The 144,179-nt window shown below is 39.5% G+C and overlaps 1 long non-coding RNA gene across 1 annotated transcript; it reads left to right on the top strand.

Moving 5' to 3' along the window:
- The first annotated feature begins 80,016 nt into the window (after positions 1–80,016).
- LOC117353785 lies at positions 80,017–82,686 on the top strand. Its single transcript, XR_004538028.1, has 3 exons — positions 80,017–80,290; positions 81,167–81,221; positions 81,918–82,686. It is a non-coding gene; the product is annotated as an uncharacterized LOC117353785 (long non-coding RNA).
- The last annotated feature ends 61,493 nt before the right edge of the window (positions 82,687–144,179 follow it).

The raw sequence follows: 144,179 nt of genomic DNA, 5'->3' as shown, positions 1-144,179 counted from the left end.
TTCAATCTCATTTAACACAGAGATATCCCGACAGGCCCTGTTTCGCCCTTCGCGCATCAGGGGATTATCTAAAAAGACAAAATGCATTATGAGTTATGAGCCACTGCTTCAATGATTTTTCTCCTAGGAGAAACAATGAGGTCTCTTCCGCTTTCATAAATTGAAGAATCTGTGGCACTTGTTTTCTGATATCATTTTTGTGTAATTATTATTTTTGAAGATATTCAGCTTGTATTTTGAGAACAATAATAATTGTAATGTCATCTGCGTATATATATGATTTCTCATTTCTATCAATATGATCAAACCTTTTTAAACCAAGAATATAAGAATTTCCTTTCTGGGTCAGACCAGGGGGTCCATGTAGACTAGTATTTTGTTATGAACAGTAACTAAAACCAGGTCACAAGTACTTGAAACAATTCCAAAAAGTACAAAGATTTCATGCTGTTGGCTGACTTTTCCCATGTCTATCTTATGGACTTTTTCTCCGGGGATTTGTCTAAATCTTTTTTTTAAGCCTAGCTATACTAAATATTTTTTTACTACATCCTCTAGCAAAGAGTTCCAGAATGTAACTATTCACTGGGTATAAAACAATTTTCCCTATTTATTTTAAAAGTATTATCATGTAACTTCATGCAATGTCCCCTAGACTTTGTACTTTTTGAAAGAGTAAACAATCAAGAACATAAGAATTGCCACTGCTAAGTCAGACCAGTGGTCCATCATGCCCAGCAATCTGCTCACGCAGCAGCCCTTTGGTCAAAGACCAGTGTCCTAACTGAGACTAGCTTTACCTGCGTATGTTCTGGTTCAGCAGGAACTTGTCTAACTTTATCTTGAATCCCTGGAGGGTGTTTTCCCCTATAACAGCCTCCAGAAGTGCGTTCCAGTTTTCCACCACTCTATGGGTGAAGAAGAACTTCCTTATGTTTGTACGAAATTGATCCTCTTAACTTTAGAGTGTCCTCTCGTTTTCTCTACCTTGGAGAGGGTGAACAACCTCTCTTTATCTACTAAGTCTATTCCCTTCATTATCTTGAATGTTTCTATCTTGTCCCCTCTCAGTCTCCTCTTTTCAAGGGAGAAGGGGCCCAGTTTCTCTAAACTCTCACTATACGACTCCTCCAACCCCTTAACCATTTTAGTTGTTCTTCTCTGGACCCTTTTGAGTAGTCCTTCTTCATGTACCCCGACCAGTGCTGGATACAGTATTCCAGGTGAGGGTGTACCATGGCCCGGTAAAGCAGCATGATGACCTTCTCCGATCTGTTCATGATCCCCTTCTTAATCATTCCCAGCATTCTGTTTGCCCTTTTCACTACTGCTTCGCATTGCGCGGATAGCTTCATTGACTTGTCGACCAGTACTCCCATGTCTCTTTTCTGGTGGGTCTATCCAAGTACTGCACCGGACATCCTGTATTCGTGTATAAGATTTTTATTACTGACATGCATCACCTTACACTTATCCACGTTAAATCTCATTTGCCATGATGCGGCCTATTTCTCGAGCGTGTTTATGTCACATTGCAGGTCTTCACAATCCTTCTCTGTCTTCACTACTCTGAATAACTTCGCATTGTCTGCAAATTTAATCACCTCACTCGTCGTACCAATTTCCAGGTCGTTTATAAATATGTTGAAGAGCACGGGTCCAAGCACCAAACCCTGCGGCCCTCCACTTGTGATGCTTTTCCAGTCCAAGTATTGTCCACCTTAGTGCGCGCCTTTGTGAAGCGACTGTGAAGCATCTACAGAGAAGCCATCTGAGTAGCTCTGATCTGGACCCCCTGAAGAGACCATTACCCTCCCTACTAATCTTGATTCAACCGGATCCACCACCCAGAACCAACAGGACCCTAACACCTGGACAGGTCCACACAGACAGGACCTTAGATTATAAGTAACCTCATCCTTCCCTCCCTTTGTTAGACTGTTTTGTCATTTCTATTATAACTTCAACCATTACCCCCCCCCCTTTCCTTGTTAGATTAATGTTGCCATTTCTTCTATCATTTCTATTGTTAAACTATTCTGGCATTTCCATTATAACTTCAGCCACTATTATTAGACGATTCCGCCATTACTGCTAGGCTGTTTTGCCCTTTCTATTATCATTTCTATTGTTAGACTGTTCTGTTATCTCTATTTGAACTTCAGCCATTATTGTTAGACGATTGCCACTATTGTTAGGCTGTTTTGCCATTGCTTTTATCATTCCTATGTTAGATAGTTTTGTCATTTGTATTATAACCTCAGCCTTTGTAACTTCAACTATTATTCCCTTCCTCTGTTAGGCTGATTTGTCAGTATAACCTCAGCCATCAACCCCAATCCTTTCAGAAAAATCTTCACCATGACCTGCCCTAATTCTCGGCTGTGCTTACCACTATTCCTACTCTACCTGATTAGCTTCAGAATCTGCTTAATCAACTCACTAAACGCCGCCCCTATCCCAGTACTTACCCCCAAATTTTGTGCAGCAAAAACAAGAATCCCTACAATCTCTCACCGCGAATTATATGATTACGCCGAGTCAGGCCCTTTCCCAATAACAATTCTACCACTGCTACGAAGACCATCCAGGCCATACATAAAAAAACAACGATCACTAAAAAATCTAACCTATTCCCACATCTTTCCAATTGACCCGGCCAACTACCAGAACCTACATGGCTTCTACTTAAATGTAAGATCCATGAGGAACAAGTCCATACTAATTAAGGATTGGCTGAAAGAAAACAACCCTGACTTCGCTCTATTTACTGAAACTTGGCTACTATCCGATAACAATATTATTATCCAAGACTGCCTTCCCCCAGGCTTCAAAATTCTATCGTTAGCCAGGGCTTGGGGCAGGGGGGGAGGCCTAGCTATAATTTTTAGAGACAACCTAAACTGTTCTATTCTAAGTTCAAAATCCACTTCCAACCTAGAAATTCTCTCTCTCTCTCACTATCATCCAAATCCCTAGCGGCTGCTTTAACAACAGTACTGTTTTACGTTCCACCAAAAAAATGGAACCTAGCCAAGGAGGACTTCTCAGAATTTTTACTAACTTACTCCTTATCTAGCCCTTACAACTTACTGTGTGGAGATATTAACATACACCTTGAGAAATTAGACCAACCAGAAACTACAGAACTTTGGTCACTCATCTCTTCACTAGGTTACTTCAAACCTCCTCCAGTTACAACCCACCAAAGAGGCCATCAGTTAGATTTAGTCACCTTCTCCACTAAAGAACTACCTAACCCCAAAATTCACTGGAAACAAGAATACTGGACTGACTCACTATGGTCGGATCACAGATTCTGCAACTTAGAACTTGAATGCCAACTAAAATCTACTAGCCCAACAATTTCCCTAAAACGAGAAATAAAAAATTCCATACTAGCAGAGGTAAGATAAACCCCATAGAATTATGGTCCCACTATGAGATCATGCCAGAACAAAATGAAGAAACCGATCAATTTATGAACTCCTGGATTACCGATAGCACCAATATTCTAAATGAAATAGCGCCCATTAAAACCCGCAGAAAGAGACTTAGAAACCTAGAGGGCTGGTTCGATTCAGAGATGCTGATGATAAAGAGAGACCTAAGAAAATCAGAAAGACTATGGCTAAAATCAGGAGCACAAAAGCATAGGATTGCCTGGAGATTAAAACTAAAAAACTACAAAAATCGGACCAAAGAAAAATGTAAAAACTTCTACGCCCACAAAATCGGTGACACTTCAACCAATAGTAGCAGCCTTTTTAAGCTGGTAAATGACCTATACAATATTGAATCACTTATCGACGCCCCCAAAGAACCCACTCTAACTGCAAACAGCATGGACGATTTTTTCAATTCCAAAATAAAAAAACTAAGAACCTCATTAACTGCCCCGGCCAAACCCCACTGGTGCTACCCCATTCTACTAGATTCCGACGATTTCAGAGCCGACCTGAACTGGAACATATTCTCATCCACCGACTGGTAAACTTTTAATAAATACAACAATAAGTATGCCAACTCCTACTGTATACTGGATACCTGCCCCCCAAATAGCATGAAATCGGCCCCAGTTACTTTTAAGACCAAGATGCTGACTTAGATCAACTTTGTACTATCCTAAGGGAAGTTCCCTGTGGAACAAGGACACATCTTGATCAAACCAATTTAAAAAAAATGCAAAAGAGCCATCTAACATTGCATCCAACTTCAGACCTATCGCCAGTATTCCCCTAGTAACCAAAATAGCAGAGGGGATAGTAAACACCGAACTCACCACATATTTGGAAAAACACAATACCTTACATGACAACCAATCTGGTTTCCGCTCAGGTCACAGTACTGAAACAATTCTAGCTTCTCTGCTGAACTACCTTCATCTACTATTCAGACAAGGCTCATGCGCTCTAATACTGCAACTCGCTCTGAGTAGCGCATTTGACTTGGTCGACCACACCATTATGCTAGATTGTTTGATGTCTATCAGAATCTCAGGTCATGTTCTCAATTGGTTCCATGGATTCCTGACAAATAGAACCTATAAGGTACTTAAGAACGACACTAGTTCCTTCAGCTGGGACAACCCCTGTGGGGTCCCACAAGGCTCCCCCTTGTCCCCCACCCTGTTCAACATCTACCTTGCCTCTCTAGGAAACCTTCTGCAGAGCCTAAAGCTCAAATTCTTCATCTATGCGGGTGACATCACCATAGTCATTCCGCACTCCGACTTTTCTCCAGAACTACTAAACTCTCTATCCTTCACCCTAAAACAAATCGAACTTTGGATGGCAGCATTTAGATTAAAACTAAACCTTGAAAAAACTAAATTCTTCTTGGCAGCCCCAAATGACAAAATCAAGAAACCACGCTACATGTCAATGAGCTGATTTACTGCATTGAGCAATCCTTAAAAATACTAGGAGTCACGTTAGACAAGCATCTCACACTGGAGAAACACACTGACCTAGTATTTAAGAAAAGTATCTCGGTACTTTGGAAACTACGCACCATTAAAAAATACTTTGATGACGCCTCTTTTAGCCTGTTGGTCCAATCTTCTATCCTGAGTATCCTGGACTACTGTAACATCATATACTTAAGCGCCTTCAAGAAAATCACCAGGAAGCTGAGGCTGGTCCAGAATACCGCCGTCCGCCTCATCTTTGGCCTGAAGAAATGGGAACACATATCCCCTTTCTACCACAGGTTGCACTGGTTGCCGTTCGAATCCAGAGTTCTGTTTAAGTTCTCATGCATCTGCTACAAAACTACATTTGGTATGTCACCGGATTATCTTTACCCTCACTTCAACCTGAACTACAGTAATAAGAGCTCCCGCAGAATAAACCTGTTCACTTTTCCCTCATTGAAATCGTGTCAACTCAAAAGATTCTTCGAAAAGACCTTCTCTTTTCAAGCGGCCAAACTAAACTCATGGCTCGCCCAAATTATACTCGATGCCCCATCATATCTCAACTTTAGAAAACAGATCAAAACCCTACTTTTCAACAGACCAAACCCTTAACGCCCCCCACCTCTTTAATGGTTCCCACTTCCTCCGTAACGTATTCCTCTTACCTACCCAATCCTCTATGATGGTTTCTCCCCCCATTTAACTCTTTATGCTTCTATCCCCTTCTCCTATTCAATGTATTCTCTTATTGCATACACTGTTTACAACCCTTCCCTCACCTAAATTGTAAACGTAAGACTAATTTACCTCTTTGATAACGTTGCTATATACTCCAATTCCAACCGCACTGTATGTATTTTTCATCTGACTGTTGTGAACTGCCTAGAACTCCCTGGGTATGGCGGTATACAAAAATAAAATTATTATTATTACTTTTCAGATAGGCATAGTTAGGCATTACATAGAAACATAGAAACATAGAAGATGACGGCAGAAAAGGGCTACAGCCCATCAAGTCTGCCCACTCTGCTTACCCACCCCCTGTCTATGCCCTAATGACCCAATTTCCTTATCTTTACCCTCGTAGGGATCCCACATGGGTATCCCATTTATTCTTAAAGTCTGGCATGCTGTCTGCCTCGATCACCTGCACTGGAAGCTTGTTCCAATGATCAACCACTCTCTCTGTGAAGAAATACTTTCTGGTGTCGCCATGAAATTTTCCGCCCCTGAGTTTGAGCGGGTGCCCTCTTGTGGCCGAGGGTCCCTTGAGAAAGAAAATATCATCTTCCACTTTGACACGTCCCGTAAGGTACTTAAATGTTTCGATCATGTCTCCCCTCTCCCTACGTTCCTCGAGAGTGTAAAGCTGCAATTTGTTCAGTCTCTCTTCGTACGAGAGACCCTTGAGCCCCGAGATCATCCTGGTGGCCGCCACTGAACCGATTCAATTCTGCGCACATCTTTACTGTAATGTGGCCTCCAGAATTGCACACAGTACTCCAGATAAGGTCTCACCATGGCCCTGTACAACGGCATTATGACTTCAGGCTTTCAGCTGACAAAACTTCTATTGATACAACCCAATATCTGCCTTGCCTTAGATGAAGCCTTCTCCACTTGATTGGCAGTTTTCATGTCTGCACTGATGATTACTCCTAAATCTCGTTCTGCTGAAGTCCTAGTTAAAGTTTCTCCGTTCAAGAAGTATGTCCCGCATGGATTTCCGCTTCTGAGGTGCATGACCTTACATTTCTTAGCATTGAAGCCTAGCTGGCAGGTTGAGGACCAACTTTCCAATGTAAGCAGGTCCTGCGCCATGTAATTCTGTAAACTGCATTCACTTACTATATTACATAGTTTGGCGTCATCGGCGAATAGTATTATTTTACCTTGAAGCCCTTGAGTCAGATCCCCTATGAATATGTTGAAAAGGAGTGGACCCAGGACCGAGCTCTGCGACACTCCACTTGTCACCTCCGATGTTTTAGAGAGGGTACCATTAACCACCACCCTCTGAAGTCTGCCACTCAGCCATTCATTGACCCATGCAGTTAGTGTCTCTCCTAACCCCATCGATTCCATCTTGCTTAGCAGCCTGCGGTGTGCTTAGCAGCCTGGCATTGGAGGTCACCTGAACTTAGGCATCACAAGGCATTGTGCTGATATTTGCATGCAACTTTAATTGGTAGTAAAAAAAAAGTTTTTAAATTGGTTGACAAACAACCCAGTAAACAATTAACATCCTTAGGTCTGGATAATCTTGTAAATTCATATGGACTGAAGGATATATGGCGGATTCTTCATTTTAATGCTCGCGAGTTTTCATTTTGCTCCCATGTTCATAAATCATTTTCAAGAATTGATTATTTTTTGTTTCAGATCAGTTAATTCAACAGGTCACAAAGGCCAACATAGACCCGATTCTTTTGTCAGATCATGCTGGAGTTTGGATACAGTATCAGTTTACTGAGGTAGATTCAAATAGACCTGTTTGGAGGTTTAATAATACATTGTTTGCGGATTCAAACTTACTCGAGGAAATTCAATTAAAAATGGATGAGTATTTTCAACTCAACACCTCGGAGGAAATCTCTTTGGAAACAATTTGGATGCTTTCAAAGCTACAATGAGAGGGCAAATAATTTCATACTCAGCACATATTAGAAAAATGCTAAAATCAGAATTTTTAAATTTGGAACAAAATATTTTGACTTTAGAGTCACAATTGGCCTCAAAATGGGAACAGGAAACTTTGAATGCCCTGTTGAAAGCTAATTATAAATATAATGAGATTTCCTCACAATTGGCTAGGAAAGATTTTTTTTCTCAGCAGGCTCTATATTGTAGAAACTCAAATAAAGTGGGAAGATTATTGGCTAACTATCTTAAAGCCAAAAAAAGAAAAGTAAAGATTGTGGAGATTATAGACGAGAAAGGGAAAATTCATACTCAAATTGGAAACATATTAAAACAATTTGTGGTTTATTACAAAGCTTTATATTCTTCTGAGGATTCAGAATTTTTAAAATTAGTTTAGGGGCCAAAAGTTCCCAAGCATATAAAAGGAAATCTTGAAGCGCCTATATCACTTCAGGAACTCCAGACAGCATTGAAGTTCCTCAGAGCTGGGTCCGCTCTGGGTAGTGATGGATTCACAGTGGAGTTTTTCAAATCATTTCAAATTACACTTTTACCTCATCTTTTAAATTTATATCACTCACAACTAAATAAAGGTTGTATATCAGGTACTATGGCGGAATCTTTAACTATTGTTTTGCCGAAGCCAAATAAAGATTCCATGTTAGTTTCAAACTACAGGCCTATTTTTTTAATAAATGTAGATGGAAAACTCCTGACTAAGTTATTGGCTCTAAGACTAGCCAAGGCTCTCCCTTATATGATTGATATGAACCAAAAAGGTTTCGTTGCTCAAAGACATTCTTCAAATAATACCAGATTGGCATTTCATATGCTAAATTTAACAAAAACAATGGATGATCCGGCCTTCTCTGTTTCTTTTGATGTAGAGAAGGCCTTTGATCGTGTGGAATAGACTTTCATGTATCAAGCAAAGGATTGGTTTGGTATAGGATCCGGATTTATTCAAATGATTCAAACCATGTATAGTTCCCCTTCTGCCAGGCTATATATTAATAATACATTTTCTGAACGTTTTTGTCTGGGGAGAGTAGTTAGACAAGTATGTCCCTTATCTCTTTTGCTTTTTGATATTGTTCTGGAATCATTGTTGTTGGCTATACAGCACAGGAATATAAGATCTCTGCTTATGCACCATACATCCAAATTGGACTTAGACATATGTTTTGAAAATGTCCCTCCACATATGATTGGCATGCAATAGGCACCTAATTTTAGGCACCTATATTTTTTAGGTGCCAATCATGAAATCTGGCCCTCTGTACATACTTTAGAAACATACCCTTGCCACATACATAATGTGTATGATAACTTTGATATATTCCCAAGCAATCTCTGTAAAACTGCTTCAGTCATACAAATCTCCCCATATTGCACGTCCTTCTTTTAAACTTTTATATGCCATAGAAGCCCTTTCAGAATTTTGTCATGTTTTTTTCTCTCTTTGTTAATTTAGCCAGATGTCTGTTCCTATACTGTCTGCTACAGTTTCTATTTCTATATTTTCTTTATTTCCCTTTGTCTTTGGTTGCCAAAACTGTATTCCAATCTGAAAATAAGTGCTTCTTTTCATAGACTGAATAACAAATGCCCATTGTCAGGCTACAATTGTAAGCATGCATGAGACAGCATAAAGCATACTGATTAATTAATTTCAAATGTGATAAGATGCATTCAAAATAAAATTCTGCTTTGTCTGTATCATTTACCTGACCTGCTTAGAGAGGATGTTTCACTCATCTGTGGCTAATTCGCTGTTCATAAAACCGTTATCTCTGCATGGTGGTGCTATACTGTTCTCAAAGAATAATGAGCATCGGCAGATAAAAAGAGAAGAAAATCTTTTATATAATAATTAGTATGAATGCCCAGAAAACTTCCCTAATATCTGCATGAATGCAGATTATGTCCATTATCCTTGTTAGCAAGCAGCTTCAAGGGATACATTTTTTTTTTCACTTTCTTTCTAGTGCATCTTTTAACGTCTTTAAATATAGATGTTGTAATAGTATTCTAATCCAGTGATTGAGATGTGTGTCTTCCAAGGTTTCCATGAGGTGTGTGTAGGGGGAGGAGGGTGTCAATTTTATAACTAAACCCATATGAGCAATTCAAAAAGGAGTGTTTGAAGCTTATTTTATATTTTATTATACAACACAGGCATCTACTGTACGTGCGTTGTGCCAAAGAGATCTTCCTTCTAGAGTTCATGAAATGCAGGGCTTAATTTATGGGGGAATGGTCTGGAACATAGTTCCACCTCTTATTTTCAGCCTCCAGAGAAGCAAGGGCATTCTGCTTTAGTCCCTCCCTCCCTTCCAAGTAGCCTGCAGGGAGGAGGAGGGTAGGTTGTGAGCCCGGAGCAAAGCAGAAAACAGTTACTGCAAGCCCTAATCCATCCAAGCCTTTTTCAACCAAAGTTCATTTTCTGTTTTATCTGCTAATTACGACCTGATAAGATAAATATATAATTGATGACCTATGTTGTGTTTTTTTAAAGTCAAGCCTATGAAACCCAAAATGAGGGGAAATATTTGTGTGGCTTTCTTACACCTTTTTTAAAATTCTTGGACTGCATTTATGAGTACTTGAGTATCTTCTATTTTTTAAAAATAATTTATATTCTGCATATCCTACAATTCTGTGCAGATTATAAATTATTCAGGTACTCGAGCATTATTCCCTAACTGGCCTGGTGGGCTCCCACTCTATCTAATGTACCTGGGACAATGGGGATTAAGTGACTTGCCCAGGGTCACAAAGACAAGTGTCTGATTTGAACCCACAGCCTCAGGGTAGCAAGGCTGTAGCTCTAACCACTGCATCACACACTCCCACAATCTCTTTCTCCACAATTCTATTTTAGTCTTAATACTAATGTTTTTCCAGTACATTGATGTTTCCAGTGGATGAGACATGCCTCCTTGTTATGCCTTTCTGTTTAGAAGTTATCCATCAGCACTTCGCAGCCAGTTAAAAGATGAGTTTCTAGTTTTTTTGTATTTTTTTTGTATTTTTTTTTTTACAGTTAGGTTCCAGCAATCATAGGACAAAACTATCAAGCTCTCAGTTTAGGTTTCACTTCTTTCCTCACTGTTCAATAATTTTATGGATCACATCTGGAACCCTTTTTAAAAATTGGTATTACTGTATATGATCCAGCTTTGAAATTTCCAGGTTCAACACCAGTAGTGGTCAGGAAAACACTTAGCACCATTTGCTGAATATTGATCCCCTAAATTACTGCATGACAGTGAACTTTTAAGTTCATTTATGTGTTTTAAAATTATATTGAGCTTACATAATCTGAATTCAAGCATGAGATAAATCACTAGGATATGCGGGCTGGATCTCTGTATCTTGTTCTTTATTTTCCATATCTGTTTTTTATTTTATTATCTCTTGTAAGCATTCCAAAGTATAAGGTAGTTGGAAGTGACGTCTTCCTCCTTACAAAGTTCTGAAGACTCAAAGTTCAGAAGATTCAGAGTTGTTTTCTTTGTTAGCATTTGTAAAATGCTAATAAATAATACAGTACATAAAAAAAAAAAACCCCAACAACCTTTATGCTTTTGAATGAAACCCTTTTGATTTCCATTGACTATCTGTCAAATTAACTTGTCTGGACATCTTGATGGAGAATGCTAGTTTGCAAGTGATATCAAAGTTCTGATTGCATTCAGAAAGTGCCAAACTATATTAATGCTCAAGCAACTTATCTTCATTACATTCTGATATCAAGATGTGGATTCAGTACCTATAGTGAAGCTATTCTCTGGACTGAGCTGGAAAGTGATCTGATTGACAGATATTCTAATTAAATGGAACTTTAGCTGACATTTTGGTGTGGCACAGTGAGATACATACATATACAACAAGTTATGCAAATGTGATTTACTTAGAATATTGTTCTTTTATTGGAAAATAGGCCTGTTATTTTTTCTGATGAATCAGCACAGACAAGAAGAATAAATTGCTTTTTGTAAACAAGAAGTTTGGAAGCAATAGGACATGTGGATTATTGATAAGTGCATTGTCAACCAGTGGAATAGTAATGGGGGACAAACAGTCCCAGGCACCGTTTTGGTGGGGGCACCAGCACCTCACCTCTCTGCCTCCGCTTCTTCCCACTCCTCCCCCGCCACGTGAGCCCTCTCTTTCTCCCTACCATGCCTCTAGCTCTTCCCAGGCACAAGCAGCAACTCCAATCTGCTGCTCCCCTTACTTCCGGGTCTCGTGACAAGGAACTGATATCAGAAGGAGAGCCAGTGATGGCGTGGACAGCAAGTTGGAGATACTTCTCATGCCAGGGAAGCTAAACAGGTCCAGGGAAAGGAAAGGGCTGCACATGCGGTAGTGGGGGGTGCCCCCACCCCCAGCATCCCACCCTCGATATGCCAGTGTTGTCAACACAACTAGTAGAACCTTTTCATTCACCTTTTCTTTCCACAGTACATATTATTTGCTATTGTATATTTGAAAAACTCTATAAAAATACAATTTAGTTACAAAAAAATAAGTAGTGGTAGGTTAAAAATAAAATCAGCAATGTCCTCACCATATTTTTATTCCCAAATTCCTTTCATTAGGGTCTTTTCCATTAACAGTACAGAAAGAAGAACAGAAACAGCCAGCAGAGAGAGAAGTGTAACATAGGCAAAGAAAAATAAAGTACTTGTTTGCAAAGTGCATTTGTTTAAAGTTTCAAGTTTATTAAAAGTTTGTTGTACACGCAATATTAGATACTTCAATGCGTATGACAATTTAAAATTAGGAGACAAAAATAAAACAATTTATACATATACATACACTGTATGTACATAAGTAATTAGCGATACAAAAGGGAAGAGGAGTGAACTACAATCTTTGAAGAAAGTAAGAGTACATTTAGGGAAAAAAACAACATCAGGAGGGTAATGAAAAATGTTTAAAAAATATGGCTAAGCCTAAAAAAGAGGATAGGAGAGATTGTGACCTATGCATAAGATCTGGTTAAAATTAGGTATTTGAGCCTGGGATTAATGACACATGAATTATCCTATCTATGACTCAAATGCGTCTTTGTACAGGTGGCATTTTAATATGCTTTTAAATTTTTCTAATGAGGTTTCTCCACGTAGATAGATTGGTAAGTTATTCCAAAGCTGGGGTGCTATGATTGAAAAAATTGTAGATCTTCTGGTACCTATTATTTTTAAAGAAGGGATAGTTAAAAATCAAAGTTGATATGCAATACCTTACTTGATGGCAATTCAAGAAAATCTATAGGCTTTGCAGATCTTTGCTATCAAAAGGCATACAGCACTTCTCTATTACATCAGCAGGTGAAATAAATATCTATTTTCTTCAGTGTGTTTTTAATTGCTGGCCCAGTGGAATGGGGTAAGCTTCCCACTGCAGTCACAGACTTTAAGAAAAAAGTAATGCCTGCTCCTATTTTGACAGCAGACCGAAACCCATCCAATTTCGGGCCCCTTTTACAAAGCCACTGTAGTGATGCATCCACCACGGCAGCTTCACTACCATGGCCCTTAATTGTTACAAGGTTGTCATTTGCTATGACCTGACCTTGGCACTTGCACTACACCCAAGCCTCACATCACTCACCCCGAAATAAAACACATCACCCTTTGTTAGAAAAACAAAATTGGCAACAGCATTTTTATTAACAATTCAACCATTAATCTTCACATATTTAATGTTGCTGTCTTATTTCCTACAAGGCGGTCTTCCCCTCCCTTCCCCTTTAACTCAGAAGGCTAGATGAGCCTCCCTAAACACAGAACAACTTAAGACTCAATCCCCTTAATTGTCTTCATTTAAGGTGAGCCTTGTGGTGATGCTAAGATGCTGCCTTGGATCGACGCAGTGTCACTGCTGAGCCTTTTTTGTTTTAATATTATAAGTTGCATGCATCCCTACCTGTAGTTATGCCATGTCTATGACTAATAGAACCGTGGGTGTGTTAATATTACACTAGTATTCCATAATAGAACATGGGAACTCCCTAACAGAAAACTACTGAAAAGTTCAGCAACACACAATTTAACACATGGAAACAGGAAAATGTCACAAAGCTCCTAAACATAGTTATGTGGCCGCCTGTTTCCTCCTTAATGTTTCACGATGTGTGGTAAAGTATTCTAGACCAAGCTGATAACTGTATAATCTACATATTATACACGGCTACCGTGCTCCTAGGGAGGTGCTTAGGGCCGCCTAGGCCCGCCTAAAGCTACTTCCAGGCCAAGGCATGCCCACACCTAGCCTTAGGCAAGCTTAGGCGGGCCTACGCACCTCCCTAGACTCCCAGAGGTGCCTATAATTTAGGTTGCCTGCCTTGGGAAGTGGGTTTTTTTAGAAATGTGCGTCCCAATTGGCTGGTTAGACAGCAGTTGGCCGCCTGCAATTGGGACACCATTTATAGAATTTGACCCTTAGTTCTTAAGTAGATTATAAATATTTAAAATAAAATAAAATATTTGCATTGCCTTGAACAACTGAGCAGAGTGGAGATGGAAATAACCATTGGCTGCTGATTAACTTACGAGTTTAGAGCATGAAGTCTTATTATAAAAGTTGAAGACACCGGTGTCTCTGGTAAGACTTGATCAGATTTCACTTAATTCTGTCTGGGATGCTCTACAATATGTTGCATCTAGCTGTAACCTCTTTGACTAAGGTGGTAGTAATGCTTAGTACCTCGTATGTGAAAAATGAAAATTATTTGGACATATTGAAGGCACATGTTCAAAAGCTGTCAGTGGAGTTTTTTGAGTTGCAAAAGTTCAATCTGCCCTAATTAATAATAAAGTTTATACAATCAGAAGACTTGAGAACATGGAAAACTCCATGAGATACTTAAAAATACACTCCTTGAATGCTCATAAATACTCTATTTTTATAGCTAACCAACTTCTTAAAAATTATTTTGCAGTGTTGCTACTACCAAAGGAAGCCATACCAACTACATCTAAACATTATTATATGATGCCAAAAATTAAGCCTTCAGAATTTTGTTCTGGAGATGGAGCTAAGCAGGTTCTAGAAGTGGAAGATATATCTCATGATGGTCTTGACCTAATAGCATTTTTGGAAAAAAATCTGATTCAGAGACTGTGACTCATGCAACTCTTGTAACCTTCATATTTCCAGATAGAGATCATATTTTGAAATAGTACTTCCACCATAAAAGAAGCTTTTTATTTGTCAAAAGGTTTGGTTATTTCCAAATTTAACAAAAATTACATAAGAATGTAGAAAAAAAAGTTCTTCAAATGATGAAAAATTCCTAGTGCATATTCCTTGTAAGTGTTTAAAACAGTATGGGGCTCATAACTGAAACTTAAATACATCTAAAAACCCACCCAAGCCAGCACTTGGTCATCCTAAAAGACAGGTCATCCAAGTGCCGATAATCAAAATGGCTTTTTGGACATATCCAGGGACTTGTTAGGCCTCTGAATCCTGCTGTGCGCCCAGAGATGAAAGGGGCATTTTTGGAAGAGTGATTAGGGTGGGATGTGAGTAGAATGCCCCCCCCCCCTGTTTTACTAAGGTGTGCTAAGCATTTTAGTGCGCATTTAGCGCGTGCTAAATATATGCACGTGCTAGCTGCTAATGTGTCCATAGACTAACATGCACGCATTAGCGTTTAGCACGTGGTTAGTGTGCACTAAAATGCTTAGTACACCTTTGTAAAAGGAGCCCTTAGTGATCCTACAGGGATAATCGAATGTTGGACAAGACAGTCTAGGCAAAACTTATATGTTGTGAGTTAGACAATGTAAAAGCAATTATAAGTGCCAAAAAAGATATCCAAAGTGACCAGATAACTATAGCAGGGACAAAGTAAAGACCCCAACATACTCCCCCCATGTTCATTGACCCCATTGCACCCCCATGAACTTCAGAATAAAAATATACATGTCTGCCTCCGCAATTTCAGCACCTGCTATAGGAAAGCCTAGTAGAGCTACACAGAGGTAGCTTAAGTAGTCTGGAGGGTGGGCTACTAAACATAGAGTGGAGGACCCAGGCCCATAAGCCACTCTAACCACTACATTAGTGGTGGAAAATGTGAGCCCACCAAAAAGAAAAAAACACTCTACTGCCATATAGGTGCCACTTGCAGCCATAAGAGCTATTGAAGTTGCAGACAGGTGGGCATAGTAGGTTTTGGGGATGATATGGGGGGCTTAACATAACCTATAAGGGAGTTCTGGTGAGATGTTTATCTGGCACCATTTTTGTGAAGTTCACAGCAGTGCCCTATAAGGGGCCCATCTGCTCTGTTGCCATGTCTGTGTAGCCAGTCCCTCACAATGCTGGCCTCTCCCACATCCAAAAGATCTTTTTCTGGGCATTTGGGATTTGGATTAATTTTTGGTTGAGAATGTGGTATAAAGATAGATGTATTGGTGATCTCAATTTCTATGAAGAATTCATAAATCCAGTGCATTAATTCTGTATCAGCACCATGAAATTCAGTGTCAGACTCTGCAAGATAATATTGGAAATGGTGAAGTTTTAACACATATCTTTAAATGTTTCTCGCATAGCAACAACAATCATATACCAATTTGTTTCTGCGCCTTGCTTATTGATACATAATGCAGTGTGTACCAGCCCCCCTCCATGACTTTGTTTTCTGCTTAGATTTTTAACATATTTGTTATATACACCTAACTTTTGTCATTCTGCTATTCATATTTGTGCCATTTGTCAATAACTTTTCAGTTGTTTCTAACTCATAATATAGGCATTCACATTCCCACTTTAACCTATCAATGATTAAGAAAGGGGCCCTTTTACCTAAACTACACTAAAATGTGGCTAGAGCTAACCCCCATTTCGAGTCTTCCCCATGCCCTGAGGCTGCTTTTAGCGCTGAAATAAAATGGCCAACTTTCCATAAGTCCCATTAATGATCACATGATACTTTTTCCGTTAATGCTTGGTCATTAGAATGTGAGTATGTACTTACATCTATTTTCTAGGCAGTAAGGGATAAATTCTATATGTCAGCTAAAAATTTGGTGCCAACTAGTGTGGCATAAAGTGCAATTCTATAAAAGTCATGCTTAGTGTCATCTAAGCGGCCTTAGGCATCCCTATGCATACTAACTTTTAGGTGAACCCTATTTACGCCAAGGTTTTCATGGTCTAAATGTGTGCTCCTAACTTGTGCTCACAATGACACCTAAGTCAAAAACAGGTGCATAACCTTGAAATACGTCCACAACCTACCTCTAACCACACTCACTTTTAGGTTGGGGCTTTGGACTAGGTGCATACCATTTTGTGCCATGCACCTATCAAGTTGTGTGCCTAACTTTCAATTAAGTCCAATTAATGCCAATTACAAGTTGTTAATTGCCAATTATTGGTGCTAATTAAGATTATTAATCAATGTCTAGGAGCGGCAATATACTGTAGATACCTAACTTTAAATGAGCTTTATAGAATTTTGCGCTAACCATGTGCACTGATTTCAAAACTACTCTGGTAGTATTTTTTTAAATCTGCAATCTAAGTTGCGCACATAACTTTTAATTTGTGCCAATTTACTTCAATTATGTGATGTTAATTGCCAATTATCAGCACCAATTAGACTAATTAATCAATTAAGTTGTCAGCACACACTGGCTACACGCACAGATGTGCACACAACCTTAGTTGCTATATAGAGAGAATTTGGGGAATGAGAACACAAACAGCATTAAAGATTAGAAAACTAATTTGAAATTGGACTTCTTTACATTCCCAAAGTTTCTGTGTAAAAATAAAATTGACTAGTGTCCCACTCATGATAACTGAACATCTCACTACTTGCATGATATTTTTCCCAGTGTAGATGTTGAACAGATAATTGGGTTCACATCTCTTAATTGTCACCCTGAAGACCTGTATTTACCACCATCTCATGTACTCTGCTCTTCCCAGGAAAATATCTCCAATTTTTTTTTTTCTGAATTCTGGGGCAGTGTTATGGAAGGATAATAGACTGAAGCTGAATTATAGCTCCTTCAATCAACTCTTCACTTTCAGATTGAAAGCCTGTATTTACCAACAGCTTAAAGTGAACAGCTCATTAAAATTTCATGTGATCAGCTTTTCCAAGCTGCATCAAGTCTGGATATTGATCCACTATAGATTTCATGTCTCAGAGATTAGATGTGCAATATCAGACACACTGCCAGAATTTGAGAACTTGTGTCGTAACTTGCAGTCCATGTGGCTCAGGCATGGTGAGAACATCAGAGAGTAATTCCTTAAAATAAAACAAAACAAAACAAAAATAGGATCCCTTTCTTCTGTTGTTCATTAAGCACTTAACATATGAATGAGGATGTAATAATTGTTAGCGCAGGCCTACACTAATAATTATCATGGCAGCCTGACAGTTAAGGGGTAGTTGTTTAGGTGAACACCTACATTTACACGCTGAATAGGTGCATAAATGCTTAGATTAATGGCACATACATAAATGTATGTGCATATAAGCTTGTAAATGCTAAAATTCCACTTATGCACTATTATGTAAATATATGCATATTTTACAGGTATTTGTGTTATGGAGGATTATGAGTGGGATACCCTCATGCACAAATTATATAATGTTTACTTGTGTATCTCCAACATTTAGCTCTATTGGGTCTGATACTAAACACTATTTAGCCAGCCACAAACAGCTCCTGGCCAGCTAAATATCACATAGCTGGCTATCCACCAATATTTAGTGGGAGACTGCCGGCTATTTCTCACTGATTGACCCATTCAGCAGATATCCCTGTGATTGGCTATGTCGTGCAACATAGCTGGTCACCGCCAATATTCATCAGCTGGCCAGCTATGTTCAGCAGCCAGATAGACCCGCCTAAAAAGCAGGCCTACCTTTGGCCACTATGACTTAGCTGGCCAGTCAATGAATATGCCACAGTTGGTCAAAAAATCAAGAAATTCAATGTTGGTCACCAGATATGATGCTGTAATTGAATATCTGGGTTCTCCACAGACTGTGGGAGACAGTTGGCTATCTCATGCTATCTGAATATCAAGTGAACTGTGTCTAAATTATAGGCTCATTTCTATCATCTTAAGCGACTGTTCTATAAAAATAGGCTTATTGTCTTTCATAGGTGTCTATTTTGTGTTATAGAATAGACTTTCACTGTGGATCGTCAGAGTACCTAAATGGATACACCCATATATAAATAATTCTATAAGTGGGTGTCTCCATTTAAGTACTCTGATTCTCCACAGTTGAATTATCTTCGTAATATATACTAACTAGCATGTTGCGAATATAGGGCTAGATTCACTAATGGCATGGATTGAATCCGATCTGTGTCCGGGGGGCTGATTCACGAATCACCCTCATGCAAATGAGAGCGATCAGAATCACATCTTCAAATGCCTGCCCGGATCACTCTATAGCGATCCCAATGCATGCACAGACCATCTATAGATGGTCTGCACATGCACTGTCCCTCTGAGCCTGGCAGCATATTTAAATTTTTTTTACTGTTTTTAACTTTTTTTGGTGCCCGTGGTTTTAAACCGCTTTAAGCCCATGGGTTAAAACCACAGGCTTGCACTGTGGGGAAGGATGGGAGAGTCAGGCAGGCAAGAGTTCGGGGCAGGCAGGAAATCAGGGCAGTGGGAGAGTTTGGGGCTGCAGGAGTTCGGGGCAGGCAAGAGTTCGGACCAGGCAGGAGATCAGGGCAGCTGGATAGTTTGGGACAGGCAGGAGATCGGGGCAGGTGGGAGAGTCTGAAAGCAGGGCTGAAAGCAGGAGTTTGGGGCAGGGCAGATTGAGCAGAAAAACTGAGCAGAGAGCAGGGCGGCAGAAGGCAGGGCAGTCGGAAAGCACATGAGTGACTGGTACTCAGCAGTCTCTTGTTTGTGATCGGCCAGCCCAGTCGGTGTTGCAGGGTTTTGGTTAGTGAATCACTGCCTGCCATCATTTGAATGCCATTCCCCCTCATTTGCATGCGTGGATCGGAGGATGGTCGGGACACAGGTTAGTGAATCAGGTCGGAGGGAAATCAGGTCGCAAAGGGCTCGCAAACCAATTGGTACACGATCGGTTTGCTTAGTGAATCTAACCCGTAGTGTGGAAAGGGGTGAGTAATAGACATGGATTGCATTTTGCAATTAATGCACAGTAACTGTTGACATTGCAGATAATATAGATCACTTGACACAACTTCAAAAGATATGTCGTCTGCAATGCAGTTTGCAAGTGGTAAGTATATTATCTCTTTGTACCACCTGTTTTCAGACCCCCTGATTACCCTCAGATCAGCTCTAACTCTCTCCAGATTCCCCCACCTTTTGATATGACCGGTCAATCCCCACAACTCTTATGATCCTTTCCCAACCCCATCATTCAAAGACCTCTTCCATCCCTTGCCTATGCAAAGGCCCTCCAATATGTCCCAAACCCATCCCTCTCCCCAACCCTGGATACTTCCCCATGGAATATATGGTAACATAGTAAATTGCAGCAGATAAAGACTTGAACAGTCCATCCACTCTGCCCTATAATTACATGCTTTACATTTTCATGATTAAATTTTTTTTAAAATCTTTTTTTTCTTTGTTATTTCTGGGCCATAGACCTGAGAAGTCCACCAAGTTCTGTCCTTAGGTTCCAACACTGGAGTTGCTGTTGAAGCTTACTCCAGCCTATTCAAACCACCTCATATGTGGGATTCAGACTGTGAAAATCTGCCCATTCATATTCTAATTAGAGATCCCATGTTCATCCCATGCTTTTTTGAATCTGTCACCATTGTTCTCTCCACCTCCTCCCTCAGGAGGGCATTCCATGCATCCACCACCCTCTCTGTGAAAATGAATTTCCTAGCATTACTCTTATGTCTGTCATCCCACATTCTCAATTTATGTCCTCTAGTTTTACCAATTTCCCTTCTCTAAACTTACTTGAATGCATGGCCTTGTGGTCCAGATGGAAAGAACAGCAGTTTTGCCCTCTATTTCTCCTTGATCCAGTGTTGGGCTCAAAATTGTGTCTATTGACTTCTAGCAATAATTCCTTGATACTACCACTAGGGGTCAGCCTTCCATAGCATGATACTACCACAAGGTCAATTGGTGCCATTTTGAACAATGGATACTGCTCTTACTCCTTGTCACTGGACTACCAAACATTGCATTCAGATAAGACTCAAAGGTGGACAGGGTGTCAAGGTGGGTACAGAAGCTGGGAAGCTAGGTTGAAGGCATGTGGGAGGGAGGTTATAACATGGGAGAGATGGCACATAGTAACAGAAGGTGTCTTTGATTGGTGAATTGGGGAATTGGAGGTGTCTTTGATGAAGGTGGGGAAAGGATCATAAAGGGGTTATCTGTTTGGGGAGCATAGTGGGGGAAGGATCAGAGAGGTAAAAATGTTTTTAGGACCATGGCCTTGCTACTAGACTATTGGTGGTGGTGGTGATAGCTACGCTATCAAAAGCCATGACATCTAACACATGGTACCGACCTGTGTGTTAGCTTTCACAGTCAGCCACTCCTTTGTTAACATGCCATGCCCTGCTCCTACCCAGAATATTTGTTTTTACCACCCTGACTGCTTTTTTGAAGCAGTAGATATTGCTGTAATATAGGTCCACATTAAACCCGGGACAAGTGCTTAGTAAAAGATCCCCTTAATGTATTATAATGTGAAAAAGGCATCTACATTGCTATGCTTGCTAGTTTTAATACACTTTAGTAAGAAACCTCCTACCTCTGTTTTCCATAAAAGTGGTTTTGTAAACATTGATACTTTGCAAGGCTTGGAGTCTAAAGATTTTTTTTCAGAGTTATACATTGAGCATCATTTATCAGTAGGCTTCTCTGCATAATTTTTGTTTCTCTTATGTATTGTGTACTCAGAAAAATATAGCACATAAATAGAGTTGCTATTATCTATACAATTCTAACAACTGTTCATTGATTAATACATGTTAACATTAATGAAGATAGAACTGTAATCACAACCATCACAGCCAAAATTCATCTAACCCACAATCCCTTTGTTATAAATCAAAGGTATTGTGGTAGAAGCCCATTCTGCTTTACTTATGTAGTGTTTAATTAGTGCCTAGGTTTGTATTTTCTCAGGGTAAACTTTCCTTAATTGTTTTCATTGAACTGTGATAACTTCTAAATCATCAATTTCAACTATAATTCATGCATTACTAAAATCAAACTGTGATCATCACTTGTTATGAGTGCTTGGCCGATTCACTATTTTATTTAATTGATTAATTATAATTGTTTTCTCAGCCACTTAGAATTAGTAACAATCATTAGATTATAATAAGTTTCTTGGGTTGTTTTTTTTTTACAAAATTTTTATAACAATATATTACGTTGCATTTTCTGGATAAAATAATTTATAGATTTACAGACATTTGAACATTTGCAACTGTAATATGAATGAGAGGCGATGAGAGCTAATGTTTGCAAAGAATTTATGCAGCCATAAAAAAGAAAAAATAGCATGAAGGCAACTTGTCTTTATGAAAAAGGTTACTCCAGCCTTGCTTGAGAATTATGGACTTTAATATATTTGTAGTTAAATATATATCTTTTAGAAATAACCAAGTCATTTTTTATATCCAATGGTTACTGTATTTTTTTAAATGCCAACAGAGTGTTTAAAAATGCATACATTCACCACTGCTACATATACTGTATAGTTAAGGGTGTGGAATACAGTATACACACAGGATTATATTCTCAAAAAGTCATCATTTCGATCAGGTCCTTCAGAGTAGGTTGGACTAAGAGCTTCCCATGAACAAAGGGGCACTAGAGATTACAATACAAAAAATTTTAAATTGATAACAGCAATACAACAGAAGATACTTAATAAAGAGCCCTTTTAGAGGACACTGCTATGAACTTCACAAAAAGGGTGCCAGCTGTACATTTAATCATAACCCCATCAAAACTCCCCCAAATCCTACTATATCCACCTATCTACTACCCCAATAATGTCTTTTGGGCCTGGGTCCTCCTCTATATGGCACATTAGCCCATCGACCAGGCTACTTAAGATATCTTAATGTTCTACTAACCTTTCCCATACCAGATGCTGCTGTTCTACAGACAGGTATGTACTGTTTTATTCATATATTTTTTTATGCCATATATAGTAGGTGCCACCTGCAGGCATAAGGATTATGATACGATGTACTTCTGGCACTCTTTATTTGACATTCACAGCAATGCCTTCTAAGGTGTCCCACTGCTCTATTGGGATGTCTATTTGTCCAGTCCATTACAATGCTGGCCCCTCCTACCTCTAAATGATGCCTATTTGTATGTTTCTGACTTAGACTTTTTTAGGTCAAAAAAGTCTGACTTGGACTTTTCTGACTTGGCCTTTTTTGGATCAATGATTATTAAAAGATGTCCTAATGGCCTACACATTTTGGCAGTCAAGACGTCCAAGTAAGGGATTATAGGGAAAATATATATATATTGTCCCACGTTTTTCCACATCTGACTTTGGCCATTTCGCTGGAACCGTTCAAAGTCAGACTTAGATGTGCTATTGAAAATGGACCTCGACATGTTTTAGAAAAGGAACTACCTTGGCAGATTCTTGTTTTTTTAAAAAATCTTCATTCATTTTGAAGCCAAACATAAGTGCAACATATTATACAATCATATTACACTATAATAGCACTTATATTCAATCAAAATTGTAATCTATAATAAATACATATATCACCCCCTCATCTACATATTCAAAAATAGCAGAATGTGAGACATCCTGACCTGAACCTCTCAAGTTTTATTTGAATATCCTTTCTAACCTGTTCATCCACATATATCCCTTCAAATTCTATAAAGTTACCCATATTTGCATGCCAAATTTTTTTTTTGGGGGGGTATCCTGAGTTATGTGAACAACTTAATTGTTTAATGAGCCAATTAGTGGCAATTATTGGGTGTAAACAATACATTACTGATATTCATTGGCACCAAATATGATTTTTGTGTGCATCTGGCTATGTGATATAAATCAAGGCCTATAAACCCCATAGTGTACAACCCAAAAGGGGCATGATTATGGGAAAGGGCTTGGGCATTCCAAAAATTTGTGTGCAATGTTATAGAATATCAGGTTTATGTGCCTAAATTGGACACCATGAATTATACCTGGTTGCAGCAGATATAAGTCCTAGTACCTAAAATCGGTCATAAGAATTGGCACTACATGTTATTCTATGAAGAATGCTCAGCCTGCAATGCAGCACTGAGTGCCAATGTTTTTTTCTGGCACCAATAATTGAGCACCATTTACTGAATCTAGCCCTTAGCTGTGTGGTTTACTTTAGGACTGCTTTCCAACATGCTAAAAGTAAACTGAAAAGCTAATAAGGAAGGAATTCATTAACAGGTGCTAAGTGATTTAGCACACACTAACCAAGCAGGATTGGGGCAGAAAGCAGGGCGGCAGAAGGCAGAAGGCAGTCAGAAAGGACCTGAGCAACTGGTCCTCAGCAGTCGCTTATTTTTGGATCAGTCAGCCCAGTTGGTGTCCCTCATTTTTTTAATGAATCATTTGTATGCGCAGATCGGAGGACAGAGGTTAGTACATCAGGTCGGAGGGAAATCGGGTCGCAAAGGGGTCACTAAGAGGTCAGAACTTGATCAGTGGTCTTAGTGAATCTAGCCCTAAGTGTATTGTTGAATATTGCTGTTCTTAGAATAATTTAATAAGCTTTTTATTCCAGAGTAAACCTTGCTTTACACACAGAAAATAGCTTTTATAAAACTACCCTGGAGATTATGCATGCATAAAGTAGGCAAAGAGAATGTTCATGCTGACCTTTATGCAGTCTGAGTGTAGGGGAAAGAGTTCTGAGGTGGTATAAAACAGTGTTTCTCAGCTCAGTTCTGGAACACTCCCTTGCCAGTCAGGATTTCAGGATATCTAAAATGAATATGCATAAACTTGATTTGCATACACTGCCTCCATTATATGCTAATTTATTTCATGCATATTCATTGTGGCTATCCTGAAAATCTGACTGGCAAGGAGGTACTCCAAGACAGAGCTGAGAAACATTGATATAAAATATATCAGCATATATGCAAATTTACTACTAAAAATTTTAAGTTACTATTTTAGAAAGATACTAGGGGAAGGGGGCATCATCAAAACTTTAAAACATTTAAAACCTGCCTAAGTTGGCACTTGGATATCCTAATGGCATGGATTTCCAAGTGCCGATAATCAAAACAAACTTTCTGGACACTCAGCAGCACTTCTAAGCTGCTGTGCATCCAGAGCTCAAAGGGGCATGTTGGGAGGTGTGTTATGGGCAGGAATCAGGCAGGCTTCCACCTGGATGTCCTGAAACAATAATCCAAGTTTTTCCAGGATATCCTAGGTCTAAGTACCCCAAAGGTGTACAAACTGACAAGATGAGCACTGGAGAGTTTAATGCATGCCCTCCCCCCCGCGTGATATAAATACAAGAAACGGAGGGGGAAAGTGAGTGCCAGAAAAGTTAGAACTTTACTTATCCTGACCTCATGACCAAATGTGACCTGTGTGTTGCCAAAACAAAGAACAAAAGAACAGTACCAGGTATGCCTGAGTCATACTGAAGGAAGATGGTTGCTGCAGGAACTGTCATAAGGGAAGCTGAAATCCAGCTTGTGTAACCATGGACTCAGCAGTTCTCACCCTATATAAGAAACGGGACTTTCCAACAGAAGGAGAATCTATCTTGTTGCAACTAGAAGTCCCGTGATCCACCCCATCTATCAATTGAAAGGGATTCCCAATTGTGAGGAATGGTGATGCCTGTGATCACGGTGAAGTTATTCTATTTTTATATTCATAAAGGGTTATTATCTATGCATTTATATTGTCTGTGTACTTTTCTGAGTGTCACTGATCATCCCATCTGACAGAAATAAGTGGCGGAACAACTAGTTTTACTACTATTATGATAATGTGGCATGCTTGTAGTAGAATTTAATTATTGACAGACCACAGATTTTAAACTGAGTACTGTTTTCAGGATTCAAACACTATTTGTTTCAGTAGAATTTACAAGCTTGTCCATGTCCAGATTGATCTAATCTGTTTTGGAGCAATCAGGAGGAAGGTAATCCTGGATGGCCCACCTTCAGTTTTCAAGAATGCTGTGGTGCCACTGACATGAAGAATGCAGAGGAACAGCGCTTCCAACAGTAAGTGTTTTTGAAGTTACAACTGCACTTTTCTTATGTTGTTGAACAGCAAAGTTTACACGTTGTTGTTCTTTTAGGTTCAACTGCTATGTTAATGTGTTTTTGCCCTGAAGACATAGCAGTTCTGGCTACGAAACAATCATAGACTCTATACATAGCAAGATTGTATATAGACTAAATTTATGCATGAGATATTGTTCCCAAGTTTTCATGTTTTTCTTTATATAAAATACACAATTCTCTTGCAGTGAGAGTTTTTTTATGTCCATGTTGGTAGAGTGGTTTTTCCTTTGCCATTGTGACTTAGGCTCGCTCTTTCGCTTACAAGTTGTGATAGTGCCCAAGTGTTCTTTTTGATTATGAATGTGGTATTGAGATTTGTACTTGATGTCCAATGACCTTTACTCATGCCTTATTCTTCTTGACCTATCTGCAGTTTTTGAAACTGTTGCTCACTACCTAGTCTCCATACATGGAATTGGAGTATCTATATGACTTGGTTTTCCTACAATCTCTCCCATAATACATTTTTGAAAGGACATCTAAATCACAATAGGGTCATTCACATCAGAGCATCCCAAATTGATGTCCATCTCGCATGTATTTCTGAACAGGAAATATGTTGAGATTTTCCTGTTCAAAAATATGTGAGATGGGCATTGATGTGTCAGAGGCATCCATAGCCCCAGGTATGTTAGATAGATTGGGAGCCCACCGGGATAGATAGGGAAAATGCTTGAGTACCTGATTGTAAAACCACTTAGATAACCTTGATAGGCGGTATATAAAAACCTAATAAAATTGAAACTTGATCATGATCTCACATTTTACAAACTGGAATGCCAAAATTATGAATGGAAGAAAACAAGGGACATGCAAGTTTGTAAAGCAGCATTCCTGAAAAAATGGCCACACAGATGTTGATGAAGAGCAGAGGGGCAGCCTAGTAATTAGTGCAAAGAACCCAGGTTCAAACCCCATTTTAACTCATTTATTTTGTTAACTGTGAGCCTTCCAAGAGCAGAAAAATACCTAATGTACCTGAAAGTACACCACTTCAATAACCTTTAGGCTTGTAGGGATTTGCATAATTAGTCACAGTAGGGTTGGTTTTTTTTGTTCCTTGGGAGCTCACATTATATTAAAAACAATAGTTAAAGTGAGATTTGAACCTGGGTCTTTGGCTTTCAGTCCACTGCTTTAAGCTGCTCTTCAGATCTCCATGCTGCTCTGTTCAGAATGCCTATAATATCAAAAGCTGTCACAAAGCATTGTTATTCTATGCCAGTTTTACTTTCAGGGAAGAGGTTGGGGGATTAAGGAGGCACCATGCCTTAATCCATCCAATGATCAAAAGCTCAATCAGAGCGTCTTTCTGTATCCTAGATGTGATTGAAACAGGTCTAACTAAGGATATTCTTTTTAGAATCCAACATTTCCTTCCCTTTGTTAATCACTGTTCGATGTCCTGATTTTTGGCCATCTCAAAACATGCCCACAAAACACCCCTTTATTATTTGGTCATATGGAAGTGCCAGACTTTCAAATCATGCCTTTGTAAAATTGGGATTTGGAATTTTCAAGTACATGGGTGACTTTTTAGGCACATTGGATGTCCATATGCTTTATAACAGTCACATTTTATGCTTTGAGACATAATTACAAATAACTAGGATAATAGCAAAATAGCATGCTTTACTGGTAGCCCACATTGATAACTGGCCTCCCCCCTTAGTGCTATTATTTCACTTTATATTTGATAGAGCCTGTTCACTAATATTACTTCCTTATTTTTTGTTCTGAATAGCTCCTTTGAGCTGTACTGTTCCTTGTCAGGGATCTCAATGGTGCACTCTTCTTGAGGATGACTCAGAACGAGAAATAGAGAAAGGTTACAAGAGGAAGGCAGGCACAAGAGACCAGTTTTAACTAGTGCTGCCAACTAACCCTATATGAAGGGTTGCAGAAAAGTTCTCAGCCCAACCAACCAACTTCCTGAATTCTGAGCGTTATTTTGCCAATTTAGCTGAAAAGAGCATTATATTGTGTTGTTTCGTGCCAGTTTGCAGAAACACAATTCTCTATTTTGACATTGTTTCAGATAATTGATTGAACCATATCCACGAAATTCTCTTCTTGGTTGGGCTGAGAACTTTTCAGCACTCCCTCGTAAACATTTACAGTTACAATTATGTCTTTTATATCCTGCTAATCCCTCTCAATGCTTCTAAGAAGATTACAAATAAGAAAACTGGATTATATATCTAGGAAATTACAGATTAATACAAGATAAAAGACATAACAAATAACAAACTTAATTCTGACTTAGTAGAAGATATTTTTGAAACAGGGCAGTTTTGATCATGTTTTCTTTTAAATAGCATAGATAGATAAGAATCTTATCTCACTAGGTAGAGTAGCACCATCAGTTTGATAAGAAAATAAAGAGGAGAGCAATTTCACAGATTAAATATCTCTAGACTTTGGAAAGGATAAAGCTATAGAGTTGTGTATTAGGTGATATCAGTTGATTGCTGGCCTACAGATAGGTTGAAGCATATTGTATACTTTGGCACTGTGCTATAAAAGATCTTAGATATTACAATAATCAATTTTGTAGAGAACTCTGGCAGGATTATCATTTTTTAGAGAAAAGATTAAGGACTAACCCCCTCCTTTACAAAGCTGCTCTAGTGTTAATGCCAGCCATGGTGGTAACAGCTCGGATGCTCATAAGAATTCTATGAGCATCAAAGTTGTTACAACGGCAGCTGGCACTAAAAACACTAGCGCAACTTTGTAAAGGAGGGATAAATTCAGTAAATAGCACCCAGATTTGAGTACTGGAAAAAATATGTGCTGAGCGTTATTCTATCATCAGTGCTTTGAGATGGTCACCATTTATAGAACAGCATATAGTGCTAGGATCAGTGCCCAACTTTTAAGTACAAGGATTTATACCTACTAAACTATACTCATGTCACCGCTCTCCTTAAATCACGGCACTGGCTCCCTATCTGTCTTCGCATACAGTTCAAGCTCCTATTGCTGACCTATAACTGTGTTCATTCTGCTGTTCCTCAATATTTCTCCTCTCTTCTCTCTCCTTATATACCTCCCAGAGAACTTCGTTCCTCAGATGAGCTGCTCTTAGCTTTACCCTTCTCCTTCATTGCCAATTCCAAAGTTTGTTCCTTTCATCTTTTTTTTATATATTTTTAGTATTTATATACCACTTATAACCTAAGTGGTGTACATTCAGGTACAGAAGCATCTTTCCCTATCTGTCCTGGCAGGATCACACTCTATTTAATATACCTGGAGCAATGGGGGATTAAGTGACTTGCCCAGGGTCAGAAAGAGCAGTATGGGATTTGAACCCACAATCTCAGTGTGCTGAGGTTATGGTTCTAACCACTGCACCACACACTCCCCACATGCCTGGAATAAATTACCTGGGTTTGTCCGCCATATCCCTTCCCTTGTTTAAAAACAGACTGAAAACCCACTTTTTTGATATAGTCTTCAATCCCTAACCCTACTCCCAACTGCCCACCACCCTAGCCAGCAGATTAACATTTCCCTTAACAGTATCCAAGGCATCCTGTTTGTTTTGTCTGTTCCCTCCTGCTCTCAACTTCTGAACAGGCTTTTATTGTCATCTATCAAAGAGACATGCTAATTCAATCATGTAGTTTTAATGAGAATAACTAAAGGGCAGACTGGGAGGACCATTCAGGCCTTTATCTGCCATCATTTACTATATATTACTATCAGTGCCCACGTTTCACAAGTATGTCATCATTACACACCCAGGGTCAGGTTTCCAAAGCGTCATTTGGATTAAATTCTTTCAACAAGCTGCACTATTTGGATTTAAATTTAATTGCTCAGTTCTATTCTACTATTATTCATTAGGACCCCTGAGGAAGGCAAAGTTCTGCTGAAACACTGCCCATGTAGGCTCTTGATTGTTTCTTCTGGGAGCAATTTATGCAGAGTGATGCTTCTAATGTAAATGATGCCTTAAGTCAAGGCTCGTTTAATGTTTATGTTTTTATATATTATTTTGATTACAGTAAACTTTTAATTTTGCCAACTCCTGTGACATCCAGGGACTCTTATTCCACTTTTGTTATAGTAGGAAGGAGAGAGACAGAGAGATGTTACATGATGCAGGAGGAGGAGAAGAGAAACAGATGTGCAGGGGGAGGGGAGAGACAGGGTGATACTGCATGATGCAGAGAGGAAGGACAGGGAGAGACAAGACAATGCTGGATAGTAGGGGCAAGAGGCAGAGGGGCATTTGCAAGCTTTAGAAAATGGTGCAGACCCACAGTATTTACCATGGTTTAGGACCAACTATTTTACTAGTAGTATTAGTAGAAGAAACTAATGCTCAATGCTTTTCTACACAGTGCTGCTCTCTGTGCCTTTAATTTTGCATTGCTTTTGGATTCATGTTTTGAATCGACCACATTAATTATTTCTCACTGTCCGATATTTGGTTAACGGTTGTGGAGGCGGTGCTGAATGTTATGATTTAGATGTGGAAAACTATGCACAATTTATTGCCAACAAAATGCGATGGGGGTCAGGGATATCTATTACCAGAAAGAGCATCTAATGGGGATTGTAGTATTGCCCCTGTATGTGGGTTACAAAGCGGGCACATGATCCCTTCATTTACTTCAAATAATTATACCGTCTTTCTTTTGCTGACAGGCGAACAAATAAGAGTCTTTTTAAAGACTAAGGCCCTCTTTTATGAAGGTTCACTAACCGATTAGCATGCACTAATCAATTTAGCGCATGCTAAATGCTAACATGTGTATGTTAGTCTATTGACATGTTAATGTTTAGTGCGCGCTAATTCAATTATCACGCGCTATTCGGTTAGCACACCTTAGTAAAAGAGGAGGTAAAAGAGAAGCAAATCCACAGTATCCTTCTCCTCAGTTCATATAATCAGACTCCTGAGACAGGCCTTTTTAGGCCGAAACATGATCGTGTCGAGTCAGAGTCTAATAAAGGAGAGCGAGCATCAACCAGTCACCTTCTTTGTTTGTTTCTTTACCTTTTGTAGCTTGACATTCTTCATTCTACTTTTCTGATTCTCTGATAGGGATATGCATATTTGCTTTCTTTTAACATATACTATTTGTTAATCAGATTAGGAGGAGACCCTTTAAACCACTTTCTTGAGCCATTTTGAACTTTCATTTTAGCCCTTGAGTATCACTGTGGCACAGACAAGAAGATATGCTACTAAGGGAGGTATGCATGTAGAGGGGTGAATCATTACCACACTCACTCTGACCAACATAAGAAAAGGGAATGGGATTTGATATACTGCTTTTTCTAAGTAGTTACACAGTTAAAGAGTTTACATATTTTAGACAGGCACTTAGGGCTTCTTTTATAAAGCCGCGCAGCAAACACTTATGGACGTTGGAGCAATTACCGAAGCAGTAGCCACTAGCTTGGCTTTGTTAAAAAAAAGAAAAGGGGAGATATTTTGTACCTTGGGCAATGGAGTGTTAAACACCACAAAATAAAGAGATGGAAACAGAACCCCTAATAAGTAACAGCTCAAAACCAAATCAGGGTCCCTCAATATAGCAAATGATAAGTGTCAAGTATACATGAGAGGAAAAAGGATCTCAGAAATCTGCTTGGAAACTGACATCAAGGCGCACTAGCCGATTTAGCATGCGCTAAATGCTAAAGCGTGCATAGGATATAATGGATGCGCTAGCATTAAGCGCACACTAAATTGGCTACCGCACCTTAGTAAAAAGACCCCTTAGTCTGAGAATTATCAGTTCCAGATTTCAATCATTGGTCCTAGAAAAAACCTCTCACTTATTTCAAAACACCAGAACTGCTGTGTAATATTCAAACAGCATCTATTAAAAGTGTATAAATTATAAACCAATTTACCTATTAAGATACTTATAGTGTAAACATACTGACATTATTATTGAATATAGAAAAATATTTTCACATACGTATTCCAACTAAACTTTGCAAGTTTCTTTACCAAGCTAGTGCATAAATATTTAAGCCACTACATATTTTATCAGAAGCTGCAACAAACAATGAAAGGTGTGCATTGGTACCTAACTTCAAACATGTTTAATCAAACTCATGCAAATATTTAAATGGCACTGATCACTTATCTCAACTTTAGTCTGCTCCCAATGGGACCCTTTTTGCCGACCAAGTCGGCGTCTTCCGGGGAAAATCACAGACAGAGTTAGTAATGTTAGTTAATTCAACACGTTGATTTATTTCAATATTACACCCAAATGTAGTTCCACCAGCAATACTGATCTGTCATGGTAGTCAGGCGCCATTGATCGAACATGTTTAGAGTTAGTTTGAATATTGCACAGCAATTGAGGTTAACCTTTATGTCAGTTTCTGTGCAGGTTTCTGAGATCCATTTTCCTCTCATGTATACTTGACACTTATCATTTACTATATTGAGGGATCCTGATTTGGTTTTGAGCAATAGAGTGTTAACCCCCCCCCCCTTAAAAAAAAAGTAGCATGGATTTTAGCGCCGGCCACAGCAGTAATAGTCCAATGTTCATAGGAATTCTATGAGCATCGGAGCTGTTACCACCATGACTGGCACTAAAAAACATGCTACAGTTTTATAAAATGGGGGGAAGGGGGAGTGACTTGCCCAGAGTCACAAGGAGCTGCTTTGGGAATTGAACTCATAACCCCAGGGTGCTGAGACATCTGATTTAACCACAAGGTCACCCCTCCACTTCTATGTTGAAGATGAACAGGAAATAAAATCGGCATAAGTGTATGGATGAATAATCTGTTTTGAGCAAACTTTGGGACTGGATGGAGGGCAGTAACAGAGTGTCTGCGGTCCTCATGTTTACCTCAAATGTCTTTTCTCATGAATATTTTATGCACTTTCTGAATATTGTTATCTCATGTTATTATTTGCTCAAGAAAGAATGAAAATTGTGAGGGTAACTAAAACACCTTTATTCAAGAATCTTTTCTAAAAGGTCATGAACAGTCATATGAATGCTATGAGCTTCAGTGCATTTTCATATTTCTAACTTAAACCATAAAGTAATTTTTTTAAATATTGATGACTGATTTTAGATAAGTGTTCCTTTAGGAATAACATTTAAGAAGCATTTCACTATCAGCTTAATTTTTATAATTTTCATTATCAATATTTAATAACCCTTGCATTGGCAAATTTAATTTGTGAGTCTTATCATTAAAATAATAAAATAGAATTGCAATTAAGGCTGTGGTTTCTACATTGCAAATTATGCTTTGGCCTTTTCAGTATTCTACATTTACATTGAATGGTCATTCCTCCCATTTTCAACTGGGAACAAAAGATAAATGGAAAAATCTACCTAATCTAAAAACTGAATGTCTAAAAGGTCAGATATGCAGTACTGTTCTCTTTAGAATATTCTTTATATGGAAATTCAACTTTCTTCATCTTTTGAAAGGAAAGAAGTATTTGAATTATGGCTTCAGAATTTTATGGGAATGGCAATAAGGGAAATATAGCCTACTTTTATTACAATTCTTTAAAATCCCCTGAATTGGGAGACATTGGTTATACTCGTGGTATGCAAGATGGAAATGCTAACATAATGATTTTGCTACAAAGCAACATTTCATATTCTTGTGAAAATATTAATTCTTTAAAACAAACTGTCAAAACAAATAGCGGCAAATTCATAATTAGCCTAGTAGGATACTGAATATGTTTAGAGAGATGTGCACCATATCATTGTTTAATTTCTAAAGTCAGCCTCAATCCTTCCACTCATTTGTGCTATATCCTAGGAATGCTGGAGAGGAAGCATTAAAAGTTCCAATGAATAACTTTGGAGGTATATAACAGTGGCATTTAATGTTTAGGCTCAAGGTGAACATACTATATATTATTGTAAGGAATCCAATGATTCATTACAAAATAAATGTTTCCTATGAAAAAGTATATATTTGTGATGTCATAGTGTACCTGAAGAATCTAATAGGGATAAATGTGTCTATGACCTGATAGTAAACAGAGATATAATCTATAGCATACCGTACAAATAGAAGCAAATAAGAAAACACCAAGGGCCTAAAGGATTGGGATAGCAAGAAGATCTGTATTATATAGCTGGACACAGACTGTGTTTTGGCATCTACGCCTGCCTCATGGGTCAATCTAGATAATCTTCTTCCAAAATAAAAGTTACCCAATGATACCATACAACAATCTCTGTCCTCCTGCCTGACCAGAGCAAGCAGCAGGGGTGGGGCTAGGGTGGCATTAGGCGCAGGACTGGGGTGTAACAGGGCAGGGATATGCGGGCCTGAGGGCAGGTCTAGGTGGTCCAGATTTTATGAATTTGAAAACTGATAACCCTAGTGTTGGAGAACTAGAGAAGAGTATTTGTCTGAATAATTGTAGTGAGTGAGTGCTAGATTGGCTGCTGTTTGTATCCCTGTCTCTACCTTAACCTAACCTGCCCTGCCTCTCTAACTGACTCATCTCTCACCCCACACCCATACTTCACAGACCTCTGTCATCCCACTTTCCCACCCCTCCTACCTGATGCCTATCTCTTCAACTTCTTTTCATTTCCACTTACTCACTCACTCATTCACTCACTTTGCTCTCTGTTGCTGTCCTGTCTCTTTCTGTTTGACCCAGGCGCTGCAGAGTGATTAATGATTGTCTTACCTGGGTCTGTCTGAGGGGGGTGCTGAATGATTCAGGACTGCTTTTGATGGATATGTCTGGGATAGTGAGTGCCTGGGGGTTGTCTTTCTAAGGAAAGGAGCACAACCTTTGGTAGGTGGTGGTAGTGGGGATACTGGATTGCACCTGTGGTGGTGGATTATGGGAGCTGAAGTTCTGCTGTGGGAGGAAGAGAGAGATCAACTAGAGCCCTGCAGGAGATACTAAAGCAAAAAATGAAGATGGAAAGTGAGGTAAATAGGAAAACTCCACATCAAAAATCAACCTCACTCGTTAGGGATTGATTGTAGAGTGGCCTGAGAACTTATCTTGATATATCATAGAATATAGTTCTAACTGGCCATGGAGAGTTAACAAAAAATGCTAACTCTATATGTTGATGTGTTACTTTTTTAAAATTAAACTGTTGGTCTAGTACAAAATAAAAGATAACAACAACTTGTAAATCTTTTTACTTATCCTTTATTGCAGTGTCATTTGCATGCCCCAACGGGACCTGTTTCGCCTAAACAGGCTTTCTCAAGGGTTCAAACAAGGAGCACTGCACAATACAAAGAATTATAACATATCTCATTAGCATCCCTGAAACTGTGTTCTAACTTTTACATAAATGAATATAAACATAATCTACATATATAAATGATCAAAATACAATATCCTAACAAGATTTAAAAAATTTTAATTCAAGAATTTTTATATATCAAGAATTTATATGTTCTCTATCTATTCTCATAATTAATCCATATATTATATAATAGTAACCTTCCAACTAATCTGGTTTTAAAAAAATATATTTTAGATTAGAGATTAGAACCACACATTTGCAAGGGTACCATCTCGTACACTATCGTAAAGTAAGAAATTGTTTCCTTCTCTCCTGAATAGATCTAGTGAGATCTGGAAAGACCCACATTTTCTGTGCCATATGATCCACTTTCTGGCAGCGAAATAATAATCTTAAAGCACATCACAATCTTGATTAAACACAAAAATTGCAATAAGAGTAGCATGTCCAACCACTTCAGATCTTGAGTCTTCCAGAAAACCAGTTAAATCCAAACTATCTTGTATTATCTCATTATCTCCCCTAGGGGCCTTTAAACTTTCATTTTGAGGTTTTTTTTTTTTTTTTGCCTCTTTATGGATATGTAAAACTGCTTGAGTTCTCGGGACTTTCTTGGTTTGCTTTTTAATTTTGTCTACCCTTTCCTACAAAGATCTAATATTTGTGTTTGTTTCCTCTGAAGCAATTTGATTATATTGAACAGCAGCAGTCAACTTAGAAACAGGCTCATGAAGCGAAATCATTCACATTCACAAAGTACTTAAAATCACATTATCTAGCTCGACCAATGGAGAAACTTTCAGTATAGGTCTCTGAGTCAATTCCAATACCTGATCCTTAGACTATATCCTCACCATTACTGCTGACTTGGATGCATTAGAAGGTTCAGGGATCTTTATACCCACAGCCATTGCTCTCCCCGAAATCTCCAAACTTGATTTGTTAATCACCTCTGCTGTCAGGGAACTTTCTTGCAATACCTTGCTCTGCAATTCCTTGGCTGCTGACACCATCTCTGGGGAGATGAAGCTACCAGCTAGACCAGGCTCAGAGTAGTTTCAAGCTCTCCAGAAGATGCCACTTCTAATGCCTCAATATAACTAGTCCAGGGTAGAGTCAAAAAGGAAAGCAGCATTATAATTGACTGCTTGTAGAGCAGGGCTGCCCAAGTCCGGTCCTCAAGATCTACTGGCAGGCCAGGTTTTCAGAATATCCACAATGAATATGCATGAGAGAGATTTGCCTGCACTGCCTTCTTAGTATGCAAATCTCTCTCATGCATGTTCGTTGTGGATATCCTGAAAACCTGGCCTGCTAGTAGATCTCGAGGACAGGACTTGGGCAGCCCTGCTGTCGAGGAAAGCTTTCGGGATTTCCTTTATGTTTTTCCTCATAACTGAGGAAAAATGTCAGAACATGGCTAAGTGCATACTTCACTCAGAATGCTATCTTGTTTTTTCCATCCTACTCATTTAAACTATGCTGAATATCACCCCACATACAATTTTTTAAAAATAATATGGACTGCAGTACACTGCAGATTTTAAATGACTAATGCTCTAAAAAAACAAACAAGGATATTGATATAAGGGATAAAATAAATAGAGCAAAGGTTTGAATGTGAAAAGGGTTAAAGGAGTCAAATGAGGAGACAGGAGAAACAAAAAGTGGGATAGGGAGATTTGAAGACGCAATTCAATGAGTTGTATGATTCTTATTTGCATTTGTACATTAGGGAATTTGAGGAATAAATGAAATTAAATGCACAAATATAAGCCAATCTATTTGCATGGTGTTAAAATACATATGCTGCCTAAGGTTTTATTTTCCAATGACTTCTGGAAATGGAAAAATTCACAGAAAGAAAAACCACACACAAAAAATGTACAGAAAATACAGAATGAGCTTTAGAGCTTTTTTTTTAGTGAAGTATTCATATTAAAAAGACATAAGTCTGGCATTTCAATTCCAAATCAGTTTCAAAACATCATTCAGTGATATAATTCTGCTGTGAATGTTGAATGCCTTTTATTTTATGGAGTGTCAGGTTTTTGTTTTTCTTGCTAGATAAAATATTGACAGTTTAATGCTGCCATCAATCAGTGGTGTCCCATGGATAAACTGCAGATTACCAGGGGAAACCAGATCAATGCCATTGTTATCAATAATGCTGCTGTGATTTGCTGAGTCAGCCAGAGGCTTAATTTTTGCCCGATTTGTATGCTTGGGGAAACAGCATATGGACATTCTGAAAATCCTCTAAACTAAATTAAATTTCATCTTGAATTTTGACAGTAGGCAGTGTTCTTGCTGTGTATCTGATGGCTTTGGAATATTTTAAACTTTGATAGCTATGTTTTAGAAATGCTTCTTCCTCTGATGGTATCATATGGTAAACAGAAGTTACAGGTAATATCAAGTGTAGGCATAAAAAATTCCAACTGTCAATATTTTAACATTATTATTTTTCAAACATTTCCCTGAAGACCAATTTATGTCATGTTTCACATACCTGATCCTTGAAATTGAATTTGAATGGAACGCACCTTGTCAAAAATATAACCATCTCTATCCTTGCATTATAATACATCTATCCAATAAGGTGCCTTTGTTCTTTCTAGGATCAGTTTGGGCTCTTTTTACTAAGCTGCATTAGCGGTTTTAGCGCATGCTAGACGCTAATGCTTCCATTTAGCTGGCGTTAGTTTTTTCGCATAGCGCAGGAGTTAGCGTGCGCTAAAAATGCTACCACAGCTTAGTAAAAGGAGCCCTTTGTTTATTATGATATCAGAATCTCAAGATTCTACAGCAGTGCCAATTGATCCAATGCACAATCTCTTTTTATTAGAATTTGACCTCAAGCCAGATTCTTAATTTGCTTCATCTCACTTTTCGTTTAACATATAACAAATAATTAAATAAAATACATTACATTACATTAGTGACTTTTATTCCGCCATTACCTTGTAGTTCAAGGCAGATTACATAAGAGGTTATCTGGACATTTCCAGAAGTGTTACAGAGTTGAGTGGGTTACTTCGGGGGATTGAAATGTTTCCTGCAGTGTTAGTTTGTCTTGATGGATTTCTTGAATAGCAGGGTTTTTATTTCTTTTCTGAAAGTTTTATAGTCTGGTGTCGTGATCAGTAGATTGGATAGTTGGTTTTCCAATTTTGCTACCTGCGTGGCCAGTAGACCATCGTACATTATCTTGTTTGATGCCTCTGATTGGGGGGTGAATGAATGGTGCTCTAAAAAAACAAATGAATGGTGCATGAATGGTGTCTGGGTTCTCCTTTGCCTGGTTGTGGTAGTTCGGATAAGGTGGTTGTTCAAGTAGGCTGGGCTGTCTCCATTCATGGCTTTAAATAGTAGACAGTAAACTTGAATAGTATTCTTGCTTGTATTGGGAGCCAATGTGAGTCGAGGTATGCGGCAGTGATGTGGTCGTATTTCTTCAGCAAATAGATCAGGCTCAGAACTATGTTTTGTACTGTTTGTAGTTGTTTTTATCATGACTTCGGAGCATGGGAGACAGAGGATGTTGCAGTAGTCTAGAAGTCCTAGGACTAGGGATTGGACCATGAGCTGAAACTGTTTTCTGTCAAAGAATTTTCAAATTTGCCTTACGTTTTGCATGACCGCAAATGATTTCTGTATTGTTTTGTTGATTTGTGATTGCATGGTACAGCATCTGTCTATCCTCACTCCCAGAAGTCTTAGGGTGGGTTGAATGGGGTATGTGATTGAGTTTATTACTAAGTATGTTATGGTTATGAGATTGTTTGTTATGGTTATGAGATTTTACAGAACAAATAATTTATAAATGTAAAACATAGATGCAGAGAAGACTAAGTTTTACCAAACTGCGCTAGCGGTTTTAGTGTGCACTTAGCGTGTGCTGAATTGCCCCATACTCTAGACGTTAATGCCACTATTGAGCTGGCATTAGTTCTTGGTGCATAGCACAGGGGGCAGCGCGAGCTAAAAATGCTACCGCAGCTTAGTAAAAGGAGCCCTAAAAGCATCTATGTAGACAATTTTAAAAATACATATGTAACTATACGATTAGGTAAAGACCAAAGATTAGATAAGATTCAATTAGAACTCATTTTAGTAAATTAAGCATCACAAGCAATAAGTAAAACATTAGGATAAGAAATTATACTCAAAGGTACCAGCTGAAATGTAACAATTACCTCAAAAATGTGAAAAGACATTTGTTATTGAAAACCATATTTTGTTAGTTTTAAAGCTCCTATTAGTAAGGGAATTCAATTTGCATTCATATTTATGAATCATCATGATCGTAGCCCACAAAAAAGAGGTGTTTAATAATTGAGCTGACTTCCAATGTGAGAGAATCATTTGCAGAGTAAGAATATCAAGTAACTTAGAATGCCATTTGTCCAGTACATCAGGCAAAGCAAAAGAATGAAAGAGAACAATATCAAAAGATAACTGAGAAGAAACAGGAAGTATAGTGCATACGGTTTTCCATACTGATTTCCAAAATGGTTGAATATTTGGGCAGTCATAAATCATGCTTAAGGTCACCTAAATTTCCATTACAATGCCAGCATTTATTTGAATTTGTTAAATGGGCCCTATGTAGTTTGCTAGGAGTCCAATATGCTTTATTGAAAAAAAAACCCCAATATAGTGACTGCATTAAACTGGTGGATAACGTAGGATGTTGTGTATACTTTAAAAAATGTATCCATTGGTCATCAGATCCTGACCAAGTAGATTCAGATTGGCAAATGCGTTTAGTACACGTACTATTAGTTATAGGTGATGAGATAAAAAATTTATAATAAAGTGAAGTCATATGACCTTGATAATTCCTACATGACAGAGTTTAAAAAATTTTGATATTAAAGTTGATTAATATACCAAATATCCTTCCCCTTCCATATGGACCAACATATTGGTTTACCACCAATTTTAATATTAGGATTATACCAAAGAGGAGCAGAGAGAGAATTGGAGAAGTTAGATGTGTCTCAATAGAATACCAAGCAGGTGGAGCGGAGATCTGAGGAGAATCAACTGACCATAGAGTACCATATCTCAAGACCATATCTTAAGACCATATCTCAAGACCATAGAGTACTATATCTCAAAAACAGCAAGATCGTATTTATAAAAATCCAGAAAGCCCAATCCCCCATGTACTTTAGGTAGCTTTAACACAGAAAGATCAATGCGCGGAGGTTTGTTGTGCCAAATAAATTTAGGGCTCCTTTTACTAAGGTGCACTAGCGGTTTTAGTGCACACGTAGTGCACACTACAATACCACATGCGCTAAACAATAACACCTCCATAGAGCTTGCGTTAGTATTTTTCATTTAGCGAGTGGTTAGCATGCGCTAATCTTTAGCGTGCGCTAAAAACGATAGCGCACCTTAGTAAAAGGAGCCCTTAGAAAGTAGAGCTTCAAGATCTTTATAAAAAGAATGGCTGGCAAGTCTAGGAAGCATTCCTAAGATATAATTGATGATAGGAGTAAGAGTGATTTTAACTGCTTCAATCCTACCCCACCAAGATAAATGATATGGAGATCACTTAGAAATCAAGGCAGAAATTTTAGATAGAAGAGCCTTCAAATTTAGGGACATGAGAGTATTGCTATGCTTGTGAAATAAGATACCAAGATATTTTAGCTGATCAGGAGACCATTTCAAATCAATAAGAACTAAATAGGATTGAAATGTGTTATCATTCAATGGCATAGCTTCTGATTTGTTCCAATTAATATGATAACCTGAGAATATAGAAAATTTAGAAACCGTTTGGAGTAGCACAGGGATAGAATCAGTGCATTCAGTGAGGAATATAAGAAGATCATCAGCATATGTTAAGGTTTTAAATTGGTGTCCATTACAAGAGATTCCTCTGATGGAGGATGAATTTCTAATGGCAATCAATAATGGTTTCAGTGCAATATTAAAAAGAAGTGGAGACAAGGGACAACCTTGTCTAGCACCTCTTGACAATCTCACTTTCTCAGAAAGGATGTCATTGATGTTAAACCTGGAAATAGGGGATGTATATAAGACCTTAACCCATTGCACAAAACCATTCCCACATCCAAACCATAATAAAGAGTCATATAAATGAGTCCATTCCACCATATCAAAAGCTTTCTCGACATCAAGAGAAATGGCAATGTTAGGATTTTTTATCAGAATGGGCTAATAAGATCATGAAATGTTTGAGTGTTATCACCGATATATCTGCCTTTCATGAATCCTACCTGATCAGGGTGTATAATGGCAGATAAAAGTGATTCAAGCCTGGTAACTAGAACTTTAGCAAGAATTTTATAATCTGAATTAAGAAGGGAAATGAGTCTATAATTTCCAACCTTAGTAACATCCCTACTAGGTTTTGGCACGGTCACAACCACTGCTTCAGTAAATCACCTTTGATCGCTAGGATTATGCCAAAAATAATTATAAAGAGATGTTAGTATCGGAGTAGGGTAGCATTGAAAGCTTTAAAGAATTCAGTAGGGAAACCATCAGCCCTGGAAGCTTTTTGAGAGGAGAAGGATTTAATGGCTGATATAACTTCAGTTATAGAAATAGGGGAACCTAAGAGATCCTTCTGTAGTTCTGTTAAAGATGGGTGAGGTAAGTTTTTAAAAAAATGTTTCATAAACCACTTGAGACTCATTTAATGAAGAAGAAAATAATTTATCATAAAATTTCACAAATGCTTTGACAGTATCAACATCAGATGTAGCGTTCACTTCGTCATCAGAAATAATAGAAACTATTGTATTCCTTTGCTTTCTGCTTGCAAGAAAATGGGCCAGCGATCTACCAGCTTTATTTGCATTTGAGTAAAGGCCAGATTTATTAATCAATAAGTCATTGCAAGCTTTCCCACTAGCCATGGTATTATACTCACATTTTAATTTGACAAGCTGATGAAGAGTATTGATATCATTATTTTTAATATGATCCTGCTCTAGCTGAGCTATTTTAGATTCTAATTGGGTTAATATTGCATTATCAGTTTTCTTTTTCCATGAATAGCTAATAATTTCCCCATGCAGACAAGATTTAAATACCTCCTACACCATGTTTGGCAAAATAAAGTCTGATGTATTAATTTGATAAAATTATGTTATGAAATTGTTTATTCTTTCAATAAATTGAGGAACTGAGAGATAAGAAACATTAAATTTCCCACTTCTTTGCTGTAGTGGAGAGGCTAGACATAAATCCATAATGATCAACGCATGATCCGAAATTACTATTGGACAAATAGTTGTTTTTGAGACATTAGGAATTAATGATTTGGAAACAAGAAAGTAATCAATTCTAGAGTAAGTTTACTGACATGCAGAGGAAAAAGTGAATTCTTTTCCAGAAGGATTATAAATTCTTCATGGGTCAGATAGCCCATATCCACAATAATAGACTGAAGTTCAGACCACATTTTTAGCAGACAAAAGATGGAAGTGGACTGTCTGTCTAATACTAAATCTAGGGGGAGATTGAAATCACCTCCCAGGATTAAGGGATGAGAACCATATTCCAATAGAATGGCTGTTATATCAGCCATGAAACCATAACCATCAACATTAGGTGCATATATATTTTATATTGAGAAAACGAGTGAGTCAATTTGGAACATAACTATGATCCATCTTCCTACAGGATCAGCAGCTTGTTGTAATATTGTATGTGAAAATGACTTCTTACAAGCAATGGCAACACCTCTTTTCTTTTGATAGGCAGAGGAATGAATATATACATCAGCCCACTCAAATTTCAATTTGGAACAATCAGTTTTATTTAAATGTGTTTCCTGAAGAAGTAAAATATCTATTTTCTTTTGAGTTATATAATCAGAAACTTTTTTGCATTTTACAGGATGATTAATTCCATTTACATTCCAGCTGGCTATGCTGAGTCTAACCATGCTCAGGTTGAAAAGAACTACTTGAAATTGTTCTAATCAAAATATCACAAAATTTCTGAAAGGCCTTCAGGAGCTTATACCATATAGAAAGAAGGTATTTGAGAAAAATATGGCTACATATATAAGTACAAAAAACAATAGGGAACAAGCCTGAAGAAGTATTTAATACCTTATTTAACTCAGATGGTGCTCAGAATCCACGGATGGAGTAGAAAAAACTCAGGATGGGGAACAAACCCCTAAAGAGATCATTGGGACACAGTGACTCCTACTGGACTGTATCGAGAAGTAGAATGGTGGGCGTTTCTTCACCGATGATGGACAGCTTGGTTTAACATAAGTACAGGGTGCTCAGCTGAGCACTGATGTCACAGGAAATGAAAGACTTCTTCCTTTGAACCAGGTATCCTGCCGACAACGTCGAGAGTAAGTTGTATACACTTTTGTCTTCACGAACTTTATATAGTTACTCCTTCTTTTTGTTTGTTTAGGAAGCATTTAATTTTGAATTGCACTCAGCACAGCGGGTTCTCTGAAGAAGTCTCCTTGGCGAAACGCGTCAGAACCCTGCCGGACCATCGCTGTATGGACTTTGAAGTTAAGTTTGCTTGCACTTTTCGAAAATAATTTTTTTGAATCATTGAATACTTACTTATATTATGGACATGCAAAACAGAATGAAGCACTTTTAATCACCTTTCTAACACACTAGTTGGTGCAATGATAGATTCTATGAAAAAATCTCTTTAGGGGTTTGTTCCCCATCCTGAGTTTTTTCTACTCCATCCGTGGATTCTGAGCACCATCTGAGTTAATTAAGGTATTAAATACTTCTTCAGGCTTGTTCCCTATTGTTTTTTGTGGTTGTCAACATTTGGAACAATCCGTTTGATATAACTTTTCCTAGTTGTTTGCTTTGGGTACATATATAAGTAACCAAAAAATCTTGGATATTGTGAAAACCCAATAAGTCTAATAAACACTTTCACAAAAAGATGTGTGATGTCTGGTGGATACCCACAGTACCGATAAGGCTTAATATACAGTTTAAAGAAACAGAGGAAAAAGCCTCAGACTGAGGCCCTCCCACCACCACAAAGGGTGGTTAGGCATTAACCTCACTGGGAAAAAACCTCCGCTTTTGAAGTGGAGATGCGTTTTGTCGTCCCATTTAAAGTTAGATCGGATATGTTACACCCTGAGGCAGCAGACTGTGAAACACTGGCCACCGTTGGTATACCAATCAAACAGAAGATAAATAGAAATATTTTTTTTCTTCTATCTCAAAGCACAAATAATATAAACAGCACCATATGAGGCTTTTATCCGTTTATAATGAAATAGAGGTTGTTTTGCCAGTTAGGTTAACGCTTTTTCCTCTGTTTCTTTAAACTGTATATTAAGCCTTATTGGTACTGTGGGTATCCACCAGACATCACACATCTTTTTGTGAAAGTGTTTATTAGAGATATACATAAATAAGTAAAACATTAGGTGAGATATCCATGGATCTGACTCAGGCAGTGAGACTATCAAAGACCCACTGTTATTATAATACCACAATAAGATCAACCTTAATAATATCAATATAATTGATATTATTGTGATGCTAATAAAAGTATCTGCTATAATAAAACCCTAAGCACACATACGCACTTCAAACTTGTCCTTGTGTCTGTAATCCGTAGCTCCGTGCTAGTAGAACGAGCCTGTGGCGGTATTCTGGCTCCTACTACACATGCGGAGTTTAAAATGGTAACCACGGACACAAGGAGGCAGAGAACACGCTGGAAACTCCCCCCTACCACTCTCACTCACTCTAAGAGGACCATGCAACGGAGAAGGGAGAAGGGGCCACGGTTTAGGAGCAGGTAGAACATGCCGGTGACTCCCCCTTCCCACCCTCACTCACTTTAAGAGGACCATACAACAGAAGCAGCCACGGTTTGGGAGCAGGGAAGAAGTGCTGCTGGACAGGGGGGAGGTAAAATGAAGGGAGAAGGGCTGCTGCTGGATAGGGGGAACAGTGAAGGGGTGCTGCTGGACAGGTATTTATGGACAGGGGGAGTAGGGAAGAGGTGCTGATGGATAGGGGGGTGTAAAACAAAGGAAGAAGGGCTGCTGCTGGACATGGGGAGCAGGGAAGGGGTGGTGGTGGACAGCTGAGGAAAGAGAGAGACAGAAAGAAAGAAAGACCGACAGACAGCGGCAAAGGAGAGAGAGAGAGACAGAAAGAAAGACAGACAGACAGAAAGCGGCCAAGGAGAGAGAGAGAAAGAAAGACAGACATACACATCTATTCTAGCACCCGTTAATGTAATGCACTTAAAGACTAGTAGGATAATAAACATTAGTATTATAACAGTCTAAGCATCCAACAAATCAATAAATCATTGTTTAAATTTATATAATGCAACAAAGTCATCACTTGGTTTTTAAATGAAAATATTATAAAACCAAAGGAGATATAATGTTGCCAAACTAGGAGTTTTAACTTATTTGCTTATCCAAAAATTACTGACTGCAGATACAAGACTTTTTTTGATAGGACTCTTGCATTTCAAGCAAGTAAACAGCAGTTCTGGTTGGGTAATTGCATTGGTGGAGCCATGCTGTCTTATGGTGCATTTCATAAAGAAATTAAGTCAGCGCTGTATGACAGATTTATTTCCTAAATGTGGATATTATTGTTAACAAAACTTTACACTGAGTATATTTGAGAAAATTGTTGTATTTTAACTATTTTGTATTTCGCTGATTGTCCAGCCTTCTTCTGTGTAAACCTCCTAGAAATTTCTTGGTTATGGTGGTATAGAAGAATAAAGTTATGTTATGTTATGTTATATAATAGAAGTACTTAAATTAGAATCTAACTATCTACTTTTAAAATACCTGAGAGGATAAAAGACAGGAATTTAAGCGGTCAATCCAATTTACTATAATAATGCAGTGATAAATCTGAGGTTCATTCTAAGCACTGTATTTAATATAAGAAAAGGCTATAGCTTTTCTCCATATTAACGTAAAACTTAAATGCCTATAACCAAAGGTAAAACAGTATAACTACTTTAGAAGAGAAGGTGAGATAATATGTACTGTACTGTACTATGACAACCTTTATAAACTACAGATATAATCAGAGCCATTAATAATAATAATTAATAATAATTTTATTTCTTATATACCGCTATACCCTAAGTTCGAAGCAGTTTACAGTGAACGTCGTGTCTAGAGAGAGTACAGTGTTACCAGTAGGATACAGGATATACAAAGTGAGCAGGTATTGGGTGATTACAATAGGTAATAACAAGAAAGCAGTTACAGGATGTTTACAATAAGATACAGGGTAATGGATGTTTACAATAAGGTACAAGATAATAACAAGAGAACAGTTACAGGATGTTTACAAAGAGACACAGGATAAAACAAAGTGAGCAGGTATTGGGTGTTACAAAAGGTACAAGATATTTACCAGAGAGCAGTTATGGGATGATTACGATAGGATACAGGGTGTTAAAGTAAGTTCTAGGCTGGTACAGTATGAACAGTTACTAGAGATCAATGCTGTTTACAGCTGGATAAGTGTAAAGTGCGTAAGAGAGGTGTACAGCATTAAGCATTAGGGGAAGGGAGAAGGAAAGGGAGGACTTTCGAGGAGTGTTATAACTGGTAGGGGGAGAGTTTAGATGATGTTGAAGAGGCGGGTCTTCAGGGATTTTCTGAAGTCCGTGTATGATGTGGCTTCGAGTATTGGTTTTGCTAGCCATGTGTTCAGTTGGGCAGCCTGGAAAGGAAGCATTCTGTTTAGGTACTTCTTGTAGTGACATGATTTAAGGGATGGGTAAGTAAAGAGGTTTGTTCTGCGGGAGGTCTTTATTGGACGGTAGGTGAGGAATTGGGAAGCTAGGTAAGTTGGTAGCATCCCGAAGATTGCTTTGAAGCTGATGCAGGCGAATTTGAAGAGTATTCTGGATTCAACTGGTAACCAGTGGAGTATTTGGAGATATGGTGAGATATGTTCCCATTTCTTGAGTCCGAAGATGAGACGGACGGCAGTGTTTTGGATTAATCTTAGCTTGTGGAGGGACTTTTTGTATGCTCCCAGAAATATGATGTTGCAGTAGTCCAGAGTACTCAGGATGGAGGCTTGTACTAGTAGACGAAAGGATGATTCATCGAAGAATTTTTTGATGGTGCGAAGTTTCCAGAGGGTAGAGATACATTTTTTGAACATTAGATCAGTGTGTTTTTCTAGTGTTAGGTGTCTGTCAAGGGTAACCCCGAGTATTTTAATAGATTGATCAATTTCGTAATCTTTACCATTCACGTGAATCTTGTTGTCCTTTATCTGCTCGTTGGGAGAGGCTAGGAAAAATTTGGTTTTTTCTGTGTTCAGTTTAAGTTTGTAGGCCTTCATCCAGAGTTCTATTTGGTTTAGGATATTGGATAGGTGAATGATGAAATTCGGCGAAATATCGAATAGTGGCAGTACGATGGTGATATCGTCAGCGTAAATATGGAAAGTGAGATTTAAGCTCTGTAATAGGTGACCCAATGAGATGAGGTAGATATTGAAGAGGGTCGGTGAGAGTGGGGAGCCTTGGGGGAGTCCGCAGTTGTTGTTCCAGTTGAAGGAGAGATTATCATCTTTGAGTACTTGGTAAGACCTGAGTTCTAGAAATCCTCGGAACCAGGTAAGGGTGTTTCCAGAAATGCCAATTGACTCCAAACAGTTCAGCATGATTGAGTGGTCGACTAGGTCAAAGGCGCTGCTTAGATCCAGTTGGAGGATCAAAGCGTTGGAGCCTTGACTGAGAAGGGAGTGTAGGAAGTTTAGAAGGGAGGCTATTATAGTTTCTGTGCTGAAGCCGGGTCTGAAACCAGATTGGTTGGTGTGCAGTAAGTTGAATTTGTCTAAGTAGTTGTTTAGATCAGCATTTACCAGGCCTTCCATTATTTTGGCAGCCAGAGGGATGTTTGCGACAGGTCTGTAGTTGGAGATGTTGTTGGTTGCTTCTTTTTTGTTCTTTTTTATAGGGATAATAATAATTTGTCCTAGGTCTTCCGGGAATTTCCCAACGGATAATTGTAGATTGATCCAGATTAGCAGATTGGTTTTGAAGTAGATGGGGGCAGCTTTCATCACGTTAGGGGGGCAGGGGTCTAATTTGCAATAAGATTTTGTATATTTATTATAGAACTTGATGAACGTTAACCAGTTTCCTTGAAGTTGGACCAGCTCATGTCGGCTTTAGAAGAGGAGTCAGGATCCTGTAGGATGGTGTAGTTCCAGTGGGAGTCATGTGAGTTTGGGAGGGCAAGTCTTGATTTAGATATTTTTGAGTTGAAGAAATCGGCCAGGTCGTGTGCTGTGATCGTGGAATCTTCTACTGGGTTTGTGTAGGGGTGGGTGTCGAACAGGTCGTTGACAAGTTTGAATAGTTTGCTACTGTTTAAGGAGGTATTGCCTATAATGTTGGCGTAGAAGGTTTTTTTCTTTTTTGAGATGGTGTTTTTGTAGATAGCTAGCATTTGGCGCCAGGTGTCTCTGGATTCTGGTGTTCCTAACTTTGTCCACTTCCTTTCTAGTCTTCTTAATTCTCTCTTTATCCCAAGGAGCTCTGAGTCAAACCATCCTGATTGGTTTCTAGGTCTGAACCTTCTTTTTTTCAGTGGGGCCATTTCGTTAAGGATTTGGGTGCTGGTGGAGATCCAGGAGTTCATGAAGAGGTTGGGATCCTTGTCATGGTTGTGGATAATGTCATAGTGAGACCAGAATTCTACGGGGTTGAGTTTGCCTCTGTTTGTTTTAAATAGAGTGGGTTTGTGTTTAGCGTTCCTCGTTGATGATGTCTGCTGCCATTCTAACTCGAAGTTGCATATTTTGTGGTCAGACCAAAGTGAGTCTGACCAGGTTTCTGATATTAGTCGGATCGTAGGGTTTGTTGAGTGCGAATTGTTCAGTGATACAATGTCCAGTTGATGGTCTTTTGTGTGGGTTGATATGGGGGGGGCGTGAGGGAAGCTTAGGGATGTTAGAAAGGACCAGCATTCGGTGGGTTCAGGTAGATCTGGATTCTCTAAATGTAGGTTAAGGTCGCCGCATAAGAGGTTGTAAGGGCCCGAAAGTGAATTGGATAGAAGGAATTCCTGAAATTCTTCTTTGGCTGCTGACCATTTTTTGGGTGGAATATATGTCAGAATGATAGTAAGGGAGTCGACTAGCAGTTCTGATTGAAGCTTTAGAGAGAGGATTTCCAAGGTGGGGGAGGATTTGGAGCTGAGTATGGAGCCGTTTAAGTTGTCTTTGAGGATTACGGCCACACCCCCACCCCCACCCCTGCCTCTTTCTCTTGCTAAGGAGAGAATTTTGAAGTTAGGGGGGAGGCATTCTTGGATGATAATGTCTTCATCTGAGAGTAACTCACTGCTTTAAACAAAAAAATGGTGAAGAACCTCTTGTATGTGACACACAACACCCTATGTTAGGTTCCTTATGCAATTGGTTTTAAATGTATCTTGAGGGAAAGACCTCAGAAACCTGCACCAAACACAGAATAGTCAATTCTTGTGGTGGTATAACTTCGCAGGACAGATTTTCTATCATTGGGGTTATTATTATGTGACCGTTATTAGTGAGGAACTTCCCATTTTTTAGGTTATGGGCTAAGTAGTGCAGCAACGATAGTTTAAATTCTAATGGTGCCGCTTTCATAATTTCCAGGGGACATGAGTCCAGAACGCAATAGGATTTAGAGTATTTGTTATATAGTTTGGTATAGTTATTCCATTCTAAGTCTTGAAAGGAACTCCAGATCATATATGCTGGTATTTCATTTCCTTGTATGTGAGTTATTTGATGATCGCTAGGGTCATTTGTTGAACAGATGTTTCTTAGGTTTTTAATTTTTAAATCAAAATGTAGTGCTAAATCATTCGCAGAGGGTAACTTAATGTTGTGTACGGGTGAGGTGTAGCGAGTGGTGTCGAATAAATTTGTGATCAAGTTAAACAGCTCTTTTGTATTGATTCCTTGAGAACTGTTGCAAGATAAGTTGATTTTAGTGGAGTAGAATGCTTTACGTTTGTCTTTTATTAGTTGTTTGTAGATTTTTATGTTAGCTCTCCATTTGTTGCGGTCTGCCAATTCTCCTGTGTTTTTCCAAATTCTTTCCAGTCGTCTAGCTAGTTGTTTCGTTTTTAGAAATTCGGTGTCAAATCATTTGTTATATTTATTTGCACTAATTTTGCTATTACGTTTAGGGGTAATATTATCTAAAATGGATGTGCTGGTTGTCATCCTGTGATCCCAGAAATTGTCTCCTTCATCTATCTCCACTTGCAGTACATATTGTGACCAGTATTCTTCTGGATTAATATAACCTCTTGTTTGGTGTTCTCTTTTTATCCTGGCGTTATCAGCAAATAACGCCAGGAGCAGGAGAGAGACCAGATTTTATAGGCAGCACTATTCAGTTCATCTATAGAGCAGACAAATATAAGGACTATGTGCACATCTATAAACTACATTATCAGAGAAGTATATTTGGTCCACTTGGTTTATCAGGTCACGCCTATAAGACATGGATCATCTCAGTTGGGCAGAGATTAAAAAGAGAACAAATAGACAAGGCTAAAGACTAATATGTAAGCCTTACAGCCATTGAGATTGTCACAAATATTATTACTGCCCTAGAGGATCTTTCCAAACACAATTCAAATCATCGTTAATCAAATGGTATATAAGATATAAGACATAAGCAAGAGGATATTTATATTAATTATTATTATATTAAGTATTATATATTTTAACTATAATTATATTAATATTAAATATAATTAATTTCAAACAATTTTTAAATAATGTATGGTGAATAAGTATAATCAGTCACTACAAGTATTTCTTTAAGTTACTATTAGTAAGATAAAATGTCTATATGCATAAAAATGTCAATTACTGATTATGAAATGACCAACAAATTTGTGGTCTTAATATCTTAAGATTGTACATAAATGAAAGTGAATTTTTTTGTATATATATGTAAATAAATTTATAAATTATTCTAATTTTATAAGTTATTAACATTAGCATTTTATTTTATTTTAATTTCAGGGTATCTGTAATAGAACCTTGACATTGTAGTAGAATCAAATTTAAATTTTCGAATTGATCATGTAAAGCAATGGTATTTAGAATTCTAATCAGCACACTGAAACACTATTCACTTACACACCCCTCAAGCAAGCATTGTAACACTGGGCAATTAAGTATAACCACAGCAATAAACTAGAAGATGGCATTCTAATAAATGCCTTGAAAACTAAAAAAAAGAACAGTAGGAAATTTAGCAGCACACACCTCTACCTTATTCTTCCCTTTATTAATTTAATCTTTAAAATCAATTATATGATAGGTTAAGGAGGGAAAAGGGAGAGAGAATGCTGCAAAAGGAAATCATGCAGTCGATCTATACAAGGCTGCATTAAGAGAGACATGTATTATATGTAAAAATATCTTCAGAAATACACATCCAGTAATCCACCCAGCACTACACATATCAATACAATCAAACTAAAATCATAAACAAAATTAGAGAAAAGTCCTCAGTGTCTAATAGGGTTTAAAAGAAAACTTTCAAAATTCAACACCCACATAGACAAACCTACCTCAATATACAAACATTGAGGCAGGAAGACTCATCCTCAGTCTAAAAAAATTCCAAAGATAAGTGGAAAAACATTCTTAATTAAATAGCAGTTGCATTAATATAAATATCAAAACATTATCACACTTATCTGAAAAAAGTTATCTTCATAGTGCTGGGCTATAGAAGCAGGAAATATCTGCTTTTTAACAGAATTTTAGAAGCCAGTATTTGAGAGCCATTAGCCTAGAATGGGATCGTATTTAAAAGCAAACAGTTGAAGATCTTCATCCCATTTTCATTTGTTGCAGCCAGGTCTTCAGGAAAGCAGAATCATTATAGGTAATGGTGGAATTACGATGGGTCACTTTCATGTAAGAGGGATAGAAAAGTCCATATTGGGCCCTAATCTCCTTCAAATCTTGTCTGCAGCTCAGAAATTCTTTCCTTTTAGCTGCGGTTGCAGGGGATAAGTCAGGCACAATGATGATCTTTTGTCCTTGATAAATAGATGAGACTTTGCCCTCTAGCAGCTGTCAAGATCTGAATTGTGTGGGTATATCAAAGCAGTTTAGCGATTTTAGGACGTGGGTGCTTTGAAATGTTAGTCTGCTTTGAAGGAGTGTGATGGACATTTTCAAATTCCAACTGCAGCACAAATTTTGTCTAGAAACTTAGGAATCCAAGTCAGGAGAATTGAATTTAAATCATTACCCTTAGCGCATTCCAGTATGCTTAAAATTTGTATATTGTTTCTTCTACAACGATTGTTTAAATTTTCAATATTCTCTTGAAGTTTAAGGGGTCCTTTTACAAAGGCGCGGTAGCAGTTTAACGTGTAGAATACCGCCTGCCACGCTGGTACCTAACGCCTCCATTGACGAGGCATTAGGATTTAAGGCTGCCGCTGGGGTTAGCATGTTATGAAATGTCTGACGCGCTAAACCCCGTAGCGCGCTTTGATAAAATGAGCCCTAAGTTTATTAGGTATTTATATATTGCCTATCAAGGTTATCTAAGTGGTTTTACAATCAGGTACTCAAGCATTTTCACTATCTGTCCCGGTGGGCTCACTATCTAATGTACCTGGGGCTATGAATGACTGAATGACTTGCCCAGGGTCACAAGGAGAAGTGCAAGATTTGAACCCACAACCCCAGGTTACTGAGGCTGACTTTTGGTGCTATTTTTTCTAGCTTTGATGTTCTGGCAGTTAATGATGTTATCAGTTGCTGGGAGGAAGAGAGCTGAGCATGTATTCCTTCCAGCTCAGCCCTCATGACTCTAGAAATAGCCATATGATTATTTAGTAACTCTTCAATTAATCTGAGCTCAGACATAATATTTTCTTCTATAAATACAGCTGGCTCTGTATTTCCTGTCTTGTCAGGTGAAGGCAGATTGGACTTCAGCCTCTTAGAGATGGTTGGAGTGACAGACATAGCCTCCTGCTTATTTTTCTTCATTTTCAGTAGTCAGTTAAGGCAAGATAATAATCCGGAGTATATTTTAGTAAATTTTAGCGCCAGTTGATCAGCGTAAATAAATGATATTTAAAATAACAGTTGAAGTTGATGTATCAGGTAGCTATTCCGTCAGCACTCCAAAATGGAATCCGCTTCATTATCTCACTGATATCAATCAAAGCCTCAGAATGCCCAGGCACAATAACCAGTTCCAAAAATTATATATATACATGTATAATTTTTGGAATTAAAATAATGTAGGAGGTTTTAACAATAGAGGTACTTATACAAAAATACTCAACTACCACAAATTTTAAGTTTTAAAAACCATCAGATCAAAGTAAGCATGTACTGGTAGATTCTATATATTCCTTCCAAAATTAGGTGCCTAAATCAGCATACCTAGCTGATGTAGATGCCTAGCTTACTTGATTAATAGATTTAATCGTTGCCGTTAATCAGCATTTAATACCTCATAATTGACTTTAATTGAACTCAGTTGAAAGTTAGGCACCTGTTTAATTAAAAAAAAACATGATTCTATAAAAAGTAGGTGTCTACTTCAAAATGCCTATCTAAATGTGGGCATGATTAGGGGCAGATTATGGGCATGTGTCCATATTTTTATAAAATTTAAATCTTTACCTAAGATACATCCTCTGCAAACAGAGCATACTATAGCAATAGACACAAATGGACAACTAAGAAATCTAATTTCCACTCATATGTGGTACAGGTATTTCTTCAGAATGTGATTTGCCATATTCTTAAATATTCTCAGGCTCATAATCAAAAAACATGGATGCCCCAAAATAATCCTAAATTGAAATTTGGATGTCCTAATTGCCAGGACATCCAAGTTCCAATAATCAAAACTGCTTTTCTGGACATCTAGTGAGGTGTCCCAATCTCTGTGCAACCAGAACATGAGATGGGTGTGGTGGAGGCATGTTAAGGGCAGGCATTGGGTGTAACTAAGGGTCGGTTAGACTTGGACGTCTTGTAGCGATAATCAAATGTTTTATAAGACATCCTGGATGGAACTTAGATGTTTGGAACTAGACCTAGTTTAGAAGGATCTAAGTGCCACAAAGCTACCAAAATTGACCAGATGACCACTGCATGCATCAATGTAAGATACCCCCACACTCCACAGTTCTCACTGACCCCCTTCCACCACACAAAAGTGAGATCAAATAGGTGCATACCTGTCTCTAAAAGAGCAGCATCTGTGTGAGAAAGCCTAGTAGAGCTGCACATAGGTGGGTGAGTGGGCTAGTGAGCCATAGAGAGGAAGACCTAGGCCCATAAGCCACTCTAACCACTAGATTTATGGTAGAAGGTGTTAGCCCACCCAAACCCTACTATACTGGCATATAAGTGCCATCTGCAGCCATAAACGCAATTGAGGTGGTATACAGGTGAGTATAATGAGGGGGTTGGAGGGGGGTTTAGGGTCTCACCATATATTATAAGGAGGTTATGGTAAGATTATACATCTAGCACCTTTTATGTGAAGTTCACAGCATTGCCCTCTAAGGTGTCCCATTGCTCTGTTGGGATGTCTATGTGACCAGTCCATTACTATGCTGGCTCCTCCAATTCTAGGAATTTCACTATCCTTTCTTTCAGCTATACTTCCATTATTTTTCCAATAACCGAAGTGAGGCTTACAGGCCTGTAGTTCCACGCTTCATCTCTGTGACCACTTTTGTGAATCAGGACCACATTCGCTCTTCTCCAATCCCCATGAACCACTCCCATCTCCAAAAATTTGTTGAACAAATCTTTAATAGGACCCTCCAGAACCTATCTGAGCTCCCTCAATATCCTGAGATGGATCCTGTCCAGTCCCATCACTTTGGGCTACTTTTACTAAACTGCGCTAGCGGTTTTAGTACACGCTGAATTGCCGCATGTGCTAGACACTAACACCATCATTGAGCTGGTGTTAGTTTTTGGTGTGTAGAGTGTGGGCAGTGTGTGCTAAAAATGCTAGCACATCTTAGTAAAAGGTCCACCTTTGTCCACTTTCAATTTTTTAAGTTGTTCATAAACACTTTCTTCCATGAACGTCACGGTATCTAGTCCATTCTCATGTGTAACTTTGCCAGACAATCTCAGTCCTTCTCCAAGATCTTCTTCCGTGAACACAGAACAGTTATATAAATGATGGATAGCCCAACATTCTGGGTTGGTAAAGTTGTAACCAGATCTATGAGTTAGATGACTATATTCCAGTTAAGCAGATCCGTCAACAAAATACCCTGAATATTATAATGGCTGTAGGGAAAGCACCTGGTAGACACCAACAGGATTTTAGAGTATCCACAGTAGGAGGATGATCGTAAAAATATCATTTTAAATTAATTTTCTGTAAAAATTTATAAATAGTCATTTGAGTCGAAAAAGGGTCATATTTAGTTGTGGGTTGACAATCTCATTCCTAAATTCAATACCCACTTCTGAATCTTAATTAAAGGGATATGAGAAATGTTGATCACCGTTGACACCATTTTCTAGGTACCTTTTGTCTCCCCATTTTCATGTCTCACCTTGGGGTTCAACCCCACGCCACAAAATCTATTACCTTCCATAAAAAAATTCCAAGTGAACATTTCTGAACCCAATTTCTCAACCAGTTTTCCTTTTGTTCCAAACCTGATACCCTAGAAACCAACTGGCACAACTAGGTAAACCTCTGAGTCTACATTCTGCTCTCTTGCCCCTACTAAAACGGTCTCCTACTCCCGTAAGGCCCCTTGGTATCTTCCATACCACAGAGAACTGAAGCAGAAATGCCGAGTACTGGAGCGTAAATGGAAAAAAAAATCTAAATCCCCCGCAGATAGACAGTCGTGGAGGGACAGTATCAAGTTCTACAATACAGTACTAAAAAAAGCAAGGAAGAATTTCTATGGTGACAAAATCACCAGATCCAATAACCAGAGCAGCACATTGTTTAACATCTGGCACTCCTTAACCTCTAAAAATGAGTCCTTTATTTTCCCCTCCTCTCCAGTAATGCACGACCTAGCAAAATTCTTCAATGAAAAGGTTGCTACTTTAAGAAGCTCTTTTCCATCAGCAGTCACTTACAATTCTGTGGTGCCCAGCGACACTAACCCTATCCCAGTAGTCTTTGAGCATGTATCTGAAACCCAGGTCTCTAAACTGTGCCATAAATTAAGATCCTGCAAATGTGTCCTGGACCCGTTCCTTTCCTACCTTTAAGAGAAAATTCCCGCACAGGCTATATCATCTCTCACCAGACTTTTCAACTCAGCCTTACTATCTGGCCTATTTTCCGTATAAATGGGACACATTGCCCTGACCCCACTACTGAAAAAAAGCTGATCTAGACCCATCCTCCCCTTCCAGCTATCATCCTATAGCAAATATTCCTCTCCTGACCAAAATGTTTGAGGCTATTATATCCACTCAGCTTTCATCTTACTTAGAGAGATTCTCCATTCTATTACCTTGCCAATATGGCTTCAGACCCAATTTCAGCACTGAATCCCTGCTGGCCTCTTTAATCTCAAAGACTCAACAACTTCAATCTCGTAATAAGTTTGCTATCCTACTATAATTTCAAGAAAGGAAACTATGAAGCAATGAGAATAATGGTAAGAAAGAAACTTAGGAACAGCTCAAAGAAATCGCAGACTGTGGAGCAAGCCTGGTCTTTATTTAAGGACACGGTGAACGAAGTGCAAAATCTATATATCCCCAGATTTAGAAAAGGATGCAAAAAGAACCGAACAAAAGACCCGGCATGGATAACTAAAGAAGTGAAGAAAGCAATAGGGGATAAGAAAAAAATCATTCCGGATGTGGAAAAAGGACAAAACCGGGGAAAACTGTAAAGAGCACAAGAAGCATCAAAAAGAATGTCACCAAGTGGTTAGAAAAGCAAAAAGAGAATACGAAGAGAGGCTAGCCAGCTAGGCCCAAAATTTCAAACCGTTCTTCAGATATGTTAAAGGGAAGCAGCTGGCAAGGGAGGAGGTGGGACTGCTGGATGACAGAGATAGGAAAGGAGTGGTGAAGGAGGAAAAAGAAATGGTGGATAGACTAAACATGTTCTTTTCGTCAGTATTTACAAAAGAGGACAGATTCAACGTGCCGGAACCTGAAAAAATCTTCAAAGGGGATCAAGCAGAAATATTAACATCCATAGAGGTAAGCCTTGAAGACGTACATAAGCAGTTAAGAACATAAGAACATAAGAAGTTGCCTCCACTGGGTCAGACCAGAGGTCCATCCTGCCCAGCGGTCCGCTCCCGCGGCGGCCCATCAGGTCCGCGACCTGTGAAGTGGTTACTGACCAATTCAATAACCTACCTCAAGTTCTATCTGTACCCCTCTATCCCCTTATCCTCCAGGAACCTATCCAAACCTTTCTTGAACCCCTGTACAGAGTTCTGGCTTATCACCTCCTCTGGAAGCTTGTTCCATGTGTCCACCACCCTCTGGGTAAAAAAGAACTTCCTAGCATTTGTTCTAAACCTGTCCCCTTTCAATTTCTCCGAGTGACCCCTAGTGCTTGTGGCTCCCCACAGTTTGAAGAATCTGTTCTTATTCACTTTCTCTATGCCCTTTAGGATTTTGAAAGTTTCTATCATGTCCCCTCTAAGTCTCCTCTTCTCCAGGGAGAACAGCCCCAGCTTTTTTAACCTGTCAGCGTATGAGAAATTTTCCATACCTTTTATCAGTTTAGTCGCCCTCCTCTGCACTCCCTCGAGTACTGCCATATCCTTTTTGAGGTACGGCGACCAGTATTGAACACAGTACTCCAGGTGCGGGCGCACCATTGCGCGATACAGCGGCATGATGACTTCCTTTGTCTTGGTTGTGATACCTTTTTTGATGATGCCCAGCATTCTATTTGCTTTCTTTGAGGCTGTCGCACACTGTGCCGATGGTTTCAGTGATGTGTCAACCATAACTCCCAGATCCCTTTCAAGGTTACTCACCCCTAGCCGTGTTCCCCCCATTTTGTAGCTGAACATCGGGTTCTTTTTCCCTACATGCATGACTTTGCATTTCTCTACGTTAAAACTCATTTGCCACTTATTTGCCCAGTCTACCAGTCTCGTTAGGTCCCTTTGCAGGTTTTCACAGTCTTCTGTGTTCCTAACCCTGCTGCAGAGTTTGGTGTCATCAGCAAATTTGATAACCTCACATTTTGTCCCGGTCTCCAGATCATCAATAAATATATTAAACAATAGAGGTCCCAGCACCGACCCCTGTGGAACTCCGCTCGTGACCCATTGCCAGTCTGAATATTGGCCCTTTATTCCAACCCTCTGTTTCCTGCCTGCCAACCAGTGTTTGATCCATCGGTAGATATCTCCTTGCACCCCGTGGTTCCACAGCTTTTTTAATAGCCGTTCGTGAGGTACCTTGTCGAAGGCTTTTTGGAAGTCAAGGTAAATGATGTCTATGGATTCCCCCTTATCTATCTGGTTGTTTATTCCCTCGAAGAAGTAAAGCAAGTTTGTGAGGCATGACCTTCCCTTGCAGAAGCCATGCTGGCTCGCCTTCAGTTGTCCATTTTTTTCTATGTGTTCGCAGATTGTGTCCTTTATCATTGCTTCCATCATCTTTCCCGGAACCGAGGTCAAGCTCACAGGCCTGTAGTTTCCCGGGTCACCCCTTGATCCCTTCTTAAAGATGGGCGTGACATTTGCTATTTTCCAGTCTTCTGGGATCTCTCCAGTTAGATAGATTAAAAACTGACAAATCTCCAGGCCCGAACAGAATCCACCCTAGGTTATTGAAAGAACTAAAAGAAGAAGTAGCAGAATTACTACAGCAGGTTTGTAATCTATCCCTGAAAACAGGGGTGATCCCGGAGGACTGGAAGATAGCAAATGTTACACCCATCTTTAAAAAAGGATCGAGAGGTGACCCGGGGAACTACAGACCAGTAAGTCTGACTTCAGTCCCGGGGAAGATGGCAGAAGCGCTGATAAAAGACAGCATTGATGAGCATCTAAAAAGGAATAAACTGATGAAAACAAGCCAACATGGCTTCTGCAAGGGAAGATCGTGCCTAACGAACTTACTGCACTTCTTCGAAGGAATTAACAAACAAATGGATGAAGGGGCTCCCATAGACATCGTATAATTGGATTTCCAAAAAGCTTTCGACAAGGTACCCCATGAACGTCTACTACGGAAACTGAAGAACCATGGGGTGGAAGGAGGGGTGCATAGATGGATCAAAAATTGGTTGGCGGGAAGGAAACAAAGGGTGGGAGTGAAGGGCCACTACTCGGACTGGAGAAAGGTCACAAGTGGTGTTCCGCAGGGGTCAGTACTCGGACTGCTGCTGTTCAATGTATTTATTAATGACCTAGAAACAGGGACGAAGCGCAAAATTATAAAATTTGCAGATGACACAAAACTTTTTAGTGGGGTTGGGACTAAGGAGGACTGTGAAGATTTGCAAAGGGACGTGAACAAACTGGGAGAATGGGCGAACAAATGGCAGATGTACTTTAATGTAGAAAAATGTAAGGTCTTGCAGGGAATAGAAACCCAATGTACAGCTATACGATGGGAGGGGTGGCAATGGGTAAAAGTAGCCTAGAAAAGGACTGTGGGTACTGGTGGACAAAACAATGAAGCTGTCGGCACAGTGCGCAGCCGCCTTTAAGAAGGTGAACAGAATGCTAGGTATTATCAAGAAAGGTATCACAACTAGAACAAAGGACGTTATCTTGCCATTGTATCGGGCAATGGTGCACCCGCATCTGGAGTACTGCGTCCAGTATTGGTCACCATACCTTAAGAAGGATATGGCGAAACTCGAGAGGGTTCAGAGGAGAGCGATGCTACTGATAAAAGGTATGGAAAAGCTTTCATATGCTGAAAGATTAGAGAAACTGGGGCTCTTTTCCCTGGAGAAGTGGAGGCTTAGAGGAGACATGATAAAGACTTACAAGATCATGAAGGGCATAGAGAAAGTGGAAAGGGACAGATTCTTCAAACTTTCGAAAGCTACAAGAACGAGAAGGCATTCAGAAAAACTAAGAGGGGACAGATTCAGAACCAATGCTAGGAAATTCTTTTTCCTAATAGGGTGGTGGACACCTGGGATGTGTTTCCAGAAGGTGTGATAGGACAGAGTACGCTATTGGGTTTCAAGAAGGGATTGGATGCTTTCCTGAAGGATAAGGGGATCGAAGGGTATAGATAGAAGATTACTACACAGGTCCTGGACCTGATGGGCCGCCGCGTGAGCAGACTGCTGGGTGCGATGGACCCCTGGTCTGACCCAGGAGAGGCACTGCTTATGTTCTTATGTTATCTGCGGCCTTTGTAATTGTCCACCACAATATCCTAATTTACCAAATTTCTGAGATAGGCATTGATTCCACAGTCTTAGACTGGTTCTCGAAATTTTTACGATCCCGCTCTTACACTGTTAACATGAATGGAACCATGTCTTCTCCTTGGAGACCGCTATGTGGTGTTCCCCAGGAATCACCCCTGTCCCCTATTCTTTTCAACATTTATATGTCTTCTTTGAAATTCTTCCATCTATCTCCCTTTGAAACTCTATTTATATATGCAGATGACATCCTTGTCCTTCTCGAGATAGATTCGAACCTCACTAACCTCACCAAAAATATAACAGCTTGCATAACAAAACTCCAATCTTGGGCCCTCTCTGTACAAATGAAGCTGAATGAGTCCAAAACAAAACTACTCTGGCTTGGCCCAACATTAGATCAGCTACCCACGCTCATTCCACTACCTTCTGGTCCCACATTGCAGATCGAATTCTCAAGCAAAGTTTTGGGCATCATTATTGACTCGATACTTTCCTTTAATGATCATCTCAACTCTCTGGTAAAAAAAAATGTTTTTTTAATCTTCACATGTTGAGGAAAGCGAGATCCTGCTTCTGCCAACAACATTTTGCTGTCCTTGTACAATCATTCTTTCCAGACTGGACTATTGTAATTCCATCTATCTAAGTCTAACCAAGAAAAATCTTCAAAGACTTCAGCGGATTCAGTACACTGTGGCTAGGTTGATCTTCGCAAAAAGCAAATTCAATCATGTTTCCCCACTTCTGTCAAAACTTCACTGGCTTCTGGTGATTTCTAGGATTCACTGTAAATGTACCTGCCTAATTTTCAAGATCCTACATGGCATTCTTCCTCCCCTAATCCCATTATCCTAGAATTCTTCGAGACCTGAAACTACCAGATCCGCCCACATACTCAAACTATCTTTCCCCTCGTTAAAAGGCGTCATGTATGCAGGTAAATTGGGGAAATCCCTTTTTTTCAAATTCACTGAGCTTTGGAATAACCTCCCTGCAGAACCTAGGCTCATTCCAATTATTCCGAAAGCATCGGAAACCTGGCTTTTCTCCAAAATGTAAAGCTATTTAAAATGTAAAGCTAGCTAAAGCTATCCTCTTCATAACCTCTAATTTCTTATTATGTCCTTCCCTCATTTATTGAATTACCTGTAAACCGTGCCAAGCTCTATGTTTATGGAGATGATGCGGTATACAAACTTAAGGTTTAGGTTAGTTTAGTTTAGACACTATGGGGCTCATAATTGAAAGAGAAAAATGTCCAAAAAACGGCCTAAGTCGGCACTTGGATGAACATTTCTCAAAAACGTCCAAGCACCGATAATAAAACTGGGTTTTGGACGTATTTAAAAACAACCTAGGCCTTCATAGTGCCGCTCAACATCCAAAGCTAAACGGGGAATTTTGGGAGGCGTGTCGAGGGCGGGAATTGGGCGGGACATGGGCTGGCTTAGACTTAGTTGTACAGCATGTATAACCGAAAGTTTAACAACAGAGCCTAGACGGAATTTGGACATTGTGACTTAGACCATGTAAAACATGGTCTAAGTCACAAAAACCCACCTAAACTCACTAGATAAGCACTGCAAACACATAACACAGATCCCCACACACTACCCCAGTGATCACCAACCCCCCACCCCCATAAAAATTTTATTTAAAACTTTAAATTTCAGCCTCCAGACCATCATTACTCGGCCGCCTGCATAGGAAAGCCTAATCGTCCAGCCCAGAGGCAGCTTAAGTTGTCTTGGGGGTGGGTTAGGGACCCATAGAGAGAAGAACCCATGCCCATAAGCCCCTGTAATCACTGCATTGATACTGAAAATGTGCACTGCCCTATACACCCCCAAAACTCTTTTTACTGGCATATAAATGGCTCCTGTAGCCATACGGGCTATTGGGGTGGTAGATAAGTGGGTCTAGGGGATTCTGGAGGTGGTTTGGGGGTCTTACCATCACCTATAAGGGAGCTGTAGTGAGGAGAAGCCATGGCACCCTTTTTGTGAAGTTCACAGTGGTGCCCTGTAAGGTACCCCACTATTTAGGTGGCATGTCTGGGTGTGCAGTCGATCACTTTGCAAACCCCTCCCATGTCCAACAGGGCTTGTTCTAGGCATTTTGGACTTGGACGGAATGTTGGACGGAAATGTGGTATAAAGATAGATGATTTAGTGGCTTGGACGATCAGATTGGCAGGATGTATAATTAGATGATTTTCGAAAGTAAAAAACAGTTGGCCGTATCTTTCAAAAATGTGTCTTAGGCTCTTTTTAACTTTGGATGATTTGTGATATGGACATAAACAGACTTAGATGTCCCTTTTGATTATGCCCCTCCACTTGCATTATAATCTGATTAATATTCTTTGACTGTTTGCTTCCTGGAAATAAACTTGTCGACCACCCTGATTTCTTCTTTCTTATCCTGACCAGCTCTGCAAAAACTTTCTCTGTTCTTTGGACGATCCTTATGCTATCCCAGGTCATCATCACTTGAGCCAGATCTGAATGAGGAGTCATCAAATGATTGATGAGAATTCTGATCTGCTGCTTTAGTCTTAGTCAACCAGGAATACAGTATACTTGATTCAACTGATAATCTTTTTCATCATATTTATAGTTCTTAATTTTCATCTGTTTAATCAAATCACAAATCAAACAATTCATGAAGTAATATAAAAGTATTTTTTTATATTTTTTAGAAATATTAAATGGTTTACTTTGAACTAATGAGAAGTTATGGTGATGCTTGTCAATAAAGCTATGGTTTGGTTTACTTGATGAAGCTCCGATTGTGATTTAGTAAATTTCCAGCATGGGGAAATGTTAATATTTGTATTATATTGGGCCATTTATTGCATTGTGGTACTATATTCTACCATGGTCTGGAATATATGACACATTTTAGAGTTTTCAGATTGCCAGGGAATACAAGCAACCGCCTCACAAACACACACAATACACTTCATCACTTCTTTTCATCTCCACAAAAGTTTTTCATTTTGCTCCTACACCATATGAGCAAGCCCCAGGGAGACCTTACTGTAAAATGTCTAATTCATTTTCTCTCCCTTCTCCTACATAAATAATAGAGGTCATCCCCAGAGAACCTAGCTGATGACACTCATTGTTGGCCCTCAGAGTAAAGCTGAAGAACTATACAATAGGACTCACTATATTCTGCATATTTAATAGCTTGGCTGAAATAGAGAGATGAAAGGCAGTAGAGATATGTGCCTCCTGCTATGCCCAGGAGGCATCAAGCAGAGCAATAATATACATTCACTTGTACACAATAAGGCCGTAATATGAATGGAAGGCCATAGGCATAGAACCTAGGCTTTTGCAAAGTCCCAGATCTAAAGGCAAACATGGAAGAATTTGAGTTTGATTAGGTAGGACCTGAGCTGTTTAACATATTCATAAAGGATCTGGAGGTAGGAAAAGAGAGTGAAGTGATCAGATTTATGGATGACAGCAAATTATTCAAAGTTCATAATTGCTGGCAGTTACAGATATAATTGAAAGGTCCCCACAACCACTTACACGTATCCTCCTTTTGGTACACGTTCTTTGAGATACTGAGATTATTTTGATATACAATCAATGCTAATAAATTTATATTCTTTTTTGAGGGTTTTTTTTTATAAAGATTAGCATATATGGAGCATATAATATCAATGGAGCAAGGCTGACCTATGGCGCCTTTTGGAGAGTAATTAAAACTGTACTGTTTAACAGATTCATCTCCTAAACAGAAGCCACACTAAATTTATATTTTCCTTCTGTCTAGTTCTTGGGTAAAATGTTGTGGGGCTCATAATCGAAAGAGAAAACATCCAAAAACCGGCCTAAGTCGGCACTTGGACGAACATTTCCCAAATACGTCCAAGTGCCGATAATAAAAACGGGTTTTGAATGTATTTCTAGATGACCTAAGCCTACATAGTGCCGCTGAACGACCAAAGCTAAACGGGGCATTTCAGGAGGAGTGTCGAGTGCGGGAGTTGGGCGGGACATGGGCTGGCTTAGACTTAGTAGTACAGCATGCATAACTTAAAGTTTTACAGCCCACGATCAACGGAACTTGGATGTTGTGACGAGCATGTAAAACATGGTCTAAGTCACAAAAACCCACCTAAAGACACCAGATAAGCACTGAAAACATATAAAACAGACCCCCCATACACTACCCCAGTGATCACCGACCCCCCCATAAAAATATTAATCACACCTTTAAAATTCAGCCTCCAGACCTTCATCACCTGGCATAGGAAAGCCTAGTTGTTCACCACAGAGGCAGTTTAAGTCATCTTGGGGGTGGGTTAGGGACCCAAAGAGAGGAGGACCCATGCCCATAAGCCTCTGTAATCACTGCATTGATAATGAAACATGTGCACTCCCCTATACACCCCCAAACCTTTTTGTACTGGCATATAAGTGGCTCCTGCAGCCATAATGGCTATTGGGGTGGTAGATAAGTGGGTCTAAGAGATTCTGGAGGTGGTTTGTGGGGCTCACCATGACCTATAAGGGAGATATAGTAAGGAGAAGCCATGGTACCCTTTTTTTGAAGTTCACAGCGGTGCCCTGTAAGATACTCCATTATTTAGGTGGCATGTCTGGGTGTTCAGTCAATCACTTTGCAAACCCCTCCCATGTCCAACAGGGCTTATTCTAGGCGTTTTTGACTTGGACAAAAAGTTGGACGGAAATGTGGTATAAAGATGGACGATTTAGTGGCTTGGATGATCAGATCGGCAGGACGTATAATTAGACGATTTTCGAAACAAAAAAAATTTAGGACGTATTTTTTGAAAATATGTCCTAGGCTGTTTTCTACATTGGATGACTTGCGAGTTGGACACAAATGGACTTAGACATCCCTTTCGATTATGCCCCTCCACACCTTCACTATTTGCATTCTGTAATTTGCTGATTGTCCAGCCCTCTTCAGTGTGAACCGCCTAGAAGTTATCTGACTATGGCGGTATAGAAGAATAAAGTTATTATTATTATTATATTATCAGAGCCCATAGGAATAAAATGATTAGTTGCCAGATAACATAGGCTAACCTTTAGTAAAATACCCACATTGAGCAGTATTTTTCCATTTATTTTTTTGCCAACATATTCTCTTTTGGTTTATTAAGTTCTGAAGTAAATGCACTTTTTAAAAAATATATTTCTTGTTGCAAACAAGTTATGGTCTCTTAAGCAACAGGTATATGACTGTTAATTGTCTCCATTACTTACTACTATATAATATGCCCTCTGTAAATTTTTTGACCTATCGTGCCTAATTAAACTTTCAGACTGCAATTAGATATGCAAAAACAATCTGACGATGGAAACTATTACTCTTGTAATATAATAAAAAGTTAGGCTTATTGAAGTGTAATGAGTGACTGGTTGAAATAGAATACTGCATTCCCGAAAGACTGATGTATTAACTCTGAAAATAAAACTGAACTAAGAAACTTGATAATTATTATTATAATGTAGGGTCCTAGGAGTGAAAATTGAAATTGCTCCTGAGTGTATTTTAAAAAGAAAATGCACATAATTTTACAAATGGATATTATAAAATGCCCAACTATAGTTCAATAGCTACTGCATGCAATTTTAAATCCCTAGATTAGCCAGATAAGTTATAATTATGAAGAAAAGAATCACTTAATGCTTTGGCAGCTGAGGCCTCATTTTTGTTTGGATAGAGAACTTTATTAGAGATATATAATTTTATCACAGATTAAGGGATATCACTTGTGAAGCAAATGATTACCTATCTAGGTTTTCTCTCCAGCACCAAGATAAGATGAGGATATTGCATTTGTGAAGTATGTACTTCTATACAGCTCTGTGAGAGGCAAGATCAAATCAGTGAATGTATAACATCTTAAGCTCAGTTGGCTAAAACTCTCCAATCTTTTAGCTTATTCAAACCCAATGGAAGTTTTGAAAAGAATTATACAAAAGGAGTTAAGAATGACTGTTTGCCTGGGGGTAAAATAATTTTCTGAAAACTTAATGGAAAAGGATGAAACTTGGTATGAAGGGAAAACCAGTAAACAGATAAAACAAATTCAAAAATGAGCCAAACTACACTGGGGTTTCTAGAGAAATAAACCCCCCTCCGCTTCCAAAAGCATAAAATAAAATTGGCCTAGTACATTTTTAAGTAGCATAGACGCATTAACAGAATGAGATTAAACTCGGCATGTGGAGGGGAATAAATGTGAAAAAAGAAAAACCACATAGTTAAAAAATGTGCTAAGTCAGTTTAGGGATTTCAGAGAAATAAACTCCCTCCAAAATAGCCCAATAGATTTTTATGGAAGAAGGTATTCCCTCTTCTTTAGTATCAAAATCTCCCAAATCCCTAAAAGCTTCAGCCCTGTAAATGAACCATTACCTCACAAATTCTCCAGCCTCCCAAACTAGACCCCTACAATTATTACATGATCCAAATTGCCCTCACTCCCAAAACTTGCTACCCTATGAGTGTTCCCATCCCTTGCTACCTTCTCCACAGACACAACACATTCCCATCAAATGCACAAAACAAAGAACAGAGATACAAACAGTGGTGTACCTAGCATATGTGACACCCAGGGCCCATCATTTTTTGACACCCCCCCATCTATATGAAAAATATGATTTTTTTAGTAACAATCTACATATCGCACAACAAGAGTGTACCTAGGAAAAGGCAGCATCTTAAACACTGCAGTGAGCACTAGAACACCAACACATACATTGTAAAACTAAACAAACCAGATCCTGCACAGTCAATTGATCCAGTACAGTCGATGCTATCAGAAAGCCATGTCCCTTTCATACACACAGACAGATACACCTTTGCCCAATATGGAATAATCACAAACTAAATATAGAAATATGTAGACAAAAGTTAAATTGAACTGCCAAGAAACCAGACTCTGCATACAATGCAACACCACAACACCACAAAAACAGTAATACATGTCCTCTAATACTGTGCAAAATATAAAGACAGTAGATGTAAATTTGAAAAACTGATACGTAACAATCACCACTTTACAAATTAACAAATAAAAATAAAACAAATAATGAGAAATATGAAAATACCATTTTATTGGACTAATCCCCGTAAGCTCGGTCCTCATCCCCACAAACCACCTGATTCCATCCACACAAGCCTTGAATTGTTTTATATTGAACTTATTATATTAAAGTATAAAAAGAAACAATATTCTGTACAATTGTCAATTTATAAATCAACGTCTTCTCCCCACTCTCTCTTCCCCATTTCCCTTCAGCGTCCTCAGCCCACTCTCTCTCCACTTTCCTTCAGCGCACGCACATAAAAACAAGCAAGTAATTTTATATCATTTCCATTCTATTCATTCATAGAAATTAAAGTCTAAATAATGCCAGTCACATAACAAAACATGATTTTACAAAAATAATTCCCTGCAGTCAAGCCTGCAAGGATTACTAGATGTCTTTCAGCAGCTCCCCTCCCTCCCTCCCCGTTACCTTCGTGGCCAAGTCAAAATGATCTACCAACAATAAAATTTTGAAAACACAAAGCACATTGTACGCAGAGAAAATGTTAATTATCATTTATATTCCGCGGGTTTTCAAAGAGGTCAAGGCAGATGACTTTATGCAATGTCACCTCAGTAGCACCTATACAAAAATAGACAAATATACCCCCTCCTTTTTTATTAAACCGTGATAGCGTTTTTTTAGCGCAGGGAGCTGCGCTGACTGCTCCATGCTGCTCTCGATGCTCCCTGCGCTAAAAACTGCTATTGCAGTTTTGTAAAGGGGCCCATAGTGCAAAATATAGACAGCATATATAAATTCTCAAAACGGACACATTTTGATCACTAAATTGAAAATAAAATCAATTTTCCTACCTTTGTTTGGTAATTTCATCAGTCTCTGGTTGCACTTTATTCTTCTGACTGTGCATCCATTATTTCTTCCCTTCTTTCAGCCTCCTGTATGCTTCCTCTCCTCCAGACTTCATTCCCTCCCCCAACTTTTTCTTTGTTTCATCCTGTCCCCTTCTTTTTTTCTCTCTCCATGCCCCCTTTCTTTCTGTATGTCTGTCTTTCTCTCTCTCTCTGTGCCCCATTTTTTTCTTTCACCCTGCCCCCTTTCTTTCTTTCTGGATCCCTGTCCCCCCTTGCTTTCTTTCTGGCTCCCTGGCTCCCCCCCATTTCTTTCTTTCTCCCTTCCCTCCCCCATGCCACCACCGCTACCACCACCATGCTGCCACCACCGCCGGGGAAAGGCTGCCATTGGAAACAGGCCGACGCCAAATTCGCCCTCCTTCTTTTCCTGCGGGCCGACCAACTCTGGCTGCCCGATGTCAATTCTAATGTCGGAGAGGACGTTCTGGGCCAGCCAGGCAACGATTGGCTGGCCCAGAACGTCCTCTCCGACGTCAGAATTGATGTTGGACGGCTAGAGTTGCTCGGCTCGGGAAAGAGAAGCAGCAGGGAGGGAGAATTCGGCGCCAGCTTCTTTCTGTTGACGGCAATGGCAGCCTTTCCCCGGCGGCAGCCTATTGCCCAATAAGTGGCCAGCTGAACACCCCCTCGGGCCTTGCACCCGGGGTGGATCGCCCCCCCCTGCCCCCCCTTGGTACGTCACTGGATACAAACAGACACATACACACACGTGTGCAGACCCGAGTATTTATATTTCCTGTGTGTCTTATCTCTTTATTTAATTTTTTCTGTTGTGAATTCTACTGTGAAAACTACTTCCATAATCATACAATTTTCCTCTGGTTGCTATGCATATTACGAAGTAACCTCTGTTGCTGTGGGCAGGGCCAAAGTAAGTCATTGGCAAACTGTGCGCATACTTTCTATCCAGATGTTTAGACGAGCCCTATGAGATGTGCAAACACCATCTCTCTTTTTTCGCAAAAAAATAAAGCAGTCATTCCCTTGTCTTATCATAGATTCAAACAGTTTTTATTGATGCAAACCTCATCAAATACAACAAATACAACATCAAAGCACATCAATAATGCATCAACTATAATATACATAATAAAAGACAAATTCCGCTTTCAATAAACCCCCCACTTTATCTATATGTGTTTGAACCTCTATCATCCCTCTCCACACCCACCCCTCCCCACCCAATAGTAGACATGCCAAATCTGGCTCACAGGGTAGTAAAATTTGGCCTGTCAAACAATTCCTACCATCACTGAGATGTGGCCAACCATTCCTTGCCTCCCTCCCTCAGGTGCAGTGCAGCTCCGCCAATGTTAAAAGGATCCGCGTCAAAATCAGAGCCCTGCTGCCACTGCAGCACGTTCCCTCTAACACGGTCTGGTATGTCAGAGGAGGGGCGGGACCATGGCAGAGGGGATGTGCTGCGGTGGTGGTAGGGCTCTGATTTTGACGCGGCTCCTTTTAACATCGGCGGAGCTGCGCTGCACCTGATGGCTGCGTCTGAAGATCGTTATCCACTGTTTTCTTTTCTTCAAACTTTTTTTTTTTTTAAGACGCCAGCCCCAAAGTTTTCCTTCTCTGGCATCCTGCCTTCTCTGACGTAACTTCCATAGAAGTAGAGGTTATTGATTTGTATTGTGTTCAGATTATATATTATTTATAGAGAACAGACAGGAACTTTTTGTTCATCAAGGACTGTGACACTGAGTTACTCATATTACAAATCTGAATTATGGCATACGATTCTACAGTCTTACAGATGAACGATGAGCGTTGCTTAAAATACACATCCCTGTTTTGACGTGGCTAGTAAACAAGTGGAAGAATGGTGGGAATGAACTATTAAAAGTTTCTGATGCAAATTGACTTCAGCAGACCAATTCACAGTTATGGTTTCAATTTTTGTTTTGTGATTACAATATGTAAGATTTGAAATATGTATCCTGCCAGAGCTGGTGTTAGACAGCAGTCATGAACTATGTCCTAAAAGAGAGAGGAAAAGTCTTTTTTATTTATTTTGTTTACATCACAGAGCCGGCGTGGAGGTTGGAGAAGTTGTAACCCTATACTTCTAAGATTAAGGGGTCTTTTTATTATGGTGCACATTTAGCGTATCTTAATAAAAGGATCCCTAAGTATCTTAATAAAAAATTTGGCCTGTGACAGCCTATTTTTGAGATTTTGGCCCCTTATGTGATTGAGTTTGACACACCTGTCTTTTGGTGACAGTGTATGGGACTAAGTGAGCTCATTATGCTATATAGTCTCAAAGAATAGCATGTCAGTAGCAGGAAGAGGTTACAGGAGAGAAGGGTGGAATTTATAAGGGGCTAAGGAATTCTTGGTTTGGTTTTCTTCTGATTTTCCAGCAATGGTTGGTCAAGCACCTCTTTTAGTCTGGTGTCAAGCAGTATATGCAGCCAGCCTTAGTTATCCCTCTGATGTGACTTCCTGGTCCTGCAAACCGGAAGTGACATTAGAGAGATAGCCGAGGCCAACACAAACAGCTGTTGCAAATGCTGTTTGCCGCTAGCAAAGATTTAAAGAGGTACGGGGGAGGGGGAGGTAGAGAAGAGGAGACATGCTGGGGTTAAGCATGTTCTAAAGGTGACCACTGTTGGTTTGGCAAAATGATTAATCTGGCACTGGGGGGGGAGTACTGGAAAATCGGTGATGTATCTGTACTAAGCTCTGGCTTTCTATTCTCACTCCTATCATAGCTCTACTTTAGCAGTGGCATAGCTAGGGGGAGGGGCAGAGCCTCCTATGTAGGCTCAGACCCCCTCCAGAACTCCAGCATTCCCTTTTACCTTGATGGCAGGGATGCCAAGCCCGCCAGCCAAATAACTACAGAGCTGCTGCTCCTCATTCTTTTCTTCCTGCTCTGAACATGCCAGTATTTCTCATGTATGAACCAAATGGTAGTCATTTATTGATCTGAGAAGATGTACAATGAGTTGAGATTGGAGAGGGTCTTGTAGCACTACTCCTAGCATTTCTTTTGCCCACAAGCCCTTCCTGTGTGGCACTACCTGCTCTGCTCTTCATTTAAAGATAGCATGACCAGTTGTGTTCAAAACCAATTATGCCTTAATTTCCTTTATATGGATTTGGTAATTTGTGGCGTCGAGCACCCCTAATCATTTTGAAAAGTTGTCTCCTATGCATAGGGTTGCCAGATTTTACATTCGTAAAATCTGAACCCCTAGACCAACCCCCAGGCCTGCCCATCCCTGTCCCATTATGCCCCAGTCCTGTCCCTAATCCTACCCTAGCCCCACCTCCGCTGCTTGCCCTCTTGCCTCACACAATTTTAGGGGAAGCTTTACAAATCCCGGACAAAGTGCAGGGTTTTGAAAAGTCATCCAGACCCCCGGACATGTCCTCAAAAGGAGGACACGTTTAGGGAAATCTGGACATCGGGTAACCCTACTTATGCATAAACTCACATAGACATACATATTAGAGACTGACTAAATTTCAGTTTTGGCAGAAAAAAACAGCCTGAAAACCAGATTTGGTCATGTTTTGGTTTTTTGTCCGAAAATTCAAGTGCATTTTCAACTGAAACTTAAACTCTCCTTATGACTAATCTTTGCCTTCTCCCATTTCTACCCCATCCTAACTCCTACCACCACAAGGGCAAGTCCTCCCAGGCCATCCAACACCTCCATGAGACAACAAGTCCCATTGGGCCAGTCATTCCTCTGCTTTCAACCCCTCCCACCAACAAAGGGATAACCCTGGGCCTACTTTTAAAAGCCCTTGTGGTTTAATGGCTTCTTCCAGGAAACTGTGATCCCCAGTCACTCTTTCACCCATTGATTCTTGCCCTTGCCAGTTTTCAATTGTGAAATGGCTGCCTGGACCTCCCATAGCAGTCTCATGAGGTTGCTGCAGAAAGTCCAGGCAGCCATTTTGGCTGAAGAGCCAGCAGGGGCAAGATTGATTGAGAATTGCTCTTGGCTGGGAAAGGCCTGTAGACCACAAGGGCCAAAAGATAAGCCCAAGGAGGATCTTTTGGGTAGTGGGAGGGCAAAGAGTTTATGGTCAGCGGGGCTTGTGGCAAGTCTACCCAGGAGAATCCACTCTCTTTCGGAGGGGTTGGGTGGCAGCTCAGGCAGACGTGCTCTCTAATGTGGGTGGCTGGCAGCCCTGGATGACCCACTTTCTGTTGAAAGGGGAGGAGGTGACATTTTTTTGTTTTTGTTTTGTTTTTGTCAAAACCAAATTTTGTCTGCTGATTCAGTTTCGGTTGAAACCAGGAACCTAGTTTGTCACCCTCTAAAGTACATACATACATATACAAAAACATTCCCATTAGATCTCAGACACATAGAATGCATACCCATGTAAGCATTTTTTCCAAGTATATATTTGTGAGATATGCAAGAGCACTCCTACACTTATACTTCTTTTTAAGCTCCATTTTCAGGAGACAATCTTGTAAAATATTGCCAAAATTAAGCAGGTCCCAACATGAAAAGTCGTAATTTTGATCTCAATTTTCTATGCTAAAGTGATCTTTAAATCTCATGTTCACTTTCTTGACATTGAAAAAGAAATGTTTGTTGCAGAAAATATGACTTTTAAAGATCTTAATTTAATTAATGTAAAGACGGCTTTATTATTCCATCAAAATTTCAGAGAAAAAATATTTTCCTTATTTTGTGCAAAGTTGCACATACTAGTTCTAGAATAATATAAATTATAGACGCAACTTAATTACCTAAAATAGGTACAAATTGACATTAGCAATCAATAATTAGTGATTATTGGAGTTATTTGACACTAATTGGCCTTAATTTTCAGTAAAGCACATAACTGTAGAGGCTACTCAAGAAACATAGTAATACAGTAAACGAAAGGGAGAGTGTGGTGCAGTGGTTAAAGCTACAGCCTCAGCATCTTGAAGCTGTGGGTTCAAACCCACGCTGCTTCTTGTGATCCTGGGCAAGACACTTAATCCCCCCCAATTTACCCAGGTACATTAGAACAGTCTGCCCATCAGTCATACTCATTAATTCATGATTAAGCTGCCTATCCAAACCGTCTTGCCATTTGTGGGACGCAGACAGTAAAATAATGCCTGACACTGTGCACACGTTCCAAATTACTGCAGTTTCCATTGAAGCCCCCTCCAGCCTATCCTAAATCGATAATGTTAGTGCCTAAAGGGGAAATTCTATAAACAGCACCTTAACTTAGGCACTGGTAGGCACCATACTGGTGCCTAAGTTAACACAGAAACACCATTTGAAACGCCAATTAACATTAAATTCAAAGTGACTATCAGCGCCTACCGGTGCCTAATGCCACTATAGGTGTGGCTAATGCTGGAAGTGGCGTTAGGCATCATAAAGCACCTACATACTGTAGGCACAATTCATGTCAAAGATAGGTTCCGGAAATGTAGGCCAGGGTTTCCAGTGCTGTCATGTGATTGACACACGATCAGTGGCTGCCAATATCGGTACCATGTAGAGAATCCAGTAGTAAATGTTACAGTGCATAACTGTAAGAGTGGTATGGACATTGGAAGGTCATAGGCTTTCAGAGTACCATCAGCTATATACACAAATGCCTCACATAGGGGTACTTTAACTAAGGCGCATTAGCTGTTTTAGCGCGCGCTAAATATTAGCACCACTATTCTATGGATGCATTAGGATTTAGCGCACGCTAAATATTAGCACACACTAAATGCTAACATATCCATTATATTCTATGGACGCATTAGCATTTAGCGCACGCTAAATATTAGCACACATTAAATGCTAGCATGTCCATTATATTCTATGGACGCATTAGCATTTAGCGCACGCTAAATATTAGCACACACTAAATGCTAGCATGTCCATTATATTCCATGGACGCATTAGCATTTAGCGCACGCTAAATATTAGCACACACTAAATGCTAGCATGTCCATTATATTCTATGGACGCATTAGCATTTAGCGCACGCTAAATATTAGCACACACTAAATGCTAGCATGTCCATTATATTCTATGGACACATTAGCATATAGCGCACGCTAAATATTAGCACACACTAAATGCTAACATGTCCATTATATTCTATGGACGCATTAGCATTTAGCGCATGATAAATATTAGCACACCCTAAATGCTAACATGTCCATTATATTTTATGGAAGCATTAGCTGTTTTAGCGCACGCTAAATATTAGCACACACTAAATGCTAACATGTCCATTTTATTTTATGGATGCATTAACATTTAGCACACGCTAAAATGGCTAGTGTGCCTTAGTAAAAGGACCCCATAGACACAACACTTATTTCTGCCATAGATCTGGCATTTAATATCAAACATATTCCAGTACTCTCCAATGGCCTAACAAAGTTTTCCATACTGTATGTGCATATCTGCAAGTGAATTCTAAAGGATAGTGTCCCAAAGATCTTCCCTTTGGAAATTTGGGACTAACTAGTGACATATTCCTTGTCAGGTGGTATCATGAAGCAATGGTGGGGATTTCTTTTTTACGTACTCCAGCCTTCACTTTTTATTTCTTGTTTTATTTATTTATTTATTACTTGTTTGGATTTCGCTCACACCTTTTTCAGCAGTAGATCAAGGTGGGTTGCAATGGGGTAGATTAGGTATTTCCCTATCTCTGGGGGATTTACAATCTGTGCTTTGCAGCTGAGGTAATGGGAAGTTAAGTGACTTACCCAAGATTACAAGGAACAGCAACCAGGATTTAAACCAGGTTCCCTTATTGGCAGCACAGTACTCTAACTACTAGGCCGGTATTGGACAGACTTGTATGGTTTGTGTCCCATGCGTGGCAATTCGGCGTAGAATGGGTTGGGGAGGGTATCATTGGGAACTCCGCTAACTTGGAACATGAGGATGTTAGTGGCCAGACTTACAGTAAATATCCTGCACACAACAGGATGGTTAGATAGGCTTCAGCAGTTGGAATCTAGGACAATACCAGGTGGACTTTAGTCTATGGCCCAGAAATATCAAAGAAAAGACAAGTTAATTTAATCATGTATTTTTAAATAACTAATGGGCAGACTGGAAGGACCATTCAGGACTTTTTCTGCCGTCATTTACTATGTTACTAAGCTATTCCTCCACAATGTGAATAAAAGCGTTCATGCTGTTACACAATACAGGTACCTTTGCTCACCAAAAGGGAAGACAGTTTTCAACTGATGAAATAGTTACTCTGGCAAAAACTGTTACAAGGATAAAGTCAGTTCAAAATTGTTCTACTCATTAAACCATATGTGACAGTCTCATCGAAGGGAAGGTAATGTTTTGCCTTGCAGGTAGTTTTGATGTAGGAATGAAATTGACTGAAAGTCAGTTTCCTTCTTATGGTACACCTATTACATAAATCCAGCTGCCTGAGTGAATTCAGAGCTAGTGGGATCTAGACAAACATAGCTATGAAACGGTGGTGCGCTACAATCACCAGAGATGGGAGAATAATGATAGATATCATAGATCATGTTTCTGCATTGATATATGTATGTATACACACATTTGTTATAAGTAGTATGTTTGATTAATATTTGGAAATGGAAAGAGAGCTTTTTTTAGGTTGCATAACTTTGAAAGACCAAAAAACTGCTTATTTGGTTTATGATTTGGTATTTATTATGATATTAAAACAAGTTTAAATTAACTTTTGCTCATTTCCTTTGATTTCTTTTGATTCCAAAGAGCAAATAAACTAATTATTTAATCCCCAAATATGTTTATTGGGAAAGACATCTAGCTGACCAGGGTTTTCCCAGGTTAAGCCGATAAACGTAATATCTATAAAGCATAATCCATGATAATGATATGATAATCAAAACTTAAATACAACTAAACATCAGAACAGACAGTCCTATTGTAGTGGCAGTGAAAAAAAATTAGAGAGAATGTAGGATACTGATTATTTTGTTAGAGTTATTGATTTCCTAAAAGCTGACATTTTGAGAAAGGATGCTTTCAATAGCCTGCTGAGAAATGAATAATGTACAAATCCAGTAACTACACAATGATAACACATAATAATCCATTGACTATGTTTTGCTACTCAAAGCAGAAGTTTTTGAATCAAATAGAGAAAAAAAAGTTATATTTGAAATGGAATTTCTATATAATTATCCTCTACTTCCAACCTGCTAAGGGAATCAAGTCCCAGTAGTAGCATAGCACCCAGGGAGAAATGGAAGAAGATGGTGTAAGACTAGGATAAAGGTCATATAATCTTGGAATAGCCTGCAGCCATGTCAATACATCACAACCCACTGAGAAACTGAAAGCTGTATAGAAAGAAGAGTAACCAGCAGAAGGGAGGTGTTGGTGCCCCTGTATAGGTCATTGGTGAGGCCACACTTGGAGAACTGTGTTTAGTTTTGGAAGCCGTATCTGGTGACAAAAATGGTAAGGGGTTTGAACAAAAAGAAGTATGAGAAGAGACTGTAAGACCTAAATATGTTTCTCTGGAGGAGAGGAGGGACAGGGGAAATATGATACAGACGTTTAAATACTTGAGAGGCATTAATATAGAATCAAATCTTTTCCAGAGAAGAAAAAATGGTAAAACTAGAGGGAGGAAGATTTAGAAGCAATGCTAGGAAATTGTTCTTCACGGAGAGGGTGGTTGATGCCTGGAATGCCCTCCCAAGCAAAGTAGTGGAGAGGAAAACAGTGATGAAACTCAAAAAGGTGAGGAATAAAACTGGAGGATCTATAATTAGAAAACAAAGGATGTAAATTAAAGAACTAATGCCGGAATTGGACAGACCTGCATGAAGAATGACACGGTACTACTCCAAAGGGCCCAGAGAAGAGCGACTAAGATGGTTAAGGGGTTGGAGGAGCTGCCGTACAGCGAAAGATTAGAGAAACTGGGCCTCTTCTCCCTCAAACAGAGGAGATTGAGAGGGGACATGATCGAAACATTCAAGGTACTGAAGGGGATAGATTTAGTAGATAAGTACAGGTTGTTCACCCTCTCCAAGGTAGGGAGAAAGAGAGGGCACTCTCTAAAGTTGAAAGGGGATAGATTCTGTACAAAGTAAAGAAGTTCTTCTTCACCCAGAGAATAGTAGAAAGCTGGAACGCTCTTCCGGAGGCTGTTATAGGGGAAAATACCCTCCAGGGATTCAAGACAAAGTTAGACAGGTTCCTGCTGAACAAGAATGTGCGCTGGTAGGGCTAGTCTTGGTTAGGGTGCTGGTCTTTGACCAGAGGGCCGCCGCGTGAGCGGACTGCTGGGCATAATAGACCACTGGTCTGACCCAGCAGCGGCAATTCTTATGTTCTTAAGTGCTTAGCCAAAGATATTTTTTTTCCTTTCACTTCCTTTCGACTTTAGAGTCCATTAGTTACACAGACTTGCCAATTCCCTCCTAAATTGCTCTGAGACTCTCCCTCGGTCTTGGACTTTGGCGGGAGAAAGGAACAACCAAAAGCCAGGATCATGCTTTTTCCTTCCCTTTTTGCAATCCCTCCCTCCTAGGAAAAGGTTTCTTCAGCTCCTCCCACAAAGCTTCTTGAGCCACAGTCAAGATTCAGAGACCACCTAAAAAATCCTCCATCACTGCTTTTTCAGCAGAGGCATTTTTCAGGGGGTGGGTTTCACAGATATATGATTTTTAAATAATGAGTTATGTTTCCTACAGGAAAATAATTAATTTTGAGTCAGGGGAAAAATAGCCCCAGTTTAACCCTAAGCAAAGCCCACAATGGTAGAATATACGAGGGCCGTTCTAAAAGTATCAGACATTAATTTTTCTTGCATAAACAAATGAAGCTAGGGAGGCGTGGTTTGGTGCACATATGTGTGCAACCCTAATATATATGCTTGATTTTTTCCTACCTATAGAAGTTGTCAGTCGCTGGCAGACCGTCGATGAGTGAGCGCCATCAGATTTTTTTTTTTGACAAAATGAGAGAAAAAGTTGAACAACGCTACTGCATTAAATGTTGTGTAAAGCTTGGCAATTTACAAGTGGAAATGATCTGCAAGATTCAACAGGCCTTGGGGATGAAGCAATGGGCACCACACAGATAAAGAAGTGGTACAACCGCTTCAGAGATGGTCGCACATCAGTTGAGAGTGAAGCACATCCAGAAATGAGATCGTCATTGACCACAAGCTTTGTGGTGATGCAGGATCATCGAATCATGATCAGAGAACTTGCAGACAAGGTGTGTATCAGCATTGGATCTGTTCATTCCATTTTAACTGAGGATTTGGGCTTCAGGAGAATTTCAGTGTAGTTTGTGCTAAATCTGCTAACAATCGAACAGAAGCAACTCCGTTTGGAGATCGCACAGAACATGCTGGAGACTGTGAACAGTGATCCCAACTTCCTCAGCACAGTGATCCCTGGCGATGAGTCCTGGGTTTATGTGTATGAGCCAGAAACCAAGTTGATGTCATCACAATGGAATCATTCAACATCCCTGAGGCCAGTACTGACTCAGTACTAAATACTGATTGAAAACCAGACTGATAATTTTGTAAACTTTCAAATTTATCTAGGTAATTCACAAGTTGTGCATTAACTAAACCTTCTATCACTTTTGTAAATAATGGAATAGAGGCAACTGGACTAAAATGAACTATATTAGTAATAGATTCTTTTGAATCTTTTACAAATGGAGTAGTTAAAATCTTACCTATTTCCCTTGGAAACATTCCTGTTTCTAATAATGACTTGTTCCAGTCAAACAGTTTTGATTTTAAAGAAAGCGGTGCAGTTCTCATTAACTTTGAAGGGCAATCATCAAGTTGACAATTTGTTTTGGCATACTTAGAAAATAATTTACAAAAGGTTGCCCAATCTGGAAAATTAAATTGATTCCAGCACATATTAGTCCTTATTCCCTCCTTATCTTGAATCGTAAAAAATTCAAAATTTTTATTTCTAGTTTGCTTTAAATGCTTTTTTAAGTTATTAATGTGAATTTCAAAATATAGCGCTAAAGCATCCGATGAAGGTAAATTCTCTAACCTAGATCTAGTCTTAGATTCAACATTTAAAAGAGTGTTAACTAGTTCTTTACTATTCATATTTGGATTTCCCACTTTTTGAGCATAGTGTTTGGTTTGTTTCTCCTTAATAAAAGCTTTATAGTTCCTTATCTCTAGCCTCCAGATTTTTGTCTTCAACTTTGCCTTATCTTCTCTATATTCTTTCTTTCTTTTTTTTTTTTTGTCACAGGGCGGCCCCTTTTCCTAGTGAGGAAGCCTTGCCAAAAAATGAAAATTAGGTTAAAAGTATTCCTAAGCCTGCTAAGGAGAGTCCCAAAGCAGCCCCTAGGAATATTTAAAAGCCAAGCCTTCAAGCAATGAAATCTTCTAAAGCCATGCCTAAAGCAGGCAGATCTGGTTTAGCTTTACCTAAACCAGTTATAGGAAAACAGATATAAAGACTATATCTCCCAGCAGGCATAGGACCAGGGAAAGGAAAGAGCAGGGCTGGAATACAAGCCACTCCCAATCAGGCTCAAATTGGTTTAGGCCAGGTGAGAAGGGCTCTGAGGGCAGGCTACCCTAACACACCTGCAGGGAGGACTAATCAGCTTCCTGCAGTGAAAGAAAAGGGAGTAGTTTTCTCAAAGCATGGGAGCCAACTCCAGAAGCAGTTGGAGAGCCAGCCTCAGAGTACACACCTGCTCCTATCCTAGTAAGCCAGAGCCAGTCAGCAGGTTGCAAGATTGCCAGTCCAGAGAATCAGGAAGCCACAGTCTACCTCCTGGCTACCATCCCAGGCAGAGGTTGGTTAGATAGAAGCCACAGAGAATGGTGAGTTGTGTTTAGGCAAGACACTGAGATGGCTGATGAGGATCTTGCATATAATACGGAGATAGGAGAAACAGAGTTGCCCAGTATAGAAGGAATCAAGTTTCAAGTTTATTAGGATTTTATATACCGCCTATCAAGGTTATCTAAGCGGTTTTACAATCAGGTACTCAAGCATTTTCCCTCTCTGTCCCAGTGGGCTCACAATCTAGCTAACGTACCTGGGGCGATGGAGGATTAAGTGACTTGCCCAGGGTCACAAGGAGCAGCGCGGGGTTTGAACCCACAACCCCAGGGTGCTGAGGCTGTAGATCCAACCACTGCGCCACACACTCCTTACATCTTTTCCTGTTAGAGAGCTGGGATAAAATTTGGACTGTGTACTAGATTAAGAGAAGGCTGAGATTTTTGTTTGAAGAAAACTTTACAGTTGGGAGAATTTTTTTTTTTTTTTTTCTCTCTTTTGAAATAATGGACTTGGAACTGACAATTGTTTGTGTTTTGAATACTGCCATGATATACCAGGTGATACAAACCTGAAGAAGCCTGTTTGAAAGTTTGTTTTGATTTTGATCAATAAATTATACCAGGAAATTGCACCTCTGTCATTGGATCTTTTTTAAATTATTATTCCAATGCCAAGCTACCAATAGAACCTTACATAACCACTCGGCTGAGGTTTTGTGTGCACTGGGTAAGGCCACTTGCTGAGCACAGCTTGGCCGCACCCAATCACAGTATGCAGCTATCTTCTGTTTCTTTTTGAAACTATCATCACAACCAGAAGACCCACTGCCACAAGAAAAATATTGTTATAAAATATGAATTGATTAATTATGCTGGATGTGTAGGAGCTCACTCTGTTCTTTCTTCTTATAGCTGATTCTGGATGGTGTGGTGAAGAAGATCTTGGATCTGCAGAAGGTAGCTAGAGGTGATGATCCTTGCTGGAAGAGAAGTTTTCTATTTGCAGAGTGGTTGGTAGTGGAAAATGAAGTCTTGGGTACAGAACAAGTAAGAAGTCCAGTGAAGGTCAACAGAGTGTTCAGCGAGCAAGTCCAGAAAGAGAAGTTCAGAGAGAGAGATTATTTGAAATCTATTTTTATAATTCTTATGGGATATGGGAGCTGGGATCACCTGATGTATAGTAGCCCAATCACAATTCAAGAATAGCTCGAGCTGGTTCATTCTTTGCTTTGGGGATTGAGCAATGGAAAAGCTGGTTTTAGCTGGTTACATGTTTACTGACTGGCCAGATCAGGGGTAGAGAACTCCGGTCATCGAGAGCCGTATTCCAGTCGGGTTTTCAGGATTTCCCCAATGAATATGCATTGAAAGCAGTGCATGCAAGTAGATCTCATGTATATTCATTGGGGAAATCCTGAAAACCCGACTGGAATACGGCTCTCAAGGACTGGAGTTCCCTACCCCTGGGCCAGATACTGAGAGAATTTACTTGGCAAGATTTAAGAGGGTAATAGTTTGAGAGTTTCAGGTACATGATCTTTCTTTTGTTATACCCTAACCTCTTTGATTGTTATCAATATACAGATCCTGTTCTTAGAAAATAGTCTTTTTTTTGCTAGCCATTGGTTGGGCATGTAACCGCTTTTTTTGTTGTTTGTTTCAGGTTTTCAATGGTCTAAAGGAAAGAAGGGCAGATTCTCTCAGACCTGAGTTTTGCAATACTTTTTATAATTCCTAGGTCCAGCAAAATTAATCACATAATGCTACAGAAAAGAAATCTGGGAAAGCCCTTCATGATATGTTAAGGATATCATTATCCAATGCTATAAAAAAAATGTCAAAATCTTAAATTGCATTCACAATTTAATGCATAAAGAGTTCAGTTCCTTAAAAACTGTGAAATATAACCTCTTCTTGATATATTAGATAGGATCTGAGCTGCTGAGTTTTGTGCTAGTTCTAAAAATTTCATTACATTGGCTGGTATTCCACAAAACAGAAAATACTATGGCATGAGTCTCTTGCTCAATTAATATTTCAGAATGATAGCATGAGCCATGCCTTCCCAAGAAAAGGTCTTCAAGGCAAATGATGAAGGAGGTTTAACGTATCCCCAATTCTTATCAAGATTTAAATACAATATATTATAGACTGGATATTTCAGGACCCTTCCCTAAAGAGTTTCTTTTTCATAGCATGGGCCACACTGTTTTGTGGTTCTGAACCTTAGGCATGTTACCAATGGAGTGTAGTCATAAATGATGTCATGCTCTAGTCTATCCAGAACACCTTGATGTTCTGTTTACAAACATTCCATAGACCCTAAACCAGGGGTAGGGAACTCCGGTATTTCAGTCGGGTTTTCAGGATTTCCCCAATGAATATACATGAGATCTATTTGCATGCACTGCTTTCAATGCATATTCATTGGGGAAATCCTGAAAACCCGACTGGAATACGGCTCTCACAGACTGGAGTTCCCTACCCCTGACCTAAACTAATGTCTAACATAATCTGTATTACAGTGGTTCCCAAACCTGTCCTGGAGGAACACCAGGCCAATTGGGTTTTCAGGCTAGCCCTAATGAATATGCATGAAGCAAATTTGCATGCCTATCACTTCCATCAAATGCAAATCTCTCTCATGCATATTCATTAGGGCTAGCCTGAAAACCCGATTGGCCTGGTGTTCCTCCAGGACAGGGTTGGGAATCACTGCTATATTATACCAATTTGGTCAAAGCCTTCAGTGCAGACTCTGTTCAACAAGGGGGTCAGTTGTGTTGCATAGGTGCCAATGGTCCCATTGTGTTTATTTATTTAAAAAATTATTATATTCTACAAATCTTAGTGGTTCACAACATACATAAAATAGATAACATATAGTATTCAAAAACCTGAAAATGTCTAAAACTTCAGCTTTAATTCATAAAAATGTTTGCGAAAACAGATGTGTTTTTAAATTTTCTAAATTAACTCTGGAGAGAGTTCCATAACTGAGGTCCCACGACCATAATGATTGAGACCCTATACATCTCCAATCTAATTTGCTTAAAGTCTGGAGCATCAAGAATGCTTAAGCACCACTAGATGTGATTCTATAAGTGGCATCTAGCAGATGTTTGACAATCGTGCTCAACAATGATGAGGATCAAAGTTACATTTATAGAATCAGGGCCTTACACTCCATGTCCCTTTTAAAATAGTTGGGTAAATCTTGAAGAAATTTGCCTACATCAAAAGTGTGAACAATTTTGCTTGCTTGAAAGCAGGCATAAATATTAGCATGTAAAATATGTATGTTCATGTATATTTTATCAAATATGAACACACCTCTTGCTGACTATAAAAAACAATTTAGAGGGTTGGAGCATATTCATTAAATTAAGTGGTACTTGCCAGCTACATACAGTTACTATAGCTCAGATGCTATAGCAGGGTTGATAGCTGCAAAATACTGTACTTAGTCTACCTAGCAGATTTTTTATGAAAATACTTGGCAGCAAGCTCATTATTTTTCATGTTTATTTCAATCAAGGTGCAGCAGTTAATCTTCAAAGCAGAGCTGGCTTCCTAGCAATTGAATTTAAGAGATAATAAGGTTGAATCCCTTTTCCTGATGACTTAAAATCACACTGAGCCAATGACCTTGGCAATCTCTGATTTCAACAATCTTGTCACACAGTATAACTAGTTAAGAAACTAATGACTCAGTGAAGTTCTTACATGACTTGATACACTTCTGTTGCTAAAGGGGGGCAAAAACTGAATGAATGTGTATCTTTATTATTTGACTATTTTATGGTGGTATTGCAGGCCACCTTTAGAGCATTTGAGAAAACTTGTTTAAAAAAGTCTTAGAAGTGGCCACCAATGTTTTGTGGTTGTGGTTTAGACTAGTGGTTCCCAACCCTGTCCTGGAGGACACCAGCCAGTCAAGTTTTTGGGATAGCCCTCATGAATATGGATGAGAGAGATTTGCATATAATGAACGTGACAGGTATGCAAATCTGCACCATGCGTATTCATTTGGGGGTATCCTGAAAACATGATTGGCTGGTGGTCCTCCAGGACAGGGTTGGGAACCACTGGTTTAGACTTTATTTGTACCTTAAACTTGGGGAATATGGTATCTTATTTTCCATTTTTGTATTTGTCACCTCCCTTTTTGGCCCTTTTTTATGAAGCTGTGACAATATTAGTTCTGATGCTCATAGGAATTCTATGAGCACTGGAGCTTTTACTGCCAATGCCAGCGATAAAAAAGGCTAACGCAGCTTCCATAAAAGGGGAGGTTTATTAAGTCATATTAGGGTTTTTTATTTCCATTTTCTATTTATAAATATTTATCAACAAAGCTATAATACTACCTTTGTCCTCTGGTTTCTGCTTTCCTCAACTTCTCTTCACTCTCTTTCTTAAATCCACTGTCTACCCTCTCTCTACACCTTCTATATGGTATCTTCTCTCCTAAGCCCCTTCCAGAAACTGTCTGCCTCCCCCTTCCATCTCTTCCTCTACCCCCATTGGTCTAGCATCCATTTTCTTCCCTTACCTCCCCTCCCTAATGGTCTGGCATCTCTCTCCTCCCCTTCCCTTCCTTCTCCCACACCCCATGATCTGGCATTTAACTCTTTCCTTTCCTTCCCTCATCTTTCTTCTCAATTTATTAAATTCTTACTACCCAGTCCTCAATTTCCCTTTTCACTGTATTTACCTACAGCTTGCCATCTCTTTCCCTTACCTCTTCCAGTATTTCACTAGCTTTATCCTCTTCCCTCATCCAGCATGCACCATTTTTTATTTATCCCCTCCTTCCATCATGTGCCCTCTTTCACTACCCCTTCCATCCAGCATCTTCCCCCTCTCTCCACTTCCATTGTCTGTCCCCTTTCTCTCCTCCCCATTTCCATCCAGCATATGCTCCCTTCTCTCTCCCATCCCTACTTCCATCCAGTATAGGCTCCTCCTCCCCACTAACATCCAATGTATTCCCCTTCTCTCTCCCTTCACCCCACTTCCATCAGTATCTGCCCTCTTTCTCTCACTCCAACCCAATTTCATCCGGTATCCTTCCCCCTTCTGTCTCTGTCTCCCTTCCCCTGCACACCAATTCCATCAACATCTGTCCCCTTTCTCTCCCTCCATCACCCTTCCTGCTCACTTCTCCTTCCCTCCACCCTAATGCCCCCTCACCTCCCTACCGCTTCTGTATGCTTTCTTAAACCAGCAGCAGCAGCTGTAAACTTAAACGCAGTCATCGATCACCGGACCTTCTTGCCTCTCCCCACACTTCCGGTTCTGCTCCAGAACAAGGAAGTGACATCGGAGGGGGTGGACCAGCAGCCATGGGGAGGTACATGAAGGTCCTGCAATAGCTGAGTTTAAAGTTTACTGTCGCTGCTACTGGTTCAGGAAAGCAGCAATGGCAGAGTAGGGTGGGAGTTTCTGGATCTGGTGTGCCAGCTGTGCACCCCAGAAGCAGCAGCTGTAAACTTACATTCAGTCACCACTGAACCTTCCTGCACCTTCCTGTGATTGCTGGCTCTGCTCTGGAAAAAGGGGTGGATCAGCAGCCAAAGGAGATGCAGGAAGATCCTACGATGACTGAATTTAAAGTTTACTGCTGCTGGTTCAGGAAAGCAGCAGTGGCAGAGTAGGGCGAGAGGTTCTGGACTCAGTGTGCTTGCCATGCACTCCTTAGATTGTGCACTTAATTTTGAGTACCATTTATATAATTCCTTCCTAAAAATACAGTTAGAGAAGAGAAAGGAAATATGATTCCTGATGCAAAGGATGACATCTGAAGTAGTGGCACTTGGGGTGGTGGCACCCCCCTGCACCCTTCTCTCTAAACCCATGTTCCTTCTGTGCCACCCCACCCTCTTCTTTGCCCCTGCTTTTTCCACGCCCCCATGTCCCTTCCCAGCCCGCACCTGTTTAAATCTTCACCAGCGCGAACAGCTTCTCCAGCCTGCTAATCGCACTGGTGTTGGTTTAGCTCTGACATCATTTCCTGGCCCCATGACCTAGAAATGATTTCATAAGGAGCCAGGCCAGCACGAGCAGCAAGCTAGAGTAGTTGCTCATGCTGGCAAAGATTTTAAAGGGGCAGAAAAGGAAGGACACGAGCATGGCATAGGAAGAGGAGAGGTACTTGTGCCCCCATCAAGATGACACCAAGGCTGTCTGCCCCTGCCCCTTAGTATGCCACTGATCTGAAATCTCTACTCTTCCAGGATATTAAAATCTTGAACATAGATAAATAGTTTAGCTTAGTCTTAAATTTCATGAAAGAAAACTCGGTCTTTAAGCACAAATAAGAGATAATTCAAGAAAGAGAATAATAAGAAAAAATGGGACTATGGGTAACTTCAAGATATATAATTACAATGAGGAAATAGTTGGAAAATTATCTTGCTAGGACTAAAAATGAAATCAGTGAATCATCTAGACATATACAAAAAGGAATATCAAAGTAGAGAGGTGCTGCATTATTTAATGTATATTTGTTTTGTTAGTATGCCTTAAAACATTTTCCCTCTCTATAAAATGTGCTGAAAATTGTACATGCAAATTTGGACACATACCTAATTTGTGCATGCAATTTAATTGAATAATAATCTAATTAGTGCCAATAATTACCATTTCAGCAAGCAATTATTGGAACTAATTAGAATTAGTTATAAATTACACATGTAAATTAAGGTGCAGGATCCATTTCTAAAATTTATGCATGAGTCAAAGAAAGAGATAAAGAAATGGGCAGGTCATGGGTTGATCAAGGACTTTCCTTTATATTTTCTGCACAGTTATAGTATAAAACAGGGGTGGGCAACTCCAGTCCTCAAGGACTGGAATCTAGTCGGGTTTTCAGGATTTTCCCAATGAATATGCATGAGATCTATTTACATGCACTGCTTTCAATGCATATTCATTGGGGAAATCCTGAAAATCCAACTGGATTCTGGCCCTCAAGGACCCCGGGTATAAAGTCATCTGTGCCCAGCATCTCAAGTTTTCATTGAATCAAATGGTCACATTCAAAGTTAGGCATGGTTCCCAGGCATAAGCGTTATTCTGTAAATCTCACTTAACTTTAAGCATGGTTTTCAATGCCAGTTTTTTAGCCACCATATATAGTATTTATTCTTTTGAGACTAATTCCAGGAATGGACAGAAAGCGGGACTATTTTAGATCTAGTCCTTAGTGGATGCAGGGTATAGTATAAGGGGTAAAGGCATTGGGTCCACTGGGAAATAGTGATCATAACATGATCAAATTTGAGCTAATATCTGGACTAAAATCATAAAGGAAATATACTGTAGAGACATTTAATTTTTGAAAAGACAACTATGATGACATGAGGAAAATGGTTAAAAAGAAGCTCATAGAATCAGCCAAAAAGGTTAAATTTAAATCAAAGATGGATGTTGTTTAAAAATACCATCCTGGAAGCCCAGACTAGACATATTCCACAAAAAAAATCTGGCATGGTTAAAAGATGAAGTGAAAGACTATTAGAGCCAAAAGAACATCCTTCAAAGAATGACATAAAATAACATAAAATCAAGCTTCTATACCACATAACCATAGAGTTCGACATGGTTTACAAAGAATTAATTTAAAAAAACCAAATAAAGGGATCAAAAAGCTAGTTGACTATAAATTTTGAGAAAATATAAGTTTTTAGTTAGAGTGGGATGTAAAAATGATATGATGAAAGATCTAATCATGAGAGGCCGCTTGAGAGTGTGGAAATATGAAGAGGGCATGAGACTTTCTGCTATTTTTTTGAGAAGACATAAAGCATGTATTAGCCAAATATTGAGGAACCTCACTGAAAGCAGCCTAATTTGAAAACTGTACAGGCTGCCATAGGAAGCCAATGCAATTCCAGATAAAAGGGAGTCACGTGGTCAAACTTCTTTAATCCATAAATAAGTCTTACCGCGGTGTTCTGAATGAGTCTCAGTCTGGTAATGAAGACTCAAATGAAGAAAATAAGATGCAACATAAGCATTTGGAAGTTAGATGCAAAGAGAGGCATTTCCGAAAAGACATCTAAATCTGAGGTTGGACATTTTGGGCAAGATGTTCACAAACCCAGTAGAAAAATGTCTATTTTCAAGACTGCCAGATGTCTTATTTTTTGGCCATTTTCAAAAATAAACCACTACATTTATGGTAGAAAGTGTGCATTCATCAAAAGCCAACACAATGTTTGTGTTAGCTCCAACTTGACATAGGCACGTTATTTTCACTTCCCACAAATACTCTCTCCTTCCCTTTCGCTGACCAGGTTCCCCTCCCTCCTTCCCTCTTTTCCTTTGCCTTACCCCCAGAAACATATCCTCTCTTTCTCTCTCCCTTCCCCTTAGCAGACTGTCTCTTACTCTCCTCTTAGAGCTTTCTCTATTTACCTCTCTCCTTCCCTCACATTTCCACCTCCTACACAAGGTACTCAACCCTCACTCTTTTTATTCATTGTATTCCCCCTATTAGCACTGTCGCTCTATGCCCCCTATTCCCCCTTCTGGGCTTTCATTGGACCCATGACTCACCATGTTCTGTGATGCATTGGCTCTTTGGTCAGTATGGTCTGCCAGAACCTTAGCTTATTGGTTTCAATAGGTTGTGCAGTACACCTGCTCCACAGCAGAGCTCTTTAGCTATATTTGCAAAATCTTTGTCCCTGCTGGCTTCACCCTGCAATCTGGCAACCAACAGATATTACTTCTAGCCTTCAAATGCATTATATAGATTTTGTTTTTGCATCTGTCTTTTTACATCTATCTTTCTTTCTTTTCTTTTTTTTTTGGTTTCTCAGATATTCTTGGAATAACTATATAGAACTACTGTATAATAGGTGTTTTATACCAGTTGGAATAAATTGGGAATGAGATTCAGGTTTCCACAGATATTCTCTTGATAGCAAACTGTGATTTCTCTTCCATATGAACGCTTAATTGAAATTCTCAGAGTCATATCAAGTGTTCAGCAGGGATTTGGTATTTTGACGTCATGTATTATGCTACTCATCACTCTGCATTACATACACTAGCCCTGCATAATAATGTAAGGGTCAGAGACTGACATTCATGCTTCATTCCCCTTCAAATGTTTACATTTTAAATCTCAGGAATATATACTGAAAGACTAAGAACTTATCTGTTTTATACTTTAGGGGGAAGTTGTCAATGTGGGTTACAGTTAAGATGTTATTTTACTGATGAGTAGCAAAGTTTAATTGCATAAAATAGGAGCTGTTTTAATAGTAACCCATACTGATCACTAAACCCCCTTTTACAAAATGATGAAAACGGTATTTAGTGCCGGCTGGTGCACTGAATGTTTTGTGCTGCTCCTGACACTCATAGAGTTCCTTTGAGCGTCAGGAGCAGTGCAGAACATTCAGCATGCCGGCCTCATTAAAAACTGCTTCTGTGGTTTTATAAAAAGTGTGTTGAGGGGGGTGTAAGTCATGAAAATGTTTTCTTGATTTTATGGTTCTCCTTTAATTTTAAAAAAAATTAAAGAATTTACCTCACACACACACCTTTTTTTTAACTTTATTGATTTTTAATCTAAAACAGTGTCATATAAATGAACAAAAAGTAGGTATTACATACATTACACTAAGATCTGTACAGGTAATATACCGTATTTGCCGGCGTATAGGACGACTGGGCGTATAAGACGACCCCCCAACTTTTAGTTAAAAAATAGAGTTTTGTGTTATACTCGCCGTATAAGACGACCCCTTCTTCCTTCTCCACCCCTTTGTATTCCCCCATGTGCTTTCAGCGTTCTTCTCCCTCCTCTGTCTTCAAGTGCTTTCAGAGTCCTTCCCCCCCCCCTTCTCTACCGCCCCGGGTGCAGCACAGCCAGCCAGGTCCCCTTACTTTTGTGGCACTTCCCCGACCGACCGACAACAGCCCGGGTCCGACAAACTTCCCTGCCCTTAACCGCGAATCTAAATTACCTTCTTACAGCTGCTGTAAGAAGGTAATTTAGATTCGCGGCTACAGGGCAGGGAGGATTGTCGGACCCGGGCTGTTATCGGTCGGTCGGGGAAGTGCCACAAAAGTAAGGGGACCTGGCCGGCTGTGCTGCAACCGGGGCGGGGCGGCCGCCCCTCTCTCTTGGTACTCTCTCTCTCCTTACCTGCCATGCCTGCAACAGAGCCGAACGGAAGTCTTCCCGACGTCAGCGCTGACGTCGGACGGAGGGAGGGCTTTGTTTAAGCTTTGTTTAAGCCCTCCCTCCCCTCCGACGTCAGCGCTGACGTCGGGAAGACTTCCGTTCGGCTCTGTGCTGCAAGCAGAGAAGGTAGGGAGAAGAAGAGCCGCGCGACTGAGTACATCCAGCCCCGTAAGTAAGGGCATGTAAACTGTACCCGGCGTATAAGACGACCCCCGACTTTGGGGAGGATTTTAAGGTACTAAAAAGTCGTCTTATACGCCGGCAAATACGGTATATCATTCAAGATTTTCAGTTATCCTACATATAATAACATAATATATAGTACAAATGAAGAATAAATTTACCCAAATGTCCCCATCAATATTTATTCACCCCTCAAACCCCCCACCCCCTATGGATGTATAAAGCTAAATGAACAAAAGGAAAGATAAAATAATATAAATTATTATAATTTTACAAATTTAGTCAATGGGCTCCAAACTTTATTAAATACACCATTAAATCTCATGCACTCTGCATTAATTTTTTCATATCTGTATGTGGTGCACACGTTTACCCACCAAAAAGTATAACTTATTCTGTCATGGTTCTTCCAATTACTCGTTATCAATTGAATGGCTATACCTGTCATGATTATAGTCAACTCTTATATTTATCTAGAGTGGGTTTCACATGTAGTATCGTTCCATAAATTATAGCCTTATATGATAGTGGAACGTTTGAATCCAAAACTAAATTTATTTGTCCCCAAATTGACTTCCAAAATATAAATACCCCACACACCTTTTAAAAAAACATAGTGTGATGCTAAAAAACATGCTACGGTTTTGTAAAGGGGGTAGGGGGAGTTTATTTAAAAATTCATGTTATTTGCTTGCCTAAAAGAATGGGTTTAAAAAGAGTATATCAATGGATATATTTTGGCTAAAAAGTTTAAAACTTTAAAAAAAAATTTAAACATTAATGGGTCCCTTTACCAAGCTGTGATGTGGCCTTAGTGTGCCCTTATGTGGATCTGTCCTGTGTAGTAAGGCCATTTTTACCACAGCCAGAAAATGGCTGATTTTCCATTTTCCTCATTAATGTCCTTATGCTTATGTTAATGAAAATCACAAGAACTATACTGTATATAAATCAGAAACTTAAAACAATATTAAAAAGTATGGACCCCTATGATAAGGCAACTACAACACCAAAAAAAGTGGAGAAAAAGAGAACTCCAAATAAATGCACCCACATAACTCGGCACGATCAAGTCATGTAGAATGAGGCTAATCACAATCATAGGCTTCTCAAAAAAAAACTCCACTATGCATAAGGTTCACAATATTGTTCATTCATGCAGCCAAATCTTCTTAAAAACAGGAATACAGCAGAACTAAATTGATCCACCACAAAAAATCAGTTCCAACAAAAGAAGGGCAAAACAAAAGTTCATCAGCCAAACCCAACAGTGGCCCAGTTTTGCATATAGCTATTTCAAGAGTACCGGCAAATGTTCCCCTTCAAAAAGTTCAAATTATAAATCAAACAAAAATACAATATACAGTACTTATACCTACTACTATTTGTCATTTTTGTTGTGCTGCCAGACACACACAGTGTTTTTACTGTACCCATCTCCTCCACTGCTAGCTCCAGACTCCATCCCTTCTTTCATGCCTTGTCGTATGCCTGGAACAGGCTGCCTGAATCCATGCGTCATGCTCTGTCTCTAGCAGTATTCAAATCCATGCTAATAGCCCATTTTTTTAAAAAAATTGCTTTCAAAACTTAACTTCCACTCGCTGCTGTAAGATACCTATACCCATTGTATCATTTCCTCTACCAGAAACTACCCAGTCCTGAAATGTCCTGTCTGTCCAAATTAGATTGTAAGCTCTTCTGAGCAGGGACCGTCTATTGAATGTTAAATATACACTGCTGCTTACGCTTTTTAGCACTCTAGAAATGATGAATAGTAGTAGTAGTTACATTACCCTAACCACATAAGAGACAATCCCTTTACAGACCTTACAATCTAATCAGACAGACAGATAGGACAATTGGGGAATTAGAGAGGGAGTGACAGAATAGATATGGGTACTTTACAGGTGTGTCAAAGTTAGGAGTTAAAAGGAGCCTCAAAAAAGTGAGATTTTAGCCTGAATTTATATATATTACATATCTTTCATTTCAATTTTGGTATATTCATTTCCTTCTCCCCATCAAAGCTGGTAGGTGAGGCTTTCATTTATGAAGACTACAACTGAAACACAGATAAAAGAATTCTGACCATGACCAAACATGATTATAGGAAATACACAGTACAGCCATTGTTAAAAATAAATTACTGCTCTTTCCTTAGTGGCTTTATTTGATGAACACAAGTATATGGAAGGGCATGAGTAGGAGGCATGGAGGAGCTGAAAAAGCTCTTATCATGCATTTCTAGAGGAGAAGCTTTTGAAATCCTAGTGCTGAGACTGTATATTTTCATGTTTTGTGCGTAGCAGATTCTGTTATGCTTGGATTGGAAATGCAGGCATATTCCGTTCAAACATCAGTGCCTCCTGTGTATATCTTTGCCTTATGATTCAGCATGTTGGTGATATAAGGGAAATGTCGGCAAAACAACAATCTGCTTTTGGGATGAAGCTTAAGCCAGTGCCATCAATATCTATCCCTTTGCCAAAATGACTATTATCCACCTCCAATCTCTGTCAGTAGAAGTGGGATATTAATGCCAATTTAAATTTAATTTTAAAAGATGCTCCCTCAAATATGTGCACTTCTTCCAGTGAGATTCTCTTGCTTCCTTACAGTGATGGGGTGTACATCTTGTCACCAAAGACCAAGACTTTGAAGAGGTACACCTCACTGAGAGAGCACTATCAGCAGATGATGTGGGTCTAGGAAAGAGGGAAACATAACCTTAAAGAGATTAATGACAACTCATTTGAATACTGGGGAACTGCCTGATGGGAAAGATACATAGTTCCACCCTGATATTAAGAGGAACTTCCTCTCATGATCTCCATACTGAAGAAAGCCAGAAAAGAGTTCTTGGCAACAAGGACTCTCTAGGTGACCATTTGGAAAATACATGCTAGGAAAAGCGTGGTAAAGAGTGACTGGTGGTGACTAGATTGACCAGAATTGACTGGAGGAACCAAGTGACCAGAATTGGCTGAAGCACCAAGTGATCAGAATTGATCTGAGGAGTAAAGTAACAGAAGTGGTCAGAGAAGTCAAGTGACCAGAACTGATCAGAGGAGTCAAGTGACCAGAAGGGACCAAAAGAACCCAAAGCCTGGAAGTGGCTGGAGGAACTAACGGTCTTGAAGGATTCAAGTGAACAGTAGCAGTTGGGAAGATTCCAAAGAAATAATAATGTTCTGAGACTTTATGAAATATTAAAAAACCCAAGAAGAGGAGTGCACAAAGGACTACAGGGTGAAACTGAAAGAAGCCAAGAGAGATATATGTCTGGCGAAAGCACAGGCAGAAGAACTAATGGCTAAAAATGTAAAAAAGGGAGACAAAATTTTTTTCAGATATATTAGTGAAAGGAGGAAGATGAAAAATGGAATTGCTAAACTAAAAGATGCTGGGAACCGATATGTGGAAAGTGATGAGGAAAAAGCAAATGTGCTAAATAAATACTTCTGTTCTGTGTTCACAGAAGAAAATCCTGGAGAAGGACCGAGATTGTCTGGCAAAGTTACATGAGAAAATAGAGTAGATTCTGCGCCGTTCATGGAGGAGAGTGTTTATGAGCAACTTGAAAAACTGAAGGTGGACAAAGCGATGGGACCAGACGGGATCCATCCCAGGATATTAAGGGAGCTCAGAGAGGTTCTGGCGAGTCCTATTAAAGACTTGTTCAAACAAATCTCTGGAGACAGGAGTGGTTCCTGGGGATTGGGGGAGAGCGGATGTAGTCCCTATTCACAAAAGTAGTCAAGGGATGAATCAGGAAACTACAGGCCGGTGAGCCTCACTTCAGTTGTTGGAAAAATAATGGAAGTGTTGCTGAAAGAAAGGATAGTGTACTTCCTTGAATCTAATGGGTTACAGGATCCGAGGCAACATGGCTTTACAAAAGGTAAATTGTGCCAAACAAACCTGATTTAATTTTTTGATTGGGTGACCAGAGAGCTAGATCGAGGACGTATGCTAGATGTAATTTACTTAGATTTCAGCAAAGCCTTTGATACGGTTCCTCATAGGAGGCTGTTGAATAAACTTGAAGGGCTGAAGTTAGGACCCAAAGTGGTGAACTGGGTTAGAAACTGGCTGTCGGACAGACGATAGAGGGTGGTGGTTATGGAAGTCGCTCGGAGGAAGGAAAGGTGAGTAGTGGAGTCCCTCAGGGTTCGGTGCTAGGGCTGATCCTATTCAATATGTTTATGAGTGACATTGCTGAAGGGTTAGAAGGAAAAGTGTGCATTTTTGCAGATGATACCAAGATTTGTAACAGAGTAGACACAGAAGAGGGAGTGGAAAATATGAAAAAGGATATGAAAATGTTAGAGGAATGGTCTAATGCCTGGCAACTAAAATTCAATGCAAAGAAATGCAGAGTAATTCATTTGGAGATTAATAATCGTAAGGAACTGTATATGCTAATAGGTGAGAAGCTGATATGCACAGACGGGGAGAGGGACCTTGGGGTGATAGTTTCCAAAGATCTAAAGGCGAAAAAACAGTGTGACAAGGCAGTGGCTGCTGTCAGAAGGATGCTGGGCTGTATAAAGAGAGGCATAGTCAATAGAAGGAAGAAGGTGTTGATGCCCCTATACAGGTCATTGGTAAGGCCCTACTCGGAGTATTGTGTTCAGTTGTGGAGACCGTATCTGGCGAAGGACCATAAGAAGACTTAAAGTGGTCCAGAGGAGGGCGACGAAAATGAATAGGAGGCTTGCACCAGAAGACATATGAGGAGAGACTGGAAGCCCTAAATATGTATACCCTAGAGGAAAGGAGGGACAGGGGAGATATGATTCAGATGTTCAAATATTTGAAGGGTATTAATGTAGAACAAAATCTTTTCCAGAGAAAGGAAAATGGTAAAACCAGAGGACATAATTTGAGGTTGGATGGGTGGTAGATTCAATAGCAATGTTAGAAAATTCTACTTTATGGAGAGGGTGGTGGATGCCTGGAATGCGCTCCTGAGAGAGGTGGTGGAAAGGAAAACGGTGACTGAGTTCAAAGAAGCATGAGATGAACACAGAGGATCTAGAATCAGAAAATAATATTAAATATTTAACTAAGGCCAGTACTGGGCAGACTTGCACAGTTTGTGTCTGTATATGGCCATTTGGGGGAGGATGGGCTGCAGAGGGCTTTAATGGCTGGGAGGGTTTAGTTGGGATAGAGTAGGTTTTAACGGAGATTTCGGCAATTGAATCTAAGCACAGTATCGGGTAGAACTTTGGATTCTTGCCCAGAAATAGCTAAGAAGAAAAAATTAAAAAAATTTAAATTGAATCAGGTTGGGCAGACTGGATGGACCATTCAGGTCTTTATCTGCCGTCATCTACTATGTTATTATGTTACTATGACTCCACCGAGCAGGCAGACAATGATATCTACTCATGCCATGAAAATAACAATACAATATTGTTAATCATATGTGTGACCCTACCAAATTGAATAAAAAAAAACCCTCACATACTGTTTGTCTCACATCTTTTTCAAGGAAGCCCCTGAATATTCCACATCATCCCCTCATAAGTTCCAGTTTCTTTAGAGGCTTTAGAGGCTTAAAATAGGTGCTTAAGATGGGATGATGCGATATAGTCAGGATAGCATAAGAACAAATATTTATGACCATCTTGTCAACCAGTGTGAGTCTCAATGAGACTTAGAGTAAAGGACTTGTTAGTGGGCTAAGGGATTCTCCCATACTTGTGATCTGTCACTGAAATTCCTTGTTATATTGATGCTTCAAAATAATATTCAGTCTATTGACCCTTTACCTATTGTAGAAGCTATAGGTGGGTTTTTTTTATGAAAAAGTTCCCCTTTGAGAAACTGGGTGGGGATATTCAGATGTATTGATGACGTCAGTACCCAGTGTAATGCAAGTTCTGGCGAGCCCCTAGTGGTTTGAGATATAGTCAGGCCTGCTAGTCCAGGGTTTTTTGTATTTTGGGGGTCTTGAGGGCACTGTGGGAGGGGGAAAACTCTTCTACAAGGCTCTATACCATTACATACTTTGGGCTAGATTCACAAAACTTACCGATCATATACTGAATTGTTCCCCGACCTGATTCACTAAACAGCTGTGCAATCAATCTCTGATCCGATCTGATCCACAAATGCAATTGTGGGGAAATGACATGCATAAGTAGGAAACCATCAATTCACTAAACAGAACAAGGAATACTGATTGGGTTTGTCGATCCTAAATGAAGCGACTGCTGAAGACCAGTCGCTACTGTCCTTACCGACTCTTCTGTTCTTTGTCGTCCTGAAATCTCCCTGCTTTCTGTCACCCTGAAAACAGCCATTAACATAAAAAATAAAAAAAAACTGTACACATGCATACTCCCCCCTTTTTATATATTGTGCAAAAAGTGCAATGCAAGCCTGTAGTGTTAACCCGCAGGTTTAAAGCATATTTTGTTCCATAGTCTGGCTACAAAGCGTGTTCTGATCCATTCTGCCTGCACAAATTTAAATGATTCATTTCAGGAGTTGCTGTCTGTACCTATGCCACCTCTCCCCCTTTGTTTTGACCTCACTTGTTCGGAGAGCAAGCGCACGCGCGGATCACATCTAAAGCCACCAGGATGGTCTAGGTGTGTATTGCAATCGCTCTGCAGCAATCCGTGGGGCGTGCATCCGATCTGATAATTTAAATGAGAACTCTTTAGTGAATCAGTCGCCAGGCAGAAATCGGCCACGAATTGCTCAATGATCCAGACCGGTGAGTTTAGTGAATCTAGGCCTTTGTGTCTACTCAGCTTCACTGTTCTGCTCTCTTCATTGAGTGTGTAGTTCAGAAATAAGTCCACAGCATGCAGTGATATTTAACTAAAATTCTAACTTTACTGATTAATTCAGGCAACTAGCTTGGTACAGGAACTTCTTAGAAGACATTTTGGAAAAACACTAGTTTCTTCAGTGGTTGTTTAAACAACAGGTCATTGTCACCACTTCTGTTTAGTTTTCATTCACTCTGAACATACCTACTCTCTCTTTTCCACATTTGGAACTCATTCTGGTCAAAGTATTGGAGAACACCCCTCTTCCTAGACTACAGCTGGGTTAGCTCCTATGGGTTCCTCCTTGCAGTTTAGCTATAATTCTATATCTCTAGGCTCCTCAGTCAACATTAAGCAGCAGAATTCTCTCCCTGGGGAAAGACCTATGATCCCTCCAGTTCTTCTCCTGTGTTCCTATGTCCAGTCTAACACCAATGATCTCCCTTCAACTTTGGAATTCTAAGAATGCCATTTTTACAGGATTAACAGCTCTCTTCCTTGCTTCAAGCTCAATATGAATCTTAGGAGGCAAAAAACCCCCACCTAGTACTGAAATTCAAATGAGAGATATACTGTACAGTGTTCCTCTGCAAATTTGCAGTTTGTGAATCATGGACTCACTAATTTGGAGTATTCTCTGACCACCTCTTCCTGTACTAAATTCAGGCTACACTAATGTTTGGGGCTATACCTGTTTTAAAAACGAATAAGTACTAAAAAGGTGCCCAACAGATGACCACGGGGGGGGGGGGGGGGATGGAAACATGACCCCCATGCATTCCCCCAGTCATCACAGAACCCCCTCCTACCCCACAAAGAAAGAGTACATACCTGTCTGTATGGCAGCTGCAGATGTTATGGCCAATCCTATTAGAGCAGTAAGCAGGTCTGTCAAAAAAGGAATGCATATCTTTAGGACCCACTGTCTGGTGCATAAGTCTTTATAATATTATGCTGAAAGTGTTTAAAGAATTACAAAGCTATATGCTAAAAATCTAACTACTGTATCTGATATTAAAGAGGTCTAAATTAATAACGGTCAAAAAATTATTGGTGCTTTAAAAATCATAAAATAAAAATATGTGTAGAATATTTTCTAGCAAAACTATATTAAATTCATTCATTTCGTAGTACGCACTAACAAACTAAGTAGTCTGATCTTCATCTATCTAAAAAAAAACCATCTGTGGAAAAAAACAAATTAATTATGTGCTGCTGAATTCTCTGTGTATCTTATGTTCTCCCAGCTGTGCTCGTTGTTATAAGACAGACATCAAAGAAATCTAGCGTACCTATTATCTGTCAGTACAACTTCAGAAAGTAGAACCAGGGCCTCCAGCTAAGAATAGTTGAACTGATTAAGAAAACTTAGAAGTACTGTACTTCTGAACAAAGAGAATGTTCACAGGTCAATACATCTATGTCCTTAGTTTTGATGTCCAAAATTCCTACTGCAAGTAATTTGACCAACATATATGCTACAGATATAGTACAGACATGATTAAAAATAAACATTTTCTTACTCTCCTTAGCCCTTGTAGGCTCATGGGAACTCTTCTTTTACCGTGGCCCTGCCAGGTCTCAAAAAATAAAATCTCTGCTGAGTTTTACATTGAAATGTAGCAGCAAACCAGAATTGTGGGATTTATTTACTTCTTGTACAATGGAGATGAATAGTTAATGAGGTTTAGTACAAATGGGGGGGGTGGGGTGTCAAGACGAAACCTGAGAACGTACTCTACAAGCCTTGCCCTGAAATCCTTTGCTGGTACCACCCATTCCCATTAAGAAAAACCTCATGGCTCTCATTTTTTACCCAAGAATGGCAGGACATCTTTGGGCCAGACCAGATAGATACTCAATGGCTTCTGTACTAGCAGCTCCAAAACTCAATGATCATTTGGCCAATCAATGGTTCACTTTTGTCCTGAATATCCACAAAAATACACCCTTAAAATGTTCAGGATAACGTCACTTAATTTAACTAAAAGGGAGAAAAGACCTCAGTGTCTAATAGGGGCTATCCAAACAGCAACCCACATAGACAAGCTGGTCACAAATATCACTTGAAACCAGCAGACACATCCTCGGTCAAAAAACTCCCCAAAAGTTGAAGACGCAATTTCACAATAACTTTCAAAAAAATAACAGTCAATTTCAAGTCTCTATTTCAAAATTTTCAATAAAGTCACTTATCTGAAAATTGCTGTCTTCTTAATTACTTCTCAATCCATTAAACGTAATCCTGAGGCTTGGAAGCAGGAGAAAATCACTCCATCGGAGAAAAACTCAGAGCATAGCAGCTACTCCAATATAACCGCTAGACTAGCATAATCCAACAGGGTTCCCTGTTTCGCTGATACGCTTCATTAGGGATCTGAGCGTCGATTCACCCGCTTCAATTTCTTTCTTGGTTCTATTCACTTTTGTCCTGTACATGAGGCTTGTTTCATTTTTGAGAATTTGATATACCACCATTTCTAGCACACAGCAGTTTGCAAAGCTATAGTACATAAGAATTGTTGCTGCTGGGTGAGATCAGTGGTCCATCATGCCCAGCAGTCTGCTCATTCGGTGGCCCTTAGGTCAAAGACCAGTGCCCTAACTGAGAGTAGCCTTACCTGCGTATGTTCTGGTTCATCAGGAACTTGTCTAACTTTGTCTTGAATCTCTGCAGGGTGTTTTCCATAATAATAACAGCCTCTGGAAGAGCATTCCAGTTTTCTACCACTCTCTGGGTGAAGGAGAACTTTCTTACGTTTGTACAGAATCTATCCCCTTTTAACTTTAGAGAGTGCCCTCTCGTTCTCTTAACCTTGGAGAGGTGTTTTCCCCTATAACAGGAGCAAGAGAAGGCAGGAGAGAGCAAGGAAATAAATCCATTTCTTCTGCTTTGTTATTTTTTTGTGAATTTTGGTGGTAGATTTAATTTTAGAAAGTTTTAATATGCAATTTGATAGTATTAGTGCTTTAATGTTCATGTGTTCAGCTACAGCTTATGTTTGTTTTTTATAACCCACATACATTTTTGGATATGCAGGATATAAATATTTATAGTTAAATAAAATCTATAAATTAATGAAAAGTAAAAATTATTAATAAAATTAAAATTAAATCAAATATGAGCTAAATTCTATATAGACACTGCCTAGCCTCAGCCAAAAGACAACTCAAAACAAAAATGAATTTTTAGTAGAGATTTAAAACTTATTAAACCGAGTTCAGATCAACTAATAGGGGGCAGGTCATCCCAGAGCTTAAAAATTAAGAAAAATAAGGCAGAATTTGTATTGGACTCGTGGAGGGGCATAATCAAAAAAAGCGTCTAAATCCCCTTTTGGCCTAAGTCCCTAAATGTTCAACCCAGAAGCAGGGAAAGTGTCCATAACCAAAACAAATGTCCATGTTTTGATTATGGCCTTCCTCTGCCTAAACGCCCAATCTCCACTACATCTAAAAGTACCCCCACAGCACGTCTACACTTTTTAGCCATAATGAAAGAAAAAAACGCCTAAGCCCCAAACGTCCAAAAGAAAAGCTTTTAGGCGAAGGAGGAGCCAGTCCTTCACCTAAAAGCTGGATTCTGTAACCGGTGTCTGTCAAAAACAACACCGGTTACAGAATCCACCCCCCCCCCCCACAACCATCCAGGCAGGAGGGTGCCCAAGCCTTCCTGCCATGTCAAACCACACACCCCCGACAACATCATGGCAAGAGGGAGCCCAAGCCCTCTTGCCCCGCGGCAGCCGCGACCCCCCCCCCCGATACGATCGGGCCAGGAGGGAGCCCAAGCCCTCCTGGCCCAGGTGACCTCCCTACCCCCCGACTCGATCGGGCCAGGAGGGAGCCCAAGCCCTGCTGACTCAGGTGACCCCCTCTACCCCCACCCCCACTACATTATGGGCAGGAGGGATCCCAGGCCCTCCTACCCTCGACGACCCCCCTTTCCCCCAATGTCTGACCCCCAGAACCCCCATAATAGGCCCGGGAGCCTTAGGCCCCTCCTGTGGTCAGGGCCTTAGGCACATGGCCCGGGTTGGCGGGGCTTTTGTTAGGCTGGGCCAATCCGGCCCCATTCTTCTCTGGGCTGCCTGCCGGATGGACGGGTTTGGCACCCATCTGTCCGGCCAACCTAACAAAGTTACAGGGAAGTGGGGTGGGGTGGGGGGATTGTGGGGTCAGCCGGGGGTCACTGGTCAGCTGGGGGGAGCTGATCGGGGGTTCTGGGGAGGCAGACATTGGGGGAGTGGGGTCATCGAGGGCAGGAGGGCCTGGGATCCCTCCTGCCCATAATGTAGTGGGGGGTGGGGGTAGGGGGGTCACCTGGGCCAGGAGGGCTTGGGCTCCCTCCTGGCTCAATCGAGTCGGGGGGTAGGGAGATCGCCTGGGCCAGGAGAGCTTGGGCTCCTTCCTGGCCCGATCGAGTCGGGGGTAGGGAGGTTGCCTGGGCCAGGAGGGCTTGGGCTCCCTCCTGGCCCGATCGTATTGGGGGGGTCACGGCTGCCGCGGGGCAAGAGGGCTTGGGCTCCCTTTTGCCCCGATGTTGTGTGGGGGGGGACTGATCCATCGTGGCAGGAGAGATGCCTCATCTCCCCTACCGCGATGCCATCATTCCTCTACCTGAACTGCCGCGGGTCGTGGCAGTTCAGGTAGAGGAGTGATGGTATCGCAGTAGGGGAGATGAGGCATCTCTCCTGCCGTGATGGTTAGGTTGACGGGCCGCTGAACTGATGGCACCAGTGGCCATCAGCTAAGCGGCCCCTTTTTCAGCACTTAGACCTGGTTTTATTTTGTCTAAGTGAAAAAGGTCTAAGTGCCGATTAGGCAACCTTTAACTGTTTTGGTTATAGGTGTTCTATGCCTAGGTGCCCGCTGCCCGCCTTTTCCCCTCCTCTAAACACACCTCTTTTCTCTCTGTGCGTTTAGAGGCAGGGGAAAGGCCTAAGTTGGTTTTAGATACGTCTAAAAACCAGCTTTGGTTATGGGTACTTGGACGATCAGGCATTTTGATCATCCAAGTAGCCACTTAGGACACTTTTTAGACGTTTTTTTTTAATTATTATTACCCCCATAGGGTTTAGCATGGTTTTACATGGTGTGCCTTTGTGCGATGAATAACTTAGGCGCAGGGATTTAGGCCAGCTAAAACCAGGGTTAAATGCATAAGCCTAAATTGGACACATAACTATCTCCTCTCCTTCAATTCCCTGATCTGGCATCTCTCTTTCCTTCCCTTTCCAGTGGTCTGGCATCTATCTCTCCCTCCCCCATCACCCTTCTTGGAATCTGACATCTCTTCCTATCTCCATTCTCCTTCCCTTCCTCCACTATACCCTCTGTAGTCCAACATCTCTCCTCCCTTCCTCCTTTCTGGCTCCTTTCCCAGTCTAACATTTTTCCCTTCTTTCTCTCCACCAATCCAACATTTCTTTTTCTCTGCCTCCTACACATTTCCTCTATTTTGGTCCTCATTCCCTCTCCAAATCAATATTTCTCCTTCTATCTCCAAGAGTTTAACTTTTCAATCTGCCCTCTCCACCTTCCCCTGAGTGTGATATTTCTCCTTTTCTCCTTTCTGCCGTCCCCATCCAATATCTCTCCCTCTCTCTCTCCTTGAGTCAAACACATTCTACCTCCTGCACACTTTCTCTCTCTATCCTCACCCCTTCCCTTGAATGTGACATTTCTCCCTCCTGCTTGCCCTCCCCAGTCTCTCCCTCCTTGCTTGTTCTCCCTTCCCTGTCTCTTCTCTACACCTGCCCTGCAATCTACCTTTATTTGCAGCCCAAAGGACATTGCTGATGGCAGCCAATTACATATGCTCCTCTGCTGCCAGAACCAGCATCTCCTCTCCACTGCGGGACCATCTCCGAGGAAATGGAAGTTACGTCTGAGAGGGTGGACTGCAGTAGAGAGAAGATGCCAATGCCGGCGTCAGTGTTGTCGCCAGTGATGTTCTTTTGGCTGCAAATGAAGACGATGCTAGACTGTCAATTTTTTATTTTTATTTTTTTTTGGGGGGAACATAGTCCTAGTGGCCCCCTATTCTGATACCTATGCTTTAAACAACAAACATCCTCCATGTAATTCTAATGTCAGTAGGTCAAAACCAGAGGCCATTAATAAAAATATTTTCAGCTCTGATATTGCTTGCAATAGGCCATTCAGGAGCTCCTCTCTTATGCTTCTATCTACTCTACTGCAGAGTTCAGGAGATCCCTTGCACCCTCAAATACAAAAATCTATTTCAAGTTTTAGTTTGTGTATCTAATTTCAACTGTATTTGCTGGATACAGTTTTGTCTAATTTCATTTTATTCTATGGTTTGTATTCACAGTAATTATTTTGGAAAGACATAAAAAGCATGATCTCCACAATGAAAGAGCTTTAGGTTGGGCAATTTTGTTGGTTGCTGAAATAGTTTCAAATAGTCTAAACATTTGAACAGAAGATCTTAAATACATAAGTGAGAGCATCTAAGTGAATCATCTTGAATGAAGTAACTTTGAAGTAAAAATAACAGGAACACAGTAACAGCATGAACTAGGACAGTTACAAATAAGAATATCTATTCTTCCAAAGAGAATGTGTTCACTGTAGCAAAACTATCCTTTATCTCTGGCATCTACATTACTTTTGAAACTTGGTAGCCCATGCAAGGAATCTAAAATACATTTCACTCCAGATTTCCAATTAGAGATGTGATACACACCCACACCCACTATGAGGCAATTAAGGAAATAATCAAGTACATTTGATCTAAAAATGTTCTTCCATGCTTATTAACAACCAGACTCATTATGTGAATCCAAGGAGACTAGGCAACCACAGTGCAGCAGCTGGAGAAGACCTTTTTATTAGGTTACAACAACTGGTAATATGGTAGAACAAAATTTAATATAAGATTATTAAAAAAGAAAATAAAAAGTTAACTTTATAAAAAGGAGCAACTTTCTACAGTTCCTGTTTAGTAACATAAAGGGCTCCTTTTACTAAGGTACGCTAGCGTTTTTAGCGCACACACAAAATTACCGCGTGCTAAATTGCGCAGTATGCTTCTAGAATAACGCCAGCTCAAAGCTGGCATTAAGGTCTAATGTGTACGGCAATTTAGCACGTGCTATTCTGCATGTTAAGGACTAAACGCACCTTAGTAAAAGGAGCCCAAAGTTTTAAATGGAGCTCGAAGGAATGATCATTTGCTATCTCTATTTAATGAAAAAAATAAGGTATATATGAGCATCCAAGGAAGCAACTAGGCTGCATATTAGCAACACATAAGGAAGATATTTTCATGAGCAGGGATGTGCATAGGTTACTGCAAATATGACCTAAAAAAAACAGTTTTCCCTCCCTACTCCAAAATAAATAAAGAAAAGATAGCCCCTAAAGAACTTAGAGATAAATTATACATCTTTTTCTGATCCAGTATGGTAGCTTCTATGTTTCTGAAAGAAATTTCAAATGAATTTAGGACTTTGCTCAATAAATTAGTTACCCAGGTTATGTCCTGATCTGTTAATTTTCTCCCTTTTAACAACCAAAATTGCAAATGTCATTTCACCATACATATATTTTAGGTCTTAACCAAAAAAGGGAGGGGCCACAGGATGCAAAGTATTTATAGTGATTTAGAAATGATCATGCTTACCTTAATGTGTGGGTTTTGTACACTCACAGTTTTGGATATTTTGAGATCTTAGGCTAAAAGTTTTTTTTACTAACATTATTACTGTTTTTTAAACATTATTTTTTATTAAAACAAATTTAACAAAAACAACCATAAAAAAGAAATATTGCAAACTCATAGCATTGGCTAGACCTGGAGAAACTGTAGAAAATATGATGATCTAATTTAAATACCTTAACCATTGTGATGGGGGTCCATGCCTGCTAGCAGATCAAGGGCTGTCCCCTCACCACATGTGCACAGTCCAGCTCCACAGAGTTCCAATGGGGACATGGCCCTAATCTCCAAGAAAACAGTTTCTGAGCCACTTTTCAAACATAAAAAGGTTTATTTCTCCACACAGTCCCTTGCACCCCAAAAGTACAGTGCCATCAAAACAGGGCTCTCTTCACCATTCTATGACCAGTAATACTAAGCAGTTCAAATTACTGATTACTATACCAGAAAGAGTTCAGTCTTTTCCTCTTCAGCAAAAATAGAAACAGGAAAAATCTGCCCAACGGTTATAACTTATTGGCTGCTACATTACAAGACCAGGCAGCCTTCTCTAACCCGGACCTCAATTCACTGTTGCCTACCAAATTGGCAATCCCAGGCAGTGCTCATGCCTTCACATTTCACCAGTGCTTCCCTAAGCTCACTGTACCACTGGTCATATCTCAGGTCACACTTTTACCTTTGGTTTCTGAGTAGCACATAACTGTCCTGCCTCTCTCTAGCTTTGGGGAACACTAACTACCCTTAATGAGATCAATATGACCCTGTTCCCTTCCGTGGTTCCCAGATATTTATTACTCAAGATACCGTATAGTCAAACTTGGAGGCTTTTAAAATAGTGGAACCTTGGTTTATGAGCATAATTCGTTCCAGAAGCATGTTCATAAACCAATTTACTCTTATATCAAAGCGAGTTTCCCCATAGAAAGTAAGGGAAACTCACTTGATTTGTTCCACCTCCCATCTCCCCCCGGCCACCAGCGCTGCTCCACCCCACCCCACCACATCCCCAAAAGACCTCCCCCCACCCCCAATGCCACTGGTGCACTTCTACATCTCCTCCTCCCCCCCCCCCGCGAACCGGCATGCCCCCCCCCCCCGCTGCACACGCTGCCCCCTCCCCCCGCAAACCGGCATCGTCCCCCCTCGCAAACTGGCATACCCCGCCTGCCCAAACTTCAAGCTTACTCCCCAATGTGGCACCGGTATGCAGCACCAAGTTAGACAAGTTCCTGCTGAGCAAGAACATGCGCTATTAGAGCTAGTCTCGGTTAGGGTGCTGGTCTTAGACCAGAGGGCCGCCGCGTGAGCGGACTGCTGGGCATGATGGACCACTGGTCTGACCCAGCAGCGGCAATTCTTATGTTCTTAAGCACTAGCCTACATTTCTGGTGCCTACCTTTAACATTAGCCACAATTCTGCAAATGGCACCAAAACATAATTGAGATGCAACTGGTGCTATCTTTGCAGACAGCTGCCAATTATGGTGCCGTTTGCAGAATCTAGCCCTTAGGGTCCCTTTCACAAAGCCATGTTAGCGATGCTTCTGTGGTAAATGCACCGACACACATATAATTCCTATGGGCTTTGGTGCATTTACTATGACAGCATCACTACTGTGGCTTTGTAAAAGGGACCCTTAATCAGCAATTACTGCTAGCACACAATTGCTTTAAGGAAGGGTCTTTTTTTTTTTTAGTAGTTTAGCAGTTGTTTTGTAATAACCAGTGCAATAACCCCAAATTCTATAAATGGTCCACAAATTTGGATATGTGCCCAATTTGTGTACCTAATTTAATTGAATGAGTCAATTAGCACCAATAATTGGGTTCTTACAATGTAATGTAATGTAATTTATTTCTTATATACCGCTACATCCGTTAGGTTCTAAGCGGTTTACAGAAAATATACATTAAGATTAGAAATGAGAAAGGTACTTGAAAAATTCCCTTACTGTCCCGAAGGCTCACAATCTAACTAAAGTACCTGGAGGGTAATAGAGAAGAGAAAAGTAGAGTTAGAGGAAAAATAAAATAAACATTTTAACAAGACAGCATTGATCTAAATACTTTGGAAGGTAGAAGAGAGGAGAGAAAGGAATAGAAGCAGAAGGGGGAGCCGTTGAACAGTAGAATTCTGGAGAAATTTAAATGATAGAAATAGAACAAAACAAAGACAAAAGGCAAAACAATAGATAAGATTAAAGATAAATCATAAGCTGGAAAGAAAAATAAAATAAAACAATCAATTATCAATGTTAAATGGAATCAATTAAAAGTTATGGGTGTATATTTATGTGTGGTCCCAAAAAGGGCTCTGGGCTATGGGTGGATCGGGAGGCTTCATGTCATTTGTGCATGCTGTTACAGAATAAGAGAGGCATGATCACAGAATGGGTGCGGAACTTTTAACTATAACAAAAAATGTTCTGCTTCAGTAGTGTTGCTGGGGCATACACATACCATTCAGTGGAGAAAAAAGACCTTAAGTCCTCTGAAGTTTGTATCAACGTTTGTCATTAAAAAAACAAACAAACAAAACTCCACTGAAACCTTTCAATTGTTCACTTATTCATAGTTTTCACAGGTGTATATGTGTTAAATCAATGCAATGTCTGCAACATTTCACTTCTAATATTTCAAAAATCAATATATAAATGTTTCAACATATGTCCAAAACAGGTAAATAGGCTTTAAATCCATATAACACAATTCCAGACAGCAGTCCAAAAAGATATAAATTACTTATTTCAGACATACAAAAAAATGACCAATTTAGGTCTCCTGCTCAATTGCTTCCAGACAGAAGAACTCTTGCTTCACTTGATATATCACCTGCATCAGGGGATTATGTAATTCTTTTCACCCTATGCATCACATGGCTCATCGACTTTCTGCAAAATGTCTGGAACTTCTCAAACATGTATTCTCCCTCCCTTAAAGACACTCCCTTAGAAGGCCCTCACCCTGTCATAGGCCCACCTGTTTTCGTATGTATTCAAACTATAACCATAACCCTGGAGTGCCTCAAACTCTTCCTCTACTTGAAAAAGTAAATTCTGATCAGTCAGTCGTTTACTTGGCAAAATTTTAAAGATCAGTGGCAAATTTTATTTCAAATTGCTGTGATTTAACTTACTTTTTTTTTTAAAAAAAAATATTCTTTATTCATTTTCAAAGTTACATTAAGTGTTAAATATATTCATTCACATTAACAATAAATACATCACTTACAAACAATCATTGGTACATTACATAAATTCTTATCTCGTCCCCTTTCCCATCCCTCCCACCCATATATTCCATTATCATATAAAACATGTAATAATAAAATTCCCCCCTCCCTACACCTTAAATTGATAAATATAAGGGAAACAATTTCAATTAATCTTTACAATATTTTGTTAATGGTTTCCACACATCCTGAAATTTCTTAAAATATCCCCGTTGTAATGCAATAAACCTTTCCATTTTATAGATATGGCATAAAGAGTTCCACCAAAAGTTATAATTTAATCTCCTCCAATCCTTCCAATTATACAGTACAGACTCATCTGGGTGTTTTGCCTTAATACATAGACAGTATCAGGCTCATAATAAAAAAAAAGAAAAAGATGTCTAAAAAGCATCCTAAATCGGCACTTGGTATCCTAATTGTCAGGATGTTCACATGCCGATAATCAAAACCACATGGGTGGTAGTGTTTTATGGGTGGACTTTGGGTGGTCTCAAGGGTGTTTAGACATGGATGTCTTGCAGCGATAATCAAACATTTTGCAAGATATCCTGGTGGAACTTATATGTTTGGAACTAGACCTGTTTTAGAAGGGTCTAAGAGTCACAAATGGGTACAAACTGACCAGATAACCACTGCATGCATCAAGGCAAGACATCCCTACACTCCCCCAGTATTCACTGACTCCCTCATATTCACAAAGATCAGAATACAATAGTACATACCTGTCTCTTGAACATCAGTACCTGGTATAGGAAAGCCTAGTAGAGCTATACACAGGTGTCAAGTGGTGGGCTAGTGAAGCATAGAGAGGAGTAACAAATCCTATAAGCCACTATAATCACTACATTTATGGTGGAAAATGTGGGCCCACCCAAACCCCCCAAAACCCTACTCTACTGCTATATAGTTGCTACCTGCAGCCATAAGGGCTATTGGAGTTGTAGACAGGTAGGTATAGTGGATTTTGGGGGGCTCACCATAACCTATAAGGGAACTCTGGTGAGAATTTTATTTGGCATCCTTCATGTGAAGTTCACAACAATGCCCTCTAAGGTGTCCAACTGCTCTGTTGCCATGTCAGGGTAGCCAGTCCATTACAGGACTGGCCCCTCCCATGACCAAATAGTCTTGTTCTGGTTGTTTGGGACTTGGATGAAATTCTGGTTGAAAATGTGGTATAAAGATAGACATCCTGGTGGTCTGGGCATTCCAATGGCCAAGCTGTGCTAGCGGTTTTAGCATGCGCTAATTGCTGCACGTGGTAGACGCTAATGCCTCCATTGAGCTGGCATTAGTGTCTCTGCAAAGTGTGCTAAAAACACTACCGCAGCTTAGTAAAAGGAGCCCTTAGTGTAGGCATTTTGAGCTAAGCGCCTACTTTTTATAGAATTTAAGTTTTTGAGTTAGGTGCCTAATTTTTAATTAAGTCTGATTTTAAGGGTTTGGGGGCCAATATTGGCACTGATTAACCTATTGTGCAATTAAATTAGGTGCCTAACTTTAGGAGGACTTTATAGAATCAGGGACTATGGGAGCAATTAAGAACCCTGGCCACAATGCCCTTCACTAACAAAGAATGGTCATAAATTTCTTGGGTGCTCAAATTGTGATACTTTTTAATTTTAACATATGCATCTCTAGCTCCTGGAAAGAATCAAATATGATTCATAGCACCTATCACATTAGTGAAATGATATATCTCATAGAAGTACCATTGTACCTCTTTCCTCCCCTAGATAAAATGGAGATACTGGATAGATTTAGGATTATAGGCAAACTTGTCCTCCAGAAAAGAATGGATATATTCATATAAAACACTCATAAAAGATTATCTTTGGCTGGGTGAAATCTGACAGTTTCTTTCTGTTATTCCTCTTTTGTGTGATGAGCATATTGCATTTAGTTGGATGATGGATCTTGTACTTGAGTTTTAAGGTAGTGAATGTAGAACTCTGAGAAATTTCAGTAACTAGTCCAGATGCCAAACTACGTCTGATAAACCAATCCAAATTGTTAATTGCACAGATTGTACTGTGTATTGATGAAGAACTTGCCTCCTAACTTATTCTTGGCTTCTGATTGGCAGAGAAGGAACTATGCGGAATGGCACTTAGCCTTCAGTAGGGAATTTGACTGGGCTGTTTAGTTTGTTCTGTTTTATGATGAAAGGGAAATATATTTTCTCCTGGGTCTGCCTGATATGACAGGAATGCTAGCAGAATTACAGAAGCAGAGCTTCTGTTTAAGTACCTGTGACCCACTTCTATCACTTCCATGCTCAAGACTGGAGAGTCAGTCATCTATAACATGAATCCCTATGAGTCCTATCCATCTTCTGGAAATATTAGTGCTGTAAAGCTCTCTATGAAAACTGTTATGTTTGAGTGTTCCTAAGAGTGTGCATCTGCCTGCTTTTTTTTCATATTTTTAACATTCTGCTAATATAATCCAAGACAGCTAGCATGGGACCTCCCCTGACTCCAGCCATGTGTCCAGAGAAGACCTGTGACATGAGCACCAGAAATGACCATTGCTGTGGAACTGGGATGCATGAGTGTTTCCTTGTCAATCACTGTTAGAAATATGACATCAAATTCACTGTGTGTTCAGAACCAGGAGAATTCCTTCATCTTCTGTGTATTACAATGAAAGAAAAACTTGGAGCCCTTATTCAGTGATGAAAAACCCATTAGAATTAGCCAGACCATTTATCTGATTAACACCAAGTAGATTTTCAGCAGACTTATCCCTTAAGTGGGATTGATAAGTTATCTGTTTATGTTAGGTTAGCTATATATGTATCTCCGCTTAAACAGATACATTTAACAAGATAGTGCCAAGCCTAGCCTAGATACAGTTTGAGGGGCAACTTTTATTAAGTCCCTTTAACAATCTATATTGGTTTTTAAATTGCTTTTGAAAATTGCCCTTCATTTTACCCTGAAAATTCTAACCTGCAAATACTGAGTTAGCATAGAACTTAGTTTATTGCCAAATTCAAATATCTGTTGCTTAAGCTTTACTCAAAATAAATCCACTCCCTATAGTTGAAATGAATAAAGTTCTGACCAAATCTGACACAATTTTCCTCAACTTGTTTATCCAAAGTATACTTATGCTGGCATTCCAAGTCTAATAGTTTTTGTTGAAAGGATAAACATCTCTCCTTCTGAAACAATTTTAATGCCCCCCCCCCCCCCATTTAATCAAAACTTCCAATATGAATACTTTCAAAGAATCACCCTGCGCCGTTCACGGAGGAGGGTGTTTATGAGCAACTTGAAAAACTGAAGGTGGACAAAGCGATGGGACCAGACGGGATCCATCCCAGGATATTAAGGGAGCTCAGAGAGGTTCTGGCGAGTCCTATTAAAGACTTGTTCAACAAATCTCTGGAGACGGGAGTGATTCCTGGGGATTGGAGGAGAGCAGATGTGGTCCCTATTCATAAAAGTGGTCACAGGGATGAAGCAGGAAACTACAGGCCGGTGAGCCTCACTTCAGTTGTTGGAAAAATAATGGAAGTGTTGCTGAAAGAAAGGATAGTGTATTTCCTTGAATCTAATGGGTTACAGGATCCGAGGCAACATGGCTTTACAAAAGGTAAATCATGCCAAACGAACCTGATTGAATTTTTTGATTGGGTAACCAGAGAGCTGGATCGAGGACATATGCTAGATGTAATTTACTTGGATTTCAGCAAAGCCTTTGATACAGTTCCTCATAGGAGGCTGTTGAACAAACTTGAAGGGCTGAAGTTAGGACCCAAAGTGGTGAACTGGGTCAGAAACTGGCTGTCGGACAGACGCCAGAGGGTGGTGGTTAATGGAAGTCGCTCGAAGGAAGGAAAGGTGACTAGTGGAGTCCCTCAGGGTTCGGTGTTGGGGCCAATCCTGTTCAATATGTATGTAAGTGACATTGCTGAAGGGTTAGAAGGAAAAGTGTGCCTTTTTGCAGATGATACCAAGATTTGTAACAGAGTAGACACCGAAGAGGGAGTGGAGAATATGAAAAAGGATCTGCAAAAGTTAGAGGAATGGTCTAATGCCTGGCAACTAAAATTCAAAGCAAAGAAATGCAGAGTAATGCATTTGGGGATTAATAATAGGAAGGAACCGTATATGCTGGGAGGAGAGAAGCTGATATGCACGGACGGGGAGAGGGACCTTGGGGTGATAGTGTCCGAAGATCTAAAGGCGAAAAAACAGTGTGACAAGGCAGTGGCTGCTGCCAGAAGGATTCTGGGCTGTATAAAGAGAGGCGTAGTTAGTAGAAGGAAGAAGGTGTTGATGCACCTGTACAGGTCATTGGTGAGGCCCCACTTGGAGTATTGTGTTCAGTTTTGGAGACCGTATCTGGCGAAAGACGTAAGAAGACTTGAGGCGGTCCAGAGGAGGGCGACGAAAATGATAGGAGGCTTGCGCCAGAAGACGTATGAGGAGAGACTGGAAGCCCTGAATATGTATACCCTAGAGGAAAGGAGAGACAGGGGAGATATGATTCAGACGTTCAAATACTTAAAGGGTATTAACGTAGAACAAAATCTTTTCCAGAGAAAGGAAAATGGTAAAACCAGAGGACATAATTTGAGGTTGAGGGGTGGTAGATTCAGGGGCAATGTTAGGAAATTCTACTTTACGGAGAGGGTGGTGTATGCCTGGAATGCGCTCCCGAGAGAGATGGTAGAGAGTAAAACTGTGACTGAGTTCAAAGAAGCGTGGGATGAACACAGAAGATTTAGAATCAGAAAATAATATTAAATATTGAACTAAGGCCAGTTACTGGGCAGACTTGCACGGTCTGTGTCTGTGTATGGCCGTTTGGTGGAGGATGGGCAGGGGAGGGCTTCAATGGCTGGGAGGGTGTAGATGGGCTGGAGTAAGTCTTAACAGAGATTTCAGCAGGTGGAACCCAAGCATAGTACCGGGTAAAGCTTTGGATTCTTGCCCAGAAATAGCTAAGAAGAAAAAAAAAAAAAAAAAAAAATTTTAATTGAATCAGGTTGGGCAGACTGGATGGACCATTCGGGTCTTTATCTGCTGTCATCTACTATGTTACTATGTTATATAGAAATCTATCACTAACCTCTCTCATATAACTATGCTATAAAATAAGTAATGGTTGATCTAATCTCTGCACATATCTGGGGATCACCTAGAAGGAATTCATTCAGTCTCCAGAAACTCTGACCCCCAATCTCCCCCAGACCTTTTATACAAGATCCATACATGGATTCTCTCAATTCCTGAATCCCATATGGAGTCCCACATATGTCTTTGGGTCCTGTAGGTCTAGTAGCATGAGAGAAAAAAGTGTAGTTTTGTTGTACTCCATGGGAAACTCTCTAACAATCCAGAAGTTCCAAACACTTCATGAGGTCTTGCAAGACCTTTCTGTGGCATTTACCATATTGACGCCCTCCTTTCAAGTGGTCCAATTTTGCATCAGGTTCAACATTAAAGTCACCACCCAACACCACAGAACCCCTCACCACCTCAAGTAAGTCGTGTCTTATTGAGAAAAAAACACACAATTCTGCCTGTTTAGTGTTAGGAGCTAATATTTCATCTCATCCTGGCCAATTCTTGAAATGCAATACCTCTTAAACCCTAGTTATTTAACTCATTCACATTCCATTAACCAATAAGAATATCTTTCCCTTTCCCTCCCCCTTCCCATACCTTCTCCTCCCCTTCTGCCTTGACCCATCACCCTTATCCATCCCAACCTGTACAAATGCCAATCTTCCCTTCCCCTGATTATCCACTGCCCCCCCCCAAAAAAAAAATGCTATCCTATCCAGCAGGGGTGCCCATTCCTGTCCCCCTCTCCCTTCAAACCACTCATCATACAGTCTCCAACCAAACCAAACATTATAATTGTCCTACTAGCAATCAGATGTTAACATGTCAAACATTAATGACAGAACAAAAAAATTAGTACAGTGGAACCTTGGTTTACGAGCATAATTCGTTCCAGAAGCATGCTCGTAAACCAAATTGCTCGTATATCAAAGCAAGTTTTCCCATAGGAAGTAAGGGAAACTCGCTTTGATTGGTTCCATCTCCTCCCCCTCCCCCCGAGGCTACCGGCGCTGCTCAATTCCCCCCCCCCTTGAGGCCACCGACGCTGCTCCATACCACTCCCCGCGATCCAACATCCCCCCTGAGAACCGGCATCCTCCCCCGCTCGTGTTGCCCCCCTCCACTGCGATCCTACATCCCCCCCCGAGCACGGCAATGTCATCCCTTACCCCGACTGGGCACCAGTGCCAGTGCCCGAAGATCCTTCCTCTTCTGGCAGCAGCCTGGGCTGGGCGGTGTATCGGAGATCCTCCCTCTTCTGTTCTGGACTGGGTTTTAGCATTTGCGCATGCTCAAAGCCTTCTGGTCTCGCTCTCTCTGAGATTCTGAATCTGAGAATCTCGGAGAGAGCGAGACCAGAAGGCCTTGAGCATGCGTAAATGCTCAAAGCCAGTCCAGCCAAGCCCAGACCAGAAGAGGGAGGATCTCCGATGCACCGCCCAGCCCAGGCCGCACCAGAAGAGGGAAGATCTTCAGGCACCGGCACTGGTGCCCAGTCGGGGTAAGAGATATCATTGCCATGCTCAAGGGGGGGGGGCAGACGCAAGCGGGTGGGATGCCGGATCATGGGGGGAGGATGCCGTATCGCGGGGGGGGGGGGGGCGCTCGTACAGCGAGGCAAGCTCGGTTTACGAGGCACCAAGTTTGCAAATGTTTTGCTCATCTTGCAAAACACTCGCAAACCAGTGCACTCGTAAACCGAGGTACCACTGTATATCAGGTAGCAGATTTTGAGGAATTATTTTCATGTCTGACAACAGTCTCCCAAGTACATCCATCTTGATTCCACATCCACAGATGGGGCTGATCTCAGAATGTTATTGCAAGCCATGTCTCATATTGCAGACTATGTTTCTTCTACAGCTTTTACTCTCCTTGATCTCCATTTCACTATAATCCAAACTCCAAAGAGAAATAACCAACAGTATCAGTAACCCTCAGCCTGAAGAAATTGAATCTCTTCTTTAAAGGCTCATCTTTTTGCAAGGTAGACCATGACAATTCCTGATAGAACTCAATTTTTATATTATTCCATTGAAAGGCAGGGTGCTGATGAGCCGTAGACTCTGTCTCCATTTTTGTGAAGAGGGACCACATCAACTCTTCTCCAATCTTGTCAAACTTCTCCCATCTCCAAAAATTTATTAAACAAATCTTTAAGAGAATATGCCAGAACTTCTCTGAGTTTCCTCAAGATTCTGGTATGGATCTCAAATCCATGGCTTTGTCCACGATCAGTTTTTCAAACTGTTCATAAATGTTTTGTTCCATGAATGGTGCTATGTGTAATTCATTCTCATGAGTATCTTTATCAACTAGCCAAAGTCCTACATCAGGATTTTTTTCTGTGAAGACAGAGCAGAAATATTTGCTGAGGGAGGGGAAAGAGAATGGGGACTTATATGATGACTTTTTGTGGCTTTGACATTTCAAGGCTGACATTCAAAGTGGTGGGCACTGGTGGATTAAGTGATTTGCCCAAGATCACAAGGAACAGCACTGGGATTGATCTCACAGCCTTTGTGTGCAGAGGCAGCAGCTCTACTGGTGAGTCAAACCTCCCCATCTGAATTTTCCTCATCTCATCTTTCAGTCTTGCAATTACATTTCTAGCATTCCTCCAATTGCTTTATTCTTACCCATTCTTTATTTTTACCCATTTGTTCTTCTACCTGAGCCTTTTCCAGTCATATCTCTCTTTGATTCCTTCAGATTTATCTAGTAATCTCCTTTGTTTTCCTCTTTATATATCACATTTCAAGGGAACATAAATGTGGTTTACAATATTATAATAAAAAGAGGAAAGAAAAATGAGAGAAGAGTATGGTTAGAAAAATGAGGGAATTACATTAATGATAAGGAAGAAAAAAAATGCAAAAAAAATATTGGTGCCAGTAAGTTTCCATCAATGAGGGAAATGGTAAGAAGTTAGCTCAAGAGCCACAGGCATCATTAAAAAAGTAAAGTTTCGAGTTTAGACTTAAATTTATCAAGGAAAGATTCTAGTTGAAGTTTAAGTGGGAGGGCATTTCACAAGGAAGGACCAGTGACTAAGAAAATTGAGGAGTGAATGAAGTCAATGTGCCTGAATGAAGGAATGGTGAGAGATTATGTTGTAATGAACAAAGTGTATGTGAAGGTATATAGGGTGTAAGAAGTTGATCTAGGTAAGGAGATGAATGAGGTATCTGAGTCTTGAATATTATCAGTATGATTTTGAGCATGATTCGATATGTAATGGGGAGCCACTGTGCAGATGTACATAATGGAGTAACATGATCATATTTCCTAGCTCCTACAATGTATTTAATTGAGGCATTTTGTATTATTTGCAAACAATGTAGTTCTTTTGTAGTGATACCTTTATAGAATGAATTGTAGTAGTCTAATTGACTAATGTCAAGTGAGTGTATAATTGACTAATGTCAAGTGAGTGTATATTTAGAGCTGAGATGTAGATAAAAAGTATAAGACTGAAGAAGAATTATCAATTTACAGAGAATATTTGAGATTAGAAAGTAAGAGCAGTATGGGAGAAACTGTATCAGTAGGGGGCATAGATGAGAATAAGATGCATTTGGATTTAGTAGGATTAAGATCATTGTCATATAACCAAGTGGTGATACTAGAAAGCTTGAAATTAAGTTCAGAAATGTATAAAGTAGCAATTGTGTTCAGGGAATGAAGGAGATGAAAATCATCATCATGGCAAAAATAGTGAAATCAATGGATTGGGTAGTAGTTAATAATGGACTCAAGAATATGTTAAATAAAATTGGGGCAAGTAATGATCCTTGAGGAACACCACATGGTGGTGTAAAAGGTTCAGATATGGATGTGTTAAAATGTACAGAATAGGATCTTTAATTTAGGTAGGATGTAAGCCATGAGAAACAGGTGCCAGAGATGCCAATGTCCTGAAGTCAGTTAAGTAAAAGGACATGATCAACAGTGCCAAAAGCTGTGCTGAGATCTAGTGAAATAAGAATAACAGTTTGGTGTTGATCAATATGGTGCAAGATTTTGGTTGTAAGACCTATAAGTGGTGTTTCAGTAGAGTGGTAAGTGTGAAATCTGGTTTGATTAGGATGTAGTGAGCTATTTTTGTCTAAGGAATCCGATAGAGAATTAAATACAAATTGTTTCTGTAATTTTAGCTTGAAATGTCAATTAGAGATTGGCCTATAAATGGAGCAGTTGTCAGATGATATTTTGGTATCTTTGATTTTTGGCATATGGTTGCATGTTTCCAGTTCTTGCCATCTCTTTTGCCTTTATTTTGCCAGCTATATTTGGTTTTCTAGAACCATATCTGTAATCATTTACATCTGCCTGCAAGCTGATATACATCTGCCTGCAAGCAGATATAAATGTCCATGGGTTAATTTTAAGAATTACTTTGAAGGATTTGTGCTGATATTTTATAAAGATACTTAGGGATCGTTTTATCAAGCTGCGGTAATACCACACGTTAAATCACCTGCCACGCTAGCTGCTAACACCTGCATAGAGCAGGCGTTAGTTTTTTAGCCAGCCACGGGAGTTTACGTGTGATGAAATGTCCGACGTACTAACCCTGCTAGCAAGGCTTGATAAAAGGACCCCTTAGGTACCTATGGTGGTTATTTTCCCCAAAAAATTTTATATATAACATTTTGAGTTGCCCATACAATTTAATTGAATAATTTGCCAATTAGCACTGATAATTGGCTTCTTAACAAGCAATTATCAGCATTAGTTTACTTATAGCACCCAAAAAGGGGCTTAATTATGGATGTTTAACTTGTAATCCATTCTGAGCTCTTGGGGATAACAGGATAGAAAACAAAATAAATAAATAAAAAGAGGAGGGTCATAGGCAGATTGGGGTCATTCCTCATATTTACATGCATGAATGTGGAATAATGGGCATCTGTGCCTGAATTTAGGCATGAGGATTTGTACCTCATTTTTCAAACCCCTATTTTTTTCACATGTCAAATTTGTTCCAATTTCATTAAGAATTTGGAGAATTATTTTAGCTGCATTGAAAGAGTCAGACAGACATTCTTAACCCCGTACTTATAATTTGCTTTCCAATATTTATTTGGTTTGGAAAGAACAAGAGGTTCCAAGCAGCAAATATTCTTGGAAAGGGGACAACCCTTGCTGGATAGGTATAATTTATAAAAAAAAATTCTTACCTGTATATATATATATATATATATATATATAAATAATTAATTTTCAGTTCAAACTGTTTATTGGTATTAAGTAGTATAATAAACAAGGAATACAACCAATAAGGTAAGTTCAAGAAGAACAATAGTAATGCAATAACAGATTATCATCGAACAGGATAGCCGGATAAAGACAGTGCATTACTGAAAATCAAGAAAATATGCACAAATAAATAAATGAAAAATCATACAGTAAGCAAAAATAATGAAAAGTAAAAAATGACCGTTCAGCTTCAAAAACCAGAGACAGCAATCTAAATTCTTATCATAATGTTTCAGAAATAGGGTAATAGCATAGATAAATCATAGAATTATAGATCAGCACAGAAATCAATTAAGGGTTGCCAGATGGACTGGGTCTTGGATATTGAAAGGGCACATATGTTCTTTGTAAGTTTTTCTATTCCTGCTTGTGTAAAAGGAACTGCTGAAACATCATTTTGCAAGAACCCACAAGGTCTTTTCTTTTTGTGTTCTGAGCTCTGTGTCTCCATTTTGTTCTGTAGTTGACGTGTTTTGATAAGAAACATTTGTTACAAAAGAAACATTGATAGACCTTAGACAAGACAGTATTATATGCTATAATGGAAACTTCCCACTATCCCCCTCCCTTATGTTTGCTACCTTTTTTCTAGTTGCTTTTATGTATCCTGTTACCAAATATGGTCTTTCATACAGTCATATGCTGAGAAAACTGACTCATGTGAAATGCTATATATATGTTACAGTACTCTGAATAAAAGAGATATATCCCTTGGCATATTGGCATGTGCATTTGTGTGTGTATGTGACAGCAGGACAGCAAAACGAGGCTAATACATATTGGGACCTGGTCGTTTCAGATAGTATGCCTTTCTTATCTGCTGCATAAGTTTATATTTAGCTGTCAGACAGACCATATTCCACCAAGCTGTGTGTAACAGAGCAGATGAGTTTTTCCAACCAACAATTTTTAAGGTACGGGGAGGGGATGGTGGGGTAGTGGGGTTGGCAGGGGTGTCGCAGTTCAGCAGGGGGGGGCAATCAGGGGTTCAGGGGTTGGTCGGGGGGTTGCATCAAGGGCAGGAGGTCTTGGGATCCCTCCTGCCTGTATTTTAGTGAGGGATGGGGTTAGAGGGTATCGCCGGGCCAGGAAGGCTTGGGCTCCCTCCTGGCCAGATCATGGGGGGAAGGGGGTTAGAGATCGCCGGGCCAGGAGGGCTTGGGCTCCTTCCTGGCCCCATCGGACTCAGCGTAGGGGGGGTTGGGGATTGCGGGGCAAGAAGGCTTGGGCTCCCTCTTACCCCGATGCTGTCGGGGAATCGGGGTGCTGCCAGGGCAAGAGTGCTTGGGCTCCCTCTTGCCACGAAAGTAGTCAGGGGTTTGGGGTGCTACGGGCCAGGAGGGCTTGGGCTCCCTCCTGCCCGGATCGTTGTAGGGGGGGATTCTGTAACCGGTGTTGTTTTTGACAGACACTGGTTACAGAATTCAGCTTTTAGGCAAAGGACTGGCTCCTCCTTCGCCTAAAAGCCCTTGTTTTGGGCGTTTGGTACTTAGGCTTTTTGTAGATTGATTATATGGTGTAAGTTTAGACGTAGTGGTGGTCTGGGCGTTTAAACAGCTGAACATAGAGGCAGGCCATTATAAAAAAAAACCTCCTTTTGGATGTTTTTTTTTTTTTTATAATGGACATTTTCCCTGCTTCTACATTCAATGTTTAAGACCTTAGGCCAAAAGGGGACTTAGATGTTTTTTTTAATTATGCCCCTCCACGTGTGTAAATGTGAAACCCACACATGGTCTGCCAATATACAGCCTCCTTTACAAATGCTTATACTGTGTGTTGCATGCACACTTTGCAGATTAGTGCTCAGTGCACACAGAGCACTTGTACACTTAAATGTAACATTCACACACATAAATGCTAGTATTCTGTAATATTAATGCACAAATGACATTTAGATTTAGGCAATAAAATTATAAAATGAGGCTGCAAGAGTATAATATGAAAATAGTACAGCAGATGACTAGAGCAGTATTCTTCAATGCAAGGCCTGGGGGCCAATGGCAGCCCCTGGAGACTTCTATGACAGCCCTCACCATCATTTTGACATATTTTTCTCCTACTCTTTACCTCTCCGGTCAAGCTCATGACAGAAAGGGTAAAGTGAATGGGAGAAAAAGCCACAAGCTCGCAGGACAAAGCATTTCTCAGATGGTAAAGAAAATTCATTTGGAAATGCTCACCTCCTTGAGGATATCCTCAGTAAAAATTATGAAGGCAGGCTAGTGGGGCAAATGTCATTGGCATTTGTCAGCAGTGTCACAACGTTGCATGGGAAGATATTTGGCAGCTCTCTTTATACTCACCTAGATCCAGCTTAAAAATTAGTGAAGACCGCTGACCTAGAGAGTGAGCGCAAAGTATATCAGAAATGCTCACCTGGATGGAGGTTAGGGTCAGGGAGGGCAAAGGCAAGCAATTTTCCAACAGTGTAGCTGCAATAGGCATCCATAGGGCACTTATTCTATAAAGAAATAGAGGCACCTACCTTTCTATATACAGTAGACTACTAGTTAACATTTAGGCATAAGCACATATACCAGCCAGAGAGCAGGTGTGTTAGCACCTAACTGCTGCAGATATGCATACAGGATCTGATTCTATAAACGATGCCTACCTACAATGGTTAGAGCTACAGCCTCAGCACCCTGAGGTTGTGGGCTCAAATCCCATGTTGTTCCCTGTGACCCTGGGCAAGTCACTTAATCCCCCTTTGCCCCAGGTATGAGTCCACTGGGACAGATAGGAAAAAATACTTGAGTACCTGAATGTAAACCACTTAGGCTATAAGGGATATATAAATACTAAAATAAATTTAACAATGCTTAGGCATCCTTGTGGTAGGCACCGGTATATTAGGCCAGGGTCCTGTGGCTTAATTTTCCAACACCTAATATAGAAGTCTAGTGATGCCTAAGTCAACCATGCCTATTTATGTATTTATTTAAAACCTTTTTATGCCGTTTACAAAAAAACTAAACAGTTTACATCAATTAAAACATACATAACATAAAAACAAACCATATAATAAAATCTACATAGTAAAACAATTTCTTCTCTTCAATTGTCAATTAATAAATCACAAGAGTACAATAGCAAACATGGTAAAACATTCTTTTCTTCAAAAGCTAACTAATAAATCACAAAAATGCAGTAACAAACAGCTGAGTTTTCAACTGCTTCTTAATGATGTGGTCATGCCAATTAAGTCAATTTTTTTAAAAAAATTGCTAGGGGCATTTAACCTAGGCACCATTTATAGAATCAAGCCCATCGTATATAACATTCTGTAAATTGTGCCAATAAGTTTGGGTCTAACTCATTTTCCACCCCCAAGTGCCAAATGTGTCCTCATCAGCATAAGGGAAGCCAATAGGCAGCTTCCCTTGCACCCTTTGTGACTGCACTGGCCACATGTAGCTTGCTATACCCCCTTAAAATAAGAGGATGTTTGCAGAATAGCATTTAGATTGCATGTTGGCAGGTGTACACATAAGTGTGCACATACACAAATATATTATTCTAAACATTTGTGTGAGTTAAAACAGAGAATTTCCCTGATGCAGCACAATGTGTAGAGACTGTAGCACGCATCAAAGATTGGAGAATACCAGCTTCTCCAAATGTTATGGTGGTTATATTAGAGGCAACCCCCACATGTAAATGGCTGGAGAGGTTCAGATGTTTAAAATCTATTTCAGAACCATGGTTAATCACAGGTGGGGAAGTTCAGTACATGTAGACGGCAAGGTGGCATGGTGAGAATGGGGAGAAGGAATGGTCTGTGCAAGACTACAATGCACAAGTTCATTCCTTATTTCAAAGAGGAAATTCACATCTGCATTAGGAAACCTAGATATTAGAATTGCTCTGCTCTGAGGCATATCTATGCGCCTGCTGCCTTAGGATGTTGTTGCTGTCAATGTGTTGGGAGGAGATTTGAAGGAAGCTAGCCTGGTTTGGAGGGGGATTGAGGATAAGGTTGGTATTAAAGCCTTAGGAGAATGAGCAGTGTGTGTGTGGGGGGGGAGGGGGTAATTTATTACTTTTACCACACACACATTTTTCTAAAATAATTTTTCCTTTTCTCTCTCTCTCTCTGAATGTGGAGGGGCTGGGACATGCATCCCTACTCCTATTTTACAAGAGGCTTTACATGTGGTAGTGCCTCTTGCAAAATAGTAAAGACATTCCCAGCATCTTGGTTCAGACGTGTGAATTCACCTCTTCACATTTCATCTAAAATCTGTGATCCACAAATCAGAAATAACTTGGGTAGTTCTCATTAACTCTAATTGTAGTAATTCTTAGTGGATAAAAGAATGTCAGAACTGATACAAGAAGTGAAACAGAACTGCAAAGTAGTTGAAAAAAATGGAGTAATTCAATAATCACAAGGCCACAGACCCTGGAAGAAACATTTTTCTTTACTGTCCAATTTAACAAATAGTGCAGTGTTTTGTGTGTGTGTGTTTTTTTTAAGCCCTTTCTACCTTTTCATTGCTAGGGAACCTGTCATGCAGTTGCTGATATTGTAAGAATGTGCTTTGTTAAAACTCTTTATAAATATCGAAAAACAACCTATACAATATCTACTAAGAATCCCAAGAGGTCATTTGTCAAAAGACAAGCCTGGTAGATTCAGCAATACATCATTCTATACTCAAGGTCTGGAGGGATGTTTCCTTTACTATTAGATGCAGTATTATTAGTTTCAAGTGAAAAGAGAAAACTCATTACATCAGCTTTCTGAATGTAGAAATAAATTTAAAATCTAGTGTGAAAGTTAAATACAAGATGCTACAGTTGGCATTGTGTATTTTTTTTAAGATAATATATTTAGCAGATAACTTAAAATATAAAGAACTGCAGGGCAACTTGTATGAGCTGAGCAGGCTGGATGTTTACGAACAGACGTCCATGAGCATACATTTTAAAAAAACTATTTTGTGCCCTACTAACCTTCTATTTGTTTACATGTTGATAGTTGGATGATGCTTCAAATGAAAACTCTTTAAATTGAGGCAGCCTTTGCTATGACAAGAGGTATTAAGTGACAAAAGTCTGATCCACCATTTCCTAGCAAGGCAAAAGGCCAAGCAGAAATAACAGAGCAACTTTGTCAAATTCTGTGATGTAGGGAGAGACCTGTTGTATCAGATATATTTTCTGCCAGTTCCTTCTAAGAAACCTTCCACCTCTGAACCAGGAGATTCGCTCTCTGTGATTTCTTCTACTCCAATATATTGGAAAGTTCTAAGGAGGAAATTGTACTGGAACAATGATCTAATACTTGGCAACTGAGTTTAATTGCCAAAAAGTGTAAGGTTATACACTTTAGTAGCGGTAACCCCTGCAGAACATATACCCTGAATGCTGAAAACTTAACAAGAACTGTCGCAGAACGGGACCTGGGTGTAATCATTAGTGAAGATATGAAAACTGCCAATCAGAGAGCTTCAGCCAAAGCTAGACAAATGCTGAGTTGCATCCGAAGAAGTTTTGTCAGCCGAAAGCCTGAAGTTATAATGCCATTGTACAGGTTTGTTCAGTTTTGGAGGCCACATTATCAAAAGGATGTGAGGAGAATGGAATCAGTTCAGCGAAGGGCCACTAAGATGGTCTCAGGACTCAAGGATCTCCCATATAAAGAATGTCTAAGCAGGCTGCAGTTATATTCTCTCCAAGAACGCAGGGAGAGGGGAGACATGATAGAGACATTCAAATATCTTACAGGCCGTACTGAGGTGGAAGAAGATATATTTTTCCCTACGAGTCCCACGGCAACATGAGGGCATCCACTCAAACTCAAGGGTGGGAGACTTCATGGTGACATCAGGAAATACTTCTTTACCGAAAGGGTGGTTGATCGCTGGAATGGCCTTCCACGTCAGGTAGTTGAGGCCAGTAAAGTGCTCGACTTCAAGGGACGATGGGATAAATATGGCGGTTCGCTCCGGGGAAATGCTTAGGGGGAGGGTTCTTTTAGAGGGAGGGTTCTTTGAGTGGGTAGACTTGTTGGGCCGACAGCCCTTTTCTGCCATCATACTCTATGTTTCTATGCTATTGGTAACATTGGTATTCCAACAGGATAAGGAAGCACTTCTTTGCCTGTTTTTTTAGGCATAAAGAAGTCTCATTTCCGAATGGAAAGATTTCAGTTTTTCCAGATGTTTCAAGATCTACATAGACAAGAAGGAAACGATTCCTGGCGATGAAAGATAATGTGAAAGCATTGGGGGCAAAATTTCAATTATGTTTCCCTTGTAAATGTATGATTTATTTAGATCAAAATTCTTATGTTTTTAATGAACCCTCCCAATTACAATTCTTTCTTGAAGGAAAGGGGGTATCAATGCAGGGGACTTAGTGAATCATATTGAGCTAGTCCATTTAAATGAATGGGGAGAATCCACTATTAATAATTTGGAATGTTTATTCTAATTTTGTTTTAATATCACTCCCTCTGATATGTGTGATTGTCTCTCTTGAAATGTGGGCTATGGAAGAGCCCTAAAAATTGTTATTTTGTAGTAATGATTGCTAACTTGTTTAGATGTTTTGTTTTGTAATGAGATTGGGCTCTTGACTGTTCAATAATTGTTTTTGTTGAAAAAGGAATAAATGATTGATAAAAAAAAAGAAAAACAGCATTTAAACAGCATTTTTTTTTTTCTGAGCTTGACACCTACTGGTGCCTAAAAAAATGGTACCATTTTGATACTCTAAACCTTACTGTATAGGGTCATGGCAGTTCTTGGTGCTGGATCTCACTTCTAAGAGGAAGGTGAAAGAGAATATGTGAAGGCAAGCCTGGAGTTGCTCTGGCAAGGACATAAAATCATAATTATGGTGGATTTTGCAAAAACAAAATGGAAGTTTTTGGTTCTTTGACCAATATTAAAGATTTTGGAGGCAATATGTAGCTTATTAGCTCCATTGTGGATTAAAGTAACAAATCACAACTGCACTAATCATTTTGTAGAACTGTCAGAACTGGAGAAAAATGATAATTCTACTGTTTTTGACTTTAAGTATGACTTAAACTTCTAACTTTTAATATTCATTGGATTAACTACTTGATAAAATACAAGCGGGGATGATATTCAGACCATGGGAGGCAGCCAAACTATCTGCCTTGGTTGGTGGTAAAATTGCCCATGTGCCTAAGGCCCCGCCAAAAGCAGGGGCCTAAGGTTCCTGGGCCAATTCCGGTTAGCCCAGGTGCCTCAGGCCCCACCTGTGGCGGGTTTTGAGGTGCCTGGGCCAATCAGGCTCTAAGGCCCGCCATTCGATGGATGGCGGGCCTTCCGGATGGATGGGCTTGGGACTCATCTGTCCAGCCAACTGGTTTTGAGGTACGGGGGGTTGGGGTTGGGGGGGGTCGAAGGGTCAGCAGAGGTTCATGGGGTCGGTGGGTGGTGGTCCGATCGGGGGTTCAGGGGGCAACTGTGGGGAAGGTTGCGCTGAGGGCAGGAGGGCCTGGGATCCCTCCTCCCCATATGTTAGTGGGGGTGGGGGGTAGGGGGTTTCACTGGGCCAGGAGGGCTTGGGATCCCTCCTGGAGTGATCACTGTTGGGGGGGTCAGCCTTCGTTGGACCAGGAGGGCTTGGGCTCCCTCCTGGCCCAATCGCTGTTAGGGTGGGGGTGTTGGCCTTTACCGGACCAGGAGGGCTTGGGCTCCCTCCTGGCCCAATCGCTGTCAGGGTGGGGGTGTTGTCCTTCGCCGGGCAAGGAGGGCTTGTGCTCCCTCCTGCTCGGATCGAGTCGCAGGGGAGAGGTGGATTGCTGCAGGAGAGATGACTCATCTCTCCTGCCGTGATAGCGATTGCCCCCCCCCCCCCGAACCGCAGCACTTCAGGGTGAGGATTTGATTTTTTTATTTTTTTGTGTGGAAACTTTTGAGAGTGATTGGGGAACACTGAGCACTTGATTGGACTTGAAGCAGAAGCCGGGGCTTTATGACAACAAAGCAAACCAGCAGAGATAAGTACCGGTACTCCTCTATTTATGCATATTTAAAGCTCTAGTTCCAGCATTTTGAGTCTTTAAAAGTTATAGTGGTAGGAATGGAGGAGTGCTATGATGGATTTAAGCCAGAACTAGTAGAGTCCCGTGCTCTTCATGCCTTGAAGTTCAGAATGGCTTTCACTGAGCACTATTAATTAAAAATTTATATTTTTAGTATATTTCTAGAAAATTAGGTTTTCTCTTTTTTGAAGAAGGTATTTATCATAATAGAGAATTTATATTTATATATTTATAATTCCCATTAATACTGAGTAAGATGAAGTGGGGCCATAAGATGACTTTCCAGAATCAACCAATCTAGCAGATTCTCCATGAGTTCAGGAAGGATCCAATACATTCCCTGATGCAAATTTTTAAATTAGTGAATGGCCATTAACACATGAGCCCTTACAGCTACCTATTTTGTAGGCAGTAAGAGCCTCTGTGATAATCCTACGTTAATTGCTAGGTGTGTGTCAATACCTATATGCTAATTGATTAGCAAAGTTTGCACTTACTATCCAACCTCAAATACGCCCCAGCACTAAAATAATAAAAAATATTTTTAGCGCATGGTTGGCACACATCAAGCCCAAAATTAGTGTGTAGTGTCTGAGTGTGTCCTGCTGCCGCAGATTTTAAATGGCTGTGGTAAAAGTGCTCCTAGGCTTCTGAGTGATTCATATATTTTTGTGTTTAATCTTGTTTGATAGCTCATCTTTGTGCCATAAACAAATATGTTGATGACTTGGTTTAAAGATCGATGCTGATATAGAAGGTATAAGTCTAAACATGTATTAAAGGATGACCTCCTTCTGGACACCCTTAAAACACCTTCTATCAAGAAATGTTCTTGTACAGACCCTCAGAAATGCCACCACGTGTTCAATATCTTTTCATAACACCTGGATTTACACATTGAATACTCACCGGGTCACTCCTAATATTATTCTTTATGTGTATTTTTTATATATAATTTCAACCTTCAGTGTATAAAGTTAATAAAGTTATAAAGTTAATAAAGCATAATTGCTACTGTACTTAACTTTCGGTGGTGGTGGTAAAGGACAAGTATACCGACATGTTTCACCCTTAGGAGGTTTCCTCAGGGCTTGACACTTTTCGTTTCAACTATCTCCTCATCTCCCTAAGAGATCCTACATGCCTATCACATGCTTTCTTGAATTCAAACCCAGTCTTTGTATCCACACCCTCTAAGGGGAGACTATTCCATGCATCTTAGAGAATGACATGGGGAAAATATTTGTCCCCATCACTGCCCCGTCCCCGCGACCACTGCCCCCGCCCATCCCGACAACCACTGTCCCTGCCCCGTCCCCGTGACCTCTTTCCCCGCCCCATCTCTGTCCCCATGACCACTGTTCCCGCAGCATCCAACAAGCCTCAGTACTGCAATATTTAGCTTATTCCTTCCTTATAAATCAAAGTTCTGGCTGCTGAACTAGAGAAAGAGATGTTCAGCTGGCAGGGCTTTGTTTATAAATTTTTATCAACACAACTAATATACTACTTTATCCTAAAGCAAAAAAAATAAATAAATAAATATTTTTTCTACCTTTATTGTCTGGTTTCTGTTTTCCTCATTTTCTCCTCTTTCATTTCCTTCCATCCACTGTCTGCCTTCTCTGTCTCTTCTATATGCTCTGTTACTATGCCTCTCCCTTCCATCTCTCCCTCACCCCCACCTCAATTGGTCTGCTACCCATCTTCTTCCCTCTGCTCTCCTCATAGTATGGAATCTCTCTATTCCACATTTCCCTTCAGCGTCTGTTCCTCCCCACCCTTCTGGCTCTCGTTCTCTCGGAGAGAACGAGATCTCCGAGAGAACGAGAGCCAGAAGGCCTTGAGCATGCACAGATGCTCAAGGCCCAGCCCAGGCAAGAGGCAGGAGCTCGCATTCACACTTACAACGAGCAGAAGGGGTAAGGACCAAGTGCTTGGGAGGAATGTAATGTAATGTAATTTATTTCTTATATACTGCTAAATCCGTTAGGTTCGAAACGGTTTACAGAGAAATATATATTAAAGAATACAATAAAATAAGATAAATAAAGAATAGGTACTTGGAATTCCCTTACTGTCCTGAAGGCTCACAATCTAACTAAAGTACCTAGAAGACAGTTATTGAGCAGTAGGAATAAAATAAAGATAGAGATATTGAACAAGATATTAAACATTCTAACAAGCGTACACTGATCTCTCTAAGGCCATAGTACTTTTTAAAGTAAAGTATACATCTCAGTAATAATTAAATAGATAAACTAAATAAATTAAATTAAATTTGTTTGAATTAAAACTAAATATGAAAATTTTTAAAAAGAACATATATGGACATAATAAATGTGAAAAAGAATGAATAACAAAGAAATGTGAGTGGAAAAAAAAAAAAACCCCGTTGAGCAATGGAATTCTGAGGAATAATTTAAAAATAAAGATATAAAACAAATAAATAAAAAAAACTGTAAAATTAGGATATAATAAACATGATGATATAAGAGTCAAAAGGGACCAGCATCACTTCAGTCAGACCAACAAATCTCTGTCCCAAGCACTTCAGCCGTCAATCCGATCAGCCGCTGTTATCATCTGATGTACACCAACCACAGGATATCTCCTCCGATGAAAAGAAACATCTTTCAGTTTCCAGGTCGACACCCAGTGCGCTGGACAGTACAACCTCCACTCAGATCTTGCCGACCTCATCTCTCCGCTCCCAGGTCCGGTAGTGATCCTTTCCGCTAGCCCCCGCAGCTGCCGATACTGCCTCATACCACACCATTCCCATGGCTGGCAAGAATCGGACATGGTGAAATATCAAATAGACGAGACGGCTCAGCGGACCTCCCATCCTGATGGTGTCACTCGGTAGGGAGGAAGGGCGGGCGGATGCCGCTTTCAGCACGGGGGTGCTTTGCTGTGTTCGCGGGGGGGGAGGTTTGCGATGCCAGTTCGGGGGGGTATGATGCCGGTTAGAGCGGGGGTAGGGGGTGATGGAGCAGCGCCGGTAGCCTCGGGGGGGGGGGGAGGGGTTGATGGAACGAATTGTTCAAGTTTCCATTATCTTCTATAGGGAAAGTTGCTTTGATATACGAGTGTTTTGGTTTAAGAGCATGCTTCTGAAACGAATTATGCTCTTAAACCAAGGTACCACTGTATTCAGATATGCTAAACATTTCCAGGTCCCTAGAGAGCTTGCAATGTAAAGTTTGCATCTGAAACAAAAGAGGGTGAAGTGCGCCATCGTTTCCCTGGTTCTCAGGCTGCTGTTCTGTGCGTTATGCTACTTCTCCATTTATTTTGATGAGATAAAAGTAGGAAGCAAGGGCCTGAAAAACACAAGAGAAAAAGAAAAAAGGAGAACATTGTGCCATCGACTTATTTAGTATGACTCCCAGCCAGAAACAAGGAAAGTTGTTCCATGCTTCTGTAATTGGACTGTCCAAGTGATGGAAGTGCCGGTATCTACTGATCAGTTTGGTAAAGCTAATCACATTTATTACTCTCCTTTCAGTGAAAACTAGAGATGTGTTCTTTTTTTTCCCCTTAATATCAAGATCAGTTTCCTTTTAGCCATAATTTCTATATGGTAGAAATATATCTATAAATAGATGGCCTCTTTTACAAAGCCGCGCTAGCGGCTGTGCTAACAGCCCCGAAGCCCATAAAGATTTAAAGGGCTTCAGGGCTCTTGCCACGCGGCAGCCGTTAGCGCAGCTTTGTAAAGAGGCCAAGAGTTTTATAATCAAACATGATAAATGGGCATTATTAATATAATCTAGCCCAGCACCATGATGCAACAATATGCATTCACCGTGTCAGCATTTTCAGGCTAAACAGCTAATGTGAGCAGTACAGCGAACACACAATGAATTAAACAGAACATGATGATATGAACCAAGAAGGCTAAGAGAAAGCCAGCATTAAAACCAAACAGATAAGGAAATGTTTAAACTGAATGCAGCACCTTCTATATGTGCTTTTCTTCATTTTTCATTAATAGCACAATTTTTAAATGTATTCTTATGGAAGTCAGATTTGTAAGATTGAGGCAGATTTGAGATAGAACAAGGATAGAGGAATTCACATATCAAAGTCCTCATATTCAACTTTCTGGGCATGCCAGAGGTCCCTGATTTCCTCTACACAGCTACTAGATTGTTACGTATATCTTAGGAAGTTAGACTAAAGATATATCCAGTCTTCACTTGTTGAAAATCCACAGAGATCTTGGTAGGTAGCAGTCCTTATCTATGGAACAAATTATCATGCAATATTCAAGAAATTACCTGCTACCACACATTTAAGAGAGCTGTCATCTGTCATATCTTACTTATTTGCTCATTATCTGACAGGTATTAGAGATTTTATGATGCTTCTAATTCTAATATAATCAAATAGAATCTGTTCCATTTTTATTTTAGCAGTGATCTATCTTGATCTTTGGTTAAGTGGAATAGAAATAACCAGATTAGATTAGATTTGATGTTTCAACCCAGTCCAAAATGACCATATTTGGAAGCCTATCCCCTACCATTAAGAATGCAATATTACTGCTAAAGGTCGCAAAGGTCAATTTGGATTGGACTGAGATACAAGGCAAGAGAAAATAGGTTTCACTTTCACCTCAATGGACCCCAGAAATGTCCAGTAAGCTTAGGGAGTAAGATGAGGGTAAGACCCTGTTTAAAAATTGTGTAAGTGCCTTGGAAAAGAGGGAATTTAATCTGGGGGGATGTCACATGTCAGGTTCTTGCCCATATGTAGGGGCCTCTCCTACTGAGTGGCCTGCTTGAGGGGATTTGAGTGCAATGAGAGGGGTCAGATGCCATCAATTTAATTTTTCCAGGAGGATTGTGCTACCAGGATATGTTGCCTCCCTTAGGGTGTTATGCTGCTAGAAAATGTTGTGCTGCTGGGGAGGGGGGGGGATTTTGGAGAAGGATGGACTGCCAAAAGGAGTATACTGCTGATAGGGATGGTGCTGGGAGTTTGGATGTGCTGCCAGGAGAGTGCATTAAAGTGAGAACTTGATGAAGATGTTCTGGAATTGTGGTGACCTCAGACATCAGAGGCTAAAGCTGCCTCTGTTAACAGACACACAGATGTGCCATGGCCAATTGTAAATGCTATAGCAAAACCCCCAAGACAAAAAAATCCTGTTTTCATATTGTTCTTGTTTTTTGTTATTTATTTTAACTGTACAACGTTTTGAAATGCTATGTTAAGCGTTTTATCAAATTTTTAATAAACTATAAAATATAAGTTGGGCATGCCCTAAGACATTGCAGAAAAGTTAACTCCTTAGACTCCACCAAAAATATATAAACTTCAAATCTAAATTTTTAAGATAAGGAGCACCCTCAGCGTAAGTTTGAAAGCTTTAAAGAACGACTCAAAGAGTAGCTCTAGTGCGTACAATAGCAAAGCCAGCAAACACTGAGCAGAGATTACCACTCGCTGCCATCTGCACACCATCATCTGGGTGCTCCTGGGTGCTTTAAAGTGCAAACAATGTGCAATAAATAAATATATATAAAAGTGGAAGACAAAAAGTTCACTGTCTTGCAATGCCTAACCCAATGACCTGAACAGAGAATGAAAAAATTAGACACTTGTCCCTCCAGTTTCTTAGCTGAATAAAGGTGCTGTAGTGCTCCTAATCTTAAAAATTTAGATTTGAGGTTTATACATTTTTGGTGGAGTTCCCTAATTGTTAATGCTGACATCTAAGTGTCCCCACACAGACTTGTATTCTGTATGTGAAAGAGAATGCATGCCTATATTGTGGGACCATCCCTCCCCCCACCCCACCTCACCCCCACCCCCACATATACATCTCAGATTTTCCCTCCAAGGAATGTATATTCCCACACTGTCAGAAAGGTAGAAGACGCAACCCTATTCTAGAAATTGGGTGAGGAAAGTACTTCTATGCTCTGATAGAACAACTAAAGTTTCTAGCAGCAATTAACAAACAGAACATTACCTGTCTCTATATAAAGGAAGAGACTATTCTGAAACCTGAGTGACTAAACTTCACTCACTCTCAAGTTTTCATAATACAAATGTTATTCACCCTCTTGTATATTAATGGAGATAGTTATTAATGTGTTATGACAATAGTGAACATTATTTGTCACTTTGCATTAAGACAATATTGTGTGCTATATCACTGTTCTCTCAGGTTATCATACACAGTAATGAGATGCAAAGCAAGCAAATGTATGTAAAACATCATATTACTATGTACATTAAATAACATTATTTGCAATAAACACTGCAAGGCATATTGGTCCACAAAATATCGGCTCTGATTCCCTCTCCCCCCCAAAAAAAGACAAAAAAAAGAGTGGACTGGTTAGGAGTAAGTCAAGGGACAGTGCTATGGAGGATCCAGGGCTTATGTGGGCACTAGCAATATTCAGCCTGGCCCCGCATAAGATTTAGAACAGCTCCCAAGGTTTATCTTATGCAGACCCTAGCTGAATATTGGGCTGGGGCCCACATAAATCGTTTTTGTTTTTTCTAATAGTTGACCCCCAACAAGCATGCCCTCTATCCCCCATTTTTAAAGACTGCCATGAGGTGGTAGGAGTGATGGGGCTGTGCTGCTGCCTCCAAAGACCACAACTGGAAACACAAAATTACATAGCACATTCTGTCTTCAATGCCTTCAGTGTCACTTCATGTATGCCAGTAGTTTCCATGATATTCCTGTGGTTGTCTTCAGCATTTAGCACAAGCTAATCATTATCACCTACTAACATGGGCTCAGCCTTTGATGAATTCCCCCCTAAATGACAGTATGTAAGGTTTTAGAGCACCTCTTCCATCTTAAATCCCCCAAGAACTCTACTTTACAGGGTCTTTGGTTTTTAACATAAGATCTGATAGTGCTGTTCTTCAATTTATGCACATTATAATTTCCTGTAAATAGTTCAATGTACTTGATTTGAGTGAATTAATCCCACTGTGAATAAAAACACTGGAATGAGCACATTGTTTAATAATACTGAATGATTCTCAGGTGGTTCAAATATAAAACATTTGGAGTGATTATCTAAATTCAATTAACCTGACATGACTTTGAATCACCTCTTAAATGGATTCAAGCAAAAATAAAAATTATTATGTTAGGCTTAGAATTATGGCATTCAAACTAGGAAACCCTTATCATAACACAATATTAATTCAGTTATTTTTGCCATTCCTCTTTCAATGCTCCTGCACAAATAATGATGAGTAAAAAAAAGAAAAAAAAAGATTTACTGAGATATGGTTTTAAGCAAAGTGTGCTAAGCAGTATTACATTTTATTATAAAACCTCAATAGACTATCTAGTATGTATTGTCATTAGCTCCCTAGCAAAGGCCCAGAGGAACACATTATCTTATAAAAAGATTACTGTTGTTTAAACAAACAAATAAAAAAAAAAACCAACCCACCAAAATCTGTGCTGGATAAAGAATGGGGAAAAAAAGTATTTTAATTGAATGAAAAGTGATTCATGCTAATAAAATCAGAGACAAATTTGGCATGAAAACTCTATAAATTCAAAATTGAATGTGCATCCAGATTTTAACTTGGTTTTAACACGTTCTCCACTTTCCACATGTTGAATTGCAAGTGTAAATATCTACTAGAGGTGTGCAGTAAAAAAAAAATCATTTGCATATCATTTCTGGAATTTCTGGGTGTTTCTTTCATTTTGTTGTCATTATCAATGGTACACAAGCTATCACTAATGACAAAAGACCAAAAAAAAAGAAAGCATAAAGAAAAAAATTGTTCTCTGGACCCTTTTCTATCATATCTATTTGCTAGTATTCCCTCACAAGCAATAATTTGGTCGACCACTCTTTTGAACTACTTACTGGAAAACGGATACTTTTCTCATTCCATGGGGCAAATAACTCTCATCCCTCTTCTAAAAAAAGTAGATCTAGATCCTACCATTTCCTCTCATTATCGACCAGTTATCAACATACCTTTGTTGACAAAAATGATAGAATCAGTCGTCGCTAGTCAACTTACTAACTATCTTGAGAAATTTTCAATGTTTTTTTTTGTTTAAATTCTTTATTCATTTTCAAACTTAGAATAAGTGTGACAAATGTTCAAACAAATTAACAATAAATGCATCATTTAATAATCAGCAATAATACAAATCATAAACTCTTATCACCCCCTTTCCCATCCTTTCCTAACATATGATCAAATATCTTGTAGATTATGTAATAATAAAAATAACCCCCCTCCCCCCTCACTACTAAACTTGTAAATTTAAGGGAAACAAACTTATCTAATCAGTACAATACTTTGTTAATGGCTCCCACACATCCTGAAATTTCCTAAAACAATCCCGCTGTATTGCAATAAATCTCTCCATTTTATAAACATGACAAAAAAGAATTCCACCAAAAATTATAATGTAATCTACTCCAATATTTCCAATTATACGTAATTTGTTGAATGGCAACACCAGTCATTATGAGTAATAATTTGTTATTTTTTATAGAAATCTGACTTTTTGCTCTCATTGCCATATCAAATAGCACAGTATCATATGATAATGCCACTGGGTTATCTAATAAACAATTAATTTGGTCCCAAATCAAATTGATTTCCAGAAATTCATAATAAATGGACAATAGAATAATAAATGATCTAAAGTCCCTGCTTCTAGATGATAGTGCCAATATTTATTAGACTTAGAGCTATCCAATTTTTGTAACCGAACAGAGGTCCATAACTCTCTATGTAACAGAAAAAAACAAGTTTGTCTCAAAGATGCTGACACTGTACATCTCATCCTCCAAGACCAAATTCGTGGCCATTGAGATGCAATAATTTGATGCTTAATCTCAATGCTCCAAATGTCTCTTAAACCAGTGTTTAATTTATTTTTAATAAACCCATACTGTGTGCCTGAAAACACAGGAACTCCATACTATATTGATTATTAAGATTTTTCCAGTCAGGGAACCCCGCCTGAATTGCATGCTTCAGTTGCAACCATCTAAAACTTTCAGATTTATTAAGATTATATTTATGTTGTAACTGTGAAAATTCAAGCATTTTACCATTTGAAATAACGTCATCTAATATACATATTCCTGCTATCATCCAATGCTTCCAGATGAGTCTTTCTCCGCCAATTTGAATCTTAGAGTTCACCCAAATAGATTGATTTGTAGATTTGTAAATTGGAATAGTTGTTAAATTACTTACATATCGCAATGTTTTCCATGTATCAGCTAATATTCTATTATCTTTACTGTAACTAGGCAATTTGATACTGAGCACATGGCAAAGGCTTAATGGAGACATGAGTTGCCATTCTAACCACAACCAATCTGGGAGTTTTTCCATGAGCTCTGGGAGGATCCAATACATACTCTGGCGCAAAATATAGACTTGATGATACCTATAAAAATTGGGAAAATTTACCCCTCCCTCTGAAATTGATCTTTGTAAAGATACCAAGGCCACTCTAGGAGTTTTACCCAGCCAAATAAATTTTAAAAGAATGCTATTTAATTTTTTATAAAAGGACCCTTGAAAATAAACCGGCAAAATACCCATCTGATAACAAATCACAGGCAAAATCATCATCTTAATAGTTTGGACTCTCCCCCACCATGAAAGATGTAAAGGATTCCATTGCTCACACATTTCTGTAACCTTCTGTAATAACTTTTTTCATTTATTGTCATTGTTTCTTCCAGCGTATTTTTAATCCAAATATCTAAATACTTTATTCCATCCTCCCTCCATAGAAAGGGAAATGAATCAAACAAACCTTTTGTACAGTGAACATTGAGTGGAAGAATTTCTGATTTACTCCAATTTATCTTGTAACCTGAAAATTTTCCAAAATTCTCAAACATTTCAAGTAAGCAAGGAATGGTTGTCTCAGGATTTCTCAAATAGAGCAATATATCATCCGCATAAGCCGAGACCTTATATTCCCGATCTTTATGAGGAATACCCTGCATCTCCTCCACTTGCTGAATGGCTAATAACAAGGGTTCCAATACAATGTCAAAAGCAGAGAAGATAAGGGACAACCTTGTCTAACCCCCCTCTGCAACTTAAAACCTTATACAATGTTTGAACCATTTGTATAAATCCTGAACCAATACCAAACAACTCCAACGCTTGATACATAAAGGTCCATTCAACACGATCAAAGGCCTTCTTTGCATCAAGGGATACAGAAAAAGCCGGATCATTTAAGGCTTTGGACAAATTCAACATATGCAAGGCAAGCCTAGTGTTGTTAGAAGAATGTCTTTGAGCAACGAATCCTGTTTGATGCATTCCAATAATAAAAGGGAGAGCTTTAGCCAAACGTATAGCCAAAATTTTAGCTAAAAGTTTTCCATCAACATTAATTAAAGAAATTGGCCTGTAATTTGAAACTAGTGTGGGAACTTTATTTGGCTTTGGCAAGACTATAGTTAATGATTCAGCCATGGTACCCTTAATACAACCTTTAGTTAGTTGAGTCTGATATAAATTTAATAAATATGGTAATAGGGTAATTTGAAATGATTTATAGAACTCTACTGTAAAACCATCTCCACCTGGAGCGGATCCAACTCTAAGGGACTTCAATGCTGCTTGCAATTCTTTTATTAATAGTGACATTTCTAAACTTTATTTTATATGCTCAGGAATTTTCGGTCCCTTAATTAAATTTAAAAATTCAAATCCATCCTTTTCTTTATCTAAATAAGGCTCAAAAGAATATAGTTTTTTGTAAAAGTTTAAAAATTGTTTTAAAATCGGTCCAATTTGAGAATAAATATTCCCCTTTTCATCTTTAATCACCACTATTTTTGTTTTCCATTTTTTTGCATTTAGATAATTTGCCAATATTCTTCCCACCTTATTTGAATTTCCATAATACATTGCCTGTTGAGAAAATAAATCTTTCCTTATTAATTTAGAAGAAACCTCATTATATTTCCCTTTGGCTTTCAAGAGATCCTGTAATGTAGAATATTCCCACTTGTCTATCAATTTTGATTCCAATAATTTTATGTCGTGTTCCAATTTGGAAAATTGTTTTTTAATTTGCTTCTTAATGTATGCTGAAAAAGAAATATGCCCCCTCATAGTTGCTTTAAATGCATCCCAAAGAGTTTCCATAGAGATATCTTCCGTGTTATTAATTTGAAAATAATCATTTATTTATACCTGAAATTCCTCCATAAAATTTGGTTCTGGCAGCAATGCATTATAAAATCTCCATATAGGTCTATCATTTTGATCACTTATTTTCATTTTACTACACACACCACCATGATCAGACAAAATAATTGGATGTATGGAAGCTTGTGTTACTTGTTGAGCTAAATTATTTGAAACAAATATGTAATCTATTCTTGAAAAAGATTTATGAACATGGGAACAAAATGAAAATTCCCGATCATTAAAATAAAATATTCGCCATATATCTGTCAAATCACAATTATGTATCAAATTTTCTAATCCTAGTGACTTCACAATTCTACTAGGTTTTTTATCCATTAAAGGATCTATAACAGCATTAAACCCCCTGCCACAACTAAATTAGAAGCAGCCAGTGGTAATAACAATAAAAATTCACTTTGGCTCAGATTAGGTGCGTATATATTAAAAAGCGCCAGCGTAGTATTTCCCAGTTTCATGTCTACATGTAACCACCTTCCTAAAGGATCAGCATTAATCATATTAAATATGGCATTACATTTTTTATTTATTAAAATTGCCACACCTGCTTTCTTCCCCTGGGCTGCGGCATAAAAACAATGCTTTACCCAACCTCCTTTTAATTTTTGGGATTCCAGTGCTGATAGGTGCGTCTCTTGGATGTAGCATATATCTACATTCTATTGTTTTAAAAATAATAGTGTTCTCTTCCTTTTTATTGGATGGTTCAAGACCACTAACATTTAGGGAAAAAAATTTAAACTCCATTAATATATTTATTTACTGAACATTTGAACTACATTAAATACCTTATCTTATTATAATTGTAATGATCCCGTATGAATTCATTTCCCCTCAATTCACTAAGAGCAATATCTTGATATTTCTTTATTCTATTAACTGATACATTACTTATATACCCCAATCCCTTCCCTATACCCTCCCATAAACCCTCCCATTCTATATTGCTAAAATTTGAAGACATAAAATCAAACTGGCCTCCATAACTCCCCCTAAACATCTAATCTAATCTAATCCTTAGGTTTGTATACCGCATCATCTCCACATTCGTAGAGCTCGACGCGGTTTACAGTAGGAGAAATAGGAAAGAACTACAACAGAGAGTTAGAGGTAGAAGTGGGAAGAAAATTTACAGGACTTGGGATGGCAAGATATAAGAGTTTCCTTGATTCCTAAGTTGGAGGGAGACTTACATTTTTTGAGAAAAGCCAGGTTTTCAGATGTTTGCGGAAAACTTGGAGAGAGCTCAAGTTCCGAAGAGGGGAGGTAAGGTTGTTCCAGAGCTCAGTGATTTTGAAGTGGAGGGAGGTCCCTAGCTTTCCTGTGTGGGAAATGCCTTTTAGCGAGGGGAAGGATAGTTTTAATTTCTGGGAGGATCTGGTGGTATTAGGGTTTGAGGAATTCCAAGAAAGAGGGATAAAGGGAGGGAGGATACCATATAGGATTTTGAAAGTTAAACAGGCGCATTTATAGTGGACCCTGGCGATTATCGGAAGCCAGTGGAGCTTGGCCAGGAGCGGGGAGACATGGTTAAATTTACTTTTAGCGAAGATGAGCTTGGCCGTGGCATTCTGAATCCGTTGGAGTCTGTGGAAGTTTTTCTTAGTTAGGCTTAAGTAGATAGAGTTGCAATAGTCCAATCTGGAGAGGATGATGGATTGGACAAGGAGGTTAAAATGTTTTTGATGGAAGCAGGATCTAACTTTCCTCAGCATGTGAAGGCTGAAAAAACATTTTTTTACCAAGGATTGGAGGTGGTCATTGAAGGACAATGTGGAATCAATGATGATGCCCAAGACCTTGCTCGAGAACTCAAGCTGCAGAGAGGAGCCAGAGGGTAGTGGGATGGAGGTGGGTAGGTGATCTAGTTTTGAACCGAGCCAAAGAAGTCTTGTTTTGGACTCATTCAATTTCATTTGCACAGTGTGGACCCAGGATTGTAGGTTCATTATACAAGAGGATATGTTCTTAGACAGGTCGGTGAGGTTTGAATCGGTCTCGAGGAGGATGAGGATGTCGTCTGCATAAGTGTAAATTGTTTCAAGGGGGATAGGTGGAGGAGTTTTAGGGAGGACATATAGATGTTGAAAAGGATAGGAGATAGTGGAGAGCCTTGCGGGTCTCCACAATTCGGTTTCCAGGGGGAGGATGAGGTGCCATTCATGTTAACAATGTAAGAACGAGAGCGGAGGAATTTGTTTACCAACCTAGGACTGTGGAGTCGATACCTATCTCAGAGAGTTGGTAAACAAGAATATCATGGTGAACAACGTCAAAAGCAGCTGAAAGGTCAAATTGTAAACATCTTACTTCATTATATTGTATATACTATATAATTAAATAATCATCTTTATAATTAGAAAATATACACTGTCCTTTTTTAAAATAAACCTATCTGTTAACAATTTACAGAAATATCTATATCAATTCATTTCCACAAACAAATATGTAAGTACATGCTACATCATATTATATCCGTAGACTAATTATATTCATTAAATTCATCAAGAATTTCCTTTATCATTAACCATGACAATTAAAATAATGTAAAACATACCTTCATAATAATATTTCTTTCAGGTCTGCGTCTGTGTATGGCCGTTTGGAGGAGGATGGGCAGGGGAGGGCTTCAATGGCTGGGAGGTTGTAGATGGGCTGGAGTAAGTCTTAACAGAGATTTCGGCAGTTGGAACCCAAGCACAGTACCGGGTAAAGCTTTGGATTCTCGCCCAGATATAGCTAAAAAGAAAAAAAAAAAGAAAAAAAAATTTAAATTGAATCAGGTTGGGCAGACTGGATGGACCATTCGGGTCTTTATCTGCCGTCATCTACTATGTTACTATGTTACTATGTAGATAAATACAGATGAACATACTTAAACTTAGATAAATTAAAGATTTCATATACCAAAAACCCAATTACCCCTTGTTATTGGATTAAAAGTAATAGTACATATATATATATTATACCAATTAATCCATAAAATTATATCTTTCAACCAAGAAATATAAATATAATGAAACATAATAATCACTTATAATTATAAAAAAACCCCATTCAGTTAATATAAATTATAAATATAAATTAACCCATCGTTAAGAAAAGGCTACATATCCCAACTTGTAATAAACTTTTACATCAGTACTGTACAATCCATACTATTCTGCTAATACATTCCCGTGTTATATCCATAGCAAGGGATGACTCATGCAAACCTCTTGTATCACACCTTTATATGTGTAGATAATTAAAGATACAAGTTTGGTCACTCTTATGTATTTAAATATATATTATTCTGCTTTTTTGGTTTTGTTTTATGTTCTTTTCCTTTTTTGTTTTATTTATTTATTTATTTATTTTTAATCGTCCCTTATCCACTCTGGCCTCCTCCTGGCCCATTATATATAACGCACCGAATCATTTAGGCCACGTATCTGAACCAGGGAGGAGGCAGCCCATGGAATCTATTATAAAAGAGTGCTCAGGAGCCCAGAAGCTCCGTATTACAGCAAAACAAGAGGATTGTGTTCTCTGACCACAGCTCCCGCCCACCTCAAATCAGTCAGAGGAAAAAAAACATCACAGCGTTTGCCGAGAGCGAGACCACAGGCACCATGCTATCCCACCCAATGCAGCGCACCGAGATTCCTCAAATGAGACATCCCACTTCATAGAGACGCTACCACATCTCTGTCAAAGTTTCGTTCCATCCGACATCGATCAGAGGCCAAGAAAACATCACAGCAACAGCCAAGGAAAGCGGGAACGTTGGCAGCCTGTTGTCCCTTCCGCCCAGCATGCCATCAACACCTCAACATGACGTCCAACGTCAGAATGTAATAAAACGTTCCTCCCTTTAAGCTCTCATTAACTTTTAAAAAAGGCGCACTCTACCAAGCGAGTGTTCACTTCCCCTCCTCCTCTTTAGCTTCTCTTGACGTCAAGAAACTTTGAATATATTAAATATCTCATCAGACATGCCTGTCGATCCATTGCAGAATCTTCATCCATTTAAAATTGTAACTATTCCAATAGTTCTTTTTCAGTTTGAAATCTGTTACAACAACCATATTTAATAACAAATAAAGTGAATAATTTAATTAATCAAGGAGTTTTGTATATATCATTTTTAAGATCCTCTTAAAAAAAAAATCCAGAAGAAAAATATAATCAATATTAATAATCTTTAAATCATAGGTACTTCTTGCTTCTCCAGGAACACCTTAAGTTTTTGTGGATCATCAAATTGATGAACTTTATCTTTATATGTGATTCTCAACGCAGGATAATATAGTCCATATTTGGCTCCTAAATCTCTTAAAGGCTGTCTTAGTTGTAAAAATTGTTTCCTTATCTGTACAGTCTCTTTAGCAAGATCTGGGACAAAAATCAATTTAGAATCCTTGTAAGCTGGATTTTTTAATTTCTTTTGCTGCTTTTAAAATTTCCAGCATCTGCTGGAATCTAAGTAATCTAATTATTACAGGTCTAGGACTTTCTTGATTTTGAACTTTTTTCCTCCAATTCTGTGCGCCCTCTCTATTTCTAATGACATGTTTAATTTTATAGGTAAGATTTTTGGTATTGCCTCCTCCAAAAAGGCTAGCATGTTTTTCCCCTCAGCTCCTTATTTTAAACCAAAAATTCTTTAATTCTTAAATTCTCCAGATCTATCATTTATTTTAATATATTGTGATCCTCTTTATGTTCCTGATGCACTTTTTCAATCTTTTCCATTCTATTTTCAATTTTGTCCATTCTATTGCTTACTAAATCTAATTTATTATTCATTATATTCATCTCCTTCCTCATTTCCGTTATGTTTAAATTGATATTTCTAATTCCTTCCAATATCTCTATGATAGCCAAGGCATCCAGTGGCAGAGAAATCTCACTTGAAGTCTGTGGATCATCTTTCATCCTTTTAACTTTTCCTGTAGCTTTTGCAGATATTTCTGTGTTCTTCTGTTTACTAGAAGCCATTATCCAAGATTTGTCTTTATATTTGTGAAAAAATTATAACTTTAGATTCTAAAATGATGTTTAAAGGAGGGAGCTTAACTGTCAACCAGCCATCCACCAGGTCATGTCTCCTTTGCTTTTAAACCTTCATTGGCTTCTGGTCTATCTCAGGATTCACTTTAAATGTGCATGTATTACTTTTAAAATTTTATATGGTATCTTCATCCCTCTTGTCCCTTTATTATGGAATGCTTATAGATTCTCCTATGCAAGAGGCACCCAACAATTCAAACTCTCCCTTCCTTCAGTGAAAGGAATCAAAGGAGTCATGAATTTCAGTCAGTCCTTGGTTTTTAAATTTTCTCAACTATGGAATGAACTTCCTCCTATTTTAAGGGGTCCTGGTCCTTATCAATTTTTTTGTAAATCTTTAAAAACTATTTTATTTGCCAAACACTTTGGAAACTAGTCATATTAATATTTTCTGATTGTTACTTTTTAAAGTATTTTTCTAGTTAGTGTTAACCGAGTCGAGCTCCTTTCTGGCTGAAGACCCGGTATATAAAGCTAAGTTTTAGTTTAGTTTAGATTTCAGAGATGTTTCTTTGGTTCAGTTTAAAAATGAAAAGTAAAGCCATAGGAAATGTTGACATTTCCTATTTCATTTCAAGTAATAATAATAATAATAATAAAGCTTTATTTATATCCAGTCATACCTTTTCAGTTCTAGATGGTATACAGTAGTGGAAAAGTAAAAAATAGATAACGGACCTTTTTGGTTTAAGACTGTGTACAGAAGTTAATAGTTACAAAGAAAGACAGTTGTCATTACAAGTTGGGGGATAAGGGGAAGAGAGGAAGGAGAGGAAGTAGAGGGGAGAGGGGGAGTAAAGCGGAAAGAGAGGGGCAGAGGGCTTTTAGAAAGGATCAGGGGCTTGGAGGATCAGACAAACTTGTCAAATAAGTGTGTTTTCAGTGCTCCTCTGAGAGCTTGATAAGTGGGGGAGTTCAAGAGGAGGTTGCTAAGGGTGTTGTTCCAGATACCTGCTTAGAAGGAAAGTGTTCTGTAAATGAATCTTTTGTAGTGGCATCTCTTGGGAGTTGGGAATGAGAATATCAATGTTTTGCGGGAGGGGTGTGGTTTGTCCTGTAGGACAAAGTGGTTCAGGAGATAGGTGGGCGAAGTGCCGAATAGCATCTTGTAGCAAAGGCAACCAAATTTAAAGATGATTCTGACCTCAATCGGCAACCAATGT

Source organism: Geotrypetes seraphini, chromosome 2, assembly GCF_902459505.1.
Source record: "Geotrypetes seraphini chromosome 2, aGeoSer1.1, whole genome shotgun sequence".
Taxonomy (NCBI): Eukaryota; Metazoa; Chordata; class Amphibia; order Gymnophiona; family Dermophiidae; genus Geotrypetes; species Geotrypetes seraphini.
Note: the sequence above shows the minus strand (reverse complement) of the source record. Positions and strands in the feature narration are given on the sequence as shown.